Below are 142626 nucleotides of genomic sequence, written 5' to 3'. Positions count from 1 at the left end.
TAGCGGTATTGTTGTTAAGCCTATGCTTTTTTTTGAACAAGGAATGCACAGAGTGAGGGAGGGATGACTGAATGAATAGATGATGGACGGATGTATAATGTGTGAAAGGATGAAAAGATGGAGGATAATGGATGATGTAGAGAGGACGGATGGATGGTCTTAGAATGGAGAGATGGATGGATAGATGGATGGATGGATGGATGGATGGATGGATGAATAGGTGGATAAGTAAGGACAGAAGTAAGGATGCAACAGAATGGCAGGAATATCCAAAGGTCTTAGTGACTGCAGATAAGACTTAAATTCTGCCTGTCACCAAGTCTTTGACTAGCCCAAATGTCCACTAGGTTCTGTTACTTAGCCTCCCATTGTCTGCCTTTAGGCCAACTTAGGGTTATGTTTCTGAAATAAGTAGAGATTTCCTTTGGAGCATCTCAAGAACCAAATGCCTGGTCAGAAAACTCCCCTTGGCCAGAAAGGCTTCCCCAGAGCCACAGAAGTCCATCAGTTCACTGACTATAAGGTTGCTCCTTGGTGAAGAGAAGCCCTGAGCCCCTCTTCCACTGACAAGGTAGAGTGAATGATCACGGTGACCTGAAGGTCTCAGAAATGAATGCCCCAGAGCTTCCCAGCTGGCCCTAGACTCAGGTTCTGAGGCGCCTTCTGAAACTCACCCAAGTGAAGTCTCAGAATAATCCCCACCCAGCTACCCAAGATGGATTACAGGAGGAATGGGGACAGGGTGAGCCCCCAGGAGAGGCTTGAAGGGGAGCCCAGAATCCCAGAGCACCAGCGCCAGCAGGGACTCATGGATCCCTCCAGCCACTCCAGCCCTTGCACAAATGGAGACACAGAGGCAGAAGAGGGTAGTGGTTCCCAAGGTGTCCCATGGGTCAATCAATGGCACGGTTGGGCTTAAATGCAGGTCCCAGGCCCTGGGTCCCATTCCCCATCCTCACTGCCACCAGACCCTCTCATCGATTCCTTGATTGAGTGTATGGAATCAGGTAGGAGCTCCAGGACCTCTCAGTGGGACCACGGCTGGTGCTGTCTCTTGCTTATATCCAGAAACTGATGTTCCTTTCTCTGCAATCCCTGTAATGTAACAGGTGAATCAATATCCAGGAGTCCTGGAAGCCAACAGACCCTCCTCGTCAGCCTTACAACTGCAGAGAGGAAGCGGAACAAATGTCTACTGCGTGAGCCCCTGGTTATTAGCTCTGGGACCCTGACCTGAGGAGGGGGCAAGGATGGCATGGCGTTCCATGGGCCTGCAGGTGCAGCACTGTCTAGTGGTAACTAACTCACACCTCAAGGCCCATCCCTGCGCAATGGAGCCATGGGCCTGGGGTGGGAAGGCTTCCGCCTCCCCTTTTACCAGCTGTGTGGCCTTTCTGCTTATACTGCATGGCTCTATATAAGGACAATGGGGCAAGGGACACCGAGAAGGGGTGGCCTGCAAGAAAAGAGGAAAACTAGGCAGGTATTTTGCATCCTAGATGCCAAGGGAAGAGAACTTTCTAAGATGGAGGAATTTTAAATAGTGGATTGAAGGCCTATTTACTCTCCTTAAACCAAAGCTCACTGGAAACAGCAATGAATTTGGAGAAGAAGAAAAAAAGAAAAAAAAAAAGAACAAGACCTCCATCTTTTATTAAACCATAAAGAATGCCTGCTAAGTGCTATAAAATATGACCTCAAACAAGAGAGAAAACAGCCCGCAGGAGGCAGCGGGGGTCCCTCCAGACGGCACAGTGGAGAGGCCTGTGGATGACAGCGATCTGGGCTGAGTTCAGGCCATGGTCGTGTCAGTCACTTCCCCATCCAGACCCAGTCCAATGCCACAGGGCCGTGTGGGAGGGAGCTCGGTTGCTGACTCACCTCTCTCTCTGCCCACCACCTAACACTGCCCAGCATGGGGACAGGAAGGGAGGCAGAGAAGGAGGGAGACAGGTGGAAGTTGTGGATTGCAACTCTGGAAACCCGCAGCCTAGAGGTCTTTGCTGGGTCTCAGAATGCTGAGCATGGAAACTGGGGGCTATGCACTCAGAAAGGAAATGAAGGATTTAGTAAGAGGGTGTCGGAGAGCACACACCCAATCACTCCCCAGATTACCTACCTTGCTCCTTTCAACATCATCTTTCAACAAACAGCTGGCCTGTTCCAAGGGGAATGACAATCACAAAGGAACCATCATGGGACTTAAAAAAAAAAAAGAGGAAATGGAGGTAAGGAACATAAGCAAAAGGCAAAAGAGCTTACATCATAAGGAATTACTATAAAAAAAAAAAAAGCCAAGGGAGAGTTCAAGCACATAGCTCTCCATGCACTCCAAGAGATCACAGGCAGTCTGAGCTCTCTGAGCTAAGAGATGTCCAGGGTTCCTTAAAGAGGTATGGCAAGGCCATAGACAGAAAGAAATTGAATTGGCAGCACTCAGGAAAGAACTGGAAGCAACAAATAAAGCTGTTTAGAAATTAAAAAGCATATTTAAAAAAACTCAGAATAAACAGAGACAAAGAACAGAGAGGGGCACGTAGCAAACACCTGCAGAAAACCACACACAAATAAATGGAAAGGAACAAATAAACATACAAAAATAGTATATATTTTCCTAGGGCTGTTGTAATGAAGGAGCCTAAACTGGATGTCTTAAAGCAGCAGAAATGTATTCTCCCGAAGTTCTGGAAACAGGAAGCCTGAAATCCAGGTGTTAGCAGTATTGGCTCCTCCTGAGAAGTCAGAGAGGGAAGCTGTTCAGGGCTCTTTCCTGGCTTCTGGTGATGGCTTGGTAACCCCAGGCATGCAGCTGCGACCCTCCAATCTGCCACCATTGTCACGTGTGTTCTTCTCTGTGTCCCCTCTTCTTAAAATGACACCATATTGGATGAAGGGCTCACTCTGGTTCAGTATGGCCTCATCTTTACTAATCACACCTGCAAAGACCCTATTTTCCAATAAGATCACATTCTCAGGCACCATGGGTAAGGACGTCAACATATCTTTTTGGGGAGACACAACTCAACCCATAACAAGTAGTTGTAGGAAAGACTAAAAGACATAAAGAACAGCCCAGAGAGATACAATACTTGCACAGTGTTTCTGAAAAAATAGAATGGAAGAAAGATGAAAAATATTCAGACATAATGGGGGAAAACATTCCTGCAATAAAGATCTGAATGTGGAGACACAAAATGGATTCAGGACCATCAGGATAAATCATGATATTCTAATGAAGTTCCTGAATTTCAAGGACACAGAGAGAATGATACAGGCATCCAGGCAAAAATCCGTCTTGAGTCATACAATGGAAGAAATCAGGCTGGATGCAGACCTCTCAGACATACCGTGCCAGGGTCAGTGGGCAACATCTACAAGGTCCTGAATAAAATGTGAGTTTATACCCAGATATGTTTCCTTCCAATAGGAAGACTACAGACAGACATTCCCAAGCAACCAAGAGCTTTGAGAATGAACACCTCTTACTCCTTGAAACAGACAATTGGGCAATAAAATCTAGCCAAGATTTCTTTTTTTTTTAAGATTACTTATTTATTTATTTTAGAGATGGGGGAGGGGCAGAGGGAGATAGAACCTTCAAGCAGACTCCCTGCTGAGCCCAGAGCCCACTGTGGACTTCAGTCCCAAGACCCTGAGATCATGACTTGAGCCAAGATCAAGAGTCGACCGATCAACTGACTGAGCCACCCAGGCACTCCAGCAAAAGATTTCTTAAAATAAATAGCTCAGGGGAGCCTGGGTGGCTCAGTCGTTAAGCGTCTGCCTTTGGCTCGGCGTGATCCCAGGGTCCTGGGATCGAGCCCCACATCAGGCTCCCTGCTCCACTGAGAGCCTGCTTCTTCCTCTCCCACTCCCCCTGCTTGTGTTCCCTCTCTCACTGGCTGTCTCTCTGTCAAATAAATAAATAAATAAAATCTTTAAAAAAATAATAACATAAAATAAAGAGCTCAGAATGGAGAAGGCATGAATAAATATATTGTTGATAAACACTGAATCCATTTAAATATAGAAATAACAATCTTTGTGAATTGGGAGAATTGAGCACAGTGCAAATGCTGTAAACACAACAATAAAATAAGGAATAGTCATGTGACTAAGAAAAATTGGGATGTAGAGGACAGAAAGTGGGAGAAAGTGTGACTATGTTGATTTCCTCATTTTTCACAGCAAGAATCAATAGATATTTGGAATAAAGTTGGGAAAATGGCATTTTAGAAATACCATAATTTATTCTAATCTCATAATTAATATTTTACATAATCATGTTTCTTAACTTTAAATGGCCTGATAGGAAGTAATATCCCTGGTAATGAAAAAGAATTTTCTCTGAAATTTAGCGCTTTCTTCTGTTTCAATTTTCTGATGTATTTTGAAGCTTTTGATTTTGAAATAATTTCAGATTTACAGAAAAGTTGCAAAGTGTTTTCCATATACCCTTCCCCAGCTTTCTTTAATGCTCATGTCTTACATAACCATGCCATATTGTCCAAGCTAAGACACTGATGTTGGTACAACACTATTAAAGTACAGACTTTATTTGGACTTCACCGAGTTTCCTACAGATCTCTTTTTTCTGCTCCAGGATCCAATCCAGCAAAGCCCAGTACGTTTAGCTCTCAGCTTCCTTAATCTCCTTCATTATGTGACTGTTTCTCAGTCCCTTCCTGTCTTTCATGACGTTGACACTTTTGAAGAGTCATGCTCAGGTATTTTGTAGACTGTCCTCCAACTTGAGTTTGCCTGAGGTTTGCTTATGATCAGACTACAGATTTTGGAGAAGAATACTAAAATGTTCAAGTGCCCTTCTCATTTCCTATCAGTACGGATATGATAGCAACATGACTTATTACTGGGGACATGAACCTTGATCACTTGGTTAAAGTCGGGTCTGCCAGGTTTCTCTGCGAGAAGAAACTATTTTCCCCCTTCCATTCTATTCTAACAGAAGTGGGTCACTAAGTCCAGCCCTGAATCAAGGGGAGAGGAATTAATGTCCACCTTCTAGAGGGAAGAGTATGAAAGAATTTGTGGGAACATACTAAAACCACCACAGGAATTAATAAATATTTTTGGAGGATACTTTTGGGGACGTTCATCTGCAGTAATTATTACTCTTGTGTTCAAATGATAATTTCCAATTGCCCTCATTCATCCTGCATTTATTATTTGGCATTCTGTATAAGGAAGATTTGTCCCTTCTCCTGCATTTATTTATCTAGTCAATCGTTTATTTATGTCAGTGTGGTCTCATGAATATTTATTTTATTCTTTGGGTTATCACCAATACTATCATTATCTATTTTGTTGCCCAAATTATCCCAGGCTTAGTCATTGGCAGCTTTATAGGGTGGTTCCAGTGTCCTTTTTCTTTTCTTTCTTTCTTTAACTGAAGGGACTTAATATTTTAGAGAGCTTCAGTTTTACAGAAAAACTGAGAAGAGAGTACAGAGAGTTCCCATTTACTCCTCCCCAGCCCAGCTCCATGTCTTCTATTATTAATACCTTGCATTAGTGTGGCGTATTTGTTACAAACAATGAGCCAACACACATTTCTATTAACTGAAGTCCAGAGTTTGCATTAGGGCTCACTCTTGGTGTTGTACCTTCTATGGGTTTCAACAAATGTATAACGACAGGTAGCCACCATTATAGTGCCGAGCTGAATAGTTTCACTGCCTTAAAAATCCCTTGTGTTATTCATCCCTGCCTCCCCCCAGACCCAGGCAACCACTGATCTTTTTATTGTCTCTGTGCTTTTGCCTTTTCCAGGAAGACATACAGCTGGAATCATATAGCGTATAGTCTTTCAGACTGGCTTCTCTTACTTAGCATGATACATTTAAGGTTCCTATATGTCTCCTTGTAGCTACATAGCTTATCTCTTTATTACTGAATAATATCCCATTGTTCGGATGTACCACAGTTTCTTCACCTATCCCTCTATCCATTCACCTTTTGGAACATCTTGGTTGCTTCCAAGTCTTGCAAATTATAAATAAAACTGCTCTAAACATTTGTGTGCAGGTTTTTACGTGGACAAAATTTTCAAATACATTGGATGCATGCCTAAGAACACAATTGCTGGGTCCTATGGTAAGGTTATATTTAGCTTTGTAAGAAGCCACTGTCTTCCAAAATGGTGGTAACTTTTGAATTCCCACCAACAACGCGTGAGAGTTCCCGGTGCTCCATATTCTCACCAGCACCTGGTATTGACCGCATTTAGATCTTAGCCACCTTCGTTGCATGCCTTCCATTTATTCTTCTACCCATCCTGTCTGGCTCGTGGTACCGTCATGGTACTCATCATGGTTTTAGTGTTCAATTCCCTAATGACTTATGACATTGAGCATCCTGTGTCCTTTGGACATGCTCCTGTTTTATGTTTTTTGTTTTTTGAGGACTTTCTTCCTTTCTGGTGCTATACGATGCTCCAGGCTCATCTTATATTATCTGTTTCGGCATTAGAATCAGCCATGTCTCCAGAGATCCCCGCTTCCTTGTATTGGAGAACGGTATTTAGAAATCAAGAGCTGAGGGCTAGGTGTGTTTGTTGCTATTGGGATTTCACTGCCTCCAGGTCCTTTCAGTAGACAGAGCTGGGAAATACAGGTATACACACATACCCATGTTTATTTCTCTATCTATCTGTATGGATATGTAATGCATATATATAATAAACATGAGTTACATGTGTCTGATACATACAATAAACGTGTTCATATTGACATCTTGTGTGTAATCCAAGATTACAGCATTTCGTCCAGCCTCCCTGCCTTTCTTATTTGTAACTTCTTTCTCTGGCAGTGGAAAACCTGGCTCTCCTGATCTAGAATATACGTACTTACTTGTTCAGCCCTCGTATACATGTAAAGTAGTTTTAGAATGGTTCACCTGGACCCCCTGAAGAACAAATTAATGAGGACAGAGTGTCTGTGTACAGTGTTTCCTCTTTAGCCTTATGGTATCCAGTTAAAATATTGTTTTTAAAGTTAGGTCATCTCTCCCCCCCACCCCGCCACTGGATCCATTTTTATACTGTTAAAGTCAAGTAAAATTAAATTCAGTGTTTTTTACCTAAAAATAGAAATTTGTTATCCCATAGTATTACGGTAAACCTCTCTATCTTTCTACTATCTCTCCATCCTCTTACCCCTCTATATGCATAAAGGCATGTCTGGAATGGCAGTAATCAAATGTTCGTAACAGTTGCCTCTGGGTGTTAGGATTTGGGGTGATTGTTTTTTGCATTATTCGGGTCCATATTCTGCAATTAATTTTTGTATCAGCATATATATATTATTTTTACAGAAAATGAAAAAGCGTTCTCTAAAATCAGGGAGAAAACGGCCAACAGGTGGAACCCTGCTAAGGGGTAAAATTCCTATTGGACTCAGTAGCTAGAATATCGTTTTTGAGCCTGAGGAAAGCTATCACTTGGGAAGGGTGAGGGGCAGCAGCCAGACTGGATGGGTAGAGGGATAAATGGAAGGCACGGCCAAGGCAAGCAGGGAAGGTGCCCCTCAAATACGTAGGCTGCCTAGGAACTGACTATCTTGTTTGAGCGTATTCCTAAGCCCCACCCACCAGGAGTTTAATTCAGCAGGTCTGGGGTGGAGCTGAGGACTGGCTTTTCCACCAAACTCCCAGCTGATGTTCACGCTGCTGGTCCTCAGACCACACCGAGCTGCTGCCCAGATGTAACCAAGTCTTCTGAGAAGAATGATTGGCTGTGACGGAGGCCAGAGAAGACAATGAAGGGGAGTTGCTTTGTTTGCTTTATTTTGCTTTTGATGTCTGTTTTTTTATGTGCACCTAGTAAGACGCAAACAAAAAAAATTAGAGAATTAACAAAAAGAAATAGACAAGTCAACAACCCTGGTGGGGGATTTTAATACACATTCCTCACTAGCTTATACAACATGGTGGCCAAAAAACCCCCCACAGACCAGTAAGTAGGGAGATGCCATGAGCAACGTGATTAACAAGCAATGCCTGATGTACAGAAAAATACGTCAAATAATGACAGAATTCTTTTCAAGGGCACATGGAATTTGCCAGAATGATTCAACTGGGCCGTAAAATAAGTTTCAACAGATTTCCACAGATTGAAGTAACACAGAATCCAGTCTGGTCTTGGACCATTGTGACATCCATTATGACAATAACCACAAAATTTCCAATGTTTGAAATTTACGGATGATGCTTCTTTTGCTTAACTTTTATTTGGAACTAGTTTCGAATTTACCCAAAAGGTTTGCAAACATAAAAATAGTACAAAGAGCACTCATATGCCCTTTACCCAAATCCACTTATTGTAAACATTTCACCCCCATTTGCTTTATCGTCCCCCTCCCCCACTCTCCCAGCACACACACACACACACACACACACACACACTGTTTTCCAAGTTGTCAGCTGAGAGCGACACTGGCTTACCTGTCATGTGAGTGAGTCCCTCGGAAGGGGATCCTCCGATTTTCAGTTGAGCGGCCCAGAACAAAAGTGAGCCTCGCCCCAAATTACAGATTAGTGAGGTAAATATCATTTTATGCCAGTGAGCCTTGGGCAGTTTGTTACACAGCAGCAGGAAATGGAATAGGTATAGTGGGACTTGGGGGCTCCCAGGGTACACGAGGGCATCGTGAGTCTTAGGAGGCCCTGAGGCTCCTGCATTTCCAATGGGATCAGCCCTCACTAAGAGGTGATTTTCTCCTGCTGTCCTGGTGCAGGTAAGCAGACAGCTGAGAACTCATCGAAGACTGGAATTTTGTAGGCGAGTACAAAAGATGAATGGAAGAGGGGGATTCGGGAAGGAATTGGCAAGAGTGTCTTTGACATGGTGGGTCACGGTAGTCTTTAAGTTGGCTCTGGAAGGAAAGGGAGGTAGGAAGTGGTTACCAGAAGGGAAGTAAATAGAGGGGTATGATGGCTAATTTTATGTCAGTTTGGCCAGTAACAGGTTGTCCAGGTATTTGGTTAACATGATTTCTGGGTGAATCTATAAGGGTATTTCTGGATAGAATAAGCAGTTGAATCCGCGGAGTCAGTAAAGCTGTGCCCTCCCTGATTGGGAGGGCATCACCCAATTCACTGAGGCCTGAATAGAACAAAAAATAGAGGAAGAGCAAATTTGGCCCTTCTTGCCAGATGGCCTGAGCTGCCACATCATCTCCTACCCTCAGGGCCCCTGGTTCTCAGGCCTTCAGACCTGAAGGTAATTCAGACTGAATTACCACTGCCCTTCTTGGATCTCCAGCTTGCACATGACAGATTATGGACCTTTCAGCCTCCATAATTGCATGAGCCAATTGCTTATAATAAATCTCTCCGTGTGTGTGTGTGTGTGTGTGTGTGTGTGTGTGTGTGTAGATATATATACTCTCTCTTATATATATATATGACATATGCCTTATATATATGTGTGTGTCTGTCTGTCTATGAAACCAATCTCCTATTGGTTTTGTTTCTCCAGAGAACCCTGACTAATTCAAGACCTTGTGACATTGACAAATGGTTGTCAAGGGACTAGTTCATCAGGCAAGATGGAAACCAGGAAGCTGGGACCCCCAGTGAGAAAATGCATGAGGAACTATGGCCATGCAGGGCAAAGCCATCTTGGGTCTGATAGGACTTTCTCCTACTGGCAACTGCTGATTGTCTTTCAAATTCAACCCTTCCCTGACCTCTCAATACTCTTCTGCGTGCCCCTCAGGGCTCTGCCTCCCCTCTGTCCAGAGCCCTGCTCACACTGAATTCCCTTTGTTCCTCCCCCGCCCCCAGCCCCAAGTCTGACTCCCTGAGGCCTGGCTCCATGCTTTGTCTCCCCTGTATCCCCAGCACCTAGTCAGGCACATCCTGAGGCCCAGAGAACCTTTGCTAAATGAACCCATGTGTGAACGCAAGGAGCGATGGACAGACCAGAGTCCAAAAGGACAGTCATGGCGCCCGGAGTCCAACACTCTTTCTGCCTTGTTCTTTCCATCCCACTTTCCAGAAGGTAAAATGAGAAGCCAGAGAGGTCAGAAGGCTTGCCGGTGTCACACAGCAGAGCAGCCCTGGCAACTGAAGTGTAGCAGAAGCAAGATCAAAGGCGAAGGGGGTGGAGGACAGCTACAAGGGAGCCCAAGAGTCTCGGCTCCATGGTGGGTCAGCACGGCGCTGGACCGGGGCAGACTCCCCTCTTCACCCATCTTCCCCCGCCCCAGGGGCCAGGGGTGGCTGCTGTGGAGCATACATTTGGCAGCCTGTTAACTTCATCCTTGCCCAACTTGGGGGGGGGGAGGGGCCGGCTGTCACCTCATTTCCGAAGGAGCTCCAGGCTGCGGGGGAAGCAGCTGGGCCTCCCAGCTGTATTTCCCCCTCTCCCTCCCCCCACCAGAAAGTCAAAGGAAAAGGACAATTAAAAAGAAAACCCAGGGGCAGGAAGGCAGTTTTCCAAGCCCAGGTTGGGGCTGCCTGGGGTGGGGGAGGCACCCTAAGGAAATCCCATTAAATGGATGTTTATTTTAATGGGAGGTGAAGGGAGAGGGGCTGCGACCAATCCTGGGGGTGGCAGAGACAGGAGAGAGGAGAAGATGCAGGGTCTGTGTCTACAGACGGGCCTTTGCGAGGCCGCCCTGGAGGGAGTAAGTGGCCAAGGTGCAGTGCGGGCGGCAGGCAGCGAGTCCTGAGGTGGCCGGTGCAGGGGCTGCCTTCCTGGGGAAAGGAGGCACTTCTCCCTTTGTTCCTTCAGACACCTCCAACAACCCAAGTCCCTGTGACACTCTCTGCTAGGGTTAGGGCCGGGTGTCCTACGGTGACCCATCAGCCCCTGCCCGTGCCCTCAAGCAATGGGGGAGACCCCCAGCTAGGCAGGCTGTGGTAAGGGGCGGGGGGCAAGTGCTGGGACAGCAGGATCATGGAGACCGCGGGAACACGAGTGTGGGCCCAGGACCACAGGGCAGACAGACTTCCCACGGCAGTCCCAGCCTTTGGGACCCAGGGTCCTGGGGAAAGGGTACCCTGGGTCCTGTCCTCACCTCCAGGCAACGGTCTGGAGGGCAGCCATACCCTGAGCGTCTGGAAACCTAGCGAGACACTGGGAGCCCTTCCCCCAGCTTCTCTGCCCAGGTGGGTCCCTGTCATCCTTGATGGAGCTGAGGACCTTCCTGAAGACTGGTCAGACCCTAACATCCTTCAGGGGAGCTCACGTCTGCCCTCCCGCTCACTCCCTCTCACAGTCCATGATGCCTTACCAAGACCCTGAAGCGTATTTGAGCTGAAAGCTAAAATGCTTCCTTCATTCCCTTATTCGTTCGTTCACTCACTCACTCATTCATTCACTCAACAAACTTTTCTGCAGCATCTCCTCCATGTCGGGCATTGTTCTGGGGGCTGGGGATTCTAGTGAAGACAATTAGAAATCCCCGTCCTCTCGTGGATAGAGATGATGAAGAAGGGGGTAAAATATCTAGAATGTTGAATATTGACAAGTGCCATGGAGAGAAATCCAGGCCAGGGCAAGGGAGGGGTTGGTAATCACTGCAATATTCTAATATTCTAATAGCTTCCGATATTCCTCTTCATGCTGAGAGGGAGACCTGTGTGTGTGCTGGGTGGAGCTGAGCGACGGGCCAGCTCTCACCACATCCTCACCGCTGGCCTGGGAGTCTCCACTTTGTGAGGGACACAGAGGCCAGCCAGGGAGGGCACCGCACCTGGCAGCAAAGACAAGCCAGTTGCAGTGGGCCCCCCCCGACCCCCCCAACTCAAGGAGGCTGGTGCGAGGGGGAGGCGGGTGAGGAGGTGGGCCTCCCCCAGGCATCGGGCTCACACACTCAGGGACACACGTACATGCCGACTTGCGCACGCATACACAGACACGCTTAGACATACAGACACACACATACACACAAACACACAGACACAGATATACACACACCCACACTCCCACCCGCCCTCTGGTTCGTGATTAAGACATATTTACTAAATAATAAATGAGTGCAGAGTCTCAGATCCAGGAAGCCAGGGCCCTGCTGTCTGCAGCCTCCCTCACCCCCCAGCCTGCCTGCAGTCTGCCGGAAGGAGAGACCACGCAGAGTGGGGGTGTTCCCGCTGCCTCCGACGGACCCCCACCCTCCGTCTGGCGGGCCTGTGAGCACTCCGGGTCCACCCCAGCCAGTGCACACGTCCTGAGGCCAGCACCCCTGCAGTCCCGTCCTCTGTGGTCTGGCCCACCCAGGCCAGCAGGGCTGCTGCTGGCTCAACTTGAACTTGGCTCTCGCAGAGACAGCATCCCCTGTTCCCAGGGCATCTGTCTAGAGTCATCAGGGGCACCCTTGGGAGTGCGTGCCGGAAGAGGGAAATGCTCCCTCTCTCCCTTGAGCTGCGTTGGGGGTGGGGTGCACGGAACATCAAATGTGGGGGCTCAGATGGCTTATCGAAGGCAAGACCCAGTGCTGGCCCGTCGTGACCCCCAAAGCTGAACCCCAAGGCCACTGCTGCCTCCTGGGGCACGGGTGGAAGGTTCCAGAGGGAAGTTGTGGGCATCAAGGTTCCAAATCAGAGTGAGGGTGGGGAAGGGGTACATCTAAGAACTACACCCAGCTCTGGAAGGCCCTTCAGGAATCATCTAGTTTAGCGGCTCACAATTTGGTTTCCTGCACCCCAGCAATATATTATAATAAAGGGGGGCTGTCTGACAAGATTGCCCTGACTAGCCCTTATTTCATAAAAGAAATGGCAGTCTTTGATGCCAAAAATGTGAGGGGACGGTGGGCGCTTTTTCCAGATAATGGACCGTTCTTTGCATGGGAAGCACGGCGCCCTGTGGAAAGCTCACTATTCGGGGCTTGTTTTCCTTCCTTAGCGATGAAGACCTCGCTGCTGACTAGCTCCAGGAGGCAAGATGGTGTTTGGAATGACACAGAAACTATGTGCAAACTGAGGCCCAGCAGGGAGTGACGAGTTCGAGGTCCCCGGGTAAATGGGTGGCAGAGCAGAGCCCAACCTGGGGCTCTTCCCACGTGGCTGACTCCACCACGCGAGGTGGGCTCCGAGGGCCTGGGGCGTGGGGCCCGCTGGGGGCCTGGACGGGCGACGCCCCGAGCCCTGGAGGATGGCGAGCCGGTGGGCCCACCTCTTCTCAGCTTCCTGCCGTCTGCCGGGCCGCACTCCGGAGCCGGGCTCCAGGCCGTGGCGTCACACTCTTGCGTCCTGCCCAACTGCCAACTGTTCCCTCTGGAATGCTCTGGACCCTCAGCTGCCAGCTTTTCCGGCATGACGTTTGTCTGGTGCCAGGAGGGACAGGGCCACATGTCCCCCATATGCCACCGGAGTGGGACGCTAACACCGAACAGCTGAGCTGGCCTCCCCTTCTTCCCTCAGCAGATTCCCTGCCTCTCTGCTCTTTGTCTTCCTCAGCGCACCTCCCACTCCTGACCAGGAAGGAGGTGAAAGGGGACGTTGGAGCATTTGCGGGGCCCCCATACTTTCCAAAGCCTGTCCACATGCATTGGTTTCAATTTAGCAAACACACATACTCTAATATCAAACAGAAATCAAACAGGTACGTATCCTTTGCCAGCACCTGCTGGGACAGACATCCGTCTCTCCATCCTTTTCTCTGCCCCATCACCGCATCGGCCATCCATCTCTCCATTCCCCCTCCCACCTTCCCTCCCTTAACCCACCCTTCCCTATATTCATCTCTCTCTCTCTTTCCACCTCTCCGTCTCTTCCTCAATCTCTCTATCCTTTCATTCCTCCATTCCCTCCCTCGCTTTCCATCCTTCCATCTGTCCATTTCTCCATTCCTCCATCCTAGTCCTTCTGCTCATCCTTCCACCCTTTTATCCCTTCATCCGGCCAATCAGTCGTCCTTCCCTCTCTCCCACCATGCCACCGCGCATCCACCCTACCGTCAACCCATCTATCCACCCGCTCCCCCATCCACCCATCCAATCAACCATCTGTCCTTCCATCCATCCACCCACCCTTCCACCCACACAATCAACTATCCAGCCACCCATCCGTCCATCTCCCCATCCCCCCTCTGTGCCTCCCTCAATCTCTGCATCTCTTATTCTGTTTTCCACTTTCCACCCTTCCACCCCTTCATCCATCCATCTCTGTTCCTCCATCCATCCTTTCATCCTGTCCTCCCTCCTTTCATCCCTCCTTCCTTCTACCCATCCCTCCACCCCTTGACCCTTCATCAAGCCCTCTCTATCCCCCCCTCCATCTGGCTCCATCCCCCTCCACCCTGTCTCTCATTCGTCCACTCTCCAGCCCTCTCCCTCCTTACTGAGAGTTCTCCATGAACAGGCAGTACCACCATATCCTGTGAGGGGACCAGCATGCTGCGTGCTGACAGATCTCAATAAGCATTTGTTTACTGGACCTAATGGCGCCCCTGCCTTCCAGAGCTTACCCTGCAGCAAGAGTTACGTCCACAGCAAACTCCAATTCTGCTGAGTCAGCAGTTGAGACTAGGCCATGCTTGGGAAGCAGGTGGACAGAAGAGAAGCATGGAAAGGACCAGGTTTCAGGGGTCCTTACAGTGAGCCAGGAGCCTGACTTAATCCACTGTCTTAGTTTCCTCTTCCTGGGAGGAAGGTAGGATTTATCCCCATTTTATCCACTGAGGAGCTGGGCCCAGAGGCCCTAGAGCAGGAAGGAAATCTGAGTACCTCTCTGCCCTCCCATCAGTTCCCTGGTGGGGATCAAATGTGTGGTGCCTTTTCTAGTTTCACCATAAATCCTTCCTCCAGCAAATCCTGGAGGAAATCCACCAAACACAGCCCATGCTTCAAGGCTTGATGGGCTTGCCCCTGCTCCTTCCCCTGGAATACTCTAGGCTTCTTCTCCCAGAAGAAATCCTACCCACTCTTCAATATTCATCCCCAAGGATGCCTCCCCCAGGACGTCTTCTAAGATTGCCCCCACCTCTACCAACTTCTGCAAGAGTTAACCATTTCCTTTCTTCTCACAAAAGTTTACTTACTGCCCCCCCTCCCACATTACATTGCCTGCGTTGTCTGAAGATGTGTTGAGTGAGGGGCCATGTGTCTGTTTTCTCCTTCTGAGCTCCTTAAGTGGGTTGGGGACGTGCCATCCGAGTCACCTTGCCGTTCCCCCAACATACACACTTCACCTAATACCAGGGCCTGCACAGTGGGCCAGCAATAGAGGTGAACCAGATTCATAACTGGAGGTGATATTAAATACGTGTATTAGCCAGCAGAGCCTGGAAACCAACCCGTCAGAGAGGTAAGAACCAACAGAGTATCATTCCCGTCTGCGATTTCCTTTCACCCAGTACCTCCTGGCCTGAACTCTGCCTCGGCGTGGAAGAGAGGCTGCGAGGCGTTCAGTCTCTGGGGAGGCTGGGGGGGGGGCGGCACTGGCTATGAACGTGGGGAGCCCAGGTCCAATCGGACCACACCTGACGCCTCCTTCCTGGGCCTTCCCTGGCCTAGACCAGCCCTGTCCAGGCCACAGGGGCACCTGGTAAGGGAGAGGGAGACTCTGGGAATCGAGTAAAAGCAAAGTGTAATAAGTGGTACACGTACTTCAGGGGCTGAGACTCAACACGCACTGCGTCATTCAACCCCAAGCACCCTCTGGGGTGGGCGCCATTTTGCAGCTGGAAGAGTGAGGTTTGGGAAGACGAGACCATTTCCCAAGGTCCCCTAGCTTGTAAGTGTATAGCCAGGGTTGGAATTCAAGCAGCAGGTTTCCCAGGACCCAGTGTTGTTGAGAGAGCCCACACTTCTGCCCTTGGAGTGGGCCAAGGGGGAGACGGGGCATAGGTGGTGCCTGGGGCCCTTTCAGGACAGGAGGAGAAGAGGGAGAAGCAGAGTCCCCGCTGAGCAGGGAGTCTGATGCAGGACTCGATCTCCGGACCCTGGAATCATGACCTGAGCCAAAGGCAGATGCTTAACCAACCAAGCCACCCAGGCGCCCCAGCTTTTATGTTTTTGCTGGGCGACCCAGAACCTTGATCTGAACAGGGCTGTGACCCTCAGGCCCCCAGCCTCTCCTGTCCCATAGGCTCACATGCTGTTCCGCGCCTCAGGGCTTGCGGCCTCTGGCACCAAAGAGAGGAAACAAGGCTGGCAGGACCCGGGGACAGTTTCCCTTGCCTTGGAGCCTCCCCCCACATTGACCCCGGCAAGTGGAGGTAGGCAAAGCCCGCAAACCCACCTGCTCCCCAGCCCTACAGCCACCCCCTTCCCACACTCCAGGGGCTGCCTGCACTTACTGGGCTAGAAAGCCCTGGAGAAATAGTGGTGGGGATGCCATCCACCGGGAGGCAGGAACCCCAGCTCTCTGGCCTGGCCAGGCCTAGCATAAGGGTTTCCAGCTTCACCCGCTGCCGCCGCAGGAGGCAGTCAGCAAACCCAGAGTGTGGGTCAGTACCCACCCACTTTACTGATGGGAAAACTGAGGCCCGGCAAGATTACATAGCTGGCGAGCTGTGTGGTTGAGACCTGAGCTTACCCACGTGCTCCTCTGGGGTCTCCCACCCCGCGGCAGCGGGCGGGTGCAAGTTGTTCCGTCACGGTCTTTCTGCGTGATCTGGTTGTTCCAGGCCACCTCTGATGAAAGCTGTCTGCCCAGGAGGTCTGGGGACTCTGTTGGACCACCTCTGAGATTTCCTGGAGAGCCCCGTGTCATTTGAGGACTCTCGCTGGAAGCGACTCTGGTCACTGCAGGGGATTCTCTGAGAACACAGTCTTGTGTGGGCCACTTGGACATGGAACCTCCCAGGCCTTGTTACGTGGGAGAGAACTCAGGGCCACAGTCCCTGGCAGGTGGCGGCAGAATGACCATTGTGGAGATGCCCCGTCTTTCTGATCCGCCCATGAAGGGTGAGTCACACAATGCCGGCCGCACGGTAACTGCGCTGGGTTTCAGTGGATGCTACGTTCAGGAGCCGTGGCTTCTGAAAGGCCATTTTTGCAGCCAGAAAAGGGATTCTGGCTGGGTTGTTTTTGGCAGGTGTGATTGGAGCTTGGGGCTGGGAAAGCCCTCCCTGGGGGCTCCCCACAAGTCCCAGGCCCAGTTGCCACTTTCCCAGGCCTGTCTCTGTGGGGAACTGGGAGATGGGAGGCCTGAAATCCCCCATATCTCTTGCTGGGAAGGTATCCTTTGTACTTGATCCTTCGTCAGTTAGCTGCGACTTCGGATGGATTTACGTGTAGGTGTGTTTGGTTTGGGCTGGGCCTCCAACCCAGCTCTCCGTGGAGCGCAGGGCACCATTCCGCCCGTAGGCTCATGAGCCCCCTACGCCTACACCCACGATCTGTCGGAGGGCAGAAAATGCCCTCTGGCCATAAAGCTCCATTCGCTGACAGCCAGAACCCCAGGTAGGAAGGGGCATCTGAGCCTGGAAGGAGGGGAGGGGAGAGGGGAACAGGGGATGGCAGCCCCTGATCCACCCCAGCTGTTCAAACATCCAGGCCCCTTCCGTCTTCCTTCTAAAGTCCCCGGTCAGCACTCAGCCCTGGATCGCAGCCTCCCTGGGTCCCTGCAGTAAACACCTCGCAGAGATTTCCTCCGGCAGGCAGGAGCTTCTCGCTAACCCTCACAGGCCGGAAGGCCACCAGCTCCACGGGAGTCACCAGGGGTGAGTGAGCTCAGAGGCACAGCACAGGAAAGAGCGTGGGAGGAGGTGAGAGGCCACGGTGCTGGCTGCCGCCCACACCAGCCCCTGGCACTCTCCCCACGCTCCCACCTCTATCCCTTGTCCACACTGGCCCCTCCTACCTCTTCTCAGCGGCTCTTGGTTCTGCCCACTCCAAGTTCCCGGATAAAGTGCTTCCAAATGGAAAGCGTCTCTCTCCAGTTGCTGGCCCCGTGGTACCTTGTCTCCTGTGGCCCTGATCGTGTTCTGTCTTACAGGTATTAGGGTGAGGGTCATGCTGCCTTCCTGCAGCTCTCGAGGCCAAGATGTGAGCTGAGTCCTGCCACGTGGTCCCCAGAGGGTACCCAACGCAGTGGCTTGGGGAGGAGCAAGGAGAACTCTCATTTAGTAAGCTTGCACTGGCTGGGACTTTACTTATCCTCTTAATCCCCATGCAAACATGGCGAGGTAGGCACCCCCGTCCACCTTTCACAGATAAAGCAACTACTATACACACTGCCCTCCTCATTTACATTTTCTAAGAGTCCCGGGACAGAGGAACATTATGGATTTTTCTATATTGATTTTGTATCCAGCAACCTTGCTAAATTCTCTTGTTAATCGTAAATCAGCTGACCTTTGAACAACACAGGTTTGAACTGCATGGGTCTACTTACATGTGAAATATTTTTCCCCCGGTAAACACAGTCCAGGACTGCAAATGCATTTTCTCTTCCTTATGATTTTTTAAATAATATTTCCTTTTCTCTGGCTCCCTTTATTTTAAAAATACGGTATTTAATGCATATCCCATACAAAATATGTGTTAATCGACAGTTTATGTTCTCAGGAAGGCTTCTGGTCAGCAGTAGGGTATTAGTAGTTCAATTTGGGGGGAGCCAAAATTCTCCAAGGATTTTTGGCTGCAAAGGGGGCCTCAAATTCAGTCGGTTGTTCTCTACCTGTGAATTCTTTTGGGTCGTCCATGTAACCATCACAGCATTTCCAATAACCTCTTACTTTTTCTTGCCTTCGAATATTTATGTCCTTTTGTCTTTAAACATTTTTACTTTATCTTCTTTTCTGTCTTGCTGTGCTGCCCAGACCTCCAATGTCATAGTAACTAAAAGTGACATTAGCAAGCATCTTTGCCTTATGGCCTATTTTAAAGCAAATATTTTCAATCATTCTTCCTGCTTTATAATGTCTGTGATGGGGTTTCCGTAGATACTACTTATTAGGCCAAAGAAACATGTCTTCTCTTCCTAGCGTCCTGAGAGATTTTCATGAATGGATGTGGAAAGCTATTGAACTCTGTTTCTGTATCTGTTGAGCTTGCCACGTAACATCTCTCCTTCGACTTGTGGATTGCGACTTGTAAATGACATTCATCTAGCTTCCAAAGTCAAACCAACCTTGCATTCCTGGATACATTGAACACGACCTGATGTGTTGGCATCTTTGTTCATTAGAAGATTCCGTTTGCTAGCATTTTATCTGGACTTTCATCTCTATGTTCATGAGTGAGGTAGTTTTCTTTTTCATTGTGTTGTGTCTGGCTTGGGTATTAAGGTTTTACTCGTCTCATAAAAACAAGCTGGGGATTATCCTCATTTTTCTGACCTCTGGAATATTTTGTGTAAGACTGGGATTATCTGAAACTTGTCTGGTAGACTTTGCTTGTGAAGATGTCTGAGCTCGGTGTTTTCAATAGCGGAAAATCTGAAACTTTGGATTTGGTTTCTTTTGTGGGTCTAGGGCTATTCAGATCAGGGGTTCCATGTGAGCTTTAGAGGATACCACTTTGCATCGTATTTCTTCTGGTGCCAATTTTTAAGTTTTATTTTTCTAAGCATTCTTGCCACATAACTTTAATAAGTATTTAGAGAAAGTTGATAATATCTTCTGATTATTTTAGCAGCTTAATTGAAATGTAATTGATATAAATTAACTTTACATATACAATGCATACGATTTGATGAGTTTTGAAATATGTATACATCTGCAAAACCATCACTGCTTTCATGATAGTGAGCATACCTATTATTCCCCCCAAAGTTTCCTCATGCCATTTGATGCCCTCCCCCACCTTCCTTCCAGGTAACTGATGATCTGCTTTACTTCCCTGTACATTTGTCTGCATTTTCTAGAATTTTATAAAATGGAATCATACAATATGTACTTTATTTTATCTCACTTCTTTCACTCAGAATAAATACTTAGAAGTTCATCTAATTTGCAATGTGTATCAATAATGTATTCCTTTTTATTGCTGAGTTATATTCCAGTGTATGAATATACCAGAATTTTTTATCCTTTCAACTGTCAGTGGACATTTAGGTTATTACTAACTTGGGCTACCATAAACATAAAGCTGCCATGAACATTGATTATAAATCTTTGAATGAAACATATCCCTTTACTTCTCCTGGTAAATAGACGTGGAATGACTGGGTTGTATAGCTGGTATATATTTAACTTTTTAAGAAACTGTCAAACTGTTTTCCAGAGTGGCTGGACCATTTTACATTCCTACCAGCAGTGTGTGAGAGTTCTAACATATTCTCACCAACACTTGGTATGGTCAGTCTTCTGCGTTTTAGACATTCTAACAGGTATAGAAGGGTATCTTCTTGGTTAACTAAGACATTTCTCTATTGATATTGGGCATCTTTTCATGTGCTATTTGACCTCTGTATTGTATATTTCCCTTGGGGAAGTATCAGTTCAAGTTGTTTGACCATTTCTAATTTTTGTTTGTTGAGTTTTAAGAATGCTTTGTGTATTCTGGATAGAAGTCCTTTCTCAGACATGTGATTAGCAAACATTTTCTTCATGTTTGTGAATTGTCTTTTCATTTTCTTAACAATGCCTTTTAAAGAACAAAAAGTCTTAATTTTTTGAAGTCAAGTTTTCCAGTTTTTTCTTCAATGGCCCAAGGTCACACATGTCTTCTCTTGTATTCTTCCAGAAATTGTATAACTCTATATATTTTACATTCAGGTTTGCTATCCATTTTGAGAGAATTTTTATATATGGTGTGAGGTATGGATCAAAGTTAATTTTTAAAATATGGACATTCAATTGTTCCAGTCCCATGTGTGGACAAGAATATTGTTATGATTTTGTTAAATTAACATTTAAGTGGAGCACAGGGTGCCAGATGGTGAGTCAAGATTCAACAACAAACCTCAGGACAAATTGAAATAGAGGAAATTGATTATTCACAGTTCTGGAGGAGGTACACAGCATGCCCCAAGGGCCCACACTGGGAGGTCAAAGCAGAGTGTAGACAGAGAGAGAAAGACAAAACCTGGGACATTTGCCTTTCTTAGGGTCAATGGGTAGAGTGTTTTAGAGTTCCTTGGGCTAAGATGGGATGGTCAATTCAAACCAAAAGAGTGGGGGTTTGGTGAGTTCCATGGGAATCTTAGCTCATCTGGGAGCACACAAGGGAAAGTTCCTGGGAGGCAAGAGAGACTGATGATCACAAGGGCAGTTGCAAAAGTCACATCAGGAACTGATGTTTGCATGTGACTCTGTTGGCTGTTATCGAGGGCACGCACTTGCACTGGGGGTGGGGGGTGGGGGGAGGAGTATCAGTTTAAGGTCCTTGCAGGTCAGACAAAATTGATGCTGAGGCAGCAATACCATGGAGTAGCTCAGCTAAACTCTCAGCAACTCTCCCTTCTCCACTGAATTGCCTTTGCACCTTTGTTCAAAAGCAACAAACGATATATATTTGGGTCTAGTTAGAGACTCTTTGTTCCATTGATCTATTTGCTTATTCTGATGCTAATATCACACTGTTTTGATCACCATGGCTGTATACTAAACTTTGAAGTGAAGTAGTATGAGTCCTTCAACTTTGTTCTTTTTCAAAATTGTTTTAGCTTTTCTAGTTTGTTTGTATGTCCAAGCAAATATTAGAATCAGTTTGTCAATCTCTACAAAAACAGCTTGCCAGGATTTTGATTGGGATTGAGTTGAATCTATAGATCAATATGCGGAAAATTGATATCTCAACAATATTGAGCCTTCCAATCCATAAACACCATATATCTCTCCATTTATTTCGGTCTTCTTATCTCTTAGCAATATTTTTCAGTGTACAGGTTTTTCACATCTTTTCTCAGATTTATCCCTAAAGATTCCATTTTTTATATGATTGTAAATGGTATTTTTTGTTTTAATTGCCTATTGTGACTGGAATCTAGACGTACAATTGATTATTGTATATTGATCTTATATCTTGCCACTTTTCTTAATTCATTTAGTTGCAGCAGTGTTTTTGTAGATTTCAGAAAATTTGTTGCATAGATCATAATGTCCTCTGCAAACTCAAGAAGGTTTTACTTCTTTCTTTCAAATGAGGATGGCTTCTATTTCTTTTTCTTGCCTGAATGCACCAGCCAGAACCTCCAGTAAAATGATGAATTGAAATGGTGACAGTGGACATCTTTGACTTGTTCCTGATCTTAGAGGAAAAGCATTCAGTTTTATGATCATTAAGTGTGATGTTAGTTGTAGGGTTTTATTTTAATAGTTACCCTTTATTGTGTTAAGGAAATTCTATTCTATTCTATTCTATTCTATTCTATTCTATTCTATTCTATTCCTGAGAGTTTTTATAAAGAATGGATGTTGGGTTTGACAAGTGCTTTTATTGATTCCATTAAGATAATCAAATGGCTTTTCTTTTTTAGTTTGATAATATGGAGAATTATTTTGATTGATTTTTGAATGTTTAACCAACCTTACATTCCTGTAATAAATCCCCATTTGGCCATGATGCATTATCAATTTAATGGTTAAATTAAAAAGTCAGATAATAGCAAGTATTGAAGAGAATGTGGAGAAATTGGAACCCTCACATGTTGCTAATGGGAATAGAAAAAAATGTAGCCACTTTGAAAAAATCAGTCAGTTCCTCATATGACCCAACAATTCTAGTCCTAGAAAACATACGTCCACACAAAATGTATGAAAAATAAAACATGTTCACATAAAAACTTGCACAGGATGGGGCGCCTGGGTGACACAGTGGTTAAGCATCTGCCTTCGGCTCAGGGCGTGATCCCGGCGTTATGGGATCGAGCCCCACATCAGGCTCCTCTGCTATGAGCCTGCTTCTTCCTCTCCCACTCCCCCTGCTTGTGTTCCCTCTCTCGCTGGCTGTCTCTATCTCTGTCAAATAAATAAATAAAATCTTTAAAAAAAAACTTGCACGTGAATGTTCATAGCAACATTATTCATAATAGCCAAAATGTAGAAACAAACTAAATGTTCTTTGGCTGATGAACGGAGAGCTAAAATGTATATCCATCCAGTGGGATATTATTTGGCAATAAAAAAGAATAGAGTACTGAGACATGCTACAACGTGGGCAAAGCTAGGAGAGATTATGCTAAGTGAGATAAGCCAGTCACTAAACACCACATACTGTGTGATTCCACTAAAATGAAATGTCCAGAAAGGGAAATCTATAGAGACAAAAATTAGAAAGTAATGATTGCCTAGGGCTGAAAATCTTTGAGGGAAATGGGGAGTGACTGCGAGTGTGCATGGGGTAGCTTTTTGGAAGGATGAAGGTGTTCTAAAATTGATGGTTGCACACTCTGTGAATATAATAAAAACCATTGAACTGTACGCTTTACATTGGTGAATTGTGTGGTATGTGAATAAAGCTGCTATTTTTAAAAAAGAAACAAACATGGAGGTCAATGTAGACTCAAAGATTAAAAATAACTAGCTTAGAGCTGTAATTTAATTTTGAATTTAGTCTGAAAACTTTGTCTTTTAACCAGAGCATTTAGTCCATTTATATTGATTGTGATTACAGATATATTTGGGTTTATCCCACCATCGTATTGTGCTATTCGTACATCTTTTTTGTTTTTTTCTTTTCTTTTCTTCTTTCTTTCTTTCTTTCTTTCTTTCTTTCTTTCTCTCTCTCTCTCTCTCTCTCTCTGTCCTTCCTTCCTCCCTCCCTTCCTTCCTTCCTTCCTTCCTTCCTTCCTTCCTTCCTTCCTTCCTTCCTTCCTTCTATGCTTCACTTAAATGGATTAAATGGATTTGATCCTCACTGAAAAATGTATTAATGGGAGAAAAACACACAATAGGAACAAAAAGTAGTTCTGCCAATGCCCCTATATCTTGCACTTGGTGGTTTATCTGGTTTGTGGCAAGCGTTGCCTTCTCTATGAAACTCTGCCCATAGGTACAAACTGCTGTATGATCTGATTATGGCCACTGATAAGATGAGGTTCAGATTTCCATGTGTATTGAGTTCCATTGCCTTCCCTACTAGTTAAGCAGTTTTCTTTATTTTTTTGGTTGTTAGCCTTAATATTTTCACATTCTAACTCAGCATAACACAGCTAAATAAGTTCGACCTTGTTATATTAGACTCCCCAAACTAAATTTTACTAGCTTTGTGTTATACAGTCATTGCGTTTTGAATTTAATCACATACTTATCATCATCTTTGCTCACCATTCCTTTGTGCATCTCAGGCCTTCCAACTCAGATATTTTCCTTTCTGCTTGGAGTATATTAAAAAAAAAACTGTTTTACTAAGCTGTAACTTGTATACCATATAATTCATCCATTTAAAGCATACATTTCAATGGTCTTTAGTATATTCACAGAGTTGGGCACCCATCACCACAGTCAATTTTTGAACATTTTTATCACCTCAATAAGAAACCTCGTAACCATTAGCAGTCCATCCACATTTCCCCTGAAATCCCCCAGCCATAGGCAGCCACTAATCTTTTTTCTGTCTCTATAGATTGGCCCATTCTGAACATTTCACATACATGGAATCCTATTATATGTGTTTTTTTTGTGACTGGCTTCTTCCGCTGAGCATAATGATTTCAAGGGTCATTGTATTGTAGCACGTATTAGTACTTCATTGCTTTTTATTGTCAAATAATGTTCCATTGCATGAATATACTACATTTTATTTACCCATTTATTAGCCAAAGGACATTTGGGTGTTTTCCAGTTTTAGCTATTATGAGTAATGCTGCTATAAACATTTACGTATCATTTTTTGCATGGATGTATGTTTTCATTTCTCTGGGGTGTATCTCTAGGGTTGGAATTGCTGGATCATATGGTAACCCCACACAGAATATTTTGAGAAACTGCCAAACTTTTTTCCAAAGTGGCTACACCATTTTATGTTCTCTTCACCAATGAACGAGGGTTCTACTTTCTACAGTTCTCATCAATATTTGAGATTTTCTTTCTTTTTTCAAGGTTTTATTATAGCCGTCTAAATGTGTATAAAGCGGAGTCCCTTGTAGTTGGGTTTGCATTCCCTTGATGGCTTATTATGTTGGCATGTACGTATGTTTTGGCCATTTGTATATATTTTCTGGAGAAATGTCAATTTAAGTCCTGCTTTTCAACTGGGTTATGGGTCTTTTTAATATGGAATTTTGAGAGTTCTTTACATATTCTGGATACTAGTTCTTTATTCATTGTATGATTTGCAAATATATTGTCCCTTCTGTATTTGCCTTCTCACTTTCTTGATGGTGTCCTTTCAAGCACCAAAGTTTTAAAATTTTGATGAACTCTTAATTTATCTATTTTTCTTTTTGCGGCTTGTGCTATTGCTGTTGTATCAAAGAAGGTTCTGCCTAGCCCACAGTCGCTAAGATTTACACCAGGGTTTTCTTTTAAAAGTTTTACGGTTTCCATTCTTACATGTAGTTTTACGATCAATTTAAGTTAATTTTCATGTATGGTATAAGGAAATGGTCCCCCTTCATTCTTTTGTATGTGGATAACCAGTTGTCCAGCACCATTTGTTGAAAAGACTATTCTTTCTCCATCGTGTTGTCTTGGTACGGTTTTCCATAAATGGACCGGTTTATTTCTGGACTCTCAGTTCTGTTGCATCGATCTATATGTCTGTCCTGATACCAATACCACACTGTCTTGATTGTTATAGCTCTGAAGTAAGTTTAAAAATCAGGAAGTGTGAGCCCCCCAACTTTGTTCTTTTTCAAATTTGTTTTAGCGACTTTAGGTCCTTTAAATTTCCATATGAATTTTAGGATCAGTTTGTCAATTTTTATAAAACAGCCAGCTGGGCTTTTGATAGAGGTTGCACTGAATTTGTCAATCAATTTGGAGCATATTGCCATCTTAACAACACTAGGGCTTCACTCCATGGACAATGGAGATCTTCCCATTTATTTCAATCTTCCTTACTTTATTTCAGCAGTATTTTGTCATTCTTCAGAGTTCAAGTTTTGCCTATCTTTTGTTAAGTGTATTCCTAAGTATTTTGTTTTTTATGCTACTGCAAATGTAATTATTTTCTTACATCCATTTTGGGGCTATTCATTGCTAAAATGTAGAAATACAACGAATTTTTGTACATAGATCATTGTCTCCTACAACTTTGCTGAATTTGTCTATTAGTTCTAATAGTTTTTTAGTTAATTCTTTAGGATCTTTAATATACAAGAATATGTCATCTGCAAGATAGTTTTACTTCTCTCTTTCCAATCTGGATGCCTTGAGTTTCTTTTTCTTGCCTAATTGCCCTGGTGAGAGCCTCCACGACAGCATGAGATAGAAGTGGTGAGAGCAGACATCCTTGTCTTGTTCTTCATTTTAGGAGGGTCTCTGGAAGTCTGTGGTGGTGAACCCTCTCAACTTTATTACACCTTTGCTCTTGAAAAGTAGATTCATTAGATGGAGAATTCTAGGTAAACAACTATTTTATTTCAGCCCTATAAATTTCAAATACGCTAAAAATACCATTCTGGTATCTTCTGGATTAAATTGTTGCTGTTGAGAAGTCAGGCCCATCTGCTTAAATGCCATTCCATTAGAGGCAATTTTTTGTCTCTCTGGCTGCTTTCATAATATCTCCCTCTTTCTCTGTCCTTTAACTTTGCTGATTTACTTTAATGTGTGTAGCTGCGGATTTCCTTTAACTCCGTGCTTAGGAATTACTGAGTTTTCTGGATGTAAGCTTTGCTGTCTTTCAACAGCTCTTGGAAGTTTTCAGTTATGATCTCTTCAAATATTGCCTCTTCCCTATACTCTCTCCTTTCTGTCTAGGATTCTAATTACACACATTAGATCTTTGTACTCTACCCTCCATGTCTTTTTACTTCTCCTTTATTTATTTATTTTTTTAAAGATTTTATTTATTTATTTGACAGAGATAGAGACAGCCAGCGAGAGAGGGAACACAAGCAGGGGGAGTGGGAGAGGAAGAAGCAGGCTCATAGCGGAGGAGCCTGATGTGGGGCTTGATCCCATAACGCTGGGATCACGCCCTGAGCCGAAGGCAGACACTTGACCGCTGTGCCACCCAGGTGCCCCTTTACTTCTCCTTTAGATTCAACTCTTTACCTCTTTGAGCTGCACTCCAGAGAATTTCTACAGCTCTGTCTTATATTTTACTAATTCTCTCTTCAGCTTTACATAATCTATTTGGCTCATACCTTGAATTCTGCAATTCCAAGGATGGCATTTTTCATTTCTAGCATTGTGTTTGATTTCCGAATGTATTTACGTACGTATGGGCTCTTGTTCCTCGTTCCTATTTTTGAGTAGGCTGGGGAATTTCATCTTCAGCTTTACATTTGCCTCCATGTGGCTTTTTACAGTAATCATACATTTTTATAGTAAGAACACCAATAAAAACTTGTGTTCATTGTGAAAAGCTGAGGTAGGCAGATGGGGGGTAAGAGGGGAAGGTTTTCACATTGTTTCCCAAATTTACTCTACACGTGCCTTGACTACTATTATTTTATTTTTGGTGGTGGTGGTGGAATGTATAGGTGTGCATCTTAGGAATGAATATCCCACAGGCAATCAAGACAGACCAAAGTTCCTTTCCCGGGGGCAGAATCCTGATGGCCGGGAGCACACTTAAGCCTCGCGTTTGCTTGTCTGCTCGAGGCAGGGCTAATTATCATCCTTGTTTTAGAGATGAAGCCCAAAGAGACAAAGGCCCTCGTCCAGGGCCACCCAGCTGGAAGATCCTGAGTATGCATTTGGATCTGTCTGGCTTGCTCTCTGGGACCAAGACCGCTCCAGCAAAACCGAACAGCCTCCAGCTGGAGGGAGAAAGGGCAGTTTGAATGTGTTGAGCCTGGGGTGAGGACCTTCAGGCTTCTGTCCCAGGAGACGGCCCTCTCCCCCACCCAGGATGTGTCATATTCTCAGGGGCAGCCAAGGGTGAAGGGTAAGCAGGGCCAGGGATGGGGTGGGACCAGGAGGATGATGTCACCCCACTCTTAGTAATGCTTTGGCAGAGCCTGAAGCTCCCACCTTGGGAAGGAGAGGAAGGAGGAGGGGGAGCACTGGAGCCGACAGCCAGGAGGCTGCCAAGTTGCTGATCAGGAATGGGCACCATGCCAGGAGCATCCGAGACCAAGCCTCCTGGGCAGGGGGGCCTCAGGGAGAGGAGAGACATTCTCAGAGTCCTGAGAGGGGACTCTGGAAAGCGGTGTCCACATCAGATTGAATGCAGAGTGGTCATCGGTTGGTCTACGTGTCGGACTGGCCAGGCTGGTGTCCTACCATCCCCTGATGGACGTTTGACTGTCTGATGGCCTGTTTATTTCCTCACTGGTGGATGGGCTGTCTGGGTTATATGACTGACACTTGGAGAGGCAGCAGGGATGGGCCAAATCTCTGTCCACTTCCATGAGAACTTGAGCTACCCTCTCACAGGTGCCTGACGCCCCCCTTTCTGAACACGTGGGGCCAGACAGAAGGAAGGGAGGAAATTAACACGCGCAGGTGGCCAGGCACTGGAGGGCTGGAGCTGCCTCTGACGGACGAGGCCTGCCCTCCGAGAGCTCCCATTCTAGGAGAGGAGACAGACTCATACCCATGATGACAGAAACCAGTGCCTTGCCTGATCTGAACTCCTGGGCTGGAAGTAGAAAGCAACTCTATTCTTGTCTCCCGATGTCTCTTTATGATTCGTTCTTGGGAGTAAGTCCTTCCTCTGTTCCTGGATGAAAGCTCAGGTAGTGCCACAAGTTTTCTGACCTCTGTTAGGTGACAAAAAGCCTTCGCTCCCTTTAAGTTACACGCACAGAGGCAGGTGAACTCAGAAAAGCATCTGGTCCCAGGTAATTGTCACAGCCTTGAACTTAGTTTAGAGTTTGTGCTTCTGTCCACCGCAGGCAGCAAGCCCTGAAGGGGCTTTGGCCTTCCTTTGCCCCCGCACACATCCTTGCTCCTCTGCCCCTCTTGCTCGGCCTGCCTGCTCTTTGCCATCTTGGAGGCTGCCAGGCTGCCTAGAGAGGGAGAGGGAGAGGCGGAGGGAAGGAAAGGTTTACTTCACTGGGCCTGTCATGAGCTGGCTCTGCCCACAGGTCCCTGCAGAGGGTAGGACTGACTCCAGTGTCCTCAGGCCCCTTACCCCCCACCGTGGGGGAACATTGGCCTGTGCCCGCACACATGGGCCTTGGGCCTCCTCCACCGGCTGCTCCCCAGTGTCTCCTGGTTTTTCAGGTTCACAGACTTTTTCAGTTTATTGTCCCCCAAATTTGCTAGACCACATAACCTTCATGACGACGACGATGATGATGAAGATGATCAGCTTCCGGGTCTTGCGTGGAACACCTTGGCAGACCAGGCCCATGGCTGCTCCACAGGAAACACGTGGGTCCTATACTCTGACGAGCTCTGGGCATCCCGGCCCAGCCCACCTCAGACTTGCCTCCTCCCGCTCACCCCTAGCACAGAGCAGCCTCTTTCTGGTCGTTGTAGGTCTTCCTGGCGGGAACTAACTCCATCCAGGCCACTACGTGGCCCACCTGATGGAGACACGTGACCCTTGTCTCTGCACCCCGGGGAAGCTTCTGACCAAGCCCAGGAGAAGGGCAGTGATGCCCTCCTCTCTCCCTTCACAGGGGCAGAAATCCAAATGCCTTCACATCTCCCTCCAAAGAAATCCTTTCAATAATCTCTCTCCTCCTTTCTAGCCACCTGACCTTCATCCCCTCAGCACGGGGCTTGCCGTTAATTTGTTCTTGACCCAGGGCTCCACTATGGCTCTCCTTCCATCGGGCCCCTTGTCAGCCCCCACTCATGCCCGCCTCCAGGCTCCAGGTCTCCAAGCCCAGGAAATGGGGCTTTACTCAACTGCCCGTGCAGAACCTGGGAGCTTTCTCTAAGCCCTGCTGATCCCAGTCAGCCGCTTACTCTGAGGACTCAGCCACCCTCGGGGGGGTGGGGGGGGACCACGTCCTCGGATTGGCCAGGGACTTTCCTGGTTTCCGCGCCGACAAGCCCGCATCCTGGGGAACCCCTCAGTCCCGGGCAGGGCACCGGGTTGGTCACCCTCCTCACCCCCCTGCCGCAGCTGGTCCGGTCGGAGGCACCTCTTGCTCAGAGAGTGGTCTCTCTGCCCAAACTGAAGCCCCTCCGACCCCTTCCCCCACGCAACAACCAGAGTGACTTTTCAGAGAAGTCCCCCCATCCATGCGCTCCAGGCCCCGGTTCCCGGAGGATCACCTCCCAGTCTTAGCACACGCTGCGCCCCCTGCCTTCTCTGCTCCCCAGGGCCTGGCAGCCGCTGCTCTTTCCCTGAACCCCCGGCCATCAAGGGTGGCTCTCCGTCTGCTGCTTGAGCCTCCTTCCTGTCTCTCGGAACAGCGACACTCTAGAGATATGAGCAGGTCCTGCCTGGAGCGCTCAGAAGGCTTCTGTGAGTCCTACAGACCGGAACTCCGTCCGACCCTGGGTTGTGCTGATGGCAAGTCTGTGGACACACCGGGTCACTGAGCACGTGCTGCGTGCAGCCGCTGTGCTCGGCCCTCGGGATGCAGTGGTGAGGTATCAACGACACCCCTACACACATTCAGGAGCCCTGCAGTGTACCTGTGGAAACACACACACGCACACACACACACGAAGACTCGGGCCTGAACAGAGAGCTCAGTGTACAATGGCTTTCCTGGGGGCTGGACTTCAGGAGGCCCAAGTTCGTGACCAACATCTAACAATAAAATGCCCCTCCCACGGGGCGCATGGGTGGCTCAGTCGGTTAAGCACCTGCCTTCGGTTCAGGTCACGATCCCAGGGTCCCGGGATCGAGCCCCGAGTCAGGCTGCTCAGTGGGGAGTCTGCTTCTCCCCGTCTCTGCCCTTCCCCCTACTTGTGCTCTCTCTCTCTCTCTCAAATAAATAAATAAAATATTAAAGGAAAAAACGCCCCCCCCCCCCGCCTTCCCACCCTTCCCAACACAGGTGCTCTCTTCGCCTCCCCTGCGTCCAGGATATGGTCCCAATGCCTTCACCAACTTCTAGTCTTACCGCCTGCTATGCAGCTCTAGATGGGCCATGATAGAAACGGGGAGTACCGACCATGACCCACCCGCACCCTCCCTCCTACCTTCCAGAGCCGGTGGAACATCCTCCAGGCAAGGCCCATTGGCTAGTCACAGGCCTGAGGCTTTTTCCTGACGGAGCTTCCTTTAGAAAGTGCTGCCCCCGACCCCATCCCCTCTCAAACAGGGCACACAGGACACCACACGTGGATGTCCCCCTGGGGCGTCCCAATTCACAGATCACGGGACTTGGCCCACAGGGGCTACTGCCACCTTCTTCTATCTTCTAGATGGAGTCATTGCAGGGAGGAAGCTGGGCACCCCTGACCCTTGCATCTTCATTCCCAGTCTTCAAAGTTGGCCCCAACGCCACCTCCTTCAGGAAGCCCTCCAAGCTTCTCTCCCTCACCCATGCATTCAGACAGGAGGACAACCCTGGCCCCAAGCCTCTGGGCCATGTTAGCAGTGTATCTGCCCCCCTTTTCTGCGGATTTCCTCTCTGAGCTTTGCTCTAAGCCAGCATTTCTCAGACTGCCTGTGTCTACGAAGTGCAGGCTCCCAGAGCCCCTCGCAGTCCAGGATGGGGCCCCGGAACCCAGATCGCTAAGAAAAGGTTCAAGTGGTGGTTAAATCAGGCAACTGTGGGCCATCACCCTAAGCGCTGTTGCCTGAGTTCCCTTCTCCACCGCCTGATTTCATTCTGACACTGAGACGGGGGTCCTTTATATTCATCTGTCCACCTAACTGTTCGTTCATTCATTCATTCATTCATTCATTCATTCATTCATTCAACAAACATGTCTTAAGTGCCCTTCCCGGGCCAGGCATTGTGCTCAAACTGTGGGTAGGGTGAGGAATGAGCCAGAAGCTCTCTCTGCCTCAAGGAACTTAGAGTCTGGGGAGAAGACGGAAACCCTAACCAGCAGTTACAACGCACGGTCAGGAAGGCTCTGACCAGGAAAGGAAGCGGGGGGCCTGGCACTGAGAGCTCACTCCACACCAGGCAGCCGTCTAACCTTGAACGTGTGCTAACTTACTCGTCCTTTGCAGCAGCCTTGAGGGTGAGACCATGATTGTGCCCATTTCTGAGAGGAGGAACCGAAAGCCCCCTACTTGCTGATGCTTGCACGGCTCGAGCGGGCAGCATCTGGATTCGAACCTGTGACTGGATGTGGGCAGAAAGGAGGCAGTGCTTTTTTGCTGCTTCAGAAGGAGGCCACGGGAGGGCTCAGTGAAGCCACCCATGTCATTATGGGATGTGACAGGCAAGCTCCCTGAAGGCTGATGGGAGGGAAAAGTGGGGTTAGCCGGGAGAACAGGGGGAGACTCATTTCTGAGCAGGACAGCACAGCAGAGGAACTCAGGGCGGGAAGGGAGATCGCGGCTGGCAACTTGCTCCACGACGTCAGGTGGCAGGTGCAGCCACAGGACCCCTGGCAACTGGGGCACCAGGCAGGGCGTCCAGGCACCTGTCAGCATGAGCTCCCCGAGCAGGGAGGCCAACAGCCACGCTGTGGAGCCCCTGGGCTGGGAGCTGGGGTGGCTGTGGCCCCCCACTCACCAGCTGTGTGACCCTGGGAAGCTCCTTACCTGCTCGGGGCCTCCTCAGGTTTCTCATCTGCAAAACAGGGATGATGCTAGAAATTCTTAGGGCTCAGTGTTGTTTGGGGGGAAACCAAGATAATGTGTGCAAAGTGCCGAGCACTTAGTTACCAGCGTTAGTTACCAGTGTCTGTGTGGTCTGTGGCTCTGAGCGTTCTCTGCCCCATTCCACGATGAGGAGATGGAGGTCCAGAGAGGTAGCGTGACTCATCCATGGTTTCTCAGCCGATGAAGACCCCCAGGGCAGGGGTCTTTCCAGCCCCCATGTTGCCCTGGAGGGGAGGACATCCAGGTGTGGCTGTGGGATAAGATTCCCCCCATTGCCTGGAAGACCCTCAGGCCTCCTAGCCTCTCACCTCTGTACCCTTCCTGCTCTCACAGACACACCTGCTGCAGCTCCTGGGCCACTAGAAGGCTCCTTGCAGCTAGATTCTGATCCACCAGGACACCTGGGTGGGGCCGGCTGCCAGCCTGGATGAGGCAGCCTCCACAGCGGCTGGGCTCTGAGAACCTGGGGAGGCCTACAGCTAAGTCCCTACCCCAGGGATTGCCCTCCTTTCCAGCCCAGATTGTACCTGAATTCCCCGTTTGCAAACAGGTCAGCCAGGAGGGGCAGGGCACCGTGCCCAGCGCCTGGTGCCGACAGATGGCTGCGGTCCAGCAGCGAAGCAGAGGGGTGGGGCCGGCAGGCGGGGACGAAGGATGGCGGTGAGTTGTCAGCCAGACACCGGGGAAGCAGGATGGAGCCCGTGGTTCTCCCTCCACGCCTGGCAGACAGCCCCTCCTCCCAGGCCTGCTGTGCCCAAGGCATTACCCAGGCCAGCTCTTGGAGTCAGGGAGCATTTTCGGACACCCCACTACCCTTTCTCCTCTGGGCCCTCCAGCCCCTACCTGCCATACACAGATCCCAGGAGCAATTTCGAAATCCCTTTATAAAAAGCCACGGCTGCAGTGACGGAGAAAGCAGAGGTCCTGCCTGAATTCAGCCACACCCAGAGTGGAATCCTGTCCCAGCCACTTAGCAGTTAGGTGGCCTCAGGGTGGCCACTGTGCTTCTCTGGAAGCTCAGCTTTCCCATCTGTGGAGTGGGGGCTGATCCCCACGACCACAGCATTGCTGCAAAAATTACCTGCACTGAGCGAGGGCCTGGCACACGACAGGGGTCCAGGAAATGTCACGAAAGAAAGAACATTATGGAAATGGGCTCATGACAGGCGCTCAATAAATATTTGCTGATTAAATAGGAGGTTGAATGAAAAAAGAGATAAATGATCCCCACATCTGTGCTTTTGTCTTTCTTGCTAAAAGCACACTGGAGTTAGAGCCTCTGGCTGGGGACGAGACAAGAGCAGGGCGGGATGCGGCATAATTCTTGGGGAACGGAAGGCTGAGAACATTCTCAGTGACGTCAGCCCCTGTGTGCAGAATACATTACACCCTCACAGTGCTGCTGGCTTGCTCTGACATTGAGGCTCGTCTGCCAAGGTGACTCAGGGCTGAGCCCGTGAAGACAGACTCAGGTTTAATCTGGTCTCTGCCTCTGACTGTTCAGGTGGCCGTAGACGAGGGTCTTCTCTGGCCCTCCATTTTCTTGCCTGTAAAGTGAGGGTCCAAGTACCAATTCTCAGAGCTGCTGGGAGGATTAAATGAGGTGATCTCTGCCGAGAGCTCAGAACTGGGCCTGGCAGTCCGTAGGCCCTCTGCGGATGATAGCTGTCTCACGGTTCTCTAAGGCCGGGCCTGTATCAGCTAGCTACTGCCGTGTAATAACTAGCCCCAAATGTAGGATCCCAAAATGACCACCGTCTATCTAGCTCATGATTCTGCGTGTCGGAAATGTAGGTTGGGCTCAGCTGGGTGGTCCTTGGGTCCTCCTCTCGCATCTGTGGCTGGCCGTAGGTGAGCTGGGTGGCTCTGTGTCCGAGGGCGGGCTGGCTGCTGGCTGGGGTCATCAGGGGACGAGGCCACTTGCCTCTCATCCTGCAGCAGGCTCACCTGGGCTTCCTCACGGGCAGTGGCAGAATTTTGTGAAAGAGAGAGAGAGTGGAAGGGTAGGAAACCTCCTGAGGCTTGGGCTCAGAATTGGCCCACTGTCCCCTCCCCACATCTTATTTGCCACGGCAAGCCACAAGGCCAGCCACGATTCAGGGAAGAGCTGGCTGTACAGTCACATCGCCAAGGGCACCGACGCAAGAAGGGGATTAGCGTGACTTGTTTTTTTTTTTTAAAGAGGACCTTTTTTTTAAAAAAAAAAGATTTTATTCATTTATTTGAGAAAGAGTGTGAGAGAGAGAGGGAGCATGAGATGGGGGAGGATTAGAGCGAAGTAGGCTCCCCCCTGAGCAGAGAGCCTGACATGGGGCTCGATCCCAGGACCCCGGGATCAAGACCAGAGCCGAAGGCAGCTGCTTAACCGACTGAGCCACCCGGGTGCCCCTAGAGTGACCATTTCTGCCAACAACTGACCAAGCAACCATGGAGGACACCTGGGACAGGAACCCGGTGTCTCGATGCCCAGTGCCGTGATCGCACCTCAGCTGCCCTCTCTGCCCGGTGATACCAGTGGCAAAGCCTGTCGCTCTCCCGATGGCTTCATGGCTCCATTTTCCACCCTTAGTCAGAGGCAGGTTGCCTCCTGCAAACTCTCTTCGCCTCAGGAGATAATGAGACCAGAGTCCAAATAGGGCCGGCCTCCCGCATGCCACTCACGGAGTCGTGGGGACCTCATAACCGCACCCCCTCATCCTCAGGAGAAGGAAGCCCCACGACACCCCTGGACACCCGTCCCCACAGGGCGGCCCCAGCAGTCCCCTAAGCAAGCTCATTCAACTCCCCGAGAAGGCGGTCTGCAGACCGTCACAAGATCCGGACAGTTTCCCTCTGCCGCCTGGGAAAGGCTTTCTGCCCACGTGGAATCCACGAGAGCCCGTGACAGGTACATCCGCATTTCGACTGGTTCCTGCGCCCCCTCTTGAACCCTGGGCCTCCTGGTGGAGTGGCGCCCTCACGGCACCCCAGCCAGTGAGGACAGCAGGTGACAGCAGCCAGTCTGGGGACAGGCTTCTCTGTCATCTCCGGTGCATTGGCTGGTGGGTAGAGACAGAGCCTTGAGCGTCTGTCTCTGACACAGGGCACATCTTCCGGTTTAAGTGTGTGTGTCTTGCCCGTGTCCCCCCTCTAGACTGCCAGCTCCATGACACCAGGGACTTTGTTCACCACCTGAGCCCGGACTCCCTCCACAGAGCCTGGCATTCAGTGGGCGCCCAATAGTTACTGCACCGATCAATGGACGACATGTCAGGTGTCACTGAGTTGAGCCTCTTAGGAAAGGGCCCACCTCCTCTGCTCCTCCTAGAACCAGGGCCCTTAATTCCCATTGGCCTCCCCAGCGGAGAAGGCATGAGACGCAGAGCCACAGGCTCCAGGGGCCAATCCCAGCATCTCCCCTATGTGGTCGTCAAGTACAGTTGTTCAGGTTGTTCACTGCCAACTCCGGGGGAGCCGCTTATGTAGACGACAGTGTGAACAGCTCCTCCTCGATCTGTGCAGAGGGGCAGCCTGCAGCCTTGGTTTCCAAGCCTTGGTTTCCACAAACGGGGAGTGGGGGTAGCAATCATGTCTCCTCTGCTGGGCGGGGGATGGTCAGCACTACGTCCATGATGGCCACTGAGAGGACGGTGATGTTGCTGACTGCGAAGGAAACAGTGTCCAGGGAGACGCATCGGCCTGTGCCTGCTGGCTTCCCACCCTCTCTCCTCTGGCTGCCCTGCCTGCGCCTGTATCTGCTGCCCAACTCGCCCTGCAGAGCTGGCCGCCTCTTACTCCGGCTCCTCCTCCAGCTGGGCTCCCGTTCACAGCATCCTTCTCACTCTGGCACTCCCTCCCTCCTCCTTGGGGTTTCCCTCAGGCTGCCGGGCCCCTCTAGGGAAGGGGCTCCCTCCGCCCACTCTACCGGACACAGGATGCCTCCTGGTCCCAAGGCCCAGAGTCCTCTGTAGACCAGCACCAAGAGGATTGGCTGCTGGGAACACAGGGTCGCTGTCACCCTGGAAACCCCAAGCTGGGCTCACCCAGGTGTGTGATGCAGGGGCAGAGGCTAGACCACTTCACTTCTGTCAGTGGCCAGCAGCACCGTCTGACCCCCACAGTCCTCAAGAGGCCGCTGGGGCCTACCTAGACCCCATCCCCCATCCTTGCCTCGCCTGCAGACCCTCTGCGCTTTCCGCTGTTTCTGTCCAGCTCCACACCCCCGGCATCCTGCAGGAAGCCCACTCCTGCTCCCAGAGGACCTACTTGAGGCATCTGAGGTGACCTTGGAGGGGGGGAGGGACTTGCTTCTGGAACGGACATCGCCCCAGGCCAGAAGGCAGGTGCTGGGGAAATGACTTCAGAGAGGGCAGCTGGGGGCGGGGGTGGGTACTCACAGCTCAGATGGCCTTGATTGGCCCCTTCCACCTGCCCGCACCTTCGCCAGATGCAAGGAGGCTCCACCCCCCCCCCCAGGGCAGGGGCTGGGCATAGATGGCTTCCTGCCCCAGCCCCAGCTTCTTGGACCCTCCTGCCTTGGAGGCACCAACGTTCTCCACTTGCCTGTTCCTGTCCAGGGAGGGCCACCACCAGGGAATGTGGGATCCCCCCCAAGCCCGGAGCGGTCACAGGAAGAGCCTGTCCCAGGGAAGCAGCTCACTGTGTCTGTTACCCATGCGATTCCCACGGTGACAGCAGGAGTTTGCAGTGACAGCCTCTGGGTCACGGTGAGTTTGCCTGATTGGATTGGTTTCCGTTGGGAAGAGGGCTGCCAGGGGTGCTGACTGCTGCGGAGTGTGGCTGGAGGGGAAGGGGGTTGAGTGTGAGCGCTTCCGCACCCTTTCCTGTTTGTCCTCTCGCTGTTCATTATTCTAGTTCCTTCCACAGGATGCCAGAGGCTCTGGATGGGCCCCAGGGGTCCCACAGCAACGTTCGGCGCAGACTGTGCTGTCAGCCGTGATGGTGGCAGCGTGCGTGCACACGTCTGGGCGCGTAGATGTGTACAGGTGAGTGTGCGAGAGCCCTTGTTTTCACCAGAATGCAGGCGCCAGAACATGGCCGGGGATCTGCTTTCTTCCCTGCTGTGTTCTCAAGAGCCTAGAACGGCGCCTGCGGCAGAGCAGGTGTCCATTGGACTATGCACGGAAGGAAGGAAGGAAGGAAGGAAGGAAGGAAGGAAGGAAGGAAGGAAGGAAGGAACGAATGAACGAGTGAATGAACAGTGAGCTGCTGAAGCTTAGCGCCCACAGGCTCCAGAGACTCCAGAGAGCAGCCAGCTGTCTGCCCAGAGGCCGTGTGGCAAGCCAGGGCTCTGTCCCTCCTCAGGGGAAGGAAGTGGTGGCAGTCCTGGCCCGGGAGAGGTCCTGGGGGGCTGCAGTGTCCTTAGTGACATTAGCCGCCTTCAGCACGCTGCCCCTCAGCCTGGGAAACTTGCCCTCTTGGAAGACCCCAGGGAAGGGGGGCTGGAGGAGGTTCTGCTAGGAAACAGGCAGGATTGGGGGTCCATCAGGGCAGGTCTGGAACATTCGAGGCTGGCGGATATTTGGTGTTTCCTTTCTGCCCAACACTGGTCACAGCTTAGTCTGAGGAGATGATCCAGGTTCCCTCACAGCTAGGAATGGACTGAGCCCTCCGGGGGTGGCAGGGCCAGCGTCTGTGCCTGTGTGTGTGTGTGTGTGTGTGTGTGTGTGTGTGTGTGTGTGTTTGTGTAAGCGTGCATGCACACACACTCTGGGCTGACATTCGGCGGTACTTGCCTCTACAGCCATAGAGGTCACTGCAACATTGGAATCTTTCTCTCCTGGTTGACAGCAATCCACCCCAGGCCATCCCTAGGCTCCCCCACACCTCCTGCCATTCCACACAGAAGGACCGTATTCTAGCTCCACTCGGGCTTCCATGCCCATCATCACTGTCCGTGCCAGACAGTCCTCCTTTCTGGATACTTCCTGGATGCTCCCATTGACTCCCCAAAGGACCCAGGGAGCGAGCATGTACCCCCTCCCATGCCTCCTGCCTGGCCCCAGGAAGCCATGACTGGGCTCTACCCAGGGCACCCTTGCACCCTCCTGCCCTCTGTCTCGGCAACCAGGCCATCGTGGGGCCCCTGTGGCAGTCATCTGAGCCGCATGTCCCTTGGCTGGGACCTTCATGGCAGAGGTGACAGCCTGGGGGTGTCCCCACCCCCACAGAAGGCCTGGTAGCCCGTCCGCTGGCCCAGCAGCCCAAGGGGGAGGCAAGAAGGATGGGAACCCCAGGTGGGCTCGGGCTGGATGACTGGCTATGAGGGGCCAACTCGGGAAGTGGAGAAGCCGGACTCTGCTCCCTCCCTGTGGAATCTCACAAGCCTGGGGGAAGGAGAGCAGTGGAAACTGGGCCCTCCCCAGGAGGTAGGAGCGAGGGGCCCGGCAGGCTCAGGGCTCGCAATGACCAGATGTCACAGAAGTTCGGCCCACACGGTCTGACAATACAGCCCAGTCTGGGGGTGGTCCCAGGAAGCCTGGGAGGCGGTGGGGGCAGCAGGATCTTTCAGAGTCAGATCTGTGCAGTCCCAGTGCTGGCTCTGGCACCTTCCAGCTGCGAGGCGCCGGGACAAGCCTCAGGAGGAAGCGGGCTGGGGGTTCAGCCCGTCCTCTTAATAACTTCTGACATGTTCCCAGCCTTCCTTAAAGAAGTTTGCAAACACAGTTTTGAGCTCAGCCCCGCCCTCTGAGGCCCAGGGTCACACAGGAAGACGGAGGTACAGCTAGCCCCAGCCCAGGTCCCCAGACTCCCTGCTCTTCTGGACAGCCAACCTGAGAAGCTCCCTGTCCCCTCCCTGAGGGTGAAGTTGGGAGGGCCCCCATTAAAATGACAGGGCCCTTAACAATAGGCCAGGTAGAATCTTCCACCTTCTCCGCTCTGCCCACCCAAGAGGAAGGCAATGCAAGGCCACAGAGGGGATCTGCAGCGGACACCCCTCAGCTAGCCCCATTTAGGTTGGGGGTCAGCAGGTGGCCTGGGACACTGGCTACCTAAGGTCTCCCCTGCTTCCTGCCTGCCCCCCCCCCGCCCCCAGCCCTCCCGAGACTCCCAGCCTCAGCCCCACACCCCTGGGCATCTTGGCCAGCCAACATCCTCTTCTCTTTGGGTGGAGCTCTCGGCTTCCTGGGCCATTCCGGCCTCCCCTCTCCCCGTCACCCAGGCCTAGAAGGGGTAAGGAGGGGAGACACACATGGGGAAGAAAGGGGCCCCAGCTTCTCTGTGTTCATGATTGCTGGCCCCACCCTGGGCACTGTCCCCAACGCCAGGGGCTTGATGGAACCCTGACAGATCACGTGGGCAGAGACCCCAGTTTGGAACAGGCAAGCCCCCTCGGGCCTGCTTCTCCCCAGGTCTCATGCCCAGAGCTCCCCACAGCGGCATCACGGAAGGGCAGGAAAGCCCCACCGTCTGGTGGCCTACACTCTCCTGCCCCATCGTGCCCTGTGCGCCTCACACCCACCTCCTGCAGACCCTCACCCTCTGCACGCTCCCCGCAGCCGTCTCCCGCCACGGTCTGGGACAGACTGGAAAGGTGTCTGCTCCGCTGGGAACAGCAGGAGATGGGCAAAGCCAAGGGATACAGTCGCTCGCTCTGGTTCTGGGTTCCCAGGGAGCCAGGCCCCTTGCTGAGGCTTCTCTGCCTCCTTCCCCTCACCTGAGCAGGACCCTGTCAACAACCTGGCGTTCTGATGAGGAAAGGCAGGTTCCAAGGGGTGAAGGGCTTTGCCAGGGGTCACGTCACTACAAAGCACCAAAGCCTCCATTTGAACCCGGGTCTGCCCTACCCACAGCCCAAGTCTTTCTAAGGGAAGCCCTCCCGAGACCTAATGTGGGACTGTTGCGTGGGCACCAAGGGACCTCTGAGCTGAATCAGACCATGTCCCCACCCCACACAGCTCCGCGTCCACCTGAAGCCCCAGAGTCTCCTCATCTGACCGGGAAGCCTGGCCCATAGCCAGGGACCAAGCCTTGTCTCTTAACTCAGCCCTTCTCCCCCTAGAAGGCCATCATCATGGCGAGGGTGGCCTGTGGGTCCCTTCCATGGGCCAGAGGAGCAGACAGCAAATGTGGGACAGCTCCTGACTCCCTAGGCCGCAATGCCACCTCAGCCTGCGGACTATACAGCCAGCGGACCAGGGGCGGCTCCTGTCCTCCGGGCAGTAGAATGTTGAGGAAATTACTTCACCACTTGTTCTCCATAATCCTTATCTCTAAGTTGGTCATAATAACGACCATGTACCTCCTAGGATTATAGGGAGTCAGTCAGTTAACATATGTCAGGGGGACTAGAATAGAGCAAATGCTATTTAAGCCCTAATTACTATGTAAAATTGTCACCCAATTGCTTTGCACATATTCGCTGGGTCTTCCTGGTTCCTCCTTGGCAGACGCACAGCTTCTGGCCTCGCTGCCCATAACCAGCACAAGGTCAGGCAGAGTGGCCTCCTTTATGCTTTCTACACCGGTCAGGAAGGGATGTCAAAGTTTGTGTGTTTGAGCGTGGTCTTGAATTCTAGATTCCAGTCAGCCACATTGTTCCTGGTAGCTAAGCTAAGGAAGCCTTGGGAAATGAGAGCTAAATAACTGACAGTTTCCCTTTTTGCTTCGACCGCCAGGAAGCTCAGAGGCAAAATCACCTCTGATTTAACCAAACAACTAGAGCCCAAAGATGGCAACTGCTTTCGTGTCACACACCAACTGGATTGATGAGCATTACTGAACTGGGAAGGATTCTGAGACTGCAATGAGTAACATCAGCTTGGAGCATGGCCAGGGTGCCTCTGGGCTAAGGAAATGAGAACGGTGATCAACTAGTGATGTCTGCTGCAAGTACAGCAGTGGAGAACCTGGGCTGTGCACAGCACGGATTTGCCATCGCCAGGTTGGGCAGCTCGGCTGCACTTATTTCACCCATGTCTACACTTCCTTGTAATCTTATATTCTCCCTGTTACGTTTCAAGTTTTATTACATGTACTTGCCTGTAGAATGAGGCAGGTTATAAATAAAATAAGCTGGGACGGCTTCACTCTGAGCCTCAGCCCTCTGCACAGGCTGAGAGCTCCAGGGAGAGCCTCTGATTCCAGCAGAGAACAGGCTCCGTGGAGCTTAAGGGTTCTTCAGCCCCCGGGGCTGTCCCACGTGCCCTCCACAGGCCAGAGTGTCAGCCACGGAAAGTCTCTTGCAAGAAATTAATTAGGTTCAGATCAACAGCCGGACTGTCCCTAAGATGTGCCCCCCTACGTCCTCGCTGAAGACAAGGCTGTCCGGCTTGCGCTCCCCCGCCCATCTCTCTTGTGGGAGCGTCTGTAGCTACATCTTATCAGGACCGGAGAACCTAAACGCAATATGATTCAGGAATCACTTTGGGGGGGCTGCTAAAAATGCAGATTCCTTGTCCCCAACCCAGATCTGCTGTATCAGAATCCCTGAGGCCTGGAATCTGCATTTTCACCAGCACTCCCATTGGAGTGAGAGACCCATGGGGCTGGGGGCTGGGGCTCGTCAGGTGCCTGGAGAAGCCACAGCATAACTCTGGGCTCCTAGTCCGGGGCAGCAGCGCCACCTGGTGGGCCCTGTGGAAACACCTCTGACCATTGCCCTTTCAGCCCCAGTTCAGGGTAGCCCGCCTCTTTCCAGTCAGTCCTCTGGAACTCAGAAGCAGCATCGCCAGGCGGCAAGCTGGATTGTTACAAATCCTCTTTAATAGTTAGTTGTCAAGTCTCGGACATGTTTTACAGAACTGTGCACAGAGCCCCCTCCCCACTCCCTTACAAGGCACAGTCTCACCCACCCATTCCCAGGCGCAAAGGACAGGCCTGCCTAGCTTCTCCCAGGGGAAAGCGTCCTTCCCCCTTCCCTGGGCAGCTAGGGATCCTGGTGAATGCAGGACCAGCTCTGCGTCAGGCCCCCAGGGTTCACCCCCCTGATTCCCTAAGCAGCCCAGAGCCAGTTCAGATTCCCTGGCCCCGGGGGCCCCTCTTCGGCCCGGCTCACAGCATCATCCTCGGCTGATCTGAGCTGCCTGCGTGGGGCTGGAGCTGGCCCGGGGAAGGGTTGCGGCTCCTAACAATGTCCGGTAAAGCCCACCCGCTCCCACTACCTTCAGTGAAAACGTGAAAACCAAAGATATAAGCATTATAGTGGAAAAAAAAGTTTACCCACGCAGTGGGCAGTCCCCTGACAGCCCAGGGTGCCTCATCCAAACCCCCCCCCCCCAATGTTGAATATACTTTTCCCCATCCCATATACACAGCTCCCAAGGCAGCTCGAGACCCAGTCCACCTGTGCAGGGATGGCGCGGGCGCCTTCTCTCTGGGTGGCTGAGAGAGTCCCAGCGGGCAATAAGCAAAGGAGCCACGAACAGCTGGGGCTCAAGTCTGGAGGCAGAAAGGGAGACGGGTCCTGGCCCCAGAAAGCCCCCCCCCCCAGCCAGCACAGGACGGGCACGGGGGAGTGAGGGGGGAGGTGAGCCTGGAGTGGAGCCTGGAGACCCTGAGGAGCCCAGAGGCTGGGGGACGGGCAGGGAGGTGGGGGACAACAGCCGCCTCAGTACTTGGGGACCTTGCTGTAGTCTTCAGAATGGACGTGCCGGCACAAGCAGATGGACAAGAGCATCCCCAGGAGCTGTGGAGGGACAGAACAAGGGTCAGAGGGAGGCAGGGCCACCCGGCTCCCCCCACCTCCCCGAGGCCGCAGAGCAGCCTCTCACTGTCCGGGTCAGCGAGAGTCACGGGGGTCGAGCAGGAGGAAGTGGACTCACAACTGAAGCCTCGTGGCCAGCCCGCGGGACCAGCGGCAGAGGGGCCCAGGGAGGGACAGTGGCCAGGCCGCGCCTGCTGCAGGGCCTCAGCCTCCCTGGCTGGGCGGGGGGCAGAGTGCCGGAGGGTAAGGGATTCAGACCTCGATGACAGCGACGCCCACACACACGCCTAGGATGATGCCCACGTTCTCCTGCAGCCACGCCTGCACCCTCTTCATGCAGCCCTACAAGGGGAGAACACGGCCACGTCACCGCCTGCCATGCCGCCTCACCACACCATGAAGAGTCAGCAGGAGGGCAGCCCCCAGCGCAGAGGGCCTGCAGGGAGGGCTCTGTGTGCTCCTTGACTGCGTAAGTTAACGAGTACGCAGAAGCCGGTACAAATGACAAGCAAGCCTATGAATCAGAGGCAGGAAGGCTAAGTGAAGGAAGGGAGGGGGGAGGGAAGGAGGGATGGAGGAAGGAGGGAAGGAAGGAAGGGAGGGAGGGAGGAAGAAGGAGGGAAGGGAGGGAGGGAGGAAAGAGGGAAGGAAGGACGGAAGGAAGGACGGAAGGAAGGAAGGAAGGAAGGAAGGAAGGAAGGAAGGAAGGAAGGAAGGAAGGAAGGGGATGGGAAGGAGCAGCCCAGGCAAGCCCGAGTGGCCTGAGTACCCGAACCCCCAAGCGCCCCAAGCCCAGCCCCGGCCCAGGCCCCACAGCCTTCCACACACCTCACGGTACACGGGCCAGTACTCGGGGCTGTTCCCGCTCTCGGTCCTGTTGCTGTCGAAAGCCACACAGAAGCCCTTCCTCACCAGGAAGCTGTCGTCGTCTGCCTCGCTCCTGTCCTCACAGGAGCAGGGGTAGGTGACGTTGGTGCGGTTCATGAGCTCCGCGTTGTCCGTCCAGTTGTAGAAGCTGACCCAGCCGCAGCACTTCACCTGCCGGGAGACCAGTGGCTCATGCCCACTGCCCTCAGGCAGGCCGTCCTCCTGGCGGAGGTGGCCTCTCCCCGGCCGGAGGCTCAGATGGGCCCCTTGCAGGCCCACCTGGGCCCACCCAAACTGCCAGGATTCGAGTTCAGGTTTCACTTTGGCTTCTGGGAGCCGCCAGGAATTTAAAGGGGCTTTCAGGAAACACATACCATAAATATTAACACAGCAAGAGACAAAAAGTCAGGGGCAGTAAAATATAAAGCAGCACAAGAGGGACCCTCGAGTTGAAAGAAAGAACACAGGTGTGGGCGGCACAGAAGGGCAAGCGACACACAGCTAAAAGGGTGGGGTCTCGGGGCACCTGGGGGCTCAGTCGGTAGAGCATGCAATGCTTGATCGCTGGGTCGTGAGTTCAAGCCCCTCTTTGGGTGTCGGGCCTACTTAAAAAAATAATTAAAAAAAAAAAGAGTATGGGGTCTAGAGTCCAGCTACTGGGTTCAAATCCCAGCTTTGCCACCTACCAGTAGATTAACTTCGCTTAAAGTGCTTTCCTCAGTCTCTTCATCTGCAAAATGGAGTAACAAAGGTTCCTAACTGAAAGGGCTGTTAGGAGGACTCCATGGGACGAGGCCGGCCAAGCGCCCGGGCCCGATCTGGAGAGCAAGGGACTGCTCGGGGAAGGCCAGCTCCACTTTTAGGTGCTGTGCACATGCTGGAGTGAGATTTGGCTCTGAGCTTCCTGGTTGCCAAGGTGAAAAAGGAGATATGGTGAATTCTGCCTTTGAGAAGAGAAAATGTTCCAGCTCCAGAGGGGGAGAAGGCCCTTCTAGGCTCCCTGTGCTAGAAGAGGCCTCCATGGGGCTCGCAAAGGGGACCCCGAGGGGCTGTGGATCACATCTGGGCTTGAATTCCTGATGGGACTAGGACTTGAGGAGCTAAGCCTGTGCTAGAAAGGCCCAGGGGAAGGTGGAACCGAGTCGGGGAATACATGTGCCCTGGGCCGGGGCGAACGGTCAGCCCCGGCTTCCTCATGTAGAGAATGGGATGACAGGAGTCACTCTGCCAGGGTCCCTGGGAGGATTAAGTGGACTCGCAGGTGTAAGTCTCGTGCCCCTGCGCCGGGTGTGTGGGCGGCCCCCCACCTGCTTCCCGCCCATCTCAGGGTGGTGGGTCCCCGACCAGCAGCCCGGTGACCAGCAGGGGGCGAGCCAAGCACGCTTGGGCATCCTTGGGCTCCAGGCAGCTGCTGGGCCAAGTTCCTTTCTCCTGTTCCCATCTCAGGCGGACACTTGGCCTCCTCTGGCAGGGAGGCGGGCACCCCTGAGGGGCACCCCCAGGCCCTCACACACTCCACAGAAGGAGACAGCTCTCATTGGCCCTGCTACCACACCAGGCAGAGCCCCCGACCCTGCCTCGTGCCGAGATCGGTCCCCAGCATGACCAATAAACCCCTATCACCAACACGTCCCCGAAGCGCTGCGTGAGTGCCACGGGCTGCATGAACTCCTCTCCCACGAGCAGGGCTGGACGGCCCCACGTTATAGATGAGGAAGCAGGCTCGAGAAGCGGCAGAGCTGGGATTCCCGCCCTCGGAGCCTGACTCAGTCAGCTCTCTTAACCACCTCCCCAAGCAGCATCTGACAGACACCAGAATGATCTCGAGCCTCGCCTGCTGCAGAAATCCCCCAGTCAGTCAATTGCTTCCCATGGTAGGGCGCACACTGTCTCTCAAGGGACCCACCTCTCCCCCCGGCTCCCTGCAGGAGGCACAAGATCATCCTGGGACATGAGTGTCCCCCTAACCTCAGCAACTGTGGGTCCAACTGAACGTGCGAGGAAGACATCTTCCCGCGTGCCCTGAGCCCTGCAGCCCACACAGGCCCCCCGACCTGACCCCATCCGGTCCTCACCAAAAATTGTGAGGCAGAAAATAGGGTCTTCACGGCCCAGAAAACAGATGCGCCCGTGTGGTCTGGACAGAGTCCCATCTCCAGACGCCCTGCTCTCCTGATGCCATGGAGTCAGGCCTCCTCCCGCTGCCCCCACCCCTGCCCCTCACTCCCTACAGCCCCCCGCCAGGCAGCAGTCAGTCAGTGCTGCAGGCAGCCCCCGAGCAACCACTGTGGCCGGCGCCCCATAGGAGACAGGAGGACACTGCAGCCCAGAGACGCTGGGTCCCAGCCAAGGGCACACGGCATCTGGGACCTGATCCCCGAGGTCCATTTGTGTGTGTGGTGACTGTTCACCATCAGCGCAAGCTGGGAACCCAGTGGGCCAGTCAGTTATTCTGTCTGTCTGTCTGTCAGTCAGCCAGTCATCCTGTCAGTCGTTCCATCATTTATTCAGTCAGTCAGTCATTCCATCTGCCAGTTAGTCCATCATTCAAGCACTCATGCACTCATGCATTCATTCATTCATTCATTCATTCATTCAGTCACTCATTCTGTGTGCCAGTCAGTCCACCATTCATTCACTCATTCATTCAGTCAGTCATTCTGTCATTCACTCAGTCATTCAATCAGTCAGTGATTTAATCAGTCAGTCATTCCATCAGTCGGTCAGTCAGTCTCCCCCTTTGAGGTGGAATGTGCATACACTGACGTGCACAAACAGCCTGGGGAACTTCTACACACCTATTGACATAACTGCCAGTTGGATCAGGATTTGGATAAAACAGTCCTTTCACCCCCGAAGGCTCCCATGGGCACATCCCATGGCAACACCCCCCCAGAGGTAGCCTCCACTCCAACTCATGTCAGCATGTCAGCCCTGGCACCTCGTTCCTCAACCCCCAGGACGCACTCCCGACACACCCCAGCCTGGCTTGAGAGGAGGGCCCTCTCCCTCCCACAGACTGGAGCTCTGTGAGCCACGGGCGCCTCCAAGACCCTGGCCCCTGAGCGAGGGACTGTGTTGGTAGCTGGGGCGCCAGGCAGGGGGACTGCTCAGAGGCCCCTGCCCCCGACAGATACACACTCACATACAAACTCACTGGCGTATTCTGTGAGGCACACGGACGGCCAGACCCAGACACATTAGGCCAGGACCGTCACGCCACCCCGCCCTGCCACCGCCGCCTTACCTGAGCCTGCACGTAGTCCCAGGCCTCCTGCAGTCTGTCCTCATGACTGTCCTTGTAGTCCCGAATGAGCTCGGCCACAATGTTGCCCATCTCCTGCTTTAGCTGCCGGGGGGGGGGGGGGGGACAATGGTCAAGGTCAGACTTCCTGAAACCTATGCATCACCTTTGGTCACATCTACTTAAACAGCCTCTCTCCTCACCTGCCCCCACCCTGGCGACATGCTCAAAAGCATTTCACTGTCCATGCCAACTACTCTCCTAGTGCTTCTAGGGTGCCCGCCCCCCGCTGGCCACCACACTAAGCCTGGGGCAGCCAGGGCCAACCACTCCTGCGCTGTAGTCTATTTGGGGCCCGGGGAACCCTTTTGATGGGAATCTTTGCCTGTCACTGCTGCAAACCCTCCGGTGGCCTCTCATCCCTCTCAGGAAGAATGCCAGCATCCTGTCAATGGCCCATAAGGCCCCACATTGTTTGGCCCCTGCTCTTCCCAAACCTCATTTTCTCTGTTTTTGCTTCTTCTGCTTCCATTACACAGGTCTCCCTTGCTGTCTTTCTGCCAGGCACACTCCTGCCTCAGGGGCTTTGCACTTACTTTCCCCATCACCTGTTATCCTCTTCCCCCAAATATTAGCACGGCTCACTCCTCCACTTGCTTCAGGGCTCTGCTTAAATGTCACCTCCTCAGAAAGGCCTTCCTGGACCACCCTACAGAATACCTCCCTTCTCTATCCCCTCCACCACCCCCTCCCAGGCCCTCCTCAACCTGCAAGGGTAGGCATGCTGTCTTTTCCTTCGCCGCACTGTCATTACATGCTCATTCGTTTTCAGGATTTACTCTCTCTCCCCTTCACTAGAACGTCAGATCCACGGGAGCAAGGACCGTACCTGGTGAAGCCCGGCCAGGGCAGACGTGTGCTGTACTTGAACAGTGAATGTGTGTACGGTCACCGCAATACGCCACACACCAGGGCAGTACTCCCGTACTCTCCCGATTAATCCTCCCGCCTGCCCCGAGGCCCCACAAAATCCAAATCCTGACTGTGTTGGGAACTCAGAATCCCTCGGTGAGGGAGAGAAGCACCCACTTTTCCCTAACCCCACCAAGAAAACAATGATTTACAAAGAAGGCAGATGAGGGGTGCAGGGAACAAAAGGATTTGGCCCCAAAGGCCCCCTCAGTGGGGCTCTCAACCGAGGATCTCACTACGGCAGCTTCTCAGGAACAAGTCAGCTGTGCGAAGGAAGGCAAACCCGAAACCAGCCTTGAGAACTGAGAACAGGGCCCCGCACCCCCAGGTGGGAGCAAGGGGGCCCCCCGAGAGCCAGCGCCAGCCTGGCCCCGCCTGGCCTCTCCCGTGCACCTTGTTCAGGGGCCTTCCTGGTGCGGCAGCATGAAGAAGCCAGTCACAGCCACCTGCTGTCACCACAGAAGGCCAGGGCGAGGGGCCAGGGCACAGAGGGGACGGCCACAAACCTGCCCCTCGGTTCCGGGGAAAGGGGAATTAGGATATAGGACAGGTACTTCCAGGCAGGGGTTTTCAAAGCCCAGCGTGCAATGCAGTGAGCGGGTTTCCGCCAGCTTCCCACAGGCAGCTCACGACCGCAGCGCTCAAGAGAACCCACATCCTCCGGATGGACCCGCAGGGCTCCTTGCCCCCTCCCTGCACTAGCCCTGGGAAAGCAGCCCCCCGCCCCAGGACTGCTCTCTGCCCCCTCTCCCTCTTGACAGAACCCCGAGTGTGGTACTTTTTGTTTTACTCACACAGAGCTTTACGATTTACAAAGCTTTCCTATGGGTAACTATCACAGTAACAGGGGCTCAGTTTTATCACACACGTGTTAGGTACCAGCCGTGCTAAGCACTTTTCGTGCATTAATTCATTTTAATCCTCAGAGCAGACCTCAGGCCTAGGGGTTTACCTCGTTCCCTCAAATGAGGCCCAGAGAGGTTGATTAACTTGGCCGAGGTCACACAGCCAACACGTGAAGAGCTGGGATTTGGACCCAGAACCCAAGTTTTGACCCATGAAGCTCTGTCAGCAGTGGGCCCACATGGCCCCAGCTTGAAGGTCAGAGCAGTGTTAAGGAGGGCCCGGAGGAGCTCAGCGGCTCGCCCCGTCATACACCTGGCGCTGGCTCCCGTGGGTCTTGGGTCTCTCTGGCCTGACCATCTCTGCTCCACCTCTTCTCTGCAGTGGGTGGATGATCTCCGAGGCGTGGAAAGGAGGGGGGATCCCCAGAGGCATTTGCATGGAGGGCTGCCTCTCCCACAGCTGTCCTACCTGCCCTCCCCCGCGGACCTCGTCTCTATTTATACCCCAGCGTGGTTGCCACAGCAGCCCAGACTTCCCTATTTCAGGTCCCCTGAAATGAGAAAAGAGATGGAAGCCGGGTGGTTTCCACTGAGGCTGGGTGGTTTCCATGGAAACACCACATCACCCTGCAGCCCAGAAGGTAGCTGAGAGCCCTCGCCGGGCCACAGGGACCACGGCTGCGGGGGCTGGTTCAGCTCCGAGCTGATGCCTTGGGAGCCCAAGGCCCAGGAGGCCATGTTGGGAGCTCGGGGAGGTCACCCTGGTGACCAGGTAGTTCCTGAGACAAGAAAGAGCAGGGAGGGGAAGGGGGAAGATGCCCACTCTCTCACTTCATCCCTGCAGGGGCCGCCTCTGCGGTTTCTGCCTGCTCTGCACCGGATTCTCCCTTCTTGAAACAGCACTTCCTTTCCTTAGGGGTAACCACTGCTCAATCCCTCCAGGAGCCGGGGAAGCCCTGCCCCCTCACTGCCACGGGCAAGTCCCAGGCTGCCACAGGGCACCTTCCCCACCCTGGGCATGTCACCCAAGGTAACCTTCTCTCTCCGCTCATCGGGCAGGATGAGGGCCTAGGCTGCTGGTGGCCACCGCAGGCTCTGCTGGGGACTGCCTGCCTGAGAAGGGAGCCGACGGAGGGGAGCCGGAGCAAGGGCCGGAGAGGGACAGAGTCCTGCTGGCAGCCTGCAGATATCTGGATCCAGCCGAACCTCCTGCCAAGTCTGGCCAACTGTGTTACTATCTATGAAAGGAAGAGTCCCGCCCAGGATTTAAACAACAACAACAACAACAACAAAAAAGAGTCCTTCCCAGGACCAGCGGCATAACTACAGCCCAGGGCAAAATGCAAATGCAGGGTCCCTTGCTTAAAAATGATAAAGAATTTCAACACAGTGGCATCAGAGTATAAACCAAGCACGGACCCCTTGAAGTGGAGGGCCCTGTGTAACCAACCGCTCAGGTCACACGCCTAGGAGACCAGCCCTGGAACACTGCCCAGTACCATCCTGACCATTTCCCAGAAGAAAAAACAGGTTCAGAGAGTCGGCACGACTTCCCAAGATCACACAGCGAGCAAGCAGCAGAGACAGGACTGTAACCCTGATGTGTGCAGCCCCAGAAGCCCGCGATCTCAACCACAGCCAACGCCCTGCTGTCTCCACCTGACCCCAGATCCCAGTCCTCTGGGGTGGCTCCCCACTGCCACAATGCCGTGCTTTCATTTCACCTTGCAGTGCGACTTCTCACACAGAGGCAGGATTAGAAGAGACCTCTGAATCTAGCCTATCGTCCAAATGTAAGTGCCCTTCCCGTATATTCCCGGGCTCTGCTTAAATGCTCCCTGTATGGGGCACTCGGGACCCCACCGACTGGCGCACTGCAGGGCTGGGGAGGCTCTTGCTACAAGCAGTTCATTTTAAGCTGAGCTCAAGTGACTTCTACCCATTAGTGTGAGTTCTCCACTCCCACCCCAAGCCGCCGGTTGGGACCATACAGGACAAATCAGATCGCTGTCTCCCAGGACAAACCATTCGGATAATACAGACCAGACCGCGTCTCCCTTCTCCCCCTCCTCTCCGGCTCCTCTGCCCGCTCCTCGGGGTGGTGTCCAGGACTCCCTCCGCACTCTTTACTCTCATGCATCAAACCGCCCTCAAGAACGAGGCGCCCCCCCCCCCACGCAACAAAATGGACCCACATCTTCCTGTCCTCTCCAGGGGTCCCATAGGGTATGCTGCCAAGTGCGCTGCCAGAAGGCAGATACCGCGGGCCTAAGGCTTCAGCCTGGGATCCCGATAGGAAATGAGGGACCTTGGCAATGGCGGATGCAGGGGGTGTGTGTTTACTCCTCATCATCACCTGAGTCATTCCTGAAAGCACCTGCAAAGTACATAACCAGCTACCCCAGAACTCCCCAGGCTCCAGTAAGCTCCTTGAAGGCGGGGTCTGAGTCAGGCACCACCCTCCAATGCCACAGAGCCACGGAACCACACAGGCACCCAGCACCCAGCGCCTTAAGAATCTTCATCCCAAGGCGCCTGAGTGGCTCAGTTGGTTAAGCATCTGCCTTCAGCTCAGGTCATGATCAAAGGGTCCTGGGTTCGAGCCCCACATCGGGCTCCCTGCTCAGGCAGGACCCTGCTTCTACCTCTCCCTCTGCCTCTCCCCCTGCCGCTCCCCCTGCTGGTGCCGGCATGCGCTCTCACATAAATAAATAAATAAATAAATAAATAAATAAATAAATAAATAAATAAATAAAATCTTAAAAATAAAAAAGAATCTCCATCCCATTGCTCTCCATGATCCCCTTCCAGAAGGACCGCCTGGACGCCTTCTCCCCCTTCCCAAAAGCGAAGACAAAGGTCACCTCTCTCTGTCCTGGCTCCAGCTGCCCACCCCCAAGGCTGGTAGCAACCTGGGCCAGGGGATCAGGAAGTTTCCATCACAGGGAGCAGGCATCTCACAGAACGGCATTGTCCTAGGGGAACTGTCTTACCACATGTACGTTAGGGCGTTAGGGCGTCAGGGTGCGTGCACACTGGCTATTCTTAGCTTCTTAGGTAGGAAAGACAAAGAGGGGGAAGGGCATCACAGCTCCTGACCAGCCTTTCCCAGGGGCACACAGCAGTGTGGCTTGGCCACTGTCACCACTCCCAACCCCCAGCGCCCACCCAGCCCACTCGAGCCCCTTCCCCTCCGAGCGCTCAGCCCCCAGGCCATTTACTAAGCCCTTACTAAGCATTAATGAAGTTAATGATGGTGACCAGCACGGTGACCCCTTGCAATGAGGCCAGCAAATATCTACTCCGGGCCAGGAGCCACCCGAGACCCTTCCCACAGGCGATGCTCTTAAATCCGCAGCATGGCGCTAGGAGCCAGCCTTAGGGCCAGCGTGCTCTGGCGCTGAGCAACGTTCCAAATTTAGAAAGGGATTGGGGTCCAGGTCACACCCCGCAGTCTCTCCCATTCATAATTCCAAGGGCCCCCTAAATGGGGTACACAGAGGCCATAAATAGCCTGGCTTCTGTGTGGGTTTGATTTTGCCACCGAATGAGCTGCAAAGGGCATTTTTGCTTTTCAGAGTGGTTCTTGGATTTCAGAATGCAGCCAAGGTGCGTGGACCTGCAGGATTACTGCCATTTGACCGGTGAGGCCAGTGGAGCACAGAGAGGCCCAGTAACTTGCCGAGGGCCTCAGAGGAGCGACTCAAACACGGGCAGTTAGGTTCCGGAGTTGAGGCCTTGGCCCTCATTCTGTCTTATAAAAGTGTTGCAGTCTGTGCTCACTTCAACTCTGCCTGGAAGTGGGGGCCCAGCAGCTTTCCCCTCAATTTATAGACACAGAACCCCGGGTCTGAGAGGCCACGTGCCTTGCCCAAGGCCCCCAGCCTCCCCTGTTGCTGCCCTGGGAACAGCGGCTGCTGGGAACTCGGGGCAGGAAGGACCAATGGCATCCCGGAGACCACTTCGGGCAGGGACCGGGGGAACCCCAGTGGCTCGGTCCCTCCCACCTGTCCAGGGGGCCTGGAGAGTGAGGGAAAGGATGGCCCACTGCCTTTAGAAGGCCTCTTCCTCCAGGCTCAACAAGGCCCGCCTCCCCAGCTGGGCCTCATCTGCAGGAATAAACATCATCAAGGACATGTTTAGTCTTCCACCGGGATTTACAATGTGCTGGGAAAGAAAAAATAAATCATTCATTCTAACTCAGGGGTGAGAGTGCTGCCAGAACTTCCCCAGCAGAGCCCGGAAATGTCCCTCTGCCTTGTGAGAGGTGGGCCAAGGGGAGGTGGGCCGGGACCAGGGGGCATGAGGTATGGAGCCTGGTGGGGAGGTGGAGCTGGAGGCAGAGGAGGGAACCGTGGGATAAGACAGTCTGGACCAGAGTCAGGAGTCCTGATGCTCCAAACAAGCCTTGCTCTGGGGCTGTGGGACGCCTCTGAGGCATAGCTGCTGGTCGGCAGCCAAGCAGAGATGATACCAGCCCGCAGGGAGGCAGCGTGCTGCAGAGGGAGGCATGGGCCCTGGGTCAGAGGGATCGGGATGGAAATCTCCACTCCGACGCATCCGAGCTATGTGTGGCTGTGGCCAAAAGTCATTTTGCTGTTTGTTCTCGGCCTCAGTTTCTTAAACTGGAAAGTGCTTGTAACACTGAAATGTGTATCAAGTCACTAGATCAGTTCCTGGCATGTGCTTGGCATCCAACAGACGGGCGCCATCTTTATCACTGTGAAATGGGGAAACACAGACGGGGGGAAGGGGGACCACTCAGGACCCCTGCAGATTCACCAGCTTCTGAGTCATGGAAACCGGGTCACCAGGCCCAGTTCTTATCCGCCCTGATTATACTTTACCACTGACTGGGTCCCAGAGAAGCCCCAGGCATCACAGGGCAGAAATAAAGAACGGATCTCACAGTCCTCTCACTGGGAAAAGAGTATCCCTCCTTTAAACACTCCTTCCTGTACGACAGCCAAGACAGCTTCCTTTTGTCTGCTGAAACCACTATTTCCCCTTTTTGCCTTGGCTGCCAGGAAGCTCAGTATTCAAGTTAGCCCTCAGCTACTGTTCTAGTGCCCTGGCTTCAAGGACATTGCTTTTCCAGTGTACAATCCAATCTCTCTTGTTTTGATTTTAGTTACCCTGTGCCTGTGTTGGAACTCAGCTCTACTTCTCCTGGGAAACAGGCTGGGTGTGGATTATAAAGAAAGAAAGTAGACTCAGGTCGGAACCACTGCAATGAAAATTTCACCAATATGAGCCTGGGGCTGCCTGCGTTCAAATCCTGGCTCTGCTGCTCACTAGCTGTGTGACCTTTGGTCAAGGCACCTCATTTCTGTGCTTTGGCTTCCACATCTGAAAATGAGGCTATCATACGCATGACCTCACAGGGCCGCAGTGAGGAAAACTAAGTGAGCACAGTCTGCACACCGCAGTGGCTGGCGGTTCTAGGCTCCGCGAAGTGTCAGTTGTTGATGTTGGTGTAATGTCTTCTCACCTTCCTTCGAAGAGTGACCTGAGGCAACTGGACCTTCGAGTGGTCAAATGCAGGAGCCCACTAGCCAGCAGCGCTGCCTCCCCAGTCGGTTGGTAAGAAATATCACGCCGGAGGAAGGCGGGGCCCCCGGGGGCAGCTGAGTCATGGGCCATGTGTAGTGTGTCTGGGGTGAGCTCTGGGCCCTCACCTGGCCCAGCCACTGGCTGGCTGGGTGCCCTTGCCCCTCACCTGCCGGATGGGGATTCTCACGCTACCCTGAGAGGGAAGGCTCGGGAAGCATCAGTGAAAGAATGAAAGTAAAGTGGTCAGCATGGAACTCAGTAGTACACGGTGTGTGCTCAACCAACCGCAGGGATGTTGGGGGTTCTAGCTCCTGTATTACTGATGATATTGTTCTCCACCTCTCCGAACACCTGTCTTCCTGTCTGTCAACGTAACACAATGCACGGCTGCCGTAAGGATGAGACAATGTGCGTAAAGCTTCTAGAAGATACCCTGTGCACACAGGAGGTGCTCCGTAAGTGCTGACTTTGACAGTCACAATAACTGCCTCACCCAACAGCTTCTCTTCTCCCTTGTGACTTCTCCCAGCTTCTTTTCTCCCTTGTGACTGTGTCTCTAGAGTCCCCTTGAAACCAGGGGTGCCGCAGTCTGGGGAAAACTGTTGGAGGACTTCCTTTTCTGATCAAAGAGATGGCCGGGGCTGGCACTGCCCGCTTCCCTTTCTTCTGGCTACAGCAGCACAGATGGTGCTGTGGCAGCCTTCTTGTGACCATTAGGTGACTGGTGTGATACAGTGAGTGACATGGTGAGGATGCTGAACAGACGGCCAGAAGCATGGTCTCTGATTCCAGCCTGACTTCTGGTTAAGTCAACAGCAAATGTCTTTAGAATTTAAGCCATAGTCAGCCTGATTTTCTATTCCTTAAAGCTGAGTGCCTTCCCTGTGACGCAAAACTAAATTTTTATTGACAGCCTCCTCCCTGGGCCTCATCTGGGGATGAGTGGCATGGATTTAATACTTGCTGAAGTGCTTAAATAAAAACAAGAACCACAACATTTATTGGGCACTTACCGTGCCAAGCACTGGGCTGTGTTTTACTAAGGTAATCTCCCTGAATCCTCGCCAGAACCTTGGAAGTTAAATTTATTATTGTCCTCCATTTGCAGAAGGTGAAACAGGCCCAGAGAGGCAAGTGGCTTGCCCATCGCCCCACAGCTACAAGGTGCTGGGGTAGAGCTGCGTTCAGGCCCATGGTGATTCTGCACAAGACGCTGCCCCCCTCACATCTCCCTAGGAGATCGCAGGGACCAGAGGCCTAGGAGGCTGCCAGGCACCTCCTGGGTCTGTCTGTAACAGCAGAGAGGCCCCAGTCTCTCCCCTAGCCCCAGAGCCAACCCCCCTGCAGGGCCAGCCCAGCCCAGCCCAGCCGGGGGCCAGGGGGATGCTTACCTTGCCCATGTTGAAATAGAAGAGGACTCCAGCGGCCACCTGGACGATGAGGATCAGGAGGAGGAAGGCAAAGTACTGGGGACACAGAGCAGCACGGAGTCAGCCTCATGCCCCCCTGGGTGCACCCACTCCCCACCTCTGCACGAGCTCCCACGGTCGGGACCAGGGTGGCACGCAGGCCCCACTTGGCTGGACAGCGACACTCACCAGCCCCAGCAGGCAGCGGACCTCCTTGATGGCACCGATGCAGCCCAGGAAGCCCATGAACATGGTGACAGCGCCCACGCCGATGAAGACGCAGGCCCCCACCTTGAGCGAGCTGGAGGAGGTCTCTGGGGATGGAAAGATGGGCATTCAGTTTGGTCCGGCTGTCTCACCCTCATTAAGCACACCATCAGGGGTGAGGCTCGAAGGTCTAGTGCTGGTCCCCCTGGAGTCAGAGCGCTGGGGTCTGCCCCCACCAGACGCTGTGCTAGGATACGGGGAGACAGGAGTCAGACTGCTGAGGTCCCCACAGCAAGGAGCTGCCATTCAGTGGGGTGGGGCGTGGGGACAGTGACACACAGCACAGATGTCCTGGTTGTGGAGAGAGCCACAGGGACACTGAGGCCAGCTCGGGGAGACAACCATGGCACAGGGAGTGGGTTGGGTGGTTGGGGAAGGTGTGGGCTGGTCTGGGCAGGTGCCATTTGAGCGGAGACACAAATGCAGGAGCAGCCTAGTGAAGATCTGTGAGGCGAAGGTGTTCAGGGAAGGGGGGGAACAGCAAGGAGGAAGGAGCGAGCCTGATGTATTTGAAGAAGGCGAGACAGAATGGGCCAGTGTGAGTCCGACAGAGGAGACGCTTGAGGCGTAGAGAGAGGCGCCTGATAGCAAGAGACCCTCTTTAGGGCCGCGGGCAGACAGAGCCCGCCCCGGTGGGTGGAGGTCAGGGTTCCATCAGAGCACTTGACCAGCATGTCCCCAGAAGCCCAGCATATCACCTGCCAACAGGGCACAGCTCACGCCCACCTCCAGATGCCCTCAACCCAGAGGCTGTCATATGCCAGAAAGGCCAGGAGAGATGTGCCTCCCCCTGGCAGGGAGCGGCAGACTCCTCCTACCACAGCCCCTGCGCTCTCAGGGAGGCACCTGGGGCAGGATGTTTCCAGAAAGCTGGAGAGCAGCCTGGAGGGCATTAGCGGATCAGGGGAACCTCTCAGGGATGTAGATTCCTAGGTCTGTCACAACTGGACAGACATTCCTGGGAGACAACCTGGAATGTGCAATTTTAATGTGCTCTCCTAAGGAGGGCAAGGCCAGGGCTGGCACATGCGGCCGTCAGCAGGGAGGACGCAGGCCGGCTCCTTAGGGGGCCTCAGAGAAGCTGAGATCCCCACCCCAGCCCCCTAGGGCCTTAGTGCAATAACTACAAAGCTGAAGGATGGGTGGATAGGAGGGCCTGATTCAGCTCCACTTCCTGGTCACAAACAGAAATGTTCTGGAGCTCAGGAAGAACCCTGGTCAGCCCACCCTTCTCTCAAGGGTGCCAGGGCAGAGCTGCCTCTGCCCAGCTCCTCACAGGAGCCCCCAGGCAGGCTGGGGAGGGAGGGAGGCAGTGCCCCTGCTGGGGTGAGGGGAGCTCCTGGCACTGAGCCCTCATTTTCATTCGAAGCCCTCAGCACCCTGCTCTCAGCAATCAGCATAGTCAGGAGGAGGCCATCCAATGCCACTTTTTCTAAGCTTCCTGGGTTTGGGTTCCTCCCAGGGACAACTCCCAGAGAAAAGAAATTTGGCACAGCCTAGAATCCACTGTGTGCCCGCCGGAACAAGGCTCTTTATCTGAATCATCTGCTTCATTTCCACAGCAGGCCCATGAGGGTGGATTTACACCCTGATTTGTCCCTAAGAGCTCTGACGCCTGGCCAGGCTAAGATGCCACCCAGGTGCCCAGCAGGCAAGACCTAGGACTGAGACACCCCCAACTCAGCTTCTCCCCCAGGAGGCCAGCCCAGCTGCGGGGTCTTGGCTTCTCAGAACATCTAGTGGACACCAGGCCCTGACCGCACTGGGGGTCTCAGGCCGGCCCCGATCTGAGCAACCTTAGGAAGGGGACAACGGACATGCTAGGGTGGCCCTCCACTGTGCATGGCAGAAGCATCTGGGTCTTCCCGGACCTGGCAGGTACCAGTGAGCTGGCCCCAAATGAAAGGGACCGGAGGCAACAAGAAAGGGGTTCGCATCCCAGCTCTGTGGCGAACGGGTTCTGAGCCTGGGCAAGCCATCCTCTGGCCTCTATTTCTTTCTCTGTAGAATGCAACTAAATCCTACTTCTTAAAGATGTTATTATCAGCGTCAACACTTCTGTAGGGTTGATTGTTTACTAGGAGCTGTTCTAAATGCTTTTCATATATTAACTCATTTCATTTCACAAAACAACCTTATGAGATATATTCTATTATTATCCCCATTTTCCAGAAGAAGAGGCACAGAGAGGTGAAGTAACTTGCCCACGATCACCCAGCTAGGAGCTAGCAGAGCCAGGATTTGAACCGTGGCAGCCACGCTCCTGACCACGGCGCTTGCTCACTCTGGTTAAGGCAGGGCTGCGTGGCGAGTGTGAAACCCTGCAGTTCAGGGGCACGGGGGATGAGGGCTCAGGAGCCATGCCACCCGTTCACGGCCCAGCTCCACCTCCTGGCTGTGTGTCCTGAGACCAGTGAACTCCCCTTTCTGTGCTTCAGTTTCCTGCACTGTGATATGGGGACAGCAACACCTTGCCCCATGGACCTGGAACGTACATAGTAGGTCAGGAGCCCTGACCCTGGTCCCAGCCTTGACCCTTCACTTGCTCTGTGATTCTTAGCAAGTCCTTTTCCTCTGCTAGATCGGTGCTTCTGAACCCTGGCTGCCTGCGGAACCACCCGGGGAGCTTTTTAAAAACCACAGTGCTCCAGGCCCACACCAGTGGAGTCAGATCCCTTGGGGTGGGCCTGGAGCCCTTGTATTTGTGAGAACATTCTGGGCGCATCTAGGGGACCTCTGCCTTCTGGCAGCTCAAGAGTCTGCGAACTGAACAGGGAGGAGGCGGGAGGGGCAGGCAGAGGTTCCTGGAGCCTGGGGCAAGGTGCAAAGGACAGAGAGGCAGTGGGCGAGCTGAGCCTTGAGACTTTGCCCCCTGGTGTGGTGCCTGCTGGGTGTGGGCCCCGGCCAGGCAGCGGGGAGCCGGGGCCTCATCTGGCAGAGGAGGATGTGTCCCCCGTTGGGAAGGCGTGGGGAGCGTGGGCATCCCGTTGGGCTGGGGGCAGCCTACAGTACCCCCACTCCGGGCTAGGGTCTGCACCGCCCAGCAGGAGGCGGGGCCAACAGCCTCAGGCTGCATCGGATGTGGCTGGAAGGTGGATCATCCTTGCTTCCTTTCAAGACTGCGGGGAGGCCTAGCCCCCTGGGGCCACAGTGACAGGTGTGGCCTCTCCATCACCCATCCTAGCCTGGTTCCGCTTTATTCAAATCAAGCAGCTGTCCTGGGCCTGAGTCCAAACCTGCGGCCTCAGCAGCAGCTGGGAGGGAAGTGAGCCAAGGACGCACTCGCGGAGGGGAGTGGCATCACTGTACTACTTGGGACCCTCGGCTGTGCCTCCCTTCCACCTCAGGGCCTCCGTGAGATCAGGGCAGCAAGCCTGGCAGGCTTCCTGGAGGAGGCTGTGAGTAGACCTGAAGGCATCTTACCATCTGTGCAGGAGTGCCTTGGGCTTCTTTCCTCCTGCTTCAAAAGTGAGAGAAGGGGCTTCCATGCTGTGGTTGCCCCTACCAGGGGCAGCATTTAGGACCAAAGCCCTGGGGTTTCAGGTCTCCCACCTATCACCGTGAATGTGAGCAAGGGACATCACTTCTCTGAGCCTCACTTCATTTGTACGGCAGGACTAGAATAGTTCCTACACCTCATGGGGCTATCGAGGGATTAAGGCAATTTTTGTGTACAAAACGCTTGGCCCCGTGCCTGCCCCATCATGAGCACAGCCCACGGATGCCCTGCTGGTGTCCTCCTCAGTCCAGAGGCCCGACGAATCCAGCAGGCACCAGGCGCCGAGCGGGCACGTCATCGGCTCCTGACAATCCGTCTTTCCCAGCCTTTCCTACATTTCTCTGCACTGACCGGGGCCGGACTGTGGCCCGCGTCTTGCTGAGCTGGCGAATGGAGAGACAGAGACTGTAAGAGGCTTTCTCTCAAGGTCAGGGCTGAGGGAAAGGGGCCGGCCTGGGAGAGCAAGCCTCCCTCAACCCCAGTGTTCTCCAGACAACAGCAGCTTTGTGTGGGGAGGGAGAGAAAATTCCTCCCGAAAACCCCTGCAGAGGCGGCCCGGAGCAGTGTGGTCAGCGCAGGACCTGGGCGAGGCCCTGAAGGCAGCGGGAAAAGTGACCCGCTTTGAGGCTCAAGTTCTCCTGGAACAGCCCTGCCTGCCGCCCTGGCCCACCGCCCCAGAGCCAGCCGGGCAGGGGGATCAGAGAGACCCTTACGTAGCACAGAGATGAAACTGCTCCTGTCCGCCAGGATCCACACCCCGAAACCCAGGATCACGGCGCCCAGGATCTGCAAAGAGAAGGCACAGTCAATGGGGGATGGAGGGGGTCCTGCCCAGCTGCCCCTGCAGCCAGGCCAGGAGGACCCAGGGGTGGGGGGCATACCACCTCCATCCTCAGGCCCCACACCCCATGTCCTGGTGCACCCCAGCCATCCAGACAGCAGGGCCATGTGTGAGGAGTCCCTTCCGCCTCTCATCTCCCCTACCCCACGCCCATACGTGGTCAAACCAAGCCAGTTAGATTTGAGGGGTGCAGCCTTTTCCCAGGGGTACCCTCCGACTTTACATCCTGGCCCTCTCCCATGCTCATCCCCCTCCACTCCAGCCCAGCTCAGGGGCTGGGGACATCCCGAACGAGCTCTAGGGGAAACCCTGCATGGACGTGAACATCAGAGCCCACTTGCCCTTCAGAGCTAAGCCCCGAGGCCACCTTCCACAGGAGCCCTTCTGACTCCCCCAGGCAGACTAAGGGGCCCCTACTCTGGCAACCGCCCTTGGACCCTTCTTCATAGCCATTCCTGCTGGCTTTAACGTGCTGGGTGTGTGTCTCTCTATCTGGCTGGACTGCGAGCTCCCTGAGGGCAGGGCTGGGTTGGAGGGGGCCTATAGTACACGTGCTAAGTGCTCAGGAAATGAATCCGCTCACAAACCCACTGGAAAAGCAGGGACAGAAAGGCCGATGTGGGACAAGTGGCTGGGGTAGGCCCAGGGTTTCCCTGCTTCCCTGCCCCTCCCCTAATCTGCAAGGCCCACAGCCTGAGCCTATCTCCCCAGCTGGAACGCAGCCAAGATCCAGAGCCCACCAAGCCAGCCAGGGCCTGGCCTGAGCCCACCTGAGGAACAAGCCACTTTCAGAGTCCTAGCATGTCACCACCCACCTCTATCACAGGCCCTGGGTTCCCACCTCAGCCATCATCGCCTACTCTGCAAGTGAGCAGCTGCTGATAAAGCCCTCAGCGTGGAGTGAGCACCCCAGCCCCAGGGCCTCGAGCAGCCTCGCTCTACGGTCTTTAAAGCCAGAGCGAGGCCCAGAGCCAGGCAAACAGGGCCCTTGCCTTGGGTTTAAAAATTAAGGGGACACCAGGGGCGCCTGGGTGGCACTGCAGTTAAGCGTCTGCCTTCGGCTCAGGGCGTGATCCCGGCGTTGTGGGATCGAGCCCCACATCAGGCTCCTCCGCTCCCACTCCCCCTGCCTGTGTTCCCTCTCTCGCTGGCTGTCTCTCTGTCATATAAATAAATAAAATCTTTAAAAAAAAAAAATAAAAAAAAAATAAAAATTAAGGGGACACCAAAAAACTCAGTAACCAAGATAAGTAGGAATTTACAGCAACGATTTCTTTAAAAACCAAAATTAATTTAAAAAATCCATGATGAGGGGCACCTGGGTGCCTCAGTCTACTAAGCGTCTGCCTTCAGTTCAGGTCATGATCCCAGGGTCCTGAGATCAAGTCCCACATCGGGCTCCCTGCTCAGCGGGAAGCCTCCTTCTCCCTCTGCCTGCCGCTCCTCCTGCTTTGTGCTCTCTCTGATAAGTAAATAAAATCTTTAAAAAAAGAATCCATGATGAACAAAATATCATGCTTTTAAATCAAGGCGGGATCGGTATTGTGATTTTTTCCTCTTAAAAAGGAGCAGAGCCCTGATAGGACACATCTCAATGCTGTTTCTCATCCCCAAGCGAGGACCTCTTTCACCCTCCCCTAGTGTGGGCCCCCTCAAAGACAACAGCAGCTGCTGATGACCCTCCATTCTTCCCCAATGTCTCCCAGCAGGCCACCTGTCCCTTCCTCCCTCCTTGCCAGGTGGGCCCTATTACTGTCCTCATGTTACAGATGGGGACACAGAGGTCCCGACCTTGCCAAAGGTCACCCATTCCATCCTTCAGGGGCTCCAAGCCAGGTCTGACTATTCCAGGCCAGGTTGTGGCTCACACAAGTCACAGGATACTTGGGACTCATCCTGGGCCTTCACCTGGGGAGCCGGTCTCTGGGGACAGGGAGGCTACTGAGGCACCGTTGAGGGGAAGGGTCCACCCCTGGGTGGGGGTGCCTCAGGTGACACAGCCTGCTGGGATGAAGAGGGACTTCACAGAACCTGGGAGTTTGGTTCCCAAAGATTCCTGAGGCCCTGCCCTCCCCGAGCTGCACCTCACGGCACAGCTGGCCGATGGCCAGGGTCAGGCCCACGGTCTGCTCCTGCGCACCTCAGAGCCGTGTGGCAGAGCCCCTGACCTGCTCATCTCCTGCCCTCACAGGGCAGGGCAGAAAATCCCCTCTGGGCAAACACAACCCCAAGGAGAGCGAAATCCGGGACTGCCCGGCTAAGCTCCTCGGCTCGCTCACAGCACCCACCAAGGAAGTCCCCAGCACCAGCCCAGGAGTGCCTCTGTGGGTCTCACGTCCAAAGACTGCCATCTGGAGTGGCTGACCAGCCCCGAGGCTGTGGGCCAGCCAGGAAGAGGCCCAGCCGGGCAGCCAGCCAGAACGGGCGAGGCACCGTGGCCCCCTCTTTCTTGGTGAGCCAAGCCTGGACCCATGGGGCACCCCCGCACGAACCCCCCCCCCCACCGCCAGCTCCACCAGAATCTCCCGACAGGGCTCAGCCAGGAGCCGGGACCCTCACACCAGCGTCCTTCTCCCGGAACAGCACAGCATCAGCAGCTCCTGGGTTTCTGTGAACCTCAGAAAAGCTGACGAGGCCATTTTCTGGGGAGTTTGGGGCCAGGGGGGGGTGCAGGCAAGGACGTACACGTGTACATGTGTGCATATGCGAGCACACGCGGCCGCCAGAGCGAACTTTCCAAACCACAAGTCTGATCATGTAACCGCTTCCCGATGTGCAGAAAACAGAGAGCAGGATCCTTCCTGGAAGGCCGGCACCCCAGAGCCCCACAGTCTGCTCCCCCCACCGCCACGGGACTTTTGCTGCTTCTGCCAGAACTCCTCTCTCTCCCCCCACCGCCCCTCCAATCTAACTCCAGGGGGCTTCGCTGACCATCCCGACAAGGTCAGCTGCCTTTTATCATCCATTTGAATAAGCACTTGACTGGAGCCCACCCCTCCCCCCCCAGAACCTGGCCCAGCCAGAAACCGCAGCTCTTCTGTTGGCGAGTGTCCGCCTGGCACCCACAACCAGGGTCTGAATACACAGAGGTGTCAAATACTCACTTGGTGAAGGAGTGATGAGTGAGTGAGTGGACAAACCAACGTACACTGTCCCTGAAAGTCTCTCCTTTCCCCTCACCCCCCTGCGATAAAAAGCTCCCCCTGTCCCTGCCCACCCTTCCCCACATCCTGATGGGCCATCCCGGGCCCCAGCACACAGGGAGTTAATAGCGGACTCCCGCCAGCCCCCAAAGCTCTGGCCAGAGACAAGCTTTTCCAGTCTCTGGCTCCACAGGGCAGGCGAGGAGCAGGATAAGGGACCCCTTGGCCAAAACCATCAACCCTGTTTCCTTTCTCCGGGACATCTCCACCCCCTCCCTCCCGCTGCAGGGGGTGAGCAGGCTGTCTGGGCCCCTGGACTCCAAGCCGCTCCCTTACCTCCTAGGCTGTCTCCCAGACCCCTCTTCTCCAATCGCTAGGGTCCCCGGGGATAGAAGCACAGCACTGTGACCCTCCTGTTCCCCACTCCCGGCCAGCTGGCCCTTGCAGCCAGGGTGAGGCCCAGGAGCCAAGCACTTGCCAGGGGAGGCTTGGCTCCAGCTGCAGGGACAACTGTTTTCTAGAGACCTGGCCCAGCCAGGAGGGACCTGACTATCTAGCTGGGGAAGCCCAGGTGCCTGGGCCCTGCCCCAGGTAGCTTCCAGCCCGGACTGCCGTCCATGGAGGACAAGAGCCACAGCAAGGCCTCAACACCATTCTCAAGGAGGAGGCTGGGGCTAGAGCCAAGGTGGACAATGGCAGGGGCAGGCGGCACCCAGCGGTCCACACGCATGCGTGTGTGCCTGCGCGCATGCGGGTTTCCATGTGCCGGGAACACGCTTGTATCTATGTGTCGGGGTGCAGTTAGGAGAATTTAGAATGATTATTTCCCAAGCTGTCTGCAATCCTATGTAATCTGTAACATAAAACGCCTTTTCCCCAGTAATCCGTGTCCATTGTAGAAAATTTGGACAATGCAGAAAAGCATAAAGAATAAAATCCAAATTCTCAGGAATCCCAAAATGAACATTCAGAGGCATTTTCTTCTCCTCTCAAAAATATTCATGTATGTGCGCACTTTTTAAAAATAAAATTGGATCATTATGAACATCCTATTTTTCAGCCTGATTTTTTAACAGTAGAAGGTGAACCAGCAACACAAAGGAGACACAGCCCCCAGCACCACCCTGCGCCCAGGAAGGCCTCTCTCCCTGCCCCATCACACACACACACACACACTCGTGCACACTCACACACACATCACATGCTTCCCCCGCCCCATCACACACACACTCGTGCACACCCACACACGCATCACACACACATCACTCTCCCCCCCACCCCATCACATGCACTCATGCACACACACATTCACACATGTGCACACTCACACACATCACACGCTCCCCTGCCCTATCACACACACACATACATTCACACACAAGTACACTCACACACATCACACTCTCCCCTCTGCCCTATCACACACCCACTCATACACACACACACATACTCTCACTCACATACACAACCACAGACACACACACACCATCTTGGCAACTCTAAGCAAGAGGAGTAAGTCAGTGCCAGGCCTGAGAGGAAAATTGAGGCCCCAGGAAAACCAGCTCCAGATGTGCACCAGGCTTCCATCTGGGCAGCCCTATGGCTCAGGGACCTGAGGCAGGGCCTGCCAGGGTGGGTCTGGGGAAGGGGGACTGTGACCCCACTCTGGCCCTAAGCCTGCCTCCCTAGAACACCCTCTGGGGGCTGTCGGTACATCTCCCACAGTGGATGTGAGGGTGGGGGGCAGTAACAGCAAGATCTTCAGAGGGGGTGCAGGAGGGCGGGGGACCAGCCCAGGGCGAGAAAGATTTCAGAGAACTCCCTGCTGATAAGTTAAGGGACACCGGGGGGCTCTTCCCCACCCATGCCCACCTCCAACCCTGACTGGCCTGGACCTCGGTGCTCCAGGAGAGGGGACCGCTGCAAGAGGCATCCAGTGCTGGAATGCAGGCAATCTCCAGGCTGGGCCCAACCGGTTCCATGCGCAATGGTCCGTCCTCAACAGACCCCCTGCCCCCCATCCCTGGCCTGGAGTCTCTGGAGGGTCTCAGCCTGGGCTGCCCCAAGGAAGAGTCTCCGTGGGAGGCTGTCGGCTAGTGCTGGTCATACTTACAAAGAAGAGCAAGTTGAAGAGGAAGAGAAAGTATTTGGTGACTTTGATACAGGCTGACCCCATCCTGCCGGTCCTGGAGCTCCCTGGCAGAAAGAGAGAAGGCAGGTACGTCAAGGCCAGGAGGAAAGGGGAACAAAGCTGACAGGCCTCAGTGACCCGCCAGCCCCAAATCATCCCAGCATGTCCTCACAGCAATCCCAGAGGGAGGTACTAACATGAGGTCCCATTTTATGGCACCCCGAGGCCCAGAGAGGTTAGATGACTGGCCCAAAGCCACACAGCTGGGAAGTGTAGGCCTACAGGCCATCTTGGTTGCTTGATGTTTGACAGTTGGGCATCTGGACTGGCCCTTCGACCCGGCGGGGCCTGGAGGGAAATGACATAAGACCCTCTCGGGGTTTGGAAATAGCCAGATGGATGCTGGTCAAAGTCAGGAGGCAGAGAGGTTAGCAGGTGACTGCTGGTGACCAGGCAGTGAGACGGTGGCCTGTGGCACAGATCTGCAGCCGGCTCTGGGGCCAGGGGGCTGCTGGGGGAGAAGGAGAGTTCCAGCCTCTCAGAAAAGGGATCGAGGGCTCGCCCCACCATCTCCTCACAGAGGGAACAAGAATGCATTGTCGAACATCCAACGAATAGAACATTCGACAGAATAACACGAATTAAAAAAATGTTTCTCTCACACCAGAGATAAAAACTGTCATCGTTTTAGTAGCTAAACTTGCAAGCATGTGTGTTTCACAGATGGTTTTAAACAAAACTGGGCTCTTACTATATAGAGTGATTTGTAACCTGCTTTTTTTCAATGACAATGTACTCTCTGTGTACGCTGGTGAAATACTCCACAAAGTAACTTTGCGTGCTGCATCGGGTCCCGTACTGTTGATCACACATTTTGGAGGGTCAGATTCCCCCAGAAAATTCATGTATAGGCAGCATTTTACATATAATTTCTGGGGGTTCAGAGGCCCCATTAAACCCATTCAGGAGCCCCCCAAGGATCCTAGGGTTAAAGTCCCAGATACAGACATATTACTAAGCATGTAATCAATACTCTATGATTAGACACACGGCTGTTGCCAGTGTTTCACTGCCATCCCAAGTGATACCCTCGTGCTTTTGAAACAGCGCAAACCATGCTGGAGCGCACTGGTACGTCTCTCTACACTGATGGGACCCCAGGCCAGGACAGGACTCAGGGAGGGGAAGAGGGAAGTTAGGCTGCCCTCACCCCCTCCCTGAAGCCATACAATCCTGGAATGATAGCAGCCCGCTCTCGGGCCCTGTGGGGTGACAGGAGCCAGTGCTGGGCAGCTGGGGCCAGGACAGCTGCATGGGACAGCTGCTCGGGCAGAGCTGGGCTTGGGGGCAGGGAAGCAGGCACTGGGCCCAGTCCTGTTCCCACAGGCCCTCTAGGTGGGGGTGGGGGGGCGGGAGGCAGGCCACAGAGCAGAGGGAAGGAGAGCTGAGGAGTAGGCTTCACCCCTTCTTCCTCCTGCAAGGGTAAAAGGCAGTCCTAAGCCTTGTGAATATCCCCTGTCCATAAGGAGGTCCCCTCTGCCTTTTCTGGAAATAATCATCTTCTATCATCCTTGCCAGGAAGAGCTCAGCTTTGACTTTCTTTTCCTCCAGGGAGAGGGGGAGGGCTTAGGGGGAGGGCCCGCTACCTCCCAGGGGGTCCTGTTCGGTGTTCTGATATCTCAATTCGAAAGAATTTTCTCTAGCTGCCTTGCTGTGAGTCAGATTGGGGCACAACATGAAACAAAGCTGTCCGAAGAAGGAAAAGGGTGTCTGAGTGGTAATGAACACCCCATCGCAAGTGGCATGGAAGCGAAGTGTCAGTAAATACTTTCGGGGATTCAAGGGCTACAGGGGGAGGTTAGACTGAATGGCTCTTCCAGTCTACCAGGGTCCAAGGCTTGGGTCTGAGAAATGCAAGGAGAACAGGGACTCGGGAACCAGAGAAGTCTGGTAACTCCACCTGGGGCCTACCCCAGACCCAGGGTAGGGCAAACCAGGGCTCCCCTGTGTCAGGAGGTCTAGAGATCTGAGATCCCAGACCCAGGCTGGCCTGAAGGAGCCCTGCAGGGGATGGTCTGCACAATGGAGCATCGCTGTTCTCCTCTCCAACACAGAGCTCGACAGACCGCAGGCTCTGCGTCAACTTGCACAGAACAGAACAGCAGCGGAGGAAAGATTCTCTCACGGAGGGGGCATGTTTTTCATTCCCACCTGGCCCTGCTTGCCTAGCTGGGTCTCCTCCCAGTAAGTGACACGGGAGGCCCCAAGGGGTTGACCCTGGCTGAACCCCAAGCAGTCTGCAGCAAGGTCACCCCTTTACTGGAAGAACCTTACTGACTACGCTCTAGCGGTGGCCACGGGCCTGAGCAGCGTGCGCGGGGCTCTTGTGCAATTGGAAAAGTACGCAAACGGTCTTTGGCAACTGTTGCCTGCTTCTAGAGAATACGGGAAGGGAGTTTCTACATGTTCCGCTCCCACATCCTCTGCTCAGGCTGGGCAGCAAGAGCAGCCTCACAGGTTTGGGGGTGCTCAGAAACGGGCAGTTTGTGGACGGGAGAGTAAATTCTGGGCCCACTGAGTAAGGAGTAGCTGCCAGAGAATGGCAGTGACTCCAGGCGGCCACCAGCGTCTGCCAGCCCCTTTAATCCTCCTGTGCCCAGGAGGTGAGGGAGGTATTCCCATCCCTGGGGCCGAGGCCCAGAGAGGTGAAGTAACTCATCCAAGCCGCACAGCTCGCAAGCAGGGGTGGGCTCCACAGCCCGAGGTCGCTCCACTGTCAAGGGCATCCTTCCAGAGAGGGGCCTCGGCTGTATAAAGGGATCTGTGCGGATGGCTGGGATTCCCAAGTGGGCAAGAAGGAGGCGCGGGCTGCTAAGCTGGTGTTCCCTCATGCTCCAGACCCTGAGCAACCTCGCTGGTCTCGGGCACCCACACAATTGTACCAGGCATTGCGCGAAGCCCTCCAGCGTCCAATGAGCAAACTAAGGCACAGAGGGGTGAAGGAGCTTGTCCCAAATCACCAGTACATGGATCAGCAAGGACAGAACCCAGGCTGCCTAGTCCCTCACCGCCCCCCCCCCCCCGCCTCCTCTCCAGGAGGCAGCTTGGTAGGCTCAGATGCTAGAATAGGAGCCAGGCAGTCCCATGACTGGCAGGCAGTTTGGCCAATCCGGGCAGGCCCTGGGGCTACCTGGGAATCAGCTGGGGGAGGAGAAGGTGCTCAGAGCCAGAGCCTGGGGTGGCGGCTCCAGGGCACGCTGGCCAACATCCAAGGAGGCAAAGTCTCTCTTTCCTCCAAGTACAGACGTTTCCCCCACAAAGCAACACGGAGCAGAAGACGGGCAGTTCCAAGAAGGGGGGTCAACTCAGGCTGAGAACATGCCTAGGTCGTGCCATGACGGGGTGTGGCATCAACTTCAGGGACCCCCCCCGCCGGCCAAAGTTGCATTCGGAGGGCCTGGGGGGATCTAAGCCTCAGTCTTCTCTTCCATGAGATGGGAATAAGGTCTGGTGTAGGCAGGGGGTGGCCAAATGGGTCTGAAAATCAAAACCAACCCACCCCCTATTTTTTGTACAACTTGTGAGCTAAAAATAGATTTCGCATTTTTAAATAATTAGAAAAAAATAAAAAGAAGATTTTGTAGCACATGAAATTCACATTTTAATGGCCCTGAATAAAGTTGCACTGGCACACAGCCACGCCCCCTGGCTTATGTCTTGTCCCCCAGCTGCTCTGGCATCGAGACGGCAGAGGGGATGTTACGACAGAGGCCGTTGGGCCCACAAAGCCTAGAACATTTACTCCCTGGCCCTTTCTGGAACAAGTTTGCCAGCCGCCAGTGCGGGGGATCCAATGACATACCCCAAGTGTCCGTAAGAGGCAGCAAGGGTCAGGACCACTTTTAGCTTGAGATCTTGGGGGGCAAGTGAGCTGGGGGCAAGAAATGAATGTAAGAAATTGCAGTCAGGAGACAGAAGGCAAAGGACCCCTGGATAAGGGTTCAAATACTGGCTCTGCCAGCACATGGCCACAGGGAAGGGCCTTGCAGGTCCTCGATCCCCTCACCTGGAGAGTGAGGGTCCTAACGGCACCTGTTGCTATCAACAGAGAGTGAGGTGGGTGGCTGGCACGCTCAGGGCGCAGTGGGCCAGAGCTGGGGCAGGCCTTTCTCAGCACTTGTGGAACAAGTCAGGGGTGAGGGTTTCATCTGCAGACAAAATTAAACAAAGGGAATGTCTCCCAATGTTATGCTTCCGGGTATACACTTTCTGTAAACACTGGAGGGTTGGCCCCTGCTTTCCTGCAAGCTATACGGACCGCCGACAGCACAAGGGAATGACACACGTGCACATGTGATTGGAAAATTCCAGAGCAGCCACTGGCAGCTGTCTGAGCAACAGGGAGGAGGCACTGATTTTGTGTTTTACTTTATAGCAGGTAAATCGACCATTTCTAAGAAGCTACAATTTAAATTGACCAAATATATAATTTTACGCCAAATCAATTCGTACAATGAAATTATGTGCTGATATTTTACTAACTCCTACTCATCCCTCGAGACTAACTTCAGAGATCACCTCCAGGAAGCCTCCTACTCCAGCCAGCCTGATCTCTACCACCATTGTCACCCCTGGCCCTGCCAACATGCATGCTGGTTAGCCACATGCTCTCCCTGCTTCTTTCCAATCGCTTTGCATGCTGGACCAGCTCCCAGAACAGGTTCAGGCATTAGACTGCCTGCGTATGAATGTAATTCACCTCCTAGCTGTGTGATCTTGGACAAACAACTTAACCTCTCTGAGCTTCACCTTACTCATTTGTGAAAGGAGGAAAATAAAACCTATTTGGAAGATTTGTCCAGAGATTAAATTAGATAATGTGGATAAAATGCCTGGCATGTGGTAGGCTTTCAATAACTGGAGGTTACCATTCTAATCCCTGATGCTGTATAGTAATTCTCTACTTAATTGTTCCATCTCCCGCTGTGAACCATGATACTTTGAGAGGAAAGACTATGTATTATTTATGAGAACAAAGAAGCCTCCCAGCAAATGTTGCCTAATGAAAGATGGGATGGATGGCTGGATGGAGCAATGGATGGGGGGATGGGGGGATGGAGGGATAACTGGATGGCTGGATGGAGGGATGACGGACAGACGGATGGACGGATGGATAGCTGGATAGAGGGATGATGGATAGATGGATGGAGGGATCAATGGATGGGGAATGAAGAGACGGAGGAATGGCGGGATGGAAGGATGGGCGGACAGGAGAATAGGGAGATGAAGATGGACGGATGGAGGGATTGAGAAATGAGTGGACGGGGAACAAAGAGAGGAATGGAGGAATGGCTGGATGGAGGGATGGATGGCTGGATGGACGGACAGTTGGATGGCTGGATGGAGGGATGGAGGGATGATGGATCAATGGATGGAGGAATGGAGGAATGAGTGGATGGGGACTGAAGAGAGAGAGGGATGTTTGGCTGGATGAATGGACAGCTGGATGGAGCGATGGCTGGATGGAGGGATGATGGATCGATGGATGGAGGGATGAGGAATGAATGGATGGGGACTGAAGAAATGGAGGGATGGCCAGACGGAGGGATGGGTGGATAGAATGGAGAGATGGAGGGACGGAGGGATGGAGGGATGGAGGGATGGAGGGATGGAGGGATGAAGGGAGGAGGGACTTCCACATAAAACACCAGGACTTTCATATGCTCAGCCACCTGAAAGGGGTCTGATACCCACTATGCCTGAGTCAGCTGAGACTCTATTTTCAGACCTCTTCTGTCCTCACCCAAGGGGTTGTGTGGGGGTTTTGTGGGGTGAGCTCCCTGAGCCAGCTCTGAGCGCCAGGACCCACTGCCAAGACCCCTTCGCCTTCCCCGAAGCCCGTGAGTACAGGACATGGGACTGGGGAAGAGCTGGTGTCCTCAAGAGAAGCCCTTGTCTGTGTCGGGCACCTGTGAATTTGCGCCTGTAGGGTAGGCGGCTTGGTTTGTCCCTCCCCTGAGGATGGGGTAGGAGCCCTCCAGCCTGATCCTAGAACCCGCACGTCCCCGGACAGCCTGGGGAAGGGAGTCATGTGATGGCGCAGCATCTGCAGGCCCAGAGTAGGGAGGTCCCGGCTCAGTCCCTACTCTGGCAGAACACAAGGGACCAGACTTGGCACGGTGACCGCCCTCCCTGGAACTGCCGCCTCACCTGTCCAGTGACGGGCTGAGACCAGAGCAGTGTGACTGCTCAGAATATGAGTCCTAGAAGACGCGCTGTTGAGAACAGAAGGTTTCGCTGTCGCCCAGTCTGGGAAGTGCCACTTCTCGCCAAGAGCCACCCCCACGGCGGGCTGTTCACTCCCCTCAAGATGCCCGGCTGAGCTGAAGCCATTTTTCACTTAATAGCCCTCAACATCACACGGAGCACCTCTTAGGAAACGCCAGACCAGAGGCTCTCAGGGGTACCTCGCGGCCCAGCGCTAAGGATTCTAAGTGCTACAGGGTTCCTGGTGGGGGTGGGGGTGGGGGTGGGGGGGTGGGGGTGGGGAATGGCTCTTGCCCCCGCAGGCTGGCCCAGACCAAACACCTAGGAGCCCATGCTCCTTCTCCTTCCTCCCTCTCATCCCACAACCCAAAAGTGTCTCCTCCAGTCCAGCACCTCGCCCGGACCAAATCTCACCTCCTGCCCAGCCCAGCGCAGCTCCCTGCTGGTCACGAGTTCCACTCCCGTCCTCCCCAGTCCCTTATCCACACCGCAGGAAGGGGTTTGAAAACTGTAAGCCAGATCTTGTCACTCCCCTGCCTACAACCCTGTAACCGTGATGTAACCAACATGGTTCCTATAAAATCTAGGCTTTTATGGAGCTGGGGCAGGGGCGGGGGCGGGGGGGCGGGGCTGCCTGGATTGCCCTGCCCCTCCTCTGTCCTCAGCACTCCCCGCCGCCATACACACACTCATTCCTAAGGCTACTTTTTCTGTTGTTCCGGTATCCCCAGGCCCTTGCCCAGCTCAGCGCCTCTGCCCGTCCCCTCCAAGCCCTCTGCTGGTTCCTCCCCTTCCCACAGGCCAAGTTCCCTCCTCCGAGAGGCCTTCTGGGAACACCTGATCTACACAGCAGGATTCGCGGCTGCACAGTAGAATTGAAGCCTGCCAATACCCAGCCCCCTGTCCCTGCCCTGACCAAGTCATCAGAATCTCAGAGGGGTGGTTGGAGGGTCCCCCACCAACGGTAAAGAACAGGACCCTTGACAGGGGGCCAGTCACATGGTCCGCTCCCTGCAGTTAGCCCATTGGTTCACGAGTGCATCCAGAGCCCCGTTAGAACATGATTCTTTCAGGGGAGGGCTGTGTCTGTCTCATTCGCCCTGGATCCCAGAGCCTAGAGCAGTGCCGAGCACATGCTAAGCACACGATTATGTATTTGCAGAAAGAAGGAAAGGGCCGAAGCCGGCGTCTGGAGAGGTCAGGAAAGATTTCTTAGGGGAGATGGGACAAACCAACTCTGATCCTGCAACTGGAGGTTTCCGGTCCTTAAAAATGACATTGTTGGTTTAAGGGAAGGGGTGGTTGCTTCCTCCCAAGAATGGATTTTGATGTCCTCTGGGTCAGAAAAGCTGGTGGGAGCTGTGGACCCTCTCCCTAAATGCAGAGGGGCAGGCACATGCTCTGCTGGGTTTCAGGGGGTCACTAACCCTGGAAAGCTAAGAGGTTCCTACCTCTCCCATCCCCCAACTGCCTTAGAGTAGTGGTCTGAATTACCCTGGGAGTCATACAGCTTGCTCATGCCTGGGCCCCCCTCCAGAGATCCTGATTAATTGGTCTGGGGTACAGACCAGGCATTAGGATCTTTTTTAAGTGTTCCAGAAGATTCTAACATGCTGAGACCCACTGCCATAGGCCCGGTCGCCAGCATGGCCTGGTCCCTCTGCCTTGAGGGGGATGCAGGCAGGCCTGGGGTCCCTGGGGGCACCAGGGCCCAGACCAGGGAGAATCTCACAAGAAGCTCCCTGCACCTCTGCTCATTCTCAACTTCCTGGAAGCTCACGCCCTCTGGGGTTATTTACTCCAAGAGCAAATATTCACTCTGCAGAAGACCTTCGAGATCACTGCATTTCTCAGAGGGGGATGGCGAAACAAGAGCCTGCAAGTCACACAGCAAGATCAGGGCTGAGCACACAGTGGAGGACGTGGCCATCCCCAGTGCACCTGCTGCCCTGGCCCTGGCTCCCGGGCTTGCCTTCTGCACAGACAGGTATAGGAGAGTCACGCAGCAACCTTTGCTTCCCACCCCCGGAGCTGCCACGTAGTGGCCACATACCCTTGGGAAACACTGAGGATCTGCCTCTTTCGCAGCAGATGGGGATACTAAACCCAGCCACCCCGCACAGGGATGAAGAGGAACCACGCTCAGTCTAGTGCATAGTAGGGCTCACTCCACGCTGGGCACCCTGGCCACTCCTCCCACTCTCCCTGCCTGAAGATGCCAAATCTGCCACATCTGACCAGCTGTGTGGCCTTAAGCAATCACTTCATCACTGGGCCTCAGCTTCCCCACCTGTAAAATGGACTTACTATTGGATTACAGCAAGGCTTACATGAGCTTGCCTCTGCAAAGTGCCTGACACCCAGGAAGTGTCAAATGAAGGCTACCAATTACAATAATGACAATTACTATCCAGAAGTTGTTGATTTCCTGACCAACGGTGGGGGGGGGGGCGGGGGAGGGGCTTGATTCAGTCCTCCAAATGTATGTCTGGCCTGGAGGACTCCATGCCAGAGGGTGGTGACTGCCCTGCCACTCCCTGGCAAGAGGGTGGGGGTTAAGCAGGGCAGGGCAGGGCTGGGCCAGAGGGTAAGGATTAAGCAGGGCAGGGCTGCATGGCCTAAGGAACAGGGCCCTCTGCCCTGCGCAGGGGTAGAGCTTCTGTCTCTGAGCCTCTGGCTGTGCTCAGGGTCCTACCTGAGGCTGGAGGTCCAGCCAGTTCAGTGAGTTGACAACTGATCTCACCGTGTGGGCTTCAGCCGGCCTGCTGTGTGGGCTCAGCGGCCTGCTCGGGCAGGTGGAATGAGAAAGCCCCACCTAGATGTTCTGCTCTGGAAGCCCGCCTATCTGTGCGCTCCGCACCTGCGAGCTGGGCCTTAGCCACTCAGCTCTCAGTGCTCTGGACTTTGCCTGGCCATCCATAAAAAGAGGCTGGTCCCAGGTGGCTGTGTTTGTTTTCACGTGTGACAGGTGATATGTTTCCTGAAGCCCCAGCTAGCTCCAGGGGCTGGCTTTATGACCTCTTCCCGATCTTAGTTTCCACTCCCTGCTCTTACCTTTTGTTGTTGTTGTTGTTAAAACAGAAAAGAAAAGGCTAAAGGGCTGTTTCTCTGGGTGACAGGAAAATCACGAGGCCACAGAACACGATTAGGCTCAAGTTCCCTTCAAGCCCTAGGTCTGAATCCCAGCTCTGCTTCCTACTAGCTGTGTGACCTTGAGCAAGGGAGTTACTGAATCTCTCTGGGCCCCCAAATCTCTCCTCTCTAACACGGGGGTGCCACCTCTGCCACCCTGGGTCAGAAGACACTCACCCAGATCAGACCCTCCCCGGAATCACAGGATTTTGAAGCCCCAAGCCCTCCTGTTCGTCTTATAGATGCAGAACCCGAGGCCCAGCAAGACAACCTCCTGCCACACAATCCCAAGAGCCAGGGTGACAGGCTCTGGTTTCTCCTGAGGACCCGAACACCTGGAAGCTGGAATGGACCTCTGGCATTTGAGGGAAGAAGGCCAGGGGTACCACAGGAACATAGCAGCACCCTCCCACCCCCCGGCCAGACTGTGGAAGAGGACTAACAGCACCTTATGGTTGATATCATACCATTCCCACCATCTCTGATTTAATCTCTATAACAACTCCCCCGAGATAGTGTTATCCCCATTTAACAGATAAAGAAACTGAGACTCAGAGGTTCAGCACTTGCCTAAGGCCACACAAGTAAGTGGCTAAGCCTGATTAAAATTCAGCTCTGAATTGAGACCAGAGCTCCCCCGTCACCTGCCACCTAAGTGAATGAGGTAGACGATAGAGCCAGCTCATCCCACCCTTCCATGCTCTGCCTGCTTGCCTGCCTCCTGCCCCTCATCCTGCCCCAGCTCCAAGGCTGAGTCTCGACTCCGTGTTAGGAAAGAAAAGATCAACCCCACCAATCCGGGCCAGTATGTTCTTCGATGTGGCTCTTCCTAGGAGGCTCTGCTTTTAAAACCCAAGCAATGAGCCTGCAAGGCCATCAGCATGAAGAAGGGGTCACTCTGACAGAGGGTGCAGCATCGGGAAGAGCTCACACCTTGAGCGTTCCAGCCTCTCCACCTGGCACCATGCAGCCAAAGACTCAAATTGAGGCTGAGCCATAGCCTCTGACGTTTCCCTCTCCATGACTCCCTTGCTGGACTGTTCTGGCCTTCTTAGCAGGCTACTTGGGCCCCATGCAGACCCTGCTCCCTCCCAACGCTGGTTCTAGGGTTTACATACTCTGATCCACGGCACCAAAAGGATGCTTTTGACATCACCAACTTCTCGAACTGAGGTGAACAGACAGAAACGCCCGCTCAGAGGTGACCAGCCCAGGACTCTGTTCCCAGGGGATGAGAAGATAACCAACCATCCTAACACACTGGGCACATTCAGTGTATCAACTGGGAAGCCCTAAGTTAGAGGAATATTTACAACTGGCTGAGAGGCTGTCCAGGAGCCCCAAATTCCAGCAGGAAGACCCTGATTCCCAGGTGGGCCCTCGAACCATGGCTGGGATAGAATGATGAATCCGGTTGTCATATGGCCCTTGGATTGAGAGAGACCTAAATGCCAATCCCATTTCACAGAGCTATGTGACTTTTGGCAAGTTTCCTACCCACCCTGAGCCTCAGCGTCAAATGGGGATATCAAGGCTTGGCCAGGAAGAAAGTGGAAAATTCAGCTTGCCAAGCCCTTGGAGGCAAGCATACAGAGATCCGAGACTGTGGGGAGGAGCAAAAAATGCCTCCTTACATGGCAGGGGGAGGGTGTGCAAGAAAACTGTCCCTGGAGATTCAGGACACACACAGGTGCCTACAAAGTGCCCCAGGAAGCTTGCTGTCCCCAAGAACCTGAAACCGACGTGGGGCAGAGGGAGGACAGATGAATAACATGAGCATTTATGGAAGCACCCCCCTGTGACCACTGCTTCACGAATCTGGCCTCGTTTAACCCCACACCACTCTGTGAGGTGGAGAGTGGGGCTTCATTGTCCCTGTTTTATAAGCAGGATCTCCGGGGCTCCAGAAGGTGGTGGCACTTGCCCTTGTCATGTGGCCGAGGGGGGCCCAGCTGAGCTTTGTGTCCTTTGGCGATGGTTGCACAGGGCCAGGCTGAAACACGAGGACACGAACCCAGACCTGACCAGCATGAGTGACCCGAAAGGGGGCAGCATGCCTCCCCCAGAATGGCCCGTGGGTCAGAAGGTCTGAGGCATTGCCCTTCGAGGGGCTCCAAGTGGCCACTAATACTCAGAGGTTCCGTCCTGAGCCAAGCCCGGGGCAGTGCGTGGAATCCCTACTCCAGGTGGGCAGGACCTGGACACAGGAACAGGATGAATGAAACCCATCCCTGCCCTCAGGGAGGGCCTGGTCTGGAGGGACGGAGCCAAGCAAGTGAGCAATTACACACCAACATAGCGTTCTAGCAGCACCTGGCCTCCCGCTCTCCCTCTGCTGGACCAGAGAGGCACTTGAGAACATAGTCTCCGGTACCGAACAATTACAGAAGCTAATGCTTATGTGGTTACTACTTGGCCAGAGATTGTGCTCAGCGCTTCACGTGGCTTGGTTCATCCTTGCAATGACCCAACAAGGCGACGACTGCTTTGAACTCCAGTTTAGGGGTGAAGAACGTGAGACTCAGGGTGGGAAAGTGACTTGCCCAAGGTCACACAGTCCGTAAAGCTGGGAGCTGAACCCCACCAGTCCGACCCTCTGCTGTCACACCATGCTGCCTGCAGAAACCAATTTATAAACGATGGGCACTGAAATACCCTCACCAAGGCCCAGCCTACGTTCCCGGGGTTTACAGCCCAGCCTCTGAACCCAGCCAACTGAAGACGCTCTGGGACCACACTAGGCACCAGGGACCAGCTTGCACACCCATCGCAGAGCCTGGGGGCAAGTGTTTAACAAAGGGTTCACCTCTGGGCCAGGGCTGGGGTTCCTAAGAGACTGAGGCTGGGTGCTAAGGGTGGGCCCCCGGGAGGCAATTAGGGAGAAGGAAGGGGACTCTAATCAGGGACCCCACATGGCATCAGGCATGCTCCTCAGTCACAGCACCCTCTCCTGAGGCACTGGGCTCAGGAAGAAAGAAAACAGGCAGCCGAGATGCCACCTCCTCCAAGAAGCCTTCCCAGAAGACTCTCCTGCACGGACTCTCTCAGAGCACTGTCTGGTAGCCCTAATTCTCTCACCGTGGGTAGTTAGGGTGGGCATCAGACAAACGTGGGGCCTAACCCTGGCTCTGTCTACCCTTGTTACTTGACTTTTCTGAGCCTCGGTTCCCTCCATCTGTAAAATGGGCTAATATTTCCTACCTCCCAAGGCTAAAGTTCTCAGCCCCCCTAGGCCTGAGAGCCATTTGGTTCTAGGAATATTTGATGGGAAGAGGGACAGAGTTGTTGATGGCTGGTGGGGGCAGGACAGCGTGGCTAAGAACACCTCCTCCTTGAGTCTCCTCCTCTTGCATCCGGAGAGCTTCTGACATCTGGGATGCCCAGGGCAACCTGGCCAGCACACGGGCCCCTGACTCCAGCTTAGCCAGCTTTCCCCAGGGCAGGCACCCAGCTCCAGAGAGGAGTGGCCTGGAGAAATTCATTTCCACAGATGGCTGTAGGCAGCCAGGGCCTGTGAGGTTGGGATGAAGGGCAGCACCTCCCATATGGCAGGGAGAGCCCAAGCCCTAGGTTCCCAGGCAGGGTCGGGACCACTGAGCCAGCCCAGACACCCGACAGCGGGGGCACAGCCTGTTGGGGCTCCATCCCCAGGAAGAGAGGGCCCCAGGCCTGTCAGGTCCTCTGCGATTGCCCAGGAGCAGGGCCTGGGCCGCCTCAGCCAGGGTGGCCTTGGGCCTCGGCACCTCTGGAGACGTTCTGGCTTCAGAGCTACCTGGAGGACAGGCAGAGGTAGACTGGTGGGCGTGTTGTTGAGTGAGGAGTTAAAAGAGACCCAGGAAAGGGCAGAGACCCAGAGGTAAGGAAAGAGAGACAGACAATGACAGGGGCGGGGGACAGAGACAGATCCCAGGTGAAGGGAGCCTCCTGGGCATTCACGACTCCAACCCACGGGGGTTGGAGGGCCCTCTCACATCTGCACAGCAAGCCCCCAAGGAAGCGTAAGGCAAAACCCACCCAGGAACGCAGGCCCTGCTAACCCAGGCAGGATCCGCCCTGGGAGCCAGCCCAGGCCCGCCTCCCCCATGCTCACCCCTCACCTTCTTCTGTGGCCAAGAGCCCGCCTTCCCTGTGGCCTCCCTGAGAGGGGCACCCTCCCTTCTTACCCACACCGTCCTCTCCCCAACCAGCCATCAACAATGGCCCATCCCCTCCCCAGCACATTCTCCTTAGTCCTGGCCTCCCCCTGGTTCTGGGAGCACCAGGCAGAGCCATGGGCGGAAACTACTCCCCTCTGAGAGTCCCCTTCTGAGCAGGCTGGGTCTGTATCACCCGAAGGGCCACTGGAGCCTCCCACAGACCACCTGCGGTGGCTGAAGCCGGCAGAGGACTGGACCTCAGCCCACAGCAGCTCAGACCAAATGAGCACCCAGGTCCCAAACAGCCCCATGGGGTCCCCTAACTTGAGTCCTCGGGGCCCTGGCGAGGTGGAAGCAGAGAGGAACAGAGCCCAGCTGCTCCTCCCCCTAATCACTGCCCCTCCCTAAACCTTACTTTCCCTATCTGTGCAATGGGGCAGGCCCTATGCCAGCTCCCACATCTCCTGGGGCGGGAATCTAGGACCCTTCACCCTGGAGACCTAGGGCTCTGCCATTTCCACCTCCTCTTAATGGCTTCCCACTGCCAGTTGCTGGGGCATGTCTCTGCAAGGCAAAATTGAGCCAAGAATGTGAGCACTCAGAGAGGTGGGGAGCGGCAGTGGGTGGAAAGGTCGTGAGTCCTGCCTGTGGGCCTTGGCAAGCCCCCTTCCCTCTCTGGGATAACAAGAGTTCGTTCCTACCGTACAGGGAGGTGGGAGATTTGAGGACTAAAAATGCCCTAGCACAATAAAGGGAAGCACATGTGATTATTCTCACCGTGAGAAGGTTCCAGGCCACAGGGAACTGGAGGGGTGTACAGACAGATAGACAGACATGGAAAGGAAAGGTGCTTGGCGCTACAGGAAAGGGTCTGTGTCCCCCGTGGGCCCCAGGGACCAGGCATGGCATTCCAAGAGTTCTCAGCCAAGGGACCTGAGGTGACACCATGTTGGTCTCAGACAGTCACCCAGGGCCTCAGGTCTGGCCCCCAGACATGCTGCTTCCCCTCAGGCGACCCAGCACATCAGGACCAGAGCCAAGAGCTGAATGGCCTGGTGAGCCTCCAGTGGCCAGAGAGAGAGGGGGGACTGTCGGCATTGCGGTGGGAAAACAGATGTGTTAATGACCCACAGCAGGCTGGACCCGAGGCTCCCGGCAGGCAGCGCTCAGGGCTTCAGGCCACCAGGATTCCCACCCCTACCCTACCAGGAAGCTTCTAGTGGGATCCCAAGAACACAGAAGGTAGGAATATCCCCCTTCTACAGATCGGGAAACTGAGGCTCAACTGGGGCGCAGGGAGGTACTGTGCCCGGGGTCACAACTTGGAACTAGCAGAGCCTGAGTAAACACATTTGTTGGCAGCGGATTCTGTCCCTTGGCCCAATCTGTCCCTTTTATCAGCCTAGAACACCCCCCAGGCTAGAACAGATACAACATGGGCCTTAGAGTAAGGCTCAACCAGACACCCTCTCCAGGCGGTTAGGTGGGTGGAGGCAGACTGAAGCCTGAGCTGATCGCAGGGGAGGGGAGGGATAGGCATTTCCTGAGCACTTCGAACCCACCAGATGTCAGTGGTAGGTGTTTTGCACACTTTATCTCATGTAGGCCTCACAAGTGGTCAGTGAGGAAAGTAGCGTTCTTATTTTTAGGCGACGGAAGCCAGAGGTCAGAGAAGATAGGGGACTTGCTCGAGGTCACAAAGTGTGAGAGCCCACAGGTCTGCGGTCAACCCTGAGGGGGTCAGCCATCCCCAGCTCACACAGACCCAGCACCCTGAGCCCTGCCAGCCTGGCAGACCCTTGGGGGGCTCAGACCCACAGCAGCCACAGCCCCTGCTCTCATGGTCTTGGTGGGGAATTAACTAACCTGGTTAACCAGCTCACCCGCTAGACAGAACCCCAGACAGCCGAGCCGGCCTGGCCAGCGCGCCATTGTGGGCCCCAGGGAAGACGGTGGCCGGAGCCTGGCCTCGAAGGATGAGGAAGACTCAAGTCGGGGGACAGGAGAAGAGGTAAGGGCATTCAGATGGAGCTGCAGGGCCCAGGCACCCCAGGCTGGGAGTCCAGAAAATTCTATACTGTGCAGGAGTGCAGGAGGGCAGACACAATCCTCAGGGGAAGCCAGGGGCTGAGGTAGGAGGGGCAGCTAGGCCAGACCCCACCAGCCAGGAGCCCCAAACGCCCAGGCAGGAGCCGGTAACGGGGACGCCCTGAACCACCCTACCTTCCCCCCCCCCCCCACAGGTGCCTGGCCAAGAGCAAGCATCCCAGTCTAGTTCTTTCCTAGAGCCCCTCCCACCCAAAACCCACCAGCCCAATTAAGAGCCCTGGGATCGCCAATGCTGAGGCTGAGCATAGACAGGAGGCCAGAGTTCTCCCTCCCTGCCAAGGAGGCAGCCTGGGGCGATGGGCCAGGCTCAGGACAGGGAGCAAATGCAATAGGGGTTCAAGTCCTGGCTCTAGCACCTCCTTAGCTGTAGGGTCCTGGACGTGTCACCCACAGCCTGTCATTATCTGTAAAGTGGGCTCAGAAATAATACCCTGGCAGCCTACTTCACAAGGTGTGGGGAGGCCTGCGGGAAAAAGTACGTGAGAAAATGTCCACGGCGAAAAGCTATAAAGCATAAGGTATCATTAGCAGAAATGAGAACTCCAACACCCCGAGGAGGGGAGTGACTTCCCCAAGGTCACACAGCCAGGTGGCAGCAGAGCACCATTTGACCTGGGTCTCCTGATGGCTAGGCCAGGGCCCGCCCACAGCAAGACTCCGAATCCCAGGGCGGCGGTGCTGACCCTCTTTGATAGGCTGCAACCCTCCGCCTGCCATCCCAGCTCCTCTGATCCAGGACCAGTTGCCACTCTAGACCAGGGAGTTTGGGAATGGAAGATTGGCTCCGCGCCCTTCAGCTGTGACTTTGGGCAAGCTGCTACAGCCCTAGGACCCTCCACGTCCTCATCTGTAAAATGGGTGCTGCTGGGTGACTGACGCCATGGTGGCAAAGTGCCCAGGGCAGGGCCTGACACGTCTTAGATGCCCCACAGATGAGGGCTCTCTCTTCTTCTGCTGTGCCTGCCAGGAGACAGCCAGGCTTAGACACACGTTTCTGCGGCTTCCCAGAAAAATGCCCCGAACTATAACTGGGCACATAAACAGCCTGGAGAACACTAGATCTTAGAAGAAAGTCACGGTACTGAATGGCTAGTGGGCGGGGTACTGAATGGCTAGGGGGCGGGAATAAAAAGTAGAGCAAGACCCTGATTCAGAGACAGTGTGGGGGAACCTGCCTTCCCAGCCCCCTCACTTGGGGTCCCCTGGGGCTGGCACAGTGCTCACGGAAGGTGCCTCTGCCCCCACAGCAGACCCGCATGATGGAAGCCCAGAGTATGTGATAGTTTGGCGGCAGGGGGCGGGGTGTTGAGCGGGGACAGGGCAGGGAGAGGTGGTGAGAAGGCCGGGGTTCCTGTACTGGTGCTTCTGATGGCTTTCAGGGCTATCTTGGACATAGTAGGTTGCCTGTCAGGGCCTCAGTTTTCCTTTCTGTAAAATGGGGATGGTGCTAAGCATCTTATCCTCCTGCACATAAATATATAACAGCACATACTGGAAAAGGTGATGAGATGGAGGCAGGGGGAAGGTGAGTTTAGGCCTCACGCAAGCCTTTACCAAACAGGACAGGGTTCCTGCTGTCAGCAGTACCAGGAGCTGAGAGTCACCACACAGCCTCCCCTACCCCAGTCCACGACTCCACTGGTTCTCCAGTTGTAGTTCCCAGACCGGCAGCCACAGCATCTCCTAGAATCCTATTAACCATGCACATTCCCAGGCTGCACCCCAGACCCATGGAATCAGAAACCTTACGGGTATGATCGGGCCTTGACAAACCCTCCAGCAGACTCTGCCATATGTCAGAGTTTGAGAACCACTGCCCCCCTCCACGACCCACATCCTCCTCCAGACAAACTTCCTCCCACGGACTCATCTTCCCCTTCCTTGGCTCCCAGAAGGCTGTTGAGAAGGAAGGCGTCACCATGGAGAAAGGTCATTAAATAGTAAAGAGATCTCATAATTAGTTAATGACACCACAGGCTCCTGGAAGGGAGACAGGAGGAGGGTCAAAAGTCAGACTCTAGTTGAAGAGAAAAAGCTCCCCGTATCTGTCTTTCTCCTTCTTACTCCCCCCCCCCCCACACCCCAAGCACCAGCCTCCTTCCTTCTATAAGCGTCCTACCTAGCCCCTGGGGACACAGTGCCCTCTCTCTCTAGTGGGGCTGGAGCTAAGTCTGGGGGTACATTCTGGTGGGTATTGGGGAAAGAGTTTTTCCCTGAGAACTGGTCCTCAGACCGTGAGTTTAAAAACCACCTGACTGGAAAGCCTCTTGTAGGAATTCACTCCACGGAGAGTATCAGATGTGAGCACAAGATACGTGTATGGACAAGGAGGTCACTCTAGCAACGTGGAAGCAAAGGAAAAATTCAACATGGCCTACATGTGCCACAGCAGGAGAATGTTCGACTGGGTCATGGTGCATCTACTAGTGCGATACAACCGGGCTGGGAAACATGCTGAGGGAGAATACTGATGACACGGAACTATCCTCCCTCTATGACGTTAACCCGGAGTGGCAGCACAGGAAGTGGTTCATATGGTATAATCCCAACCGTGCGTGTGTGTGTGTGTGTGGTGTGTGTGTGTGTGTGTGTGTGGTGTGTGTGTGTGTATGTGTGTGGTGTGTGGTGCGTGTGTGTGTGAACACCAAACTGTTGACAGTACTTATTTCTGAGTGCTTATTGCCTCCTTTACATCTATCCCTTAACGTCCAAATTTTTCCACAAAAAATATTTCCTCAATAATTATAAAGTGTGTGTGTGTGTGTGTGTGTGTGTGTGGCCGCCCATCTAGTTCAGCTGGAGATGACGTTTTTAAACAGTTAACAGAAATATCCTTCCTACATCAGAACCACTGGCCTAGGGTGGCCTCTGTTACAAGGGGGACTTGGTCTCCCCCAGGGAGTGTTCACATTCCATGTGGACATCATTCCAACAAGCATGATCAGGACCATAAGTGGAAGCTATGGGAGGATGGGTTTGCTCAAATTCTATACCATATTTTTTTTCAAGAGTCAGATCCGTGCAGTGTTGAAAGATAGTGAGTTCTCCAAGCCTTGAGGTATGCAAGCAAAGGCCAGATGCTGTCCAGTAGACGCAGTAGGTAGAGTGGCTCAATGAACCATCGAGCTACTCACAGGACCATAATCCCATTAGTGTAAACACAAGCCCCTAACTTCCAGTCTAAGACAAGAACACCCAGGTGAAAGCTGGGCTCAGGCAGTTCCATCGAGGACTAAGCCCACTGAAGCCTAAGGCCCTCCTGACCCCCAGGACTCCAAACAGCCCTGGAAATCTCCTTCACTCCACATCACAGACCCCTGCCCCTGCGGAGGAAGACGCCATAGGACTGGCAGGAGCAGCCTTCACTTATCATTCTCTGGCTTTTACTGAGGGTGCATTCCACGCTGGGCCCATGCTAAGCATTTCACCCACATCCATTACCTCATTTAATCCTCCCGCAGCCAAGCCGCGGGAGAGCTATCACTATCAGTCCCCAGTTCAGGGATAAGGAAACCAAGGTCCTGAGCAGTTGAGAAACTTGCCCAAAGGGGCGCAGATGGTAGGAGGACGAGCTAGCCCCTAGGTGCCCTACTTGCAGCTTGCTCCCAAGGGATTCCTGAGAAGCACGGTTTGAAGAGGCAGAAGAGGAGCCTGCCGCATAACCCTGCCAGGAGAGGGCATGGGCGGCGAGACAGGGGATCGGAGGGCCTTGCGGAAAGCCTCTAAATGTTCAGCGCAAGTAGACCCACACATCCTCCCTGCCGCAGTTACTCCCCCGCCATGTGGTCAAGAGAGGTCAGGGAGATGGGCTGTCTATGTGACCCACAGTGACCCAAGGACTAGCCACCCACTCACTTACGCAGGATCTCAGACAAACCAACCCTCCCGCACCCACACTGGGTTTCTATTTTCTCTACATACCAGGGCATCTCATCGGGTACCATTGCAACAACATTCTAATAAACCGTCTCCTAAAACAGTGAGTGTGAACGTGATTTTCCAACTGTAGTAGAATTATTCATTGTTATCACTATTATTAGCAAAGACAAATTAGCATTTATTGAGTGCTTACTGCACACCTGGCATCAGAGTGCCTTATCCTTATCAGTGGAACACATATTCCCCTCTCCACTTGTTTCCCTAAGGAGGGACCTCTACCAGGAGAACACCTCTGGTCTCGCTCCGCCCCCTCCTTTACTTCCTGGACCCCAACAGAGGCTTATGTGATTGGCTCATCTAGAAGACACACACTGGGCATGCTCTGCGGGGCCCCACCTCCCCCAGAGTCGGGCTGCCTGCATACGGCATTCCATCTGGGCTGCCCTCGGCGGCCACCACCTGTTCCTGCAGGGAGGCTGGCCCCTGTCCAGCGCTGCCTGTGCCCGGACAGGTAACTCTGCCAGTTCGAGGGCAGACGGTTAGAAAGCCCTCCGGGCCCCCCGTCTAAAGCCGTGTTCTCCGGCCAGCCTTCTCAGTGTTGACGACAGCTTCCCGTCGGAGCCCCATCTCTGTCATCTGTTTCCATTTGGTTCCAAATTCAGAAGAGGGGTTCTCTCTAAAACCTCAATATGTATCAAGCGCCTTTAATCCTCACAGCACGGCCCTGAATTAGATATTATTATCATCCCTATTTTACACATGAGGAAATCAAGCCCTCTGGTGTCAAGGACTGTTGAAAAGCTTTCTAAACAGGCAGCGCTCAGAATGTATGGCTGGGGATGGAAGTGTGGATGACATTCCCAACCGTATCTGACTCTTGTCTCCCAGGCTCGGAGGCCAGTGGACACAGCCATTCCTTCCAAAGACTCTCCCTCCATCTTTTCATAAAAGGCTTGGCAAATTGATACTCACTTCAAACCAATACCCACCCCCATTGGGGAAAAAAATATGATTTATCAACAACAAAACCCAGAATGTGATCACAAGTTCAAATAATACATTTCTGTTTAAATAGGTCTAGTAAGTTTCTCCATAGCTTTATGGCTTAAGTGTGTTCCTTCTTTCTTGAGCATAAGAATATGGAATCATTGCAGAAGATTCAGAAAATTGGGAAAAGTAAAAAAATAAAGGTCTGTAATCTGATCTGTATAATCCCATTGTTGTGTATTTAAATGTCCTTATTCATCTACTTTTCAGCCTGGAGTGCAGTTGTGGGGTGGGGGTAGCTCTGAACGGGAGCACCAGGACCGGCCCACCTACAGTGGCTGTCTGTCTCAGTGCAGGAGAATGGGCTCGGCACCCAGTGTCCTTTTTCTGAATAAAACCCCGCGACTTCCCACTGCGTCATCCCGTGTGGCTCACTTACAAAAGCCAATTGCAGCAAATGCAGGATAATAGTTTATAGTTTTGCAGCCCAAGTAAGGCTGTAACTTGCCCAAGGTCACATGGCAAGTAAAGGATGATGGGCTGGGGTCTTCTGAGCCCCACACTCAGGCTATTCACCAAGCTTTCCTGCCCCCCAGAGATTTAAATCCTGCTTCCTATTAATAATAGCAGCACTACCAAAAACAGCTGATATATATATGTATATAGTACTTCTTATGGGCCCAGCACATGTCGTAAGTGCTACATATATATTAATTCACATCATTCTCAACAACCTTATGAGGTAAATACTATCATGATCCATTTTAGATGCTGAAACATGCACAGAGGGGCCAAGACACTTGCCCAAGGTCTCACCCAGCAAGTAAGTAGCAGAGGCAGGAATCATCTCTGGGCAGTTAGGTTTGTGACATTGCTTACGGTTCCTTCCCAATTTGGGCCACCCCCAGCTGGACCCCAGGGAGCACTGACTGCCTGAAGAATAAGAAAATCAACCTAGAGGATCACCTCCCTGGACGAAGTCACTCTGCAAGCTCACAGCAGAGCCAGGATCTGAACCCAGCCTTCCTAACCCCCAGCCTTTGTCCCCTTTCCTACATTGGCTCTAGAAGCCTATGTTCAGAAACAACAACTTCTATCCTGGATCCCGACTCAGCACAACAAAGAAAGTCAGGCACAGGGCCCAGAGAAGAGTCAGAAGCCCCCACTTCGGGGAAAGAAGCCAGAGGGGACAGTGAGGGGCCTCCCAGAGTGACAGAGGTGGTGGCCTGCAAAGAGACTGGCAGGGATGGGCCTCCCAGAGGGCACCTTCCTGTTCCCCCAGCCTTGAGTCCGTGCCCCCAGACAGTAGCACCTTCCACAAATTACTGCGAACTGAGTCAGGGTTCACTAAGGGTCAAAGGGGCGCCTTCCCCCGGCTGGAGCTAGAGGAAGTCAGGCTGTTCCCCTCTCAGGAGGGGAAAGGCCAGGCCTCACAAGGGAAGCTGAAGCCTTGACCGAAGCAGTCCCAGGCCAGCCAAACCATTCTCACCTCCCTGGACTCAGGTTCCAGGAGCAGGATGGGCAGGCCTGAAGGGCAAGGCACGGGCATCCAGACCCTTGCTTCCCAGGGTCTTTAACAAGGAGTCACCAAGGATCTGGCACCGAGCTGGGTCCTACTGGGCCACCCCGAGGAGAATCACTTACTTATTCATTCAACCATTATTTCCTGACAGCCTGCTGTGTGCCAGGCCTTGTGCCCAGAGTCAAGGACACAGAGATGGACAGGGCAGTCCCTGCCTGGGAGGGTTCATGGAGACGCTCCATATGCCAAAAAGAGCAGCGGAAGAAGAGGAAAGTACTCAGTGTAGACAAGCATAGAGGAAGGGGGAGGGAAAGGAAGGGTTTAGAGAAAAGCTGCTATCCATGTTCAGACCCCCTTACCCTCAGAAAGCTTGGGGTCACCCTGGGGAGGCACATGCCCCAGGGAATGCACTTTTTTGTTCTATCCTCACGTCACCCTACGAGGTTGCTCCCATTACCCAATTTACAGATTCAGAAACTGAGGCTCAGAAAGGGTCCCAAAGCTAGGAAGGGGCAGAACCAAGATTCTAGCTCCAGAGTCCAGCTTTCTGCCACCATGCTGTATGATCTCCCTGATCTACAGACGGGCAGAAGGGAGGTAAGTGGCTTCAGGTGGGGTAAGCAAAGGTAAGGAGGTGCGCCCAAGTATGGCCCATGTGAGAGGAATCCCCCAGTTCACCGGATGTGTGCATATCCATGGACAAGTGCTCACGTGTGGCCTACTTTACAAACACATCCCAGGCTACAGACCTTCCTAAAAGTGAAGGAACAAAGACACCATTAGCACGACAGAGAAGGGAAGCCCAGAGAGGAGAAGGAACTCATCTGAGGTCACACAGCCTATAAACAAAGGAGTTGGAACTAACTCCAAGAACCAGAACACAAGGCCTCTTCTCTCCCCTCAGCTGCTCATCCATATCAGCACAGAGTGAATCAGCTGCTGACAGGAAAACCAACGTGTAGGGGGAACCCCAGGGGTGAGTCAGGAACCAGCCAGCCCCCAGAGACACCAACTGGGCCTGTGACAGAGGCCCCGAGCCTGTGGTTGGCCTCCTCATAGGCAGCATTGGGAGGGGGCGAGGGGAGGAGGGAAGCAACATACCACAGTGCTCACTGTGTTTACCTCTGGGCTTCCCTCCTGGCTCCTCAGATCCAGGCTTCCAGAAGGGAAAGCTTGTGGGCAGGGCAGTTCCTGCTGAGATGAAACAGGCCCCCCAGCCCTGGCCCCATCCTGTCCCACAGAGGGGCCCAGGCTCTTGCCTCCCTCCCACCTCTAACTGAGCCAACTCCTGACTGTTTGATGCTCTTGATTAAATCATAACCGCCCCCTCTGAGCTTCCCATGGAAGAAGTGGTTATAACGGTTTGGAGGAAAGGGTCAGGGCCAAGCCAAAACCAGGGGGTGCCAGCTGGCCCCGGATGCTCCACACCCGGAGGAATGCTGAGGGCCTGGGTCTGCTCAGCCTCAGGCCAGGAGGGGGCTGTCTGGTCTTCAGGTGAAATGGCGGGGGGGGGGGGGGAATGGGGGGGGAGCTTCCAGGCAGTGGATGAAAAGTCTGAAGCTTTAAGAGAGAGGGGGACTGCCCCACATTGCCAAAACTTCAGAAGAGCCAACCAAAATTCACCCCCCCACATGTGAGAAATTTGTGTCCCCACAGGCTAACCTTTCACCCCAGCCCTCCCTGGGCTGTAGCCAGGAGGGGGAGAGCCGCAGGCACTTCTCCCCAACCCCCCTGCTCTCAAACCCAGTGCTGACTGGTGCAAGTTCCCACCACTCCCTCCCTATCACTCCATAGCATGCATCACCCTCCCAGGCCTCTGAGCCCCTGCTATGCACCAGGGTCAGGGCTGGGTGGGGGAACAGAAAGAAAAACAGGGCATACATGTGGATCCTTTCTCTTCTCCCCTCCCCGAGTCACCCTGGCTCCCCTCCCACCCGTCTGATGGTGCCTCTTCCTTCACGCCTAGCAGCAGACATCCCCAAAGGCCCGCAGGTCCCTCCGTCCCCATCACCACAGCCATGGGATCCTTCTCCTTGACCACGGGGTCCCTTACCCCAGCACATCTGGCAGACTGCTTTCCTAAAGTGCCCCTCTGAATATGTCACTTCCCGGCTCAAAAACCTTCAGTGGCTCTCACTTTCTACAAATCAGATCCAAACATCTCACCTTGGCACTGAAGGCCCTCCACGAGTTGTTCCAACCTACCATTCCCCTCTTCACATTCCTGCGGGATCCCAATTCTTCGGCCAGACTGATCAGCCTAGCAGTTTCTTAAAAATTCCCTGAACACTCTGACCTCCTGCTTTTGCCTAGGTATTTTCCTCTGCCCAAAATTTTTCATTGTAGCTGAGGAAACCTTCCCAGTGCTTAAGACCCACCCCAAATTCCACCTCCTCCATGAAGTTCCCTGTAATACTTTTTTCATTTATCTCCTATCAGAGTCACTGGTATCCCTTCCCAGACGGTAAGCAATGGAGGATGGGGGCAGTGTGTCATCCTTCATCACGCATCATGTGGGCTGGAGGGGTGGTAGGGAAGACTTCCAGTATTTGCTAACTAAGTACTGTTTGAAATGAACATCTATTCCCCTACCCCATGGGCCCCACCTACTGACCCTCTTCCTCCCCACAACACCAGTCTAATCTTACGCTGTTCACATGCTTGGACCCCTAGGGGAATCTGTGGCCCCAAGCTGATCCAAGCCCAACCAGGACTTGGGAGCCCAGGCAGAGAGTCTTGCTCAAGTGTCACCAACTCCAGGAAGCCCCGCACGCTCTGCCTGGTTTCTCCAGTGTCTCACTGCTTCTAATCCCTCTCCCCTCCCAGAGGCACACACACTGTCTCCTCGTTATAGTACAGCCTTCAGTCAGACTCCGTCCCATACTACTTTCTAGCTAGTTCCAAAGTGTATGGCTCATCTCCCCAGGACATTCAGGGAACCGACATGCAGCACCCCCAGTCTCCTTCGGTGCCCAGCCTTGATTGAATGGGTTAACAAGTGCCCACACTGACCCTCACCTTCACCCCAAGCCAAGTGTTCAGTGGACCAGCTGGGTTCCAGACACCAGAGCAGTACAGACTCAGGAAATCTCATCTGGCCCCAAGCCCTGGGTGTGCGTTATCTTCCCCAGCAGGGGCATGGTGGGGGGTGGGGGAGCCCTCACTGTCAGCAACCCACAATGAGGGCAGAGCCCAGGTCTGGCTAGGTCACCCCCGTATCCCCAACTCCATCTAATCTATAGTAGGTGCTCAGCAAACATTTTCGGCTTTAAGTAACTGGACAACCACCGACCTCAAGCACTATCACAGAAAACTCAGCCACTCTTTGGTCCAGACGACACACTCCCCAAACCTGAAATGGACAAAGTGATGCAGGTGGCAGGTGGCAATTTCTGGTACTCACAAGGTCAGGAGGGGCTGCAGCCAGCCTCCAGCCCTCCAAAAACAGGCTCATTCCGAGGCAGGAAGCCAGCCCATCAGCTGCCCCTCTGCATCAGAACAGCTGTCATATAGTGAGGGCGCCTTGCTAAACACTGGACATGAATTATTCTATTTAGTCCTCGCGACTGCCCTTGGATTCTGTGAGGACTCCCATTTTACAGATGAGGAAACTGAAACTTGGAGGGGAATGGAATCCTAATCAGTTTGGCCCCAGAGCCTAAGATCTTGCCCACTGAACTAGGCTGCCCAGCTACTATGGCCCTGGCACGGAGCACCCGCTAGTACCAGGAACAGAAACCAACAGCCCAAGGAACTAACCCCGAGCATACGGCAAGAGCCCTGCACCCTGGGCTTGACTCTGGGCCCAAAGTTTGGCGGGGTTTTCCCTCCTCTTCCCCCCCCATAAGAACTTGTCCCCTGGTTTCCAACCAGGGCCTCCCAGGCCAGCTCACCTGGAAATGCCCCAGGAAGGGGACAAAAGCCCCACTGAGGCTGTGGTCTGAAGTCTTACTGGGAGGTCGGTGTTGGGGGAAAGGGGCGACTGACATTTCCCTGCTTTAGGCTGCTTTCCCAAGACTTGTGGGTTCAAGCCCCATCCGAGGAACTAGTGCGAACTTTAAAGTACTTCGCTTAACGTTCGGGGAGAGTTCCCTTGGCTCAGTGCCACCAGGCAGGTAGGGCTGGGCAGCGGGCTGTGAATACCTGTGGCTGAACTGCAGTCCGCGCTCACCTGCCAGCACTCACCTTCCGGGGTTTTTGCGAGAAAGGCCAACGGGAACTCGGAGTTCACCTGGTTCAACCTCCTGCGTTTATGGAACCCGAGAAGCCCAGAGCAGGGTGGGGGGACGGGCCCGGGGCCACACAGTTGGTAGACGACGCAGCCGGAGAACTGGGGGTCAGGACTCGGGGACTTAGGCTCCTTTTCACCCACCAGCTGCTTCCGTGGCCCTATCTGTCACTTGCTCCGAGAAAGCTGCCCAAGCGGGCTCTGGAAGTGGGGACGAAAACTAACTTTGCTACTGTTTGTCCGGCCGGTCTCCCCCCTGCCCCTTCTCACCTGCTGGCTTTGCTTTCTGCTCGGCGTTGCAAGCCCCGCGTCGCCCGCTCGCGCCCCTCAGCGTCCGACTGCGCAGCCCTTGGGCTCAGTCACTCGGCAGTCCTCCCGGCGGCCGTCGGGGAACGCAGCGCCTGGGCCAGGCCCCGCCCCCTGGAGGACACGCCCTGGGCACGCCCCCTGCCCTGCGGGAATGTTGTTGGCTCCGGGCCGGATCCGGCTCCGCCCACCAGGCCTCCCGAGGAGGTGCCCGCCAGCCCCGCCCCCGTCCGGGGGTGGGTGGCGCCCCTTGTCCCGCCCAGCCCGCAGTCCTCCCTAATTCACCCCGCCAGCCCCACCCCCGGACCCGCCTCTTCGCCCTGCCTCCTCAGATCTGTGCTCCGCGCCCCTCCTGCCGCCCGGCCCTGTGCGGCTGAAGCCTGGCTCCCGGCCGGGTCGGGCCCGCGCTCGAGCCCTGCTGGGGGGGAAGCCCCACTCACTGCTCTGCCTAACGGTCCCGCCCCTTCTGGGCCTTCCTCGTCCGTCCCAGCCTCCCCCCAGGCCCTCCCGCCACCCCGCCAGGATCACGTTCTCCTCCCGGCCTACCCCAGCCCCCTCGGGCAAACCCCCGCCCCAAGCTCGCCCTTCCCCGCCTTAGTGCCTCCCTAATCCTGTTCTGCCCTGCCAACCCCAACCCGGGGCGGGCGCCCCCAAGCTGGCATTCCAGGGCGGGTGTATCCGGGTGCGACCTGGGACGGCGTGGGAGCGGTCCAAGTCCGCGCTTTATCAGCAGGCGGCCTGCGCCCAGGCACTTTTTGAAAATACTAACAACAACCACTGATTGGACCCTCGCCAGCGGCTCTATGGCAAGCCATGTTAAAAGGCTTAAATGCCTTAAATGCGCACAATTCTACGCGATGGTACTCTTGTTGTACCCATTTTACCCGTGAACGGCCCGAGGCTCAGAGAAGGGAAGTCGTGGCCTCTGAGTCTCACGCTGGAGGGGAGCAGGATCCGGCCCCAAGCCCTGAATCACAAGCTTGATGCGGTCCCAGCTTGCCTGGACTGGCTCCTGGAAAAGTGGCCCAGGCCAGCCCGCTTTTGGGGCTGTGCTCAGCAAGCTGCCTGAGCTGAGGGAGGAGGCGTGGGTTGATGAAGCAGGTAGCAGGAAGGGCTGCTGGCCTGAGCCCCAGAAGCTGGTTTTCTCTCTTAAGAATTGACTCAGAATTAAGATGGACAGCAAAGATCTCCAGACGGCTGTGGTGCCCGGACCTGCATCCCAGCCCTCTGCACTCCCAGACCCGAGGGACCAGCCTCCAGCAGCTTTCCTCTTTATGACCAGGACCATTCACCTTGTAGCTGACAAAGCTCTTTAACTCCCATTATCTCATTGGCATCTGACAAGGACGCCATTGTGGGGAGGGTATGATTATGCCCGTTTTGCCTGGGTGGAGTAGGGCGGGGAGCTGGATCCCAGCCCAGCGCGGTGGCTCCCAAAGCATGGTCCTTCAACCTGCAGCAGGCTCAGCAGCACCTGGAAACTTGTTAGGAATGTGTGTTTGGAGCCCCATCCCAGACCACGGAATGAGAACTTCTGGGGTGGGAGCCTAGCAATTTGTTTTAACAAGGTCTCTGGGTGCTTCTGCATCACAAGCAAGTTTGAGAACCACGGTTGGGCATAATGGTGAAGAAGGAAGGGTGGTCTGAGAATCACGAAGACCAGGCAGCAATCTGGGAGCCTTGTGACCCAAGGCAAGGCAAGGTACTGAACTTCTCTGGGCGAAAGCTGTGCAAGCGGAGTAATGATACCGGTCTCGAGAGTGGCTGTTGAGGATTAAGTGTGGAAGAGTTCATGAAACGCTCACCCCTCTTGCACACTGTGCATGCTCAATGAATGTTCTCTTTCCAGTAAAACGTCTCCTTTATTGAATCTCCACACCAAGTCGGGGGAGTGGGGCTGGGGCATCTTTAAGCTCATCAGGGTCCACTCTGTTGTCCTTCCCACAGAGGGACGCCATCTTTCCTGCAAGGGGCCAGCAGCTTACCAAGCTTCCAGATGATGTGGACGCTGCTGGTCCAGTGGTCACTTTCAGAACCACTGCTATTCCATCTTGGACTGGCTTCCTCGCCAACCCAGGCAAAATGGGCATAAAATACCCTCCTGTTCTACCCTATTCCATGCCCCTCCCCCAAGCTGGGGGTGTGTGATGGTGATTTATTGTTGGCAAAACAGCTGGATCTCATCAGTCCCTTCCTCCCCTCCAGGCCGACTTTCAATCACGTGAGTCCCATCTGCTACCCCTTCTGGCTTGTCACTCCAGATTAGAGATAGTGGCAGCTGTGGCAACATGGAAGGGCCAGCTGAAGGCAGATTTTAGAATCTCTGCCATACTCCCCTACCACCCTCTACAGCCCCATAAGAGAGGGTCTTTCTAGAGGAGCTCCCAGTCTATTGGTCCTATTCCAACAGAACTATCCTAACACGTCCATGTGAAACTTGAGGCCCACATCGCTTACATCTAAACAGTTAGCAGACGGTAAAATAAAATGTGTATTCTCCTACCTTGAGAAATAGTCTTTGTCATGACCAAGAGGCCCATGTTCAAATTTAGAATTCTTGGACTCTTTAGAATGTTCTGTAGGAACATGGCAGCGTGGAGTGGGTTAGCCCTGACCTCTCAACCCTCAGCCCATCCACTCGGATTCCCTTCCCAGCCCCATGTCTATCCTGTGTGTCCAAGTGGCCTAGAACTCAAGGCACATAAACACCCCAGCCCATGTGCCCAAACTCTGTCCACCCTTGTTACCGACAGCCACCACTCCCTCACCCCTCTAGGAGTGCACCTGCTCTCTCGGAAGGATGGACCTGGGGAATTGGCTTACGTGGACCATTTGGGCAGGGATTTCTAGGGTTTGGGATGTCTGAAACATGATTTTGGAAGGCCGTGGGGCATAGGTTCTGAGTGGACAAAGGTGGCCCTCTTGCCTGGGTCTATGAGTGGCGTCACTACTTGTCTCTGTCTCCCCAACACCTAGCACACTGCCTGGTACATATTGGAAGCTTAAGTCATTGAGGAGATGTGTGTCTGAAGTATTTAGTAAAATATCAAGTTGGTTTGGTTCCCCCCAGTGTTTCCTCTCTTCCCGCCGGAGTCAGACTTTGTCATGATTTACCCTGGGCATTTTGCCAGGCAGCCTCTAGTGAGAGACGACTTCCTTCTTTTGGGAAACTCTTCGGGCCATTCCAGAAGTGCAGCCTGGAGTTTGGGAGCTGGGAAAAGGAACAGGAAGAACTATTCTAGAAAGACTTGAGAGAAGATACCAAATGGATAGCTTGGAAGTAGGGGGAATGGTGGTATGGCAAGACAATAAAAGGCTAAGGACGGGCGCCTGCGTAGGTCAGTGTCTGACTCTTGATTTTGGCTCAGGTCATGACCTTGCAGTCATGACATCAAGCCCCACATCAGGCTCCACACTGAGCATGGAACCCGTTTGAGATTCTCTCTCTCCCTCTCCCTCTGCCCCCCCCCTCTCTCCCCCCTGCTTGTGCTCTCTCTCTTTAAAAAGGGGATGGGGTATGGTATGGCTATGGGGTTCCCAGCCTCTCAGATGATTTCCCCACCCCAAAGGTGGACTGGAACAGCAGAGCAGGAGACCTAAAGGTCCCTGTGGTCAAGAACATAGGTGTCAGAGTCTTGTTGGTATCTAGGTACCTAGGCCTAGATAAGGCCCTGAGACTTTGACACCACTCTGGGAGGAGGGAAGGAGGGAGAGTGGTGTGTCTGTTTCCTATTGCTGTGTAACAAACCACGCAATCATTGATGTAGCTCACACATCTGCAGTTTGGGGCGGTTCACTGGGGAAGGCTTATCTTTGTTCTCTGCACTATCAGCTCGTTCAACCGGAGCTGGCGTATCCTTTACAAGATGGCGCGCTCACATGGCTCGCACGTTGGTGCTAGGTGCTAGCTGGGAACTCAGCTAGAGCTGTGGACCAAGACCTCAGTTCCTCTCCATGAGGCCTCTCTGCAGGCTTTTGGGGCTTCCGCACTGCAAGACAGCTGGGTTTCAAGAGCAAACAGAGGACAAGGTAGAGGCACATGGCACTTGATGACCTAGCACCCGAAGCCACGCAGCATCACGTCCTTTGTATTCTCTTAGTGCAGGCAAGCACAGAGGCCCACCGGCTCCAGGGGGGGAGACAGAGTCTCCCTCTCTTGATGACAGGGTGGCAAAGTTTTCAGGAGAGCTGTTACCGTGTGCCAGACATTTAAAAAATGGCTTCGAATCTGCTTAACTAATGCGACAGCTAGCATTTGTGAAGCACTTCACATATCGTAAAACAACTTTCTTTTTTTTCACTGTTTGAAATGATTCAGTGATGTCTCCCCATCCACAACTCCCTGGACTCCAGTTTTCATTTTCCCCTCTGAAGCCTCAGCGCAACCCTGTGCCAGGGGGTGGGGCACCCAAACAGTCCTGGGCCCACGCCCCAACCTATGTTAGTTTATTTATTTATTATGGAGACATATGTACTATCTTACAAGCCATTTTGTATATTTTGAACCATACACAGTCACAAAACTGAAACACGAGACAAAATTATTTTAAATATTAAATACAGAAAACAATAAAAATAAAGAATTATAAGCCTATCCCATTATATTTTCCTTCCACGCCAGTAGCTCACACTGGAATCCGTCTACCATGGCCTCCTTTCATGCCCAGGTAAGAATTGTTGGAGCAGAACACAAAGAATGTTCCTTGGGGCAACCCTTCTGCGGTGTCTCCAGATACTTACAAGTCCCTGAGGTTGACAGGGAGGGGAACTGCTATTTTACACCTGCCAACGGGTAGAGCTGCACAAAACCCATGTGAGATCCCTCTCTGAGTCAGGCTGAGGTCAAAGACAACACCCCTGTGGCCCAAGAAGCCAGTGGGGTAGACATACTCCCCATGGTACAGTGGAGAATACCAAGGCTCAGAGAGAGGAGTTGAAAAAGCTTTGAATTTGTCACCAGCGTTTCAAAATTGGAAAATTTCACGTAACATTGAGATTGATGACTTCCATCGAAAAATAGGAAAATCCCAACACCCTGATAAACCTTCTGACACGGCAACAACTGGCTGGGCCTGAATGTGGCTGCCCCCTTCACTTATAATCACTCGGTCAGCCTGGCGCTGACCACAGTCCCCACCACTCCCTGTTGCCCACCCAACCTGCGTCTGCTGTTTCTGGGAGCTGCCTGCTCTGTGAGGGCAGCTGGGTTTGCAATCCTGGGCTGGACAGATACTGGGTGAACCGGTGTCCACACGGAGAACTTTCTCAGTAGCGGAAGCACCACAGAGGCCTTTGAGGAAGACCAGGACGCCCCATTCTGTTCTCCCCTTCTCTCCACCACCCTCCCAAGGAAAGCTGCAGGATCAGCACAGCCCCCCTGGGAGAGATGGTGTAGGCTCCAGTCCCCGCTCTGCTAACTTCCTAGCCCTGAGACCCAAGCAAGGCACGCCCCTCCACCTCTCTGGGTCTGTCCACTCCCCCCAACTCGTAAGGTGCACACACAGCCTTAGCTGCCTTAGCGCTGTGACACGGACTCTCTAGTCTCCAAGTCATTCCTGTCACCCACAGAAGCGCAGAGAGAAAAAAAAAACAAAACCGCCACACCCTTCCCTCCAAAATGAGCATGTATTGCCCCCTGGTGTCCACACTGCTCAGTGCAGCCAATGCAGAGAAGCAGGAGAGAGACCCGGAGAGGAAAGGGAGGCGGGGGAGTGTCCCCACATGCTCCCCAGCTCCTGGCCTCTGTTCCATCAGGCCCCCAGGAGCAGAGTAGGGCCCTGGCATGAGGGCCAGGCTAGTGTAGACATGAAATTAGGTCTCCTCAGCAGGTCCCAGCTGCAGCCATCCCACAAAAGGAAACGGGATTTAGGAGCCAACGCTCGCTGGCTTACAGTCCCCCCAGTGTCTGGAGGCTCGAGGACCTGGTGACTCTGGTTTAACAATGGTGACAAAATAATATTAACTATGGGAGGCACTGTAATCACAAGAAGGGGAAATCTAGTTGTTGATGTAGAAAATTTTACTAAAAGGCACTTGCAAAGGCCCCTAGTGGTGGTGGTGGGGGGGGGTGGATGGTGTTGGGGTTGGCTGGAGAGTCAGGCTCAAGCCCACTGCAAAACTGGCCTAATAAGACAACTGTCACTGTCACCATGCTCTATTCGATGCCCCCCAGGCTCTAGGAAATCAACTTCACAGCCCCTGGGAGACACTACCCCCCCCCCCCAGGAGGTTACCCCAGTCACACCAGCAAAGCAGGGAGCCCCTGGCAGAGCTCGTTCCCTCCAAAGCCAAGCCTTGCACGGGGGCGTCCGGCTGGAGGAGCTGGCTGCATGGAGGCTGGGGGGGGAGGGGGGAAGCAGGAGGAGAGTTCAGATGCCCACCTGGGGAGGTAGAACTCTTCAGGACCCCCATCCCATGTACTGAGAACGAACCAGGGAGTCTAGAACGAGGGCCTAGAAGGGACTTCAAAGGTCATCTGACCTCACTACTTCTCTAGTGCCCCCCTCTTAGGCCTGTCTCAGTCAGCTTTTGTGAGGTTATGCTACAGTAAGGAAGAACCCCGAACATCTCACTGACTTACAACAGCAACGGTTAGTTTCTCGTGTCTGTGAATGACTGCCGAAGGTTTCCGTGGGTCAGGTGGCCCCTGCTCCTTGTGTCTTCGCCATTCCTAGGTTCAAGATGAAAACTCGGCCCCTGTTTGGGATGGGCTCTTCTCATGGTCAAGCCCCAGGATGGCTCCCATAACTTCTGCTCGGATTCTTCTCTAACTAGTGAGCAAACAGCCTGCTCTAATGAGCCTGCAGGACAGCGGTATAAGGATGCTTATGCTCTGGGTGGATCCAGTGAGAAGACTCGTGTGGGTCCCCCCTGCATCTCTGTGGTTCTTCCCAGAGATCTATAGCCACTGTCTACACCATCTAAGGGGCCATGAGCTACCATGATCGTTGTCCCCCATTATTAAGTATAAATGTCTGATTTGAGGGAGGAAAAGCCTGTGAAGGGAGAAGGTGAGCCAAGGGGCCTAGAAAATCTGATCTACTACTAGAAAAGTCTGGTAACGAAGGAAACAAAAGGATGAAGCCATTCCTTGGGCCACTTGTCTCCATCTACTGCATCTACTTTTCTCATATATAAGAAAGTAAAAGACGATTATAAAAGTGTAGTTGGTTCTGGAATGCATGACCACGTTTCCTGAGTAGGACATGGTGTTGCTGAAAAACCTCGGGAAATCGGTTGAGTGGCAGACACACAACCTTCACTCACCGAGGAGCCCCTGGGCATCGGGTCGGCATCGTGCATGCCCTGTGGACAAATAGACCGACTAATGGATCCATTCGAGGTTGAACAATTAGGCTATTGGTGTTGTAGCTGCTTTATGTTATACAGAAACCCTTAGTAGATTATTATGTATGTTCACATCACTTTGGGGGAAGTGGTGAGGAATTTTGGATGGGTAAAGAATACCTTCTTTTTCCCACTTAATGCAAAAAGAATGTATTGCCTCACTATGGAAAATTTACTGCCTAACACGTAGGGCATGGATTAGACTTTCACACTGAGGCATACGTCTCTGTGCAAAATTATAGACCCGGTCGTAGTGATAATGAATATTATGAGTAATTCCCTTGTCCTAGGCACTGTGCCAAGCCTTTAACAGGCATGTAGGTGAGATTTTTTTTTTTTATCATGATTGATGGTAGGCGATACAAGTGGAAAGTGAAGAGAGAAGTTGAGTCATTATCCCAAGGTCACAATTCCTGGCTTAAGTAGACAGATACTTGTTTTTAATATTGTCCTTAAAATGACCATATACAGTTTCATATTCATTGGTGTGTGTCCTAAATTTTGCTATAAATAAAAGTAAAAGAAAATAGAAGCAGAAGGAATACCTCCTAACTCATTCTATGAGGCCAGCATTACCCTAATACCAAAACCAGACAAAGACATGACAGGAAAGGAAAGCTGCAGATTATATAGATCAGTGGAAAAGGATAGAGAGCCCAGGATTAAACCCATGTGTGCACGGCCAATTAATTTATAACAAAGGAACCAAGAATATGCAGTGGGGGAGGGATAGTGTCTTCCCTCGGTGGTGCTGGGAAAATTGGACAGCCACATGCAAAAGAAAGAATCTATCTTACACCATACGCAAGAATTACTCAAAATAGATTAAAGACTTGAATGTAAGACCTGAAACCATAAAACTCTTAGAAGAAAGCGTAGGTGGGAGGCGCCTGGGTTGCACAGCGGTTGAGCGGCTGCCTTCGGCTCAGGGCGTGATCCCGGCGTTGTGGGATCGAGCCCCACATCGGGCTCCTCCGCTATGAGCCTGCTTCTTCCTCTCCCACTCCCCCTGCTTGTGTTCCCTCTCTTGTTGGCTGTCTCTATCTCTGTCGAATAAATAAATAAAATCTTAAAAAAAAAAAAAAAGAAAGCGTAGGTGGTACACTCCTTGACATTGGTCTTAGCCATGATTTTTTAAATCTGACACCAAAAGCAAAAGCAACAAAAGCAAAAATAAATGAGACCACATCAAACTAATAAAAACTTCTGCACAGCAAAGGAAGCCAGTCAAAATGAGAAGGCAACCTGCTGAATGAAAATAATTGCAAATCGCATATTTGGTAAGGGGCTAATGCCCAAAATATACAAAGAATTCATACAACTCAATAGCATATATATATATATATATATATATATATATATATATATATATATATGCAATCTGATTTATTTTTAAATTTTTTGCTCCTTTTTAAAATTTAAATCAAATCAATTAACGTATAGTTGATTATTAGTTTGAGAGGTAGAGTTCAGTGATTCATCAGACTTATATAACACACAGTGCTCATTATGTCATGTGCCCTCCTTTATGTCCATCACCCAATTACCCCACCCCCACACCCCACCCCTCCAGGAGCTCTTAGTTTGTTTCCTATGATTAAGAGTCTCTTGTGGCTTGTCTCCCTCTCTGATGTTGTCTTGAGTCTATTTTTGTGTATGGTGTAAGAAATAGTTCAGTTTTATTCTTCTGCATGTGGCTGTCCAATTTTCCTAATGCCATTTGTTGAAGAGACTTTCTTTTTCCATTGGGTATTCTTTCCTGCTTTGTAGAAGATTGGTTGACCATGGAGTTGAGGGTCCATTTCTGGGTTTTCTATTCTGTTCCATCGATCTAGATGTCTGTTTTTGTGCCAGTCCCATACTGTCTTGATAATTACAGCTTTGTAATAGAGCTTGAAGTCCGGCATTGCGATGCCACCAGCTTTGGTTTTCTTTTTCTCATTCTTTTGGCAATCAGGGTCTCTCCTGGTTCCACATAAATTTTAGGATTATTTGTTCCAGCTCTGTGAAAAAAGTGGAAAAAGTTGATGGTATTTTGATAGGGATTGCATTGAATGTATAGATTATTCTAGGTAGCATGGACATTTTAACATTATTTGTTCTTCCAATCCATGAGCATGGAACGATTTTCCATTTCTTTGTGCCTTTCTCAGTTTCTTTCATGAGTGTTCTGTAGTTTTCAGAGTACAGATCCTTTGCCTCTTTGGTTAGGTTTATTTCTAGGTATCTTATGATTTTTGGTGCAGCTGTAAATGGGACTACCTCCTTAATTTCTCTTTCTTCTGTCTCATTGTTAGTGTATAGAAATGCAACCGATATCTGCACATTGATTTTATTTATTTATTTTTAAAGATTTTATTTATTTATTTGACAGAGAGAGAGACAACCAGCGAGAGAGGGAACACAAGCAGGGGGAGTGGGAGAGGAAGAAGCAGGCTCCTAGCGGAGGAGCCTGATGCGGGGCTCGATCCCAGAACTCCGGGATCACGCCCTGAGCCGAAGGCAGACGCTTAACCGCTGTGCCACCCAGGCGCCCCTGCACATTGATTTTATATCCTGCCACTTTGCTGAATTCCTGTATGAGTTCTAGCAATTTTGGGGTCAAGTGTTTTGGGTTTTGCACATAGAGTATCATGTCATCTGCGAAGAGTGAGAGTTTGACTCCTTCTTTGCCAATTCAGGTGCCTTTTATTTCTTTCTGTTCTCTGATTGCTGAAGCTAGGACTTCTAATGTTATGTTGAACAGCAGTGGTGAGGGTGGACATCCCTGCTGTGTTCCTGACCTTAGGCGAAAAGCTCTCAGTTTTTCCCCATTGAGGATGATATTCTCTGTGGGCTTTTCATACATGGCTTTTATGATATTGAGGTATGTTCCATCTATCCCTACACTGTGAATAGTTTTAATCAAGAAAGGATGCTGTACTTTGTTAAATGTTTTTTTCTGCTTCTATTAAGAGGATCATATGGTTCTTGTCCTTTCTTTTATTAATATAGCGTATCACATTGATTGATTTGTGGATGTTGAACACTCTTGCAGCCCAGGAATAAATCCCATTTGGTGATGGTGAGTAATCCTCTTAATGTACTGCTGGATCCTATTGACTAGTATCTTGGTGAGAATTTTTGCATCCATATTCATCAGGGATACTGGTCTGTAATTCTCCTTTTTGGTGGGGTCTTTGTCTGGTTTGGGGGATCAAGGTAATGCTGGCCTCATAGAAAGAGTTTGGAAGTTTTCCTTCCATTTCTATTTTTTGAAACAGCTTCAGAAGAATAGGTATTAATTATTCTTTAAATGTTTGGTAGAATTCCCCTGGCAAGCCATCTGGCCTTGGACTCTGGTTTGCTGGGAGATTTTTGATTACTGCTTCAATTTCCCTGCTAGTTATGGGTCTGTTCAGGTTTTCTATTTCTTCCTGTTTCAGTTTTGGCAGTTTATACGTTTCTAGGAATGCATCCATTTCTTCCACATTGCCTAATTTGTTGGCATATAGTTGCTCATAATATGTTGTTATGATTTAACAATCTGATTTAAAAATGAGCAGATCTGAACAGACATTTTCCAAAGAAGACATACAGATGGCCAACAGGTACATGAAAAGATGCTCAACATCACTCATCACCAGGGAAATGCAAATCAAAACCACAATGAAATACCACTTCACACCTGTCAGAATGGCTACCATCAAAAAGACAAGAGGTAAAGGGGTGTTGACAAAGATGTGGAGAAAAAGGAACCCTCTTGCACTCTTGGGGGGAATGCAAACTGGTGCAGCCACTGTGGAAAATAGTGTGGAGGTAGTTCAAAACTTAAAAACAGAACTACCATATGATCTAGAAATTCCACTTCTGGGTATTTATCAGAAGAAAATGAAAAGACTGACTCAAAAAGATACGTGCATCCCCATGTTTATCACAGCATTATTTACAATGGCCCCGATATGAAAACAACCTGAGTCCACTGATGGTTGAATGGATAAAGAAGATGTGGTGTATATACACCATGGTATAGTATTCAGCCATAAAAATGAATTAAAATTTGCCATTTCAGTGGTGACAACACAGATGGACCTTGAGGGCATTGTGCTAAATAAATAAGTCAGACAGACAAAGACATATACTGCATGATCTCTCTTATATGGTGGAATCTAAAAACAAACAAAGCAAAACAAAACAAGCTTTACATACCTTTTTCTGGATCTGGGAGGAATTCGCTTGCAGGTGTTTATGTATAGGAATATAGCCCTGTTCTAAACTTTATCCACAATTGCTGTATTTAAAAGAATGTTGTCTGAGTTCTATCTCAAAAATTTCCAGGTTGTGCCCTTAAAAGGCCAAAAGAGTGCCTTTTCCTCCTCCCCCTGTCCCTGTTCACTGCATTCCCACTTGGCTAGCATACAGATGTGATGGCTGGAGAGGCAGCAGCCATCTTAGACCTCAAGATAGCAGTCAAATGTTGAGGGAGCTGAGTAATAAGAGAGAAAGCACCAAGGTTTCAAATGTGTGCTCAGATGGGCCCACCTACCTGAACATTCACATAAAAGAAAAACCCGTTTTACCAGTAGCATCACGAGGACCACCACCACCACTATCACCATCCACAGTGTCACCACTGGTATCATCAATGTCATTACCAACACCATCACCTCTCACCAATACCATGACAATCCAGGACCACCACCCTCCCAACCACCACTACCCTCCCATCACCTTTATCATCATTACTATCATCATCAAATTAGCATTTGAAGCCAGGCTTTCTGACTTGAGGATCCTTTTAACCTTGATTTGACGGATGAGTGAATAGACAACGTTGCCGATGTCTAACTGTCAGCCTGCTCCCTGCTCCAGAGAAGAGTCTGGAAGGTATGTTAGAGACAATGGGCCTAAGTTTTCTGAACAGCGTTTTTCTCACCTGTAAAATGAAGGCAATGGAAAGGACGATATTATCTATTGCATGAGATTAGAAATGGTGTGTGTGACATTCTTGGCATTAAATTTAACATTTAGTAGTTACCCGATAAGCATCAGATTTTATTAATATAATAATTAGTATTAATAGAATCCAAATTATGTTCTGGGTGGATAGAGACCCCTTTGTCTGGCCAGCGGGTGTGCAGAGAAGTGATATGTGTGACTTCTGCGTCGTGTCCCCACAGGAGATGGGAATGCCCTTCTTGTCCCCTGGTTGTACTGCCTGGAATGTGGCCATAGCAGTGAGAACTGGGGCGGTGGGGGGGGGGCTGTGAACAGAAGCTGCAGGTTGAGGATGATGGAGAAATGGGACAGAAAGTCTGGGTCTCTCTCAACCTCGAGCAGCCACAGCAGCCTGGCCCAAGACAGAGATAAATTTCCATCTTGCTGATGCCACTGGATTTTGGAGTCCTGCTAGCAGCAGATCATCTGTATCTTTGAAGTTTCTCTTAGAAAGATTTGTTCAGTGTCTATAGATTCTGAGGATGACCTTTCCCCCAAACTCATCTTCAAATTCTAGGACCTCCGACTCAAATCCTCATTGCCGGAAGCAAAACCTGTCTCTTATTCCACACACAAGTTCCTGCCCCTGCTTGAGTCTCCCCTCACCCCCATCTGCAAAGTAGGAAGTGTGAGCTCAACCATCACTGAGGAAGAGGACGGACAAGTGAGAGCACAGGTGAAGCGCTTTTGGCTTTACTGGAAGGATGAAATTCAAGAGCTAATAATGATGAGGATGACAGTGACGGTGAGGTGGGGGTGACGGTGGTGGTGGAGGGGTGATGGTGGGGAGGGTGGGGATGGTGGCGATGGAGGGGATGGAGGGGATAGTGAGGATGGCGGGGAAGGTGGGGATGGTAAGGATAGAGTAAGGATGGCAATGGTATTGGTTGTGTTCATGGTGACACTGGTGGTGACAGAGCGGGTGATGGTGAGGATGGTGGGGATGGTGTAATGATGCTGACAGTAATGGCACTGACTACAGTGATGAGGCGGAGGATAGTGGTGGTATGGTGTGAAGTAATGGGGATCATGATGGTGATACTGGTGTTGATGGCAAGGATGGTGGTATGGTGATATGCTGCTGCTACTGCTGGTGAAAGTCACATGATAAAGTGATGGTGATAGCAATGGTGGTACAGGTGGGGAAGCTGAAGACAGCTGATTACAGTGGTAGGTACAGTAATGCTGACGGGGTGGTTAGGAGGGTCGTGTCGCTGGTGGTGTTAATAGTGAAATTGAGAGTGGTGGTGGTGATGGTGATGATTTTGATGACAGTGGTCATGGCAGCAATGGTTATAATGGTGATGGTGATGATGAGGGTGACGTAGTGATGGAGATGGTGATGACGTTGATGGTCATGATGGTGATCACAGTGGTGATGGTGATTGTAATTGTTGATGACATTGATAACTGTAATGTACTAACATTCCCACTGACCATGGTCTGGTATTGACATTGGCGGTATTAATAGTGATATTGATTCATTCATTATGTGCCCAGACATAGAATTGTGGGGATCTTCTACCAGTCTATGGCTTGCCTTTTCTTAATGAGATGAGACCCAAATTTATAGTTCCAGATCTGATCTGTTCAATCATTCCCAGATTCATGCATCCATGTGTTCACACTTCATCTCTTCTTGCAGGACCACACGTATGCATGTTCCCCTCAGTCTCTTGAGGCACACCTGTTCCTCTTGCTTCCCTATCTCAGCAAATCATGGCACTAATCATCCACAGTCCAACCTCTGGAACACACCTTTGATTCCTCCCTTTCCTGTGCACCCCTCATTTACAATCAGTAAGCGCAGCCAATTCTATCTCCAAATACATCTAAATCCTTCCATTTCTCTTGATCTCTCCATGTTCACTCTACTCCAAGTCACTATTCATCTCTCTTCTGGATGAAAATAATTGCCTTTTACCTGGACTCCCTGCTTCCACTCTTATTACCCTGTAATCTTTTTCTGCTCAGCAGTCAGAGTGGTTCTTTAAAAATGCACATCCGAGCCTGTCCTGCTCCTGCCCCAAACTTTCCTATGGTATCCTGTCATCCTGGACAAACTCCAAGCTTATTATCGTGTGTGTGATCTGACCCTTGCCTACCTCTCTGACCTCCTCCCTTTCCATGCTGCAGTCACACTTTTGTTTCTCTAATATCCCACACACCTTCCCACTTCAGGGCCTTTGCATTTGCTGCTCCCTCTGCTGGAAACGCTCTGTCTCCAGATCTGCATAGCCAAGTGGCAAAATGGGAATTCAGCAGGTCTGGCTCCAAAGTCTCTACTTTGAATTGCTACAAATACTGTCTCTCTGAAAACACTGCCCTGCTTTAACTGACCCATCTTCATTTATCTCATTTACTTTTTAGATTATTGTTGGACTTCCCCAACCATAGTATCAGCTCTAGGAGAGCAAGACCTTGCATCCTTGTTTCCCACTCTATCCCAGCATCTAGAACAATGGCTGACACAGAGCAGGTGTTCTATAAATAGTTGTGAATGAAATGATGGGTTCGTGAAGCAAACTAGAAACATACTCCCTCCCCCCACCCAGTAAAGAAAAAGCTAAGCTTGTGTCCACATGATTCTGTGATGCAGACAAATCACCTTCCCACCTCTGCCCTTGCCCCCTCCTCCTGGGACTACCGCCCCAATTCAGCCCAGTAACTGTGACAGTAACAACCTAATTGTTCCTCCTCTCCACTTAAAACCTGTCAATGTCTCCACATCAGGTATACACTGACTTCCACACCCAGGTCAACAGCTGTTGATGGCTCCTTGGGCGTCCAGAGGAGGAGGGTGGGCTGAACAAGCACGGCTCCTAAATCATCCCCTCTCTTTCAGCCAGAGGAGCCCCATTTCTATCAGCTGTACACAGAGGCGGTATAACATTGAAATGAAGGGTGAGGCTTCTAGAGCCTGAGTTCAAATCCTGACTCTGCCTCTCTCCAGCTCTGTGACCCTGGCCAGGTTACTCATCTCTGATCACCAGTTTGCAAATGGAGCGAAGAATACTGTCATTACGTACATGATGTGATGTGCGGCTGGTAATAAAGTCACTATCTGTACAATGGAGCTGATAACAGTGCCCACCTCCTAAGGGTCGTCAGAAGAGTTCAATGAATTGGTTCATACAAAGCACCGAGGACAGTGCCCAGCGTGTAGTAAATGCTCACTAAGTGTTGACTATTATTGGGAACGACATTCCCATGTAAGATTTCATTTGCTCTGATTAAAAGGAAAAACTGTGAAACTTGGTTTTCATACTTTACAACTGTTATTTTGTTTTGTTTTAAAGATTTTATGTATTTATTTTTCAGAGAGACAGAGACAGCACAAGCAGAGGGAGCTGCAGGCAGAAGGAGAAGCAGGATCCCCGCTGAGCAAGGAGCCCGATGCAGGACTCGATCCTAGGACCCTGAGATCATGACCTGAGCCAAAGGCAGACCCTTAATCAACTGAGCCCCCCAGGTGCCCCATAATTGTTGTTATACGACAATATTCCATGCTGGAAGTTTCTCGAAGGAAACTTCTCTCTTTTTTTTTTTTTTTAAGATTTTATTTATTTATTCGACAGAGATAGAGACAGCCAGCGAGAGAGGGAACACAAGCAGGGGGAGTGGGAGAGGGAGAAGCAGGCTCATAGCGGAAGAGCCTGATGTGGGGCTCGATCCCATAACGCCGGGATCATGCCCTGAGCCGAAGGCAGACGCCTAACCGCTGTGCCACCCAGGCGCCCCGAAACTTCTCTCTTATGTTGGAATTTTTTGAGAGAAAGGATCACATTTAGACACTTAGACACTTAGTTCTACGTTCCCGACCCCTCAGGCTGTGCTTGGCACAGAGTAGGGCTTCAACAAATATGCCCTGGGGGGCGGGAGTGTGGGAGTGAGCATGCGCGGGCCTCTTCTGGGTTACTCCGGTCACTTGAAGCAGCATGTCATGCTCACAAGTGCCCACCAGGTGTCGCCCGTGTCTCTGAAATGGGGCCGCTCCGGGCCGGAGCACTGCGGTCGAGGCTCACTAAGGGGCAGGTGTCACCTGAGGATGCCGCGGGCCCCGCAGATGGGGCGCCGGGGAGAAGCCATTCTGCAGCCAGGAAGGCAGGCACTGTGGAGCCGGGAGCACCAGATATCTGTTTGCTCCTCATCCGCTGGGTGGGAGCCATAACGGTATGACAGGTCACAGGTAGGTTACCAGGCCGCCCCTGGTAGTTGGCAACGGTTTGATTTGCTTTCTTGTCGCTTGTTTTTAAGCTGCCCTTTCCCCTGCATTTGCTGGGGAAGGCCGGGGACACAAGCAGACCTCCCAACCTTACCAGTTCTGGCTCTCCAGGTGGAAATGAAAGGAAAAATTTACCAGGATCTCTGAGGAAGGAAGGACAAGGAATGAGGACTAAATGAGACAGTCTGGGTTGACCAGAGATGTCAGGAGAGTCAGGTGGGCCCTACCTCTGGGTGACTTTTGTGCCTGCAGGAGCCCACCTGGATAGACTGAGGGACTTTCCTGAGAGGCAAACATGCTAGAATTAAACGTGACGGGGGAGGGGGGGTGGCGCTCCTCTCTTGCCTCTGTCCCCTCCTTGGCTGTGTGACTCTCCCAAGGCCCTTGCCCTCTCTGGGCCGCTCTCTCCGTGAGATGGGAGGGGCCTCGGTCAGGAGTTCTCAGGCCGACTTCAGCAAGAAAAGCCTGCTTCAGGCCCCAACTCCTGTGGGAGTCAGGCGTGGAAGAAGATAATAAAGCAAGGCCATCGAGGTCTGGAAGGGCAGGGCCAGGAGCTCCCCTGCTCTGACCACCATCCCCTGCTGTGACCCTGACCATCTCAAATGGCTCCAAGCACAGGCCAGTTCCTCAAAGTCCCCTCCCAGTGCAAGTCTGATGACCCTGCAGTTCTCCTACAGCCCAGACAGGCCACGCCCGCCCTCGAGGGACTTCCCAGAGCCCTGGCCTTTCTCCACACTCACAGGCTTGGGAGGAGGCCCACGGACGGGAGTCGAAGGCTGCACCCATCGTCTTTCATAGGTGGGTGGCAAATTGGCCCAGAGGTGAGCAGGAAGTAGGCTGAGGTCCCCAGAGCCTGGGGGCAGAGCCAGGGCTGGAAGCCAGGTTCCCTGCCTCCCAAGCTTGAGCTGGGCCCTTTCCGCCAATCCGCACCCCACCTCTGTCCCTCACGTGGAGCCTCTCTCGGGTCTGCTTAAGAGTGGGCCGGATGTCGTGGGTGCTGGCCCAGTGTCGGGCCAGCAGGAGGCCAGCCGCCTCTGAAGGTCACCGCCTGCACACTCCCCTTCCAGGGGCTAATTAACTCCAGGCCAGGCCCGCCACAGCTCCCAGGACGCTCCAGGCTGGGACGTTGCTGCGACCAGACAGACCATCGCTCCCCAGAGCAAGGGCGACCCCAGCCTCTGGTGCCCGCCCAGGTCACGGCCCAGCCCCACCAGCCCTTGCTTCTCCTCCAAGCCCATCTCTCAACGCTCCGGACTGCCTCTCCTTCAGTTCCCCTTCGTTTCCCAGAGAACCAGCAGGATGCTCTGAGTCAGGGTCACACAGCAAGGCCAAGGCCACAGTAGACCTGCCCCCAGTTTTCAGCCCAGCACACCACCCTTCCCACCTTTGGAAGGCACCCCAGAGGGTGAGCCAAGACTCTGCTCCTGCTTCTACCCCCTCCCCGCTGTGTGACCTTGAGAAAATCACTTCCCCTCTCTGGCCCTCAGTGTTTTCATCCCTAAGAGAGATGATGCTAGTTGTTGATAACAAGAGGGTCATTTAAAATATGACATGAGATGGGGTGTAAGCACCTGACACGTGATATGCCATCGGTAGATCATTTTATTATTTTTTCCAGGGACTTCAGGGAAAAAAATCAAAATTTCACTTCTCAACATTCCAAGCTCTTCGGTCTGACGCCAGGCCCTCTGTCTGAACTTCCCCTTCCTCCCCAACCCCCCAGGCCCCCCCCCTTAGGTACCAGCCCATTCGCTCTTCCGGCAAATACCCACTCTGCCCTGAGGATCTCCCAGCTCTCACCTGCCTCCCTGCACATCAGGAGTCCCCTTCTTCCCTCCCTCTTCTGGTCCCTCCTCGGCCATGCCAGTCTGCTCCAAGGGGCTCCCAGGTCATCCTGGTCCCGCCTAGGCTGCCGGCTCTGCCAGCACTCACCCTGCTGGGTCAGAACATTCTCTCTGGCTAAGTCTCCCACCCGTTCAGCTATGAAGCTTTTCAAGCAGGGCCTGTCTGTCCCCTCCGTGTGCAGCTGGGCCAGGGCCAGGCACGCTGGTGCTGTCTGTCTCCCACCTGCTCTCCCAGAGGGTATTCATGCCTTTCCTCATCACACCCTGTCCTGCCTGAACCAAACTCCCTCCGCATTCAATTACCAAAGGAAAGAATAGTAACAGCCGCACCATCTATCCCAGATGCTCAAGCGTCTCGAGGATGGACAAGAGCCGGGCCCCATCCCAGGCCCTTTTTACGTATCAGCTCCGTTCATCTGCCCAGCAGCCCCGTGAGGTGGATACTATCATCTGCCCCATTGTACAGATGAGGAAACTGAGGCATGGAGAGATGAAACAGCTCCTCCAGGGTCACGCATGTGGTACATAGCAGAGCCAGGCCCCAGCCCCAGCCAGGTCAGCTCAAGCTTGGCTTTTAGGAGGTGCTGGTTTGTGGGCAGGGATCCACGAGAGGCCCGGCTCGTCCCCCACTCACTGATTAGTGAACCAGAACTTGGGCTCCAGGACGGGCTGCTCAGTGTGCCACCCCAGGCGGCACCATTCACATAGAATGCACCTTGAGGGGTGCTCCCTGGAGTTGGGCCACCCATTGGTCCAGCCCCGCAGCCCCCCTGCCGTGAAGAGGCCACTGTCAGCTTCTCCTGTATTTGCTGGAATGCTGCCATCTTGCGGACACATTGGGAATTACCGTAGCTCTGCAGGCTTGTATCTATTTTGTTACTTTCTTACACACCCACCAGGCCTGGCCTCTGGAGGGGCCGGTAAGACCTACCCTGCCCTTGAGTCACTCAGACTCCCCCACTCCCAGTACATCCATCTACAGGAGTATAGGTACGTACACCCAAAACTACCAACCCTCACTCCAAAAGGATGCCCGATCGGACCTTCGTCCCACGTGTCCCACCTCCAGCCCAGCCACCAGAACTTCTCACCTGGACAACCGAGGTTGCCTCCCTGTTTCCTCTGGCGTACCTTCCAGTCCATTTTCAGCCAGCACCTGGAGCCATCTGTTGAAGAAGATCCCATCCTGCTGTAACTTGCCAAAGGCTCACCCTGCCTGCCCCAGGGCCCTGCTCTCCTCAACCCTTTGTCACCTACTCCCCGCCCCACCCTTACCACGTTCCATCTGCCACTCTCTATCTTCCATGCACCAGATTTGTACCTGCCCCAGGACCCTTGCACTGACTGTTCTCACAGTCAGGCACATCCCTCCTCCAGAGTGTCATGTCATCCAGGCGTCAGCTCAATTGTCTCTTCCCAAAGAGGCATTTTTAAGGACGCTAATGGGGCCCTGCCGCTCCCACCTCCCACCGCTGTGTCTGTTCCTCACGGATCTTGTCATTTAAAACCATCTCGCCCTGTTTCTTGTCTCTCACCTCATCATCAGGTGTGCGCTCTCAGTGCAGCACCGCAATCCTGCTGGCTGGGAACGAGAACAGCTCCAACTACTCAAAAAATACCTGTTGCTTTATTGGATGAACGCACGCGTGCGTGCACGGCTGGTGTTTTCTCTAGAGCTGGAAAACTCTTAGTAGCTCATAGACCGGATGCTTCATCAGATTTAAATACGAATTTCTGGGCCCCTCCACCCTGAGATTCTGGTTTAGTAGGTGACGAGCAGGGCCCTGAAATCTGTAGGGCTCCCCCACCCCACCCCTGCATGTGTTGCAAGTGATCCTGATGTTTTCACCTAGTTCAACTTTCTACTCTTACTGGTGGGGAAACTGAGGCCGGGGGGGGGGGGAGACTGGCCTAAAATCATATAGAATAGGAAGCAGAACCTGATTCATGAGCAGTGTCACCTCCCCAAGCCTACGGCTCTAAAGCATTGAGCTGTTGGGAAGGGTGGCAGGGGCGGGGGGAGTTCCTTCTGCCCTGGGTGAAGCTGGGGGACAGGGCCCCAGTTCCAGGGCAGGACTGGGCTGAAGCAAGCCAGACACCAGGGAGAGAAATGTAAGGAGACACCTGTCTCCGTGTGTGGGGGCACCCAACCTGCAGGGAGTGCTCCTTCCACTCTGTGCCCGGAGTGCTGACTTGCTTCGCCCAGTTCCAGCCCTTGACCCCACCCCCACCTCCCCTCCCTCAGTATGGATCCTTCTGGAAAGAGGGCTTTGGGTGCTGTCTCCCTACTCTGATGGCTGCCCGAGGGGGAGCTCAGGACCTCGATTTCCCTGACTTCGGCTGAGCAAGGGTCTGGTGCCCAGCCATATGGGAACTTGCCACCTGGCCTCAGAAACCCCTCACCCCACAACCTTGAGCTTCTTTTCTCAACCAGGAGCCTCTGTGGTTCGCTACCAGTGCTGTTGTCAGGACAAATCATGCAGGATGGAGGAAAAGGACAAGTTTTAGGGGTCCCACCGGTCCAGCTTGGGTGGCCAACTGTCTCATGACTTCCTAGCAGGGGGTCCTGTGTTGACCCCCATATGCTTCAGTTTCCTCCTCCGTCAAATGGGGGAGCAACTGTCTGGCCATCTGGGTTTGCTACAAGGATTAACTGAGGAAGAGCTTGGACGGGCCTCCCTGGTCAAGGGCCATCTCCTCTGTGCTCGCACAGAGAGGGTCTCCAGGTGCTTTGCTTGGACTTGGACAGTCCAGAGCTGGCTGTCCAGGAAGGTAGGAGATACGAAGGGCAGACATATAAATGTGAGGTGGAAAGGAAAGCTCCCGGGCGTCAGTAGACTTCAACTCATCCCCTGAGCGGTTTTGTGCCCAGTCTAGAAACATGAGGAACCATGAACCTCGAGAGCAGGAAAGAACTCATATTGCCCCAAGGTGAGCTCCCTGGGAAGTCGGGATGAGCGCCATGGTGGGCCATCCCTGCAGTTCCATAGGGTGACTTGAGATGGCTAGAAAGACCACAGCATTGAGTCATGGGCCCAGAGAGCTGTTCCTTTACTCCTTTCTCTCCTCTGCCAGGGAGAAGGTCTCCGTGTGCTGCTTCCCCACCCTTCGCCCCTCTTGGATCCTCCTACCTTTCCCTGCTACCAGCAGCATCCCTGTTACCTCTCTGATGTCAGCTCCTACCGCTCGCCCTGCAACTCAGTCCACACTGGGCTCCTCGTGATTCTCCAGACACACCAGCACCTTCCTGCCTCAGGACCTTGGCACTTGCTGTTTTCTCTCACCTGAATGTTCTTTTCTTAGACATCCTCATGGCTCGAGCTCTTGCTTCCTTCCGAGCATTGCTCAAATTCACATTAGGACTTTCCATGCCCCTCCTGGGTAAGGAAGCCATCCCTCCCCTGTCTGCTTTCTTCCACAGCACGTGTTCAACCATTGCCCAGCACATGAGCTCCAGACAAGCAAGGACTTTGTCTATTTCTTTTAAGGGCTTTATCTCCAGCATCAGAACAGTGCCTGGCACAGGGAAGGAGCTCAAGGAACATTTGTTGAGTGAATGAATAAAGCAGAGAGCAGAGCATTGGGACAGCAGCTTTGGGCAGGGAATAATTTCCAATGACGCTAATAACATTATTTTGTCTTCATTGTATTTATTTTTCTAGTTACCTTTTATTTCTCATGGCAAATGCTACTGAGCTTTTTCATGGGTGGAAGTGATTTAAAATTTCCTTTTAAAATAAATTCCCCTAATTGGAAAAAGTACCTTTATTTAAAGCATAATATGCAGTCAGTAAAGTTGTGAGTGGTAGGTGGGCACGGCAGAAGTTGAGACGGTAGAACAGAACAACTCATTCAAGGGGCTGCTAGAGTCCCCGTCTCCCACTTGACAGATGGGGAAAGCTGAGGCCCAGAGGCCAAGAGACTTGTTCAAGGTCACACAACAAGTTACTGGCAAAGTGAGCACTTCCGCCCTGGTCTTCTGATTCCAGGCGTGGCTTTTCTATTTCTCTTCTAAGTTCTTGGTTCCATCGATCAGTGGACACTTAAGGGAGGCCCAGGAGCAGCCTGTGACGAAGGTGATAAGATAGAGGACGTTGTTTCTCAAAGGTTTTATTTCCATCACCAGAACGGTGCCAGGTGTGAGGCAGGAGCGAGAGAAACACTTGTTAGAGGCATGAGCGGAACAGAGGACAGAGGCCTGCTCTACAGAGCACCCGGCACTACTTGGGGGGAGAGACCAAGCCTCCAGCAGCAGGTCAGACGGGGAAGGTCACCTGTTGGTATAAATCTCTGCGAGTAGTTGCCCCAGGAACCGCGGAGGCGAAAGGCGGGTGCAGGTGGTGGGACTGAAAAGAGGGAGGTCGGCCTGCCCTTTGGGATGGGAGGAGGTTGGGCCACTTGAGGCTGACTGGGTGGCAGGGAACAGCAAAGAGCAGGAAGCGGAGATTCATGCCAGCCAAGGACGCCCATGGCCGCGGCATCCACAGCGAGGGAGTGAGGCTCGGACCCTTAGCTGACAGCTCTGCTTGCAGTCCCACCTCTGCTACTCGCCAACGCAGCCTCCTTCATTGTCCTCATCATCCTCCTGTCTGTCCAAGGGGCTGATGTCAGGACAAAGTGAGAAAGTATCCAGAGAGTGAGTACCCTACCATCGGGACCATAGACAGAGCTCAGAAATTGCTCAGAGCTGGCATTTTAGGGCAGGGCTCAGGTTCAAGGATGGGTGGGGACACCAAGATGTCTGCAATGCACATTTCTTGGTAATAAGTTTCTGAGAGTGTTGTTTCCTTTTTTTTTGAGGAGAATCAGTGGCTCTAAAAGGTCCTGTTTCTTTGGGTTTGGGGTGGGAGGCTGGGAGGCTGAATCAGGAGGCTGGAGAGAGCTCAGAAGTAAAAGTGGCAGAAAAGTGTCAGAGGGGTCAAACCCATTGCCATGCCCACACGACTGGTTGGGGGCAGAGCTGGAAATGGAGACCAAGCGTCGGGAGGGATCCCCCTACTCCATGTTCTGCCCACAGTTCCTCGCTGCTTCCAGACTCAAGAGTCAGACATGCACTTGCGGTGGCCCGGCCTTTGAGACATGCCAGGTCATCCTGGCATGGTTGCTTAGTTGGCCCTGAATGACTCAAGACTGAACCCGGGCCTCAGTTTACCCCTCTGTGGAAGGACAGAAAGGTCCGGCCCAGTCTGTTTCCCTCGGTGCCCTAAAGCAGAATGTTTCCCTTTGAGTCCTCCTCCAACTGTTCGGATTTTTCCGGTTTCTCAGCTACCTGGCTCAGCCTCTGGAGGGGAAGGGACACCTGAGGACACAGCTGACCCCTCCCCCCCCGCCCGCCTGGGGACTCGGGGAGCAGGGTCTCAGAAGCCAGGCCTCAGGGCTCTGCGGAAGCTCAGGGTGCTCTTTCCCAGGTCCCCGCCTGAGAAGGATTTATGGTTTGGCCTATAATGTGGCGAGCTGCTAAATATGCAGATTATGGGTACAAATCCGGAGGTGGCGGGAGAGGCAGCCAGGCTGGGGGGTGCGGTGCTGGAGGTCTGGCTGCTGGACCATGTGCGCGGGTGGGGCCCGGCTGCTCCAGATGGGGCTGCAGATGTGCTGGGGCCAGGGCTTGGGAGGGGCGGCAGCAACGCGGCCCCCTTCCCACTTCTGCGGCCTCCTCTGGGCCCCCAGGCCGGGCCGCTAAGCTCCGAAACCCTCCACACCGGCGCCTCCAAGTGGCTGGGACAATGGCAGAGGTGGGTGGAGCGGAGGAGGGACGTGTTCACTGCTCAGACGGGGAAATCAAGGCACAAAGTTGTGGAGTTACCTACCCCGGGGTCACGGCAACTTAGGGACCAGGTCTGAAACCAAAGGCTGGGCTCTTGGCTCTTGGTCAGGTGGGTCAAGAGAGTGACTCGGAATGTGGTAGCTCAGGTTATACACCAAACAGCTGAGTGAGCAAGGGGCAGTCACCGCTGTCGCACACACAGGGAGCATGAAACACCCTGCCAGAGGGCGCTGGCTCGGGGGCAGTAGAGTCGGGGTGTGACCAGAGGGCCGGCCATCGCCATGAGCCTGGTGTGACCTGCTCCGCAGAACTGGGGACGGAGGCCTCAGGGAGGAGGGGTGAGCACAGGAACGCAGGATGCCTTCCTTAGATCAGGTGGAGATTTCATGGAAAATGGAGCTGGGTTAGCCAGAGGGAAGAGGAAGCAGGATGTCATCCTATTTTACGGGAAGATGAGAACAAAGAAGGTAGAGAAGGTTCTACCGTCCCGAAGTGGGGACTGTAGGAGGAAGGGTGTCGACCCTTCTATTTTTTCACTTGGGGGAAACAAGGCACAGAGCAGGGCTGTCATTCACTCAAGGAATACAGCAGCTGGGTAGACTCCTAGCAAAGGGTCTGGTGTCTTGGTTCGTTCCCAGGGTGGCTGGAGGGAATGAGAGTGAGATGGAGTGTGGGACCTGAAGCTTCTCTTGTGCTTGGTTAAGGTGCGACTTTGGCCAAAGTGTCCCCTCCTCAGCCTGACCCTGTGGTTCCCTGAGGATTACGCAGACCAGGGGTGACTGGGGCTCCCTCCCAACCAGCTAAAATGCCTCCTTCCTGCCAGGAGTCCCCAACCACGGGAGTCCTACCCCAAGCAGAGGAGATTGGCCAGTGAACGTGGCTCTCCCCAACTCCGTTTCTGGGTCCTGGACCCAAGCATGTGCTTGGCCTAATGGGGACCAAGATGGCGGCCGGGGACCAGGAAGGCAGAATGTAGAGACTGAGAGTGACTGGGTCAGGATGAATGGACAAATTCATCACCAGGATGTGAGAATTGGAATCGGAGACGCTGGGACCCTGGGAAACAGACCCCACTCAGACGTCTGAGTCAACAACTGTTTCCAGGACACTTTCCCCTCAGGGAAAGATGGCACCGCTCAGAACCTGACTGGTACAGGCAGAAGCAGAATCCGTCATCATGGACAGTGAGGGCTGCCAGAGGAAGGGGGCCTGCTGGGGGCCTCTGCCCTGACCCTGCTGTCCCTCCCCATCCTCCCTCACAACATGATTCTGCCCCAAGGGGCTTCTTCTGCTGCCCACTCATGGATCCGTGGATCACCACAGTCTGCCTTTCGAGACTCCTTCCCATGCGGGGCTTCTGGGGAGACATTCTCAAGGCTGGAATACACTAAGCATGAACTGGGAGTCTGACAGACCAGGTCTGAATCTGAGTCTCTTGTTAGCTGTGTGACCTTGGGCAAGTAACTTAACCTCTCTGAGTTTGTAGAATAAGGTTGCTATATGCCTGACGCATAGCAGGTGTTCGTTAAAATGGCCATCCCTCCTTTATTCTCCTTGCAAGGAAACCTCTCCTGCCTGGCTCTTTGCATTGCCAATAGTCCATGGGCTCCTTTTCCCCCAACTTGTTTCTTCCCTAGTGATGACGAGACCTTCGGGAAGTGTCTAAGTAGCGGCAGTCCCTACCAAGCCCTGTGCTGGCTGTTCCCATCACTGCTGCTGAAACTGAAACAGAGAGGTGACGATACTTGCTCAAGGCCACACACAACTAAGAGACCAAGGAGACTCGAGTCCAGATCCGTATGAGCCCCCAAGGCCTTGTCTTTCCAGACCACGTTGCCGCTGCCTCTTCTAATGAATCCTAGACCAACTTCAGGCTCAAAAGATCAATAAGGTGGGGGTAGAGTGGGCCTTGGGGCCATGGAGATAAGGGCTCAGGTTGGTGGGGACTGGGGAAGGGAAGGGGATTCCATGGGGGGGGGGGTTGGGAGGCCAAGGACAGGCTTTGTCACCTCACAGTTATGTAAGAGGGAAGGGTCTGCACCGTGCTCCCAGGTGACTCCTAGGCTGGGGGAGTCTCGGGGAGGGGGGCTCCCTCTGGAAAGGGCCAGAGGTGAGCCCACATCTTGGGCACCCCAGGCCCAGCTCTTTGCTCCTGGGAGAGCAGGGATTTCTCCTTTGCCTTTGGGCAAAGCTGAACACCAAATGCCCAACCCGTTCCTAAGTTATCAGAGGAATCTTCAGGCAAAGCTCTGAACTTCAAAAGGTTTCACTACCGACCCCCCCCTACCCCACCCCTCAAGCTAGCCACAAAAAGAGAGCTTTGATTCTGGGGTGGGGGGAGACATTTTCCCCCATGTTATTTTATTGAATTCAGCAGAGCCTTTTATTTTTAATTCAGGAAGTGTCCTGACAATAAAGACATCATCAATATATTAACTCACTTCTTTAAAATTTCCCAGCACGGTCTGGAGAGAGATTTTGCAAATGGAAAACAACACAGCAGTAAAGTGAGCGGCACGGCTCCGCTGTCACTGCTTCCCTGGTTGGGCTTTGAGCAGGGACGGAGTGCCGGCGGGGACAGAAGACGGGGAAGAGCCTCCCCAGCCAGCCGGGCAGGGCCGACTCCCACCGTCAAGGCGCTCATTCTAGAGCTGGCCTCCGTGACTGGGCACTGTTTCATTTTCATCTGCTTTTGCAAAGAAATTACAAGAAGCAATGGCTATTTGCTAGAGCCCTTGGCCATGCTTTTAACACTATTTGCAATCCCATAGGAGGAAATTTTGGCTCATTCTGTAATGTCCAAAGGTCGCTGGTATCTGTAAAGTCTTCTACAGCACACCGGGGGCTATGTTAGGATTTATTTGCAGGACCTCATTCAGATGGGCCCTCACACCATGCTCTGGAGGAGGGAGGCCTCTCCCCATTTTGCAGGTAAGGAAAGCTGCGGCGTGTCCAGTATCACACAGCCAGAAGGCAGGAGTCAAGAAGGCACCCCGAGCACCCTGACCCAACACTCCCTGCTGAGACAAAGGCTCTGGTTCTTGGCGGACAGTTGGGAGGCCCCTCCAGCCCGACACCCCCCTTTTACCTTCAGTGTCAATGTGAGGCCAACTTCTTAGTTGGAAGAAGTAAATTCCTTGGGGGATATACTCATTCATTCATTTATTCAACAGAAATGTGTGGAGAATCTTCTAGAAGCCAAGGCTTGGGCTGGTGTAGGGATATAGCAATAAAAACAAGGCCCTCAGCCTCATGGATGTTCAGGGGTCAGGCCGCTCTCCCCTGCCACCCCCACAATCCCTCCTCGCTAAAGAAGGGGCAGCTGGCCTGCCGCAGGTTTCCAACCTGCCCCCTAGGAACAGCTCTCAGCCAGGCGTGGGACCCAAGCTGGTCCCCCTCCCTCCCTCCCCACAGCCCGCCCTGGGCCTCTGCCCCAGATCTGTATGGTTTGGGCTCTGCCTGGGACAGGCCAGGGGCAAGGGAGCCCCCCAGGGAGCCCGGATCAGCAGCCATGAGGGGCGGGGGAGGGAGAGGGGGCAAGCAGAGGTGTGTTTTGAAATCTGCTTCCTTTTGGCCACGCTTGAACTTCCAAGAGGCTGGGTTTGACTGACAGGCGCAGAAAGGGAGCGCTGACTCCCCATGGAGCCCAGGGCAGAGATGGAGGGGCTCCGCGGGGGCTGGGGCCCTGGGCCTGCATCTTTTGCCCTTCCTCCTCTGCTCTCAGCTTGGGGGAGGCTGGGGCCTGGGTGCCGGCTCCCCGGGCCCAAGAAGGCCAGGGCAGGGGTGGAGGTCTCAGAGTCAGGAAAATCCCAGAATCACGGCAGGACTGAGCCTTTCAGGGCCAGTCTGACAACAGCAGCACTGCCAACAAGGACTGTCAGCATTTATTGTGTGTCCCCCATTCCCTCTTTACACAAATGCTTCTTCGATGAGCTCATCTCTGTAGAAAGAGCAGAACAGGGCCCAGCGCCTCGTAAATGCTACATAAGCATTTGTGAGTGGATAAAGGAGTTGGGGTGCAGGCTTGCTGTTGGTCTGTTCCCTCTCAGATCTGGCCCCTGCTCTCCATCCTACTTTGTGTCCCAGGGCGGAAGCTGCCGAACTACATCTCCCAGGCTCCCTTGCCATTGGCTTCCTGTTAGCCTGGGCCAGTGGGAAGAACAGGTTGGGAACCAGGGGGCAGGAGCCAGGGTCCTTCCACCCCCAACCCCCCCCCCCCCCGCTTCCTTCCGTGGCATCTTGGGCAGTGGCTTCAAGGACTCACATCCGTGGTTCCAGGTCCCAGGGACAGGCCCTCCCTCCAAGTCCCAGCTCTTGTGGGCAGCCCTGCACAACTGTGGTTCCCGTGCCCCACCCCCCCCATCCTGGCTCCCAGGCTCTGCTGTCATCACTTCTTCCCTGGTCCCCTGGGTCCCAGGAAGTGGTGGTCTCCTGCCGCAGCTTGTTGCCGGGGTGCCTCACCGAGATCCTGCTCAGGCCTTACAGCTCTTCCGGCATCTTCAGAACGAGTGCCCTGTGTTAAATTCCCTCCGTTGAAATGCCTGTTCTGGTTGCCTGACCTCCTACTGTGTGCCACACTCAGGTCCCTCTGTTCAAGAAGCTTATAATCTAGTGGGGAAGAAGGGCATTCATCAACCATCCCCTAAGTCCGTGTATAATTACAGACAGCAGTCACTGCTGTGAAGGACAGAGTCTGTGAAGAAAGGCCCCCAGCGGAGGGGTTGGAGCTCACCCTGGGGTCAAGCAGGCAGGCTGCCCCGAGGAAGGGATGTGTTTTTCCGGCCCCACGGTAGATGTTTTCCATGTACCAGTTCTTGTCCCCATGGAAGTTCTGCAAGGTAAGGGACAGACTTCTATCACCAGCCACAAGGTCCGCAGGGGCCTGGACTGGACTGCGACCTGAGTTTGCCTGCCCTTCTCATGGCCACATACTGCCTAATGTCTGCAGCTGACATTTTGCAGAGGCAAGGAGAGGCCTAGAGAAGGACAGTGACTTCCCCAGGGTCGCCAAACTGGGAGAAGTCAGGTCACCTGGCCCCGGGGTTTGCCCTGTGAGATGTTCCACATCACTGCTCAAGTGCGGACTCAGCGCTTCCTCTCCGTCCCTCCTCCCCCTTCCCCAGCTCCCGTCCAAGCCCCAGGCAGAGGCAGCTCAGAAACCACAGTTCTGGGCCCCCTGCCAGAGCCTGCCCCTCGGCCACCCCTTCCCACTGTCCTGAGTTTCTGAAACAAGCCCTCTGTCTCAGGGGAAAGCTTTTGCAGCCCTCCTGAGGCTGTGTGTGTGTGTGTGTGTGTGTGTGTGTGTGTGTACTTTCCTGGAGCATGTCTCCCCAGGGGTAGGAGGCAGAGGGCAAATAGGGCCCTTCCTAAGACTAAGGAACCCCCAACCCGCACTGTGAGTCAACCCCTTAAAATTAATTACCGCAAGTATGGGCATGACCTCCTTGGCAGAAGGTGGATGGGAATTAGGGAATGTGGGGTCCAGGGGACCCTGGGGGGCTTTTCAAGGCAGAGTAGCCCCCAGCAGGCATTAGGGGCATGGGGAGCAGCCAATGGCTTTCTGGCTAAGAGCCAGCAGGGACAGAGAGCAGGCCCAGAGAGAGCCAAAGAGGCAAGACTCCAGGACATCTGGGCTGGGGGAAGGTGCAAAATATTCATGCAGGAGGTGAAGGCCTGGCTGTGCATGGCCCTGAGGTCTCTGACGGGAAGTTAAGGCCTTAGGGAACAGGAAGCTTGGCTGGGAATGGGCTGGGGGAGGAGCCTCAGCCTTGGAGAGAAGCTGGCTGACGCCTCCTAGAGCAGATGGGGACACTGAGGCCGAGGGGCAGATGATGTGTTCCAGGGAGAGACGGGGAAGGGACTGACCCTCAGTGCTTTCGACTTTTCACCCCATCACCCCTAAATTGAAGCCCGCCAGGACCCACTTCCTTAAAATCCTGAACGCCTTGGCCCAGTTTTACATGGGAGCCGAGGGGCAGCCCTGGACAACAGTGGCCAGGATTTTCTGCACTCACCACGGGGGCAGCTCTTGTCTGAAAAAACCCACAGCTGCCGTCGCATGGGACCTCCCCATTGCCCCACAAGGTAGCTGCGGTATTCATGCCCATTTTGCAGATGAAGAAACCGAGAATCAGGTTAAATACTGGCCCCAGATCACTCATGGAGCAGGTGGCAGATCTAGGACTTAATCCAAAGATCTAAAGGCTCTTGTGGCGCCCAGGCTGGATGGAAAATGCCGCCTCCCCCCCAGGGGCCCTTCGGACAGCCTCCAGGGAGTATGAGAACATCAACACGGGCCTTATCAGTGCTCTTGGGCATCCAGGGCTCTGTGCAGGCTGCTGCTTTCTGCCTCCACTCATTCATCCCTTCATCGCTCGTTCAACTGGTATTGATTGAACATTTACTGTCTGCCAGGTGGTGAAGACTGGACACGAAATCTCCTCGTCTCCACTCTCATGGGGCCTCCTCCTTGGGGAAAAGACAGCAAGTAAAGAAACACGGAGCAGCAAGTACTCACGTTGCTGTTAAGTAATCAAGACACAGGACGGTGATTGGCAGGGTGGGATTTCAGACACGGGGGTCAGGGAAAGTCTCTCTGAGGGGGTGACATCCGAACAGAGCTGTGAGCGAAAGTGATTTATCACAGCGGGAGTTAATTATTCTCTCCTGATCTGTCTAATGTCTGTCTTTCCTGCCAGACTGTTGCTCTGTGAAAACTGTCCTGTTCATGGTGGTACCGCGACGCTCAGAACACACAGCAGGTGCCCCCCGAGCAGTGCCTTGCGCCCAGTGCGTGAACTGGCGGTAGACAGACGATGGATGCAGACCCGACTGCTGTCCATGAGCCTGTCCCAGAGAGGCTGCAGGCTTGTCAGTGTCCCCCTCTGAGCCTCCCTTCCCCCCTAGACAGTGAGTGGACGGGATCCCGACTAATCCTTGGGGACAAGTGCTGACAGTCCCAGCTTGGTACACACGAGAACCTGCTAGTGGCGAGGCCGTGGGGATGTGGAGGGCGAAGAGGGACTGACGGGAGACGGAACCAGCATGCCTGGCTTCTACACTCCGCCCCGACAGCCTTGATGGACCATCACCCACACCCCTGCTTGCAGCAGAACCCCCACCACGGAGGCCGAGGTGGTGGGAGAAGGCTGCTTCCTCACAGCTGTGCTGACTCTGGAGCCGCAGGCCCGGACAGGAAGGGGAATACAGCAGTGCCTTCACCCCAGCACAGGGGACTCAAGGTGGGCAGGAAGTCGAGGCCGCTTGGGAGCGTCCCGGACTCAGGAGAGAACAGGCTGGTTGCTGGCCAGAGGTTTTAGTTCGCCGAAGGGAACTCTCCCTCCCAGAGTGGGGATGTGTTTGTGAAGGCCTGGACTTTGAAAGTTTCCTCTGTTCCCCTCGTGGAAGGGCAAAGGGTCCACCTGCAGAGTCCCTGCATGCCCCCAGGTTGGCCCTCCTGAGCCTGGGGCGGGAGGGAAATGTCCAATGGCCCTGGCTTTGCCAGCCACTGGCTGTGGCCTTGGCAGGGCATCTCCCTCTCTGAATCTCAGTTTTTCAATCTGTAAAATGGGTGAACTTAATATGCTGACCTTGCAGGACTGCTGCGGGGATCAATGGGAGAATAGATACAGTCGGAGGGTCCTGCAGATGGGAACAGTGGCCATTGGGTGGCGCAGTCAGAGGAGAAGACCTCCTTCCCCTTTTGCTAATTCCCACCCCCCACCCCCCAGGCTGGTGCTTAGCTGAATAGTCGAGCATTTGTGTTTCGGACTCTGGACAGACTCAGTTTGAATCATGGCTAATGATTCTCTGAGCCTCAGTTTCCATGCCTGTCCAACGCTTAGTGCAGCTTCTGGCGCCCAATAAGAGCTCAGGAAACGGTAGTTTGATTAATGTCACTGAGTACATTCTGGAGGTGTCAAGGTGAAGAAAAATGGGCTCCCAGCCCTCAAGCTCATGGTCATTTAGGGACAAAGACCCAGTGATTGTGGAAGAGGGGGCTGAGGACTAGGAGGAGGCAGAGCCCTGAGAAGGAAGCCCCGCGCTCCCTGGCTGGAGCGGGGGTGTCAAAGGAGGCCTTTCGAGGGCAGGTGGCACAGACACCAAGGCCGCGAGGCTGGGTGGGACTCCGACAGAGCAGCTGGCACTCCGGGCAGAGGGGTCCTCACGGGTCAAGGCCAGGCGGCCTGGGAAGCACAGAAGCAGAGGTCAGGCTGAGGATGGGGCCGAGGAGGGAGTCAGCTGGAGGCCCCCAGGCCCCTCCACCCTGAGGCCCTCAGGGGCCAGCCGACAGAAGGAAGGAGGCCAGGCCTCGCCCCCTCCCTTGGTGACCCGAGTCACTGCGGCCCCGCGGGGCCCGGCCCAGTTTCCCCTCTACTGCGCTGGGCGGAAATCCAGCAGGGGCAGCCGGGCTGACATCAAACCCTCCCACCGCAGGCCTGGCCGCAGCTCCTCTCTGGGCCTTAACGAAGCCATAAATCCCGGCCGGCAGCGGGAGGGGCGGGCCCCCGCACATGTCCCGGCGGCCGGACAGTGGCCGGCATCTCGGGCTGGCGGGGACTGAGCGCCCCGACACCCCATCACTCATCCCCCACGCCCGGCCACCCCCGCCTCGGCAGCAGCCCATCCATCTCCCCCGGAGGCTTTCAAGTCCAGCCTCGGGCCCTCTGCTTAGTGTTAAGATGAGCCCCGGCTCACGCGGACTGTTCTTATTTATCTTTGGGTCTGTCCCCTTGTGGCCATCACTCTGCGGGGCGGCCCCGGTTCTCAGGACAGGCCCCCAGAATGCGCTCCTCCCCCGGCTTCCTTTCCCGCCCCCACCTGGCAAGGCACAGAGAAGGCCTGCGGCCCTCCAGGGCCCTTCTTGCTAGCCACAGACCAAGCTGGCGGGGCGTTTTGGCCTCTAGCTCTTGGCAGCCTTACAAGAGCCCTCTGAGGCATTACCGTCTGTGCTGTATACCGGGGGAAACTGAGGCACAGAGAAGGAAGCCACTCAGCTCAGGGCTCCCCTGGCTGCCTGGCTTTGCTGTGGGTACCAACAGCCAACCTTTGGCCAAATCATGCAAGGCCTTGTGGGGCCTTTGCATTGCTGCCCTAAGGTTGGGGCAAGTCAGTTCACGTCTGGTGGCCTTTGCTAGGCTGGGAAGTCCTCCTGCCAAGGCTCAGGGTGACTTGAGACCCCCCCACCCCCACCCCAATCACAGGATCCCAGACTCAGGCATGGGAAGGGCATCAGAGGGCTCATTCTGGAATCAGACAGGGCTTGAGCCCTGCCTTTCCTCATCCCAGCTCCTGACCTTGGGGGCTCCTGATGTTTCTGAGTTTGGGTTCCTCCGGTGTAAAATGAGGACAAGTAACGGAACCCGTGGGGTAACTTCCTGGAACCACGTGAGGCACAGAAGGTGAGCTCCACGGTGGCCTGAGACTGGGCTTGTCATCATCATCACCTCTCAGCGGTTTTCAGCTGGGGGTCCTCAGAGGGGTGCTAGCGTGGGGGGCCCCACAGCCCCCCACTTGCGGACTCCTGGCTGGACAGAGAGCGTCCTCTTGGTGGTGTTTGGAATTCTGACAACCCAGTATGGACTTGGCGGTCATCTCAGAGATGACCACAGGCATGTTGGAGGGATAAGAAGGGAGAAATAAATTAATTATTACTTTAAAACAAAGTTTGTTCAAGAGATAAGATCTTTCAAAACACAGGATAGTAAAAGCAGCCTTCCTCAGGGAAAAGACCGGGAAACTCTAATTTGGTCCAGCCCCAAGCCCCCTCTGCCGCCCCAGCTCTGTGCCTGATGTCGCTATGATCACCCCTCCAGCCATCCTCTGAGGGTGGTCCCCTTCTGCAGATGAGGACGTCGGGTGTTCTGGAGGTAGCCTGATTTGCCCACATTCACACTGGCCGAGGAGAAGACAGTGTCTCCTCCGAAGAGGTAGAGGCCTTGGGGAGGAGGACCGGCTTTGGAGTCAGGAGGTCTGGATCCCAGCCTGGCCCTTCCACCTGCCGCTGTGACATTTTGAGCAAACCCCATCTCCCCATCTGGTAAGAGGGTGTGAAACCGTTTGAGTGAGTCCAGGAGCAATTCTGGAGGTGAGCTGGCTCTTGGGGACATTTTCAGAGATGGGGCTTGGCACTTCCTGACAGCCCAGGGTGAGGGTGCTCAAGGTCCCCAGTCCCTCACCCTCCGTCAACAGCTGCTGATGTCAGTTCCCAGAGCCTGGATACCAGGGTGAGGTGGAGCTTTCCAGAACAGGAGCCTTTGTCCTCTGCTGCTGCCCAGATGTGGAATTCTCCTCTGTCACAGAAGATGGGCTAAAGATGCTTGGGTCTTTCATTCTCTGGTTATAATCCCCTTTGACCTTGGGGCAAGGGGAAAGTAGGAAAGGGAGGTGGAAGAAAACTGGCAAGTTCATTGTTGGGCAGCACAGACACCCAGGTCTCTGTTCCTGAAAAGTGCGTGAGAAAGAAGGCGAGCAAGTGATCTTTTAGGACCTGCCCAGCTACGGGCTGGGTGGGCACCTCCCAGAGGCTGGGGCAGGAGGCAGGCGACCTTGTGCTCCTTCCACCCAGAGGTTTGCAACCCCCACGAAGTAAGAGCCAGGAGAGACTTGAGTGGCCACCTCCTTATACCAATGAGACGAAGAGAAGGAAAGGCACTCGCGCATGGCCACAGAGGATGTGCCCAGTGAACCTGGGGACGACCCCAGCCCGGGGCTCCCCAGCTACACCATGCCGTGTGCAGCACGGAGCTCGGCTGCCTAAGGAAAGAAAGAAGGCTGAGAAACTCCATTCTCCTCCCTCCCTTCCCTTTTTCCTTCCTTCATCCTTTCCTTCCTTTCCTCCTTCCTCCTCTCCTTTGTCCATCCTCCCTCCCTCCCTCCACATGCACCCACACTAAATGTCTGCTCTGGGCCAGGCCCCGCCCCAGCTCCTGGAGCCACCAAGCTGAGCTGACCACATCCCCAACCTCTGGCGGCTCTCAGTCAAGTGGACAAGGTCCCCCCTGGAGCCCCTGACCCTGACTGGTCCCTGTGAAGTCCCTCTTTCCCTGCGCACCACGCCCAGGATGTGAAGGGGTTAAAGACCCTAGGCGGAGCAGGCCTCCTCTGGGCCATCCCCCTGCCCAGCCAGCCAGGCGGCTTCTAGGGCTTTGCTGTGTTTCTTTCTCTCTTCCTCCTCGCTCCTTTTTTTTTTCTTTTTAAGAAACATATGTCACTCGCCATAACTCATGTGCTTATTATAATCATGACCATATGCTTAATGGCATGTAATAGAAGCACTACTAACCTGGCCCCCGCTCGCAAATCTCTCTCCCCACCCCGCTCCCACGGCAGGGTCAGCCCGCCTGCCCCTGAGCGACTCCAACATGTTTTCATGGCAAGACTGACCTGAGGAAAGGGAGAAAAAAGGGAGAGTGAACTCGTCATTCACTTTTCTTCTGGTGGTTCATTCATGGTCCACCCACCCGCTATTTATTGAATGTTCACTCCATGCCAAGTGCCGAAGAGGCCACAGTGAGTGAGGACAGTCACGGCCCCTGTCCTCTGGTAGGAGAGGTGCATGTCTTGTCTTGTAAACAGGTAACCAAACACTGAATTCCAGCCAATGGCAGAGGAGACCGCGTTACAGGGAGGCCTACCGAGAGTGTGTGATGCGTCTGTGTATCCACTCCGTTCCTAGCAGGTCCTCGATGAGTGTTTGTTCGGTGAGTGAATGAATGAATGAATGAATGGATGAGTTGTAGGTCAGAAAAGGCTTTCCTGAAGCGCAGGGGTTGAGCTCTAAAATAATCTCTCCGAAGCGAAGTGGGGTCAGGAGGATCCAATGGGATACACGAGGAGAAGAGCAAAACTTCGCTTTATTTTTACTTCTGCATCTTAAAAATGAGAAACCGACATTTTCTGCATGTTTAATATATAAACTGATGGTAGAGTATGTGGCATAGGTATGGAATTTATAAATAGCTATACATCCGGGGACAAGTGATAATGCCCCGCGTTTTTACCGCTGGGGAGCAGTACTCGATCAAGAGTTAGGAGACCCCCCCATCTCAGTCTGCTCGGGCTACCCTAACAGAACACCACAGATGGGGGTTTTAAACAGCAGACGTGTATTTCTCACGGTCCTGGAGGCTGAGGAGTCCAAGATCAAGGTGCCGGCGATGCGGTTCCTGGTGAGGGCTCTCTTCCTGGCTTGCAGACACCTGCCCTCTCCCTGAGTCCTCACACGGCCTTGTGTGCCCATGGTGGGGGTGGGGCAGGGAGGAGAGAGCTATCTCAGTCTCTTCCCGTCTTATAAGGCCACCCACCTTATTGGATTAGGACCTCATCCTCCTGACCTCGTTTAACCTTAATCACCTCCTGAAAGCCCCAACTTGAATCCAGCCACAGTGGGGGTTGGGGCCTCAACACATGAATCTGGGAAGGATGGAAGGGTGAAGCTCTGGGTAAAGGTGCTGGGAAAGAGGGGGACCCACCTTCTAGAAGCAGTGGCCCTGACATGGGAAGGAGTCTGGGGATATGAGGAACAAAATTCCTACCTTTCCCTTCTCCATCCTTAGAAGGGCACTTCTCCCATCTAGTCCGACTTCATGCTGGGGTGAGTCCAACCTTTTTGGATGTGTGAAAACATGGGAGGTAAATTCAGAGTATGATACAAGAGTCCACACCTGTGGGGGTTCCTGGACAGCACGATGGCTCAGTGGAAGTAATAATAATAAAATAAAAATGTTGTGTAAGTGTAATGTCCCAGTGCAGGCCCCGGCAGACACCCAAGGCAAAAAGCTCCATTCTCTATTCTTCTGATGCCAAGAATCCCCCACTCACTCCTCCCTCCCCAGTCTCCTCTCCCTAGCTCAGGCCCTCCCATGGTTTATCCCATTGGAAGACAGCACACGGAGTAATCCTTTTAAAACGTAAAAATGAGTATGTCACTCCCCAGCCAAAACCCTCAGTGCTCCCACCACACTCAGAATACACCCAAAGTCCCTACCATGGCCAATAGCCCCCACTTGAGTTAGCTTCTGGCCACCTCTTCTGACTTCATTCCTGCCACACGGGCCTTCTTGTACTTATTTGAACAACTTGCATGCTCCTACCACAGGGCCTTTGCACTTGCTGTATGGCTTCCTAGAGAGCTCTCCTTCCTTCTGTCCTGGTGGCTCATGCCCTCATTTCACTCTGATATCTGCCCAAATGGCACTGCCTCCTTGGGTCTCCTTGGGTCACCCCGTCTGAAATAGTATCCCCTTTCATGCTCTATCTCTTATTCCGCTTTCTTTTTATAGCACTTACCACAATCTGACATTATATGTGTTTATTTGTAATATGGCCTCTCTTCCACTAAAAATGTAAGCTCTGTAAGGGCAGGAGTTTTTGTCTGTTTGCTCCATTTGTTCTCCAAGAGCTCATAAAAGTATCTGACACCTAGCAGGTGCTCATTAAACATTCGTTGAATGAATGAATGAAAGTCTTTTTGCAGCTTAGCAAGCAAAGGGGCAGGGTTGTACATGATGAGACGGGGAGAGGGAGCGGCTCAGAGCACAGCGGTCCTCGGTGACCTGGGTAGGGAGTTTGGATTCCGTACTGTTTGCAATGAGGGGCTACTCAAGGATTGAACATGATTTTGGCTTTTGTTTATTTGTTTGTTTGTGTTTTGATGACTGCTCCCCTTAGTGTGCTTGGGCAGAATAAAAGGGGAGATTTTTTGACTATGGAATTGGAAGAAATTAGGGGCAATCTAGGAGAATTATGAAAAAGCTACAATTCCAATCTCAGTCTCCTCATCCATCCTTCCCGTATTTGTCCCCCCAAGGATCTCTCTAAGATCTCTTTTTGGTTTAAAAAAAAGGAGGGGGGATAAATATAAAGGTTGTAAAATCACCATCTGCCACATCCAGCCCTCCGGGCATTTCCTATCTGTTCCCTGCGTGTCTTCCGCATTCCCGAGTGTGCGAGAAGAGGATCCAGCCCTGATTTATGCTGCTGACAGAAAATCTAATGAATTGAAGACATAAAAGCATATGGAGCTCCCCCCCCCACCCCCGGGATAAATCCATTCTGGATTCAGGCCTTTGAGTGGGGCACGTGGCCGTGCTGACAGCCCAGTGTCCGTGATGGATGTGGCTTTGGACGCCCAGCTCAGGGGCACCAAGCATCTCGTGGGGGGTGGTAATGGGAGGAGCCGATGTAGACTTAGGAGGGCTCTAAAACATCCCAACCTTGTAGCAAAAGGAGCTTAAAGCAAATCCAAAACGGAGATTCCAAGCACGTGTGGGGTGTGTGCTGGGCCAATTGCACCGCGAGGGGAACCGTGCACGGAAAACATGAGGCAGGGATTTTGGACCTCACCCCCTCTTAGCCACTAAGTGCAATGGTGCACGACCCCCCAAAGGCACATGGGTCCACTTGTAAAATAAGATTTTATTTTTTATTTTTTCTTAAGATTTTACTTATTCATTTGCAGAGAGAGAGGCAGTCAGCGAGAGAGGGAACACAAGCAGGGGGAGTGGGAGAGGGAGAAGCAGGCTCCCAGCGGAGCAGGGAGCCCAATGCGGGGCTCGATCCCAGGACCCTGGGATCTTGCCCTGAGCCGAAGGCAGATGCTTAATGACTGAGCCACCCAGGTGCCCCATAAAATAAGGTTTTAAATGGGTCAGGGACTGAAGATGTCAGGGCCTACAGAAGCCCAGGACACATTTTGCATAAATGACAGAAGTAAGCTAGGTAGGAGCTGTAGAAAAATGGAGAGCATTCGCCTTGTGTGTAAGAACGGCCAGCAGCCAATGGGATTATTGTCAGAGCTGGTCCTGGGAAGGACTGGGGGGTGGGGGGAGGAGTGGAGCAGCTCTTCTGGTTATTGAAGAGAAGTCAGAAAGTGGGGTTCATTCCTATGTGGAACTTTCCCACTTTAAAAATGCTGACAGCTGCTCCAAATTGAATTTTAAATGAACCCAGCCTATGAACCCAGCCTATGAGTGGTGTGGAACCAGTAGATGAGATGATCATTCAGGGTCCCATCTCATTTTAAATCAATTAATTTGACAACCGTTTCCCAGGAGCTCAGTACGTGCTAGGTACTGTGTAGACACTGGAGATGCAGACAAGACCAGCACGGGCTCAAGATTCAACAACTATCTCCTGGATAGGGCAGGGTGAAGAAAGGCTCAGAGATCTGAGGGTCAGCGGCACATTTGGAAAAGAGTCCAGAAGTGTCAAGAGAAGGCAGGACTGGAGCCGGTGCCCCAGGCAAGCAGTGATGGATGTGAAGGGCCCGGAAGGCTGCTCATGGAGGGAGTCTTGGTCCTACAGGTCACAGCGCTTGGAAGCCGGAGTGGGAGGGTCATCCGTGTAGGAGAGCGCCCTCTGCTGGCCATGTGAACGATGGGTAGAGGAGAAACCACGGAGACCATATAAGGGACCATCTCAACAACCCAGGGAGAGTTGATGTGGCCTTGGACCCAGGCAGAGGCAGAGGGGGAGGAAAAGTTGGCACCTTGGAGGGACTGGTGGATTTCTCCCTGTATTCACTGGGGCACTGACCCGCAGTCTGATGCTAATTACACAGAGCTCTTGGCGGCAAGCAACAGAAACCAGACGTAGCTACTTTAAACAGACCAGGGCTGGAGAACCAGGTTCAGAGGACAAGCCATGAGGACCCACGCTCTCAATCATACGGTATTACGGGTCCATGGAGACACCACCACGTTCCCTGAGAAGACCCTTGGGCAGCAAACTTTACTGTCACAAGACACCACGGCTACCTTTGGACACAAAGTTACTGAGAAAGTGGGGATAATAGTTCTCGCTCCACTGGGATTGTTTTGAGGTCCAAAGGCAATCCTATCTGTCAGGCACTCAGCACGTGCCCCACAGCCTGGCACACAACCGCTCAGGAAAGGGCAGCTGTCACCGTGGTCTTCAGCATCCTTGCAATCGTCATGGTTACTTTCCAAGTCTTCGTCTCCCCTAGCCCCTTAGACTTGCTCCGCAGGGCAGGTCCCTTCTACTGCACCTGTGTGTCCTTGGCCCTACTCTGCACATGCTAGGGGCTCCGACGCCAACGTGGCAGCCACTGTCTGGTAGGAAATGAGTCCTGAACAACTGAATGGTTGGGTGCACAGGCTCTGTGGTAGGAGAACGAGTGGCAGACGGAGCAAGTTAGCTATGTCAAACGTGTTCTCTTCGGTGGAACCCCCAGTCTCCGTTTTCATTCACTTTGACCATCCTCCAGACAAAGGGAGAACAGATGTCCCCTTAGTCATACCAAGGATGCCCCCAGAATTGGCGAGACACCATCTGTGGCCAGCTCCGTGTCTCTCACTGGGAAAGAGGGATTCCAGATGTTTCTGAGGATCTGGATGCTCGGTGGAGGGGTGGTGGGTATAGGGAGAGGCGGGGTCTCTGCATGTCAGCTGAAATGAGGATGTGAGCTGAAGAGAGTGCCTAGGGGCCTGCACTGGGAAGGTGCTAGCTGTTCTCGTGTTGCCACAAAGTGCCCCCCCACCCCCCCATACGACATCACGTCATGGAGTGTGTCAGAGACATTTGGAACCTACCAATTAGTCCAAGCGCTCAGGCCATCTCCCAGACTCCCTTGCAGCTGGGATGCGGCCACAGGACTCTTTGGGCCAGGGGACTCTGGATGGAAACTGTGCTGTCCCTTCCAGGCAAAGGCAGTCAGAGCCAGTGTGCCTTCCCTTGTCTTTCTCTTCCCTGCCTCTGGACCTTGGCAGCCACATGTTCCAGATGACGCAGCTAACACACAGCAGACATTATGCGAGCGAGAAATACATTGTTAATGTGCTAAGCCACCAAGATGTCAGGCTGTATCAGCTCCCAGCATAGCGGAGCCTCTCCTGACTAATAGATTCACATTTTGATAAGTCTCCTACATTTTTCAGAGATACTCAAGGGCTCCTCCTTGTATCAGCATGAGAGCTAATTGCAAGGACTCTCGGGACCTTCTAGTTCAATCATCCCCTTTTCATGGATGGGGAAACTGAGGCAGGCCCAGAGAGTAGAAGCAGTATGCTCATCACTGTTACATTCCGTTTCTCCATCTGGGATGTATCCCTCTTTAGACTGAGAGGCATCAGCTGGAGCAGGACTGAGTGCAGAGATTGGTGGAGAGATTCATTGACCCAACATTTATTGTGCACCCCCTTAGTGAACATGATACATTCCTTGCCCCAGGGAACTGATATCCTGGCTGGAGAGCCTCTTTGAAACAATAGATTATCTGCAATTAAGATGAATGTTATTCGTGAGATACACAGGGCAGTGCGGGAGCAAATGACCTCTTCTGGGGTAGGGTGCTAAGAAGGCCCTCTTACATAGGATTTAATCAGGTGAAAAAGGAGGCAGGAGAGGTACTCTCAGCAGAGGGAACTGTATGTGCAAAGGCCCTGTGACAGAAAGGAGCTTGGGGTCTTTGATGAATTGAAAGAAGGCCAGTGTACAGGAGGGAGAGAAAAAGGGAGAGAGAGAGATGAGACAAGATAAGAGCCTGGCTATCACAGGACCATGTCATGGATGTGGGACGTCATTATTTTTATCCTGAAAGCCACTGAAGGACTTGAGACAGAGCCAGTGACTTTTAGACTGACGACAATGTTTGCTCTGTGGAGCAATGATTGTGGCGAAGCAGAAAGACCATTCGGAGGCCACTGCAGTGGGCGAGGAGAGAGCTGGGCCTTTGATTAACGTGGTGACAGGGGGTGGAGAGAAGAGGATGGATTCAGGATATATTTTGAGGGTCGAATGGGCAGACCTTAGTGATATGTTGGATATGGGTCTCTGTGAGGGGTGGGGGAACAGTTGTCAAATTTCTGTCTTGGGCAGTAGACGGACGGTACCAATTTCTAAGGTGGGGAAGACTAAGTTTATGGGGTAAGTGATTAGTTTATTATAGGATGTGGGCTGCAGAGGTGGAAGCAGCAGGGGCGGAGGGCTCTGGATGAAAACTCTCTACCTTGCAGCCAGGTGGCAGAGTTGCCCGTTGTCTAAGTCGATACCTAGTCTCCTCTTCCTCCCTTGATTCTTAGCTGGTATGTAACCACCTGGAATAAAGAGTATATTTCCCAGCATCCTGCTAATAAGTTGTAAGCAGAAATGTTGTGTTGACTACTGCACAGTGCCCCAAACAGGAGAAGGGCTGCCTTCCTTTTTTTTTTTTTTAATTCCTCCTACTGGATAACTGGGAAGTGCCCTTGATGTCTGGAGCTCCAGCAGCCATCTTGGATCATGAGGAGAGAGTCACATGCTGAGAATGTGGAGTAGCAGAATGGAAGGAGTTGAGGACGTGACACTGTGTAGTGCCCCACCAGCTCCAAACTATGTACCTCTAGACTTTGACATGCACCCAACCTTGTCTTAAGACTAGAGAATATGGGGGCGCCTGGGTGGCACAGCAGTTAAAGCGTCTGCCTTCGGCTCAGGGCGTGATCCCGGTGTTCCGGGTTCGAGCCCCACGTCAGGCTCCTCCTCTATGAGCCTGCTTCTTCCTCTCCCACTCCCCCTGCTTGTGTTCCCTCTCTCACTGGCTGTCTCTATCTCTGTCAAATAAATAAATAACCTTTAAAAAAAAAAAAAAGACTAGAGAATATGACCCCCGACTATCCATCTGTCCTCACCTCCTACCCCTCCCCCTCTCCCTCACTCTACGTCAGCTTTAGTAGCTTTCCTGCTCTTCTGATGCTTCAAATTTGTTTCCACTTGGAGACCTTGAGCCTGGAATGCTGTTCCTCTGTGTCTTCTCATTGGCTCCACTCAAACATCCCCTCTTCAGAGAGAGTGTCCATGACCACCTTCCTCATAAAGGTCCTTCCCCTAAAGTCTTCTCTGCCACACCATCCCATTTCCTTTCTTCGCTACATTTCTCACAGAGTAATTTGCTTCTTTGTATGTTTATTTGGGATTCACCTCTTCTTCCCACTAGAATAGATAATTTATAAGAGCAGAGAGACCTGCTCTTTGTTCTCCTGCATCTCCCAAGACTAAACAGAAAGCAGCATGCACTACAGGCCTAGTATATAATTATTGACTAATGCAAGGAGCTAGAGCTAGTTCCTCATTTTACCAAGACTGTTGAGGCCAGAAAAGGAAATTGACTTGCCCAAGGTCGCCATTCAGGGGAAGGACCTGAATCTCCAAGGTCCAGACCTCCAAGCACCCAGTCGAGAGCGTGCTGCCTCCCCGCATCTCAGCAGGGACAAACACCAGCTCCCTCGCTGTCTCACTGCCTCCTGGTGTGGGAACCTCTGTATCCATGACATTCCACCAGCCTGGCCGGCTGGCCTGGCTCCTGTGACCCCAGAACACGGTCCCGAAAGGCCTTTGTCCCTCTCCATCCAGCCCAGCATTGCCCCGCTCGGCCTTGGTGGGAAGAGGGCAAGGGGAGAAGGAGCCTCTGTGCGGATGGGCCTTGGGCCACATCTGGAATTAAGAGCCGAAAACCCGGCTCAGGGCTGATCAGGCTTTACTGACAGGAGATGAAAGTCCCGAGGCCAGTCCCTCTCCACGCTCCAGTTTGCACTGTTTTACGAGGTGTGATACACTCTGGTACCTTCAAGAGACCTCCTTCTCCCCTCCCAGCCACCCCCTCCACTCACCTCCAGCGGCCCCGCCAACCCCCTTTCCTGCTCCCGGCCCACACAGAGCCATTCCAACAGGAGCCTGGCCTTCACTCCCACCCTTGGCTGGGCTGGGGACGATTGGCCCTGCCTCAGAAAAGACTACGGAGGCCCAGAAAGGTCCAGGCCTCTGTCCCAGATGGCTCACTCCCACCTCGCCCCATAGGAACTGGAACTGGGGAGATTGCCCAGGGCCAGGAGCGGGCCCTGCTCTGGGCTGAGTTAGAGGTCCAGGAATGGAGAGGGATTGTCTTGGGGGCTGGGACAATAAGGGAGTGGTGGTGAGATGGGGTGAGGGACGGAAGCGGATGATTTTTTTTAATGTTTTTGTTTTTTTTGTTTTTTTAAGATTTTATTTATTTATTTGACAGAGACAGCCAGTGAGAGAGGGAACACAAGCAGGGGGAGCGGGAGAGGAAGAAGCAGGCTCCCAGCGGAGCATGGAGCCCAATGTGGGGCTCGATCCCAGGACGCTGGGATCACGCCCTGAGCCGAAGGCAGACGCTCAACGACTGCGCCACCCAGGCGCCCCCGAAGCGGATGATTTAGTTGCCTGTCGCTGCTGTTCTGATCTTGGTTGCTAAAGCGACACAGATTTATTATTTTATGGTTCTAGAGGTCAGAAGTCCAAAATGGGTTTGACTGGGCTAAAATCAAGGTGTTGGCAGGGCTGCACTCCCTCGCCCTCTCCAGCCCTTGAAGGCCCCGCACTCCTGGGCCCAGGGCCCTCCTCCCTCTTCAAAGGCGGCAGTCCAGGCCTGCCTGCAGACCTCTCTGGGACTCTGACGTGGACTCTCCTGCCTCCTTCGTTCACTTACAAGGCCCCTTGAGGTTCCTCTGAGCCCACGTGGGTAATCTGGGCTAATCTCTCCTCTCAAGATTAGCGGACCCCTAACTCCTTTAATTCCTTCTGCGACCTTGCTATGGACGGAATATCTGCACCCCCAGAACTCGTATGGTATTTGGAGTGGGGTGTTTGGGACACAACTAAGTCATGAAGATGGAGCCCCCGTCACCCCAATGGGATCAGTGTTCCTAGAAGAAGGGAAAGAGAAAGAGAGCTAGCCCTGTCCCGTGCTCCCCGGTGAGGGACAGCCGGAAGGTAACGGCCTCCAAGGCGGGAAGCCGGAAGCTCTCAGCACCGTGCTGGTCCCTGGTAAGTTCTTGGTAAATTATAGTTTTTCTTACTGTTACCATTTTGATTTGGCAGTCATCTTTGTATGTTAAAGTTTTATTTTAGGCTGTTCACACTCACAATCCAACAAAGGCCTGAATCTTCTATACAGGACCTGCAGGTGCTTTGAACTTGGATGTTGTAGATGTCAGAACCGTGAGAAGTAAGTTCGTGTTGTGTGAGCCCCCAGCCTAGGGTACTTTTGTGGCAGCCTGAACTAAGACAGGCCTTAATTCCCCCATCATGGAACACAACACAGCACGGGGTCTGGGAATTAGGATGTGGACATATGTGGGGAGAGGGGCATTTTCTGCCTATCACACAGGGAGGGCCAGGGAGAGACCCTCCTGAGTGTGTGCGTGTGTGTGGGGGGGGGGGGGTGTGCAGAGACCTGGCCAATCTAGCAGGAACCAACTCATAGTGTGAGATGGACCAGTCCGGCAGGTGTAAGTTTTACAGGCTATGAACCCTGGTGTGCTAATATCTGAAACTTTATTTTTCTGTGAGAAACTTTCATATACCAGGAGCCCTCATTCCGCCGATGCAATAAAACTGAGACACCTCCACGCACTGACAGCAATGAGCCACTCGGGCTCTCACTGGGCCAAAGCGGGAGGCAGGGACTCGTTAGTTCTGGGCACGGCCCCCATCCTTCCATCGTTCTGATGCAGCTCTCAGCCGTCCACCCCTCACACTGGTACCCGTGGAGGCAGCTCGGCCTCCTTCCGGCCTCTCTTTGCCAGCTCCTCATAGCTTGGGGCTCTCCCAACCTCCCCACCTTTCTGTCATTGAGCCAACTTGAGCCGCAGGGAGGCAGGGGGAGGTGTCCCTGGACCCCCACCCAGAGGCTCTCCCACCATACTCTGGGCCCAGGGAGCCCCCACACACCTAGCACTGTGGGCTGGCTTCAGGCCCTGTTTGCGGGGTGGGGGGGTGCGGACACAGGCCCCCTTGTGTGGCCATTGTCACACCTTGCTGGGACAAAGGGCTGCACTCCCAGCCTGCAGGCCTCCTGGGCCCTGAGTCACCACTTCGCTACCAGCCCTTAGCCGCCTAAAGCTAAATGCGCAATATTCGGGTGTGAGAGGCCGAGAACGTCAAAGAGTGAAGAAAGTCATAGAAAAATATGTGTTTTTTTCTTTCACTCGTTTATTTATTTTTTCCTTTTTTTAATTTAAATTCAATTAATTAACATACAGAGTATTACCAGTTTCCCAGGTAGAGGTCAGCGATTCATCAGTTGTGTATAACACCCAGTGCTCGGTTCATCACATGCCCTCCCCAATGCCCATCACCCAGTTACCCCATCCCCCCACCCCCTCCGCTCCAACAACCCTCAGGCTGTTTCCTAGGATTCAGAGTCTCTTATGGTTTGTCTTCCTCTCTGATTTCATCTTGCTTCATTTTTTTCCTCTCTTCCCCTATGACCCTCTGCCTTGTTTCTTAAATTCCGCGTATCAGTGAGATCATATGATAATTGCCCTTCTCCAATTGACTTATTTTGCTTAGCGTCATACCCTCTAGTTCCATCCACGTCGTTGCAAATGGCAAGATTTCATTCTTTTTGATGGCTGAGAGATACTCCATTGTGTAAATATATATAGAGAGACACACCACGTGTTCTTCATCCATACGTCAGTCGATGGACATCCGGGCTCTTTCCACAGTTAGGCTATTGTGGACGTCGCTGCTATAAATGTTGGGATGCAGGTGCCCCTTCGGATCACTACATTACTACACTTACAACTTCGGGGTAAAGTTATAGAAAACTGTATTAATTAAGACTTCACTTCTCAGCCTGCCACGATCCCAGCATGAGGATAGCATGGGCTCCTCTGCCCACCATCACTGAAGCTCAGTTTCCTTTTCTGTAGAATGGGTACAGCAACGTTGCCATTTACCTCCGAAGGTTGTGTGGGGGCCGCAGGGAAGCCCGGGCGTAAGGGTCCTAGCCCACAGCCTGGTCCTCCGCACAGGCTGGGCGCTGGCCGGCAGCTGCTACTCAGGTGACAGGTAAGCTGTCACGGGACTTCTCACTAATAAGTTGCCATCTGCATTAGGAATGTTTAAGAACAGCCTGTTCACATAGATTAAGGTGTTCCAGTCATATAGACTTTTTGTGGTATTGCTTATGCTTTTTTTCCCCCTAAGCTCAGAGCTGGTGTAAGGTTGAAAACATGGAACCCACGTCCCAGTGGGAACATCCCCATCTTGTTGAAAATCTCGGTGGGTTCCCTCAGCTGCTTCTCCGTCTCTCTCTCTAAGAGCAGAGACTGTTGCCTTTGGGGACAGCCCACACGGTGCGACTTGTGTCCTCAGGATTTCTTTCCTATTTAAGCCGCAGAGCAGATAACCCAGTGTGCTCCATGTGTACGTCATCTGTCACGGGTGTATTTGTGGGGTGGCTTTTCACCGCACGTGATACCTGCAGGGACTTGACCTTTTAGAAAGGCTCCATGGAATCACACGGGACAGATGCACCCAGTGCCTCAAAACCCCGCCTCCGGAGACATCTGCCCATTTTACAGATGTGGTTTGCCCTCAACCTTGGGTGTTCCTGGCTTACAGAGAACCACCCTGATCTTTGCCTCCCCTTCCCCTGGTGCTCTCCCTGTGTGCCTATCCGTGTCCAAATGTCCCCTTTTTATAAGGACACCGATTATATTGGATTAGGGGATCCCTCCTATTCCAGGGTGACCTCATCATAACTAATGACATCTGCAATGACCGTATTTCCAAATAAGGTCACATTCCGAGGTCCGGGGGAACCAGGACTTCAACAGATGAATTCAAAATTTTTGACTTTTTCAACCCATCACGGGAGGCTACTGCGTCATTCCGGGGGGGCAGGGGGAGAGCACGTGTCCTGGCTCAGGCGATGTCAACGGAGGTGAAGGTGGAGACAGTGTTTGGACAGGGACATGTTTCGAAAGCAGAGCTGGCAGGGCGTGCTGACGGGGTTGGACACGTGGGGAAATGTGGTGGTAGCAGGGAGGGAGGGCCCATTCAGACGTCAGAAGCTGGCTGGAAGAATAGGGGGAACGCTGGGTGAGGGGCGGGGGGCGAGAAGTCAAGAGCAAGGTTTTGCCGCCAGCTGCGGCCGACACATCTGGTGTTTGCCCCGGCTTACCGCCCGGGTCCACCTTGTCCTGGGCCGGAGGAAGCAGGCCCTAATAAGAGGCAGCTGCGGCCAGGCGGCCGGCTCCCATTTGTTCTGCTTTCGGCATCAAAGGCCCGAGAAGAGGTTGTCCAGCCCCGAAGGCCATGGCCATCCATCTTGGAGGCTACACTGCCAAGAAGCCAGGTCCCCGTGGCCAGCGCCTGTTGGTTCCGTGCAGAGGTCTCCCCCCACCCCGCACCCCCTGCACAATTTCCTTGCTGCAGCTTTGGAAACGTCCCCTCCACCCACCCCCATCCCCACCCCCACCCCATGTTGGGCTCATCCCTGCCTGAGAAGATCGATCACCTGAGATAAAGAGGAGCATTGAGAAGGCGGAGAGGCTCGTGGGGCCATGGCTGGCTGTCCCCAAAGCGGCCCCCAAAGCATTACATTCTACCAAAGAAAGGAAGGGAGCCATTTAGCGGGACCAGTGGAAGCATGAGCTCTGACACCATCCTACCTGGGTTACAGCCCAGATCTGCCCCTTACCAGGGTCTGTAACGTGAGGGAGAATCGATACCATGGTATCAGGTAATTATGAGGCCTGAATGAAGTGTGACGTACGGGCAGTTCTTAGTGCCGGTCCCATGGTACGTTCTCGTTAAGTTTCTGTTTCTACCACTGTTATTCTTGTTATTTGGAGTAATCATTTTATATTAAAATTTTATATTCACAGCGTTCACACTAATAAACCCGCAATGGCCCAAATCCTCTACCTTGATCTTCTGCTTACATTAGAAATCTCGACAGTTAGGGTGTGATACATCCTGAAAATTAGTAATAAAAAGACTTCTACCCGAGCCATGGGCTGGTATGGACAGATCACCTCCTGCGGTCAGCAGACCTGGAATTCCAGTCTCAGCTCTGCTCTTTACCAGCTGTGTGACCCTGGGCAAGTTACTGCACCTCTCTGAGGCTCTAAGTCAGAGACAGAATGATAATACTTCTGCGTATTGAAGGTCATATGTGTAAAGGACCTGACTCAGGACCTGGCTCACAGTAAACACACAATAAATGATCGACAGTATTAATGCCTCCTCCCCTCCCCCTACTGCCAAATTCCTTACCCCTCCCTCTATCCTGTTCTATACCTTGTTGGGGTCCTTCCTCTCTGACTGTGGCTTGGGCGTGGGACTTGCTTTGACCATTGGATGTTAGCGTATGTGACACAGGCACACACTTGGAAAAGCATCTACGTATTTCTACTTCGTCTTCTTGCTTCTCTGCACCTGCCATGAGAATAGCTCTGGGCTACCCTGCTGGAGGACGTGACTTGCGCAGCAGAGCTGAGTCAGTCCAGCATCTTGAAAAAGGCCATCCCAGATCAGCTGAGAGCCCGCCAACTCCAGATAGGTAGGCAAACCCAGCCAAGATGTGCAGAGCTGCCCAGACAACCCACGGCTGGCCGCAGAGGCGTGGATGAACACAGCCAAGGTCAGCCAAGCCCAGCCAAGCCTGCCCCAGATCAGCAGAACCCACAGAGGCTTGAGCCAAATACACGCTTATTGGTGTGTGCCTCTGAGTCTTTGTGGCCATAACTCAGCATTATTGTGGCAACAGATAATGAATATAGATATTAATATGCCATGATACTAATGCTTGCTTATGAAATACAGACTCTTTCAGACGGCTCTTCAGGGATCTGGGACTCAAAGATATTGACATTTGTAATGAGAGTTCACCCTTGTCCTAATCCCCGTAAGATTATTTAACTGTGAACCCATAAATCTCAAAATCTAAAATATAATAAATAAGCTTCATTGTTTTGTTTTGTTTTGTTTTGTTTGAGGTAAAGAGCCAAGAATAAAAATGCCAGAAACATTAATGAGGTTGGCCAGACAGAGGAAGTGAGAGGGGAAAACAGGCCAGGTCATTCTCTCTATATCTTCTAACCCAAATTTTGTAGACTT

General features: G+C 53.1%; 1 protein-coding gene across 1 annotated transcript; it reads right to left on the bottom strand.

Annotated features, from left to right (window-relative positions):
* Window positions 1-42299: 42299 nt before the first annotated feature.
* On the bottom strand, window positions 42300-92712 carry CD82 (CD82 molecule). The gene is made up of 9 exons (XM_045808770.2): window positions 92559-92712; window positions 66011-66093; window positions 60627-60699; window positions 56337-56461; window positions 56130-56204; window positions 47372-47473; window positions 44086-44295; window positions 43516-43599; window positions 42300-43239 (listed from the first exon to the last, which is right to left on the bottom strand). Exons 2-9 carry the CDS (start codon window positions 66071-66073, stop codon window positions 43162-43164), a joined length of 810 nt encoding a protein of 269 aa, XP_045664726.2. The 5' UTR covers window positions 66074-66093; window positions 92559-92712; the 3' UTR covers window positions 42300-43161.
* Between the last annotated feature and the right edge of the window lie 49914 nt (window positions 92713-142626).

This window comes from Ursus americanus, chromosome 24 (genome assembly GCF_024610735.1).
Source record: "Ursus americanus isolate L20-20 chromosome 24, mUrsAme1.1.p, whole genome shotgun sequence".
Lineage (NCBI taxonomy): Eukaryota > Metazoa > Chordata > Mammalia > Carnivora > Ursidae > Ursus > Ursus americanus.
Note: the sequence above shows the minus strand (reverse complement) of the source record. Positions and strands in the feature narration are given on the sequence as shown.

Bases quoted from the DNA above. Each gene is read 5' to 3' on its own strand.
- CD82 (XM_045808770.2), bottom strand. From the start codon at position 66,073: ATGGGGTCAGCCTGTATCAAAGTCACCAAATACTTTCTCTTCCTCTTC. The intron at 47,474-56,129 runs GTAAGCATCCCC...CCCCCCCGGCAG, and splicing joins TCTATTTCAACATGGGCAAG to CTAAAGCAGGAGATGGGCAA. The intron at 44,296-47,371 runs GTAAGGCGGCGG...GTCTCCCGGCAG, and splicing joins GGGACTACGTGCAGGCTCAG to GTGAAGTGCTGCGGCTGGGT.